The sequence below is a fragment of the Vigna angularis genome, chromosome 4 (genome assembly GCF_016808095.1).
Source record: "Vigna angularis cultivar LongXiaoDou No.4 chromosome 4, ASM1680809v1, whole genome shotgun sequence".
NCBI lineage: Eukaryota > Viridiplantae > Streptophyta > Magnoliopsida > Fabales > Fabaceae > Vigna > Vigna angularis.
This window is the reverse complement of record NC_068973.1, coordinates 11,888,605-12,025,637: the sequence shown is the minus strand read 5'-3', so window position 1 is coordinate 12,025,637 and position 137,033 is coordinate 11,888,605. Positions and strand designations below refer to the sequence as shown.

General features: G+C 33.1%; 10 protein-coding genes across 16 annotated transcripts; 6 read left to right on the top strand and 4 right to left on the bottom strand.

Moving 5' to 3' along the window:
- The first annotated feature begins 14,156 nt into the window (after positions 1-14,156).
- On the top strand, positions 14,157-21,655 carry LOC108318734 (serine/threonine-protein kinase rio2). 5 transcript variants are annotated; one of them, XM_017556435.2, is made up of 16 exons: positions 14,157-14,551; positions 15,219-15,278; positions 15,386-15,470; positions 15,600-15,779; positions 15,894-15,940; positions 16,027-16,097; positions 16,678-16,791; positions 16,883-17,058; positions 17,159-17,247; positions 17,403-17,520; positions 17,635-17,708; positions 18,314-18,361; positions 19,649-19,817; positions 20,073-20,189; positions 20,761-20,847; positions 21,242-21,655. In XM_017556435.2, the coding sequence occupies exons 4-16, from the start codon at positions 15,696-15,698 to the stop codon at positions 21,428-21,430; spliced, it is 1,383 nt and encodes a 460-aa protein (XP_017411924.1). In that variant the 5' UTR covers positions 14,157-14,551; positions 15,219-15,278; positions 15,386-15,470; positions 15,600-15,695; the 3' UTR covers positions 21,431-21,655. The 5 variants fall into 5 exon arrangements, with proteins under 5 accessions (XP_017411924.1, XP_052732621.1, XP_052732620.1 ...); XM_052876661.1 differs by having other exon boundaries at positions 15,386-15,476; XM_052876660.1 differs by lacking the exon at positions 15,386-15,470.
- Positions 21,656-26,617: 4,962 nt separating this feature from the next.
- On the top strand, positions 26,618-27,583 carry LOC128196365 (protein MAIN-LIKE 1-like). The gene is made up of 2 exons (XM_052877063.1): positions 26,618-26,965; positions 27,039-27,583. Exons 1-2 carry the CDS (start codon positions 26,696-26,698, stop codon positions 27,462-27,464), a joined length of 696 nt encoding a protein of 231 aa, XP_052733023.1. The 5' UTR covers positions 26,618-26,695; the 3' UTR covers positions 27,465-27,583.
- Positions 27,584-27,698: 115 nt separating this feature from the next.
- LOC108330232 (uncharacterized) lies at positions 27,699-29,426 on the bottom strand. The gene is made up of 4 exons (XM_017564730.2): positions 29,248-29,426; positions 28,203-29,175; positions 27,988-28,122; positions 27,699-27,863 (listed from the first exon to the last, which is right to left on the bottom strand). The coding sequence occupies exons 1-4, from the start codon at positions 29,424-29,426 to the stop codon at positions 27,699-27,701; spliced, it is 1,452 nt and encodes a 483-aa protein (XP_017420219.2).
- Positions 29,427-31,369: 1,943 nt separating this feature from the next.
- LOC128196198 (protein FAR1-RELATED SEQUENCE 5-like) lies at positions 31,370-32,521 on the bottom strand. The gene has a single exon (XM_052876431.1). The coding sequence runs from the start codon at positions 32,519-32,521 to the stop codon at positions 31,370-31,372; it is 1,152 nt and encodes a 383-aa protein (XP_052732391.1).
- Positions 32,522-40,410: 7,889 nt separating this feature from the next.
- LOC108330881 (anthranilate phosphoribosyltransferase, chloroplastic) lies at positions 40,411-44,576 on the top strand. The gene is made up of 10 exons (XM_017565471.2): positions 40,411-40,646; positions 40,732-40,875; positions 40,942-41,103; positions 41,183-41,266; positions 41,976-42,164; positions 42,878-42,968; positions 43,312-43,371; positions 43,477-43,595; positions 44,021-44,155; positions 44,242-44,576. Exons 1-10 carry the CDS (start codon positions 40,458-40,460, stop codon positions 44,272-44,274), a joined length of 1,206 nt encoding a protein of 401 aa, XP_017420960.1. The 5' UTR covers positions 40,411-40,457; the 3' UTR covers positions 44,275-44,576.
- A 9,586-nt stretch (positions 44,577-54,162) lies between these two features.
- On the top strand, positions 54,163-60,230 carry LOC108331775 (uncharacterized). Its single transcript, XM_017566690.2, has 5 exons — positions 54,163-55,737; positions 56,314-57,297; positions 57,989-58,214; positions 59,120-59,262; positions 59,745-60,230. The coding sequence occupies exons 1-5, from the start codon at positions 54,379-54,381 to the stop codon at positions 60,054-60,056; spliced, it is 3,024 nt and encodes a 1,007-aa protein (XP_017422179.1). The 5' UTR covers positions 54,163-54,378; the 3' UTR covers positions 60,057-60,230.
- An 11,114-nt stretch (positions 60,231-71,344) lies between these two features.
- LOC108330782 (uncharacterized) lies at positions 71,345-74,900 on the bottom strand. The gene is made up of 8 exons (XM_017565329.2): positions 73,960-74,900; positions 73,492-73,525; positions 73,161-73,388; positions 72,737-72,826; positions 72,564-72,629; positions 72,379-72,470; positions 72,232-72,279; positions 71,345-71,772 (listed from the first exon to the last, which is right to left on the bottom strand). Exons 1-8 carry the CDS (start codon positions 74,328-74,330, stop codon positions 71,655-71,657), a joined length of 1,047 nt encoding a protein of 348 aa, XP_017420818.1. The 5' UTR covers positions 74,331-74,900; the 3' UTR covers positions 71,345-71,654.
- Positions 74,901-105,077: 30,177 nt separating this feature from the next.
- On the bottom strand, positions 105,078-108,267 carry LOC108330901 (uncharacterized). 3 transcript variants are annotated; one of them, XM_052876691.1, is made up of 7 exons: positions 107,744-108,267; positions 107,505-107,618; positions 107,273-107,353; positions 106,744-106,916; positions 106,535-106,631; positions 105,624-105,744; positions 105,078-105,315 (listed from the first exon to the last, which is right to left on the bottom strand). In XM_052876691.1, exons 1-6 carry the CDS (start codon positions 108,014-108,016, stop codon positions 105,625-105,627), a joined length of 858 nt encoding a protein of 285 aa, XP_052732651.1. In that variant the 5' UTR covers positions 108,017-108,267; the 3' UTR covers positions 105,078-105,315; position 105,624. The 3 variants fall into 3 exon arrangements, with proteins under 3 accessions (XP_052732651.1, XP_052732650.1, XP_017420985.1); XM_052876690.1 differs by having other exon boundaries at positions 105,078-105,304; XM_017565496.2 differs by lacking the exon at positions 105,078-105,315 and having other exon boundaries at positions 105,340-105,744; positions 107,744-108,039; positions 108,109-108,266.
- Positions 108,268-113,148: 4,881 nt separating this feature from the next.
- LOC108332117 (triose phosphate/phosphate translocator, non-green plastid, chloroplastic) lies at positions 113,149-116,841 on the top strand. The gene is made up of 9 exons (XM_017567240.2): positions 113,149-113,755; positions 114,172-114,294; positions 114,376-114,528; positions 114,973-115,058; positions 115,179-115,263; positions 115,365-115,484; positions 115,591-115,659; positions 116,317-116,446; positions 116,558-116,841. Exons 1-9 carry the CDS (start codon positions 113,408-113,410, stop codon positions 116,632-116,634), a joined length of 1,191 nt encoding a protein of 396 aa, XP_017422729.1. The 5' UTR covers positions 113,149-113,407; the 3' UTR covers positions 116,635-116,841.
- Positions 116,842-125,720: 8,879 nt separating this feature from the next.
- Positions 125,721-135,330, top strand: LOC108332049 (serine carboxypeptidase-like 13). Its single transcript, XM_017567151.2, has 14 exons — positions 125,721-125,923; positions 126,009-126,154; positions 126,232-126,308; positions 126,462-126,584; positions 126,697-126,799; positions 126,946-126,983; positions 129,113-129,211; positions 129,321-129,407; positions 134,048-134,194; positions 134,290-134,361; positions 134,447-134,565; positions 134,660-134,773; positions 134,943-134,988; positions 135,097-135,330. The coding sequence occupies exons 1-14, from the start codon at positions 125,757-125,759 to the stop codon at positions 135,178-135,180; spliced, it is 1,422 nt and encodes a 473-aa protein (XP_017422640.1). The 5' UTR covers positions 125,721-125,756; the 3' UTR covers positions 135,181-135,330.
- The last annotated feature ends 1,703 nt before the right edge of the window (positions 135,331-137,033 follow it).

Genomic DNA, 137,033 nt, shown 5'->3' with positions numbered 1-137,033 from the left:
AAGCAACTCACGTGTAGCCGACCGGTCATACCGCTGACCAGCTGGGTTGCTTATATGCGCCGGCCGGCCATGAGGCCAAGCCTCGCGAGACCGGCCGGTCATATCGTTAATTAACTTAGTTTAAGGTAAGTAGTGGTTAAAAGCTATTGGGCTGAATTTGGGCCGTAATTAACTTTTCACTAATCTCAAGCCCATAGCGAAAACTATAAATACAGATCCAAGGTGACATGGGGGCGAAGAGAATCACCTGCCGGACGGATTCGCAGCTAGTCGTCGGCCAGATGAATGGTGACTTTCAAGTGAAAGAGGAACAGTTGATGCGATACTTCCATCGCGCAACAGAATCGGCTAGGTCGTTCGACAAAGTCGACATCCAACACATCCCAAGGGAAGAGAATACCCGGGCGGATATGCTTTTCAAGCTCAGCTCGGGCAAAGAAAAGGGGCAGCTAACAACTGTCGTACGTCAGGTACTGCTCCAACCCTCAATAGAGTGCCTGGCGGTATCAAGCGAGGAGAAGGACTAGCGATCCGAGATCAAGGAAATCATGTCCCGACAGGATGACGGACGACCCGTCAAACCAAGCGAGGCAAAGAGGATTGTCCGCTACCTATTGGTAGGGGACAACTTGTACAGGAGAGGGTTCTCCACCCCCTTCTCAAGTGCTTAGGGAAGGAAGAAGCACGCTATGTGATGGACGAACTCCACAACGGTATATGTGGTTTTCACACCGAATGGCGGGCTTTGAAGTCCCGGGTGATGAGAGCAGGGTATTATTGGCCGACCGTAGAAGCAGACACAAAGACGTTCGTCCAGAAGTGCCTCAGTTGCCAGGCGCACGCCAATAACACCCACCTGCCTCCTCATGCCTTGCATACGATTACATCGCCATGGCCGTTCGCTCAATGGGGCATGGACATTGTGGGACCAGAAGAAGTTCCTCCTGGTAGCCATGGATTATTTCACCAAGTGGGTGGAGGTCGAACCTTTAGCGACCATAACGGCCACCCAGGTCCAAAAGTTCTGCTGGAGGCTGGTATGTCGTTTCGGCCTCCCGTAAACGATCATCACGGACAACGGCCGACAGTTCATCGACAAGAAACTAGCCGAATTTTTCAAGAGCTTGGGGATTAAACATGTCACCAGCTCTGTACAACATCCCCAAACGAACGGTCAAGTGGAAGCAATGAACAAGACTGTGATCGCCGAGCTGAAGCGACGATTAGGAGAAAGGAAGGGAGCATGGGTCGACGAGCTACCTGAGGTCCTGTGGGCTTATCGATGCACGCCTCATGGGACGACCGGGGAGACTCCCTTTAACTTGACGTACGGCACTGACGCCATGTTACCAGTTGAACTAGGGGAGCCCTCGTTACGACGACAAGTTGAAGACCTACAGTTGAACGACCAAGAGCTAAGGATCCAGCTGGATTCTTTAGATGAGCGCCGAGGCCGGGCAGCCTTAAGAGCTGAAGCATGCAAACGCATGGTTGAAAGAAAATACAACTCCAAGGTGCGGCCGAGGAGCTTTCAAGAAGGCGACTTGGTATGGAGAAAGGCTGGAGAGGCTCGCCGAGTGACCATGCATGGCAAGTTGGCAGCAAAATGGGAGGGACCTTTCCGGGTGATCGAAGCACTCGGGAATGGAGCGTATCGCTACAGCACACGGACGGACGACTGATTCCAAACACTTGGAACGCTACGCATTTGAAGTTTTATTTTAGCTGATTTGTTCTTGAAAAGTTGTACTTTCATTTTTCAATGGTTAGTTTAATGACAGGATGTCTGTTTTCTCTCAAGGATAATCTTAAACCAAACGAGAAAAGTCCAAGTTGATGAACGGAGAGCTCCCTCGGGAACCACTGTCAACTTGGCCGGGCGGTGAACGGAGAGTTCTTTTGCGAAGAACCACTGTCGTCCAAACACGAGAAAAGTCCAAGTTGATGAACGGAGAGTTCTCCCAGGAACCACTGTCAACTTGGCCGGGCGGTGAACGGAGAGTTCTTTCCGAAGAACCACTGTCGTCCGAACCTTTAAAAAGTCCAAGTTGATGAACGGAGAGTTCCCCCGGGAACCACTGTCAACTTGGCCGGGCGGTGAGCGGAGAGTTTTTTCCGAAGAACCACTGCCGTCCGAACCTTTAAAAAGTCCAAGTTGATGAACGGAGAGTTCCCCCGGGAACCACCGTCAACCTGGCCGGACGGTGAACAGAGTTCTTTCCGAAGAACCACTGTCGTCCGAACCTTCAAAAGGCCTAAGTTGATGAGCGAGGTTTCCTCCGGGAACCACTGTCAACTTACAAATTTAATCTAACCACGCGTAAACAAAGATAACCGGGTGAATGAAAAAAGTATTGTATTCATTAAGGCATCAAAAAGAGTTTACATTAACAAAAAGGACGACCCGGCCAACACTTCGACAACCCAAAATGTTGGACGGACGGCCTCAAGAATACAAATTTCCAAAAAACCTTAGTATAAAAAACAAAAAATCCTAATCGTCACCGCCATCCTCCTCGTCATCATCTTCAACCTCCATTGCCTCGGCGGCTCCCGCGGCACCGAAAGGCCCTTCAGTCCCCAGCTCCTCGTCGTCAACCATGGAGTTGAGGTCGACCAGAACGCCGTCAAAGACGTCCTTCTCGATGTCAAACCCCAAGGCCAATGGCTCCTGGATGTCGGCCAAGATGGACGCCTAACGGAGGGCTTTATTGAAACCCTCCTAATGTTCAAAGACGATGTCCGCCTCTAGCTCGGTTATCCTCTCCCTCGTCTTGACGAGATCGCCGGTCAGAGCCTGGTTCGTCCTAAGGAGCCCGACCTCAGAACTCCTTAGCCGGGAAACCTGGGTCTTCAGTTGGCTGCACTCCTCCTGCAGCCGTTCATGTTCGCCCCGGATGATTGTCAGACGGTCCCGAGCCTCAGCGGATTCACTCTTGGCCTTCTCTAGGTCGGCCTCCAACTGTTCAATCTTCTTATCGTAATCATCTTGAGTCATGAGCAATTGCTCCATGTTCAGCTGGAGGGAGGCGGAGTTCTTTGCTCGGCCAAGAGCTTAGCGCGGATGGCATCCGCTCCCCGACGGTCGGCGAACTCCTTCAGGTACCAGGCAAGGGAGGCCGCCCGGGTAGACATTTCCAGCATGGCATTAGTAAGCTCCCCCTCAAAGAGCGGCTCAATAAGAGCTCGCTGGTAGGAACTCGTATGAAATTTTGTCCGGTCACTCATGTTGAATGCTGGACTAAAAATCCCACCCGGTAATGGAGCCGATGGGACTTTCTCCTTGCCCTTGCGGGATTTTTTGGACGCCGACCGGGACGACGAGCCTTCTTTATCTTTGCGGCCCTCGCCTGCAGGGTCCTTCCGCTTTCGCACAAGAGGGGCAATGGAGGCGATGGCCGCCCCAGAAGACAGATCCACAAGGACGGTCACGAGGCCCAAAAGGGGATCCAGACCGGGCCCCCGGTTCACAGGAGCGGAACCCCCGACCACTTTGACTTGGGGGATTGGTGATGGTTGCGCCGCAAGTACCGGGGGTAGACGGCCGGACGAGGAGGATCGCCTCACAGGAGGAGGACGAGGAACGTTTGGCGCGACCCTTGTCCGGGCCGCTGAAGCACTGGCCCCGGAGCGCTTCCTGGCGGCCATAAAGTTGGATTGACGGGGTGCGGGAGTCGTCATCAGATCTGAAAGAAACAAATAAACTCAGAAACGTTAAGCTCAGCGTACTAAAAACAAACAAATCCAACATAACAGTACCATATCGAACGCCTTTTGTTCACAATCCTCGAGACAAAGGCATTCGACCAAATAACGGGCGGAGATCCGGCTGGGGAGGGCATTAATGGTCCGCACGACTTCTAAGTCGGCCAGGCCCAACAATCTCACGGGAAGTGCCTTTATTTATCGGGGTTCCCTCGTCCAATAAAAGGGGAACAAGGGGTTCCCCTCGGCATCATGAAACTCATGACGGCCGGCCGCATCGATGATAACTTTGAAATAGTTATTCTTGAAATTCTTGAACGAGTCCGAGAAAGGACGAAAGAGCGTCCTATCCCGAACAGACGTCAAGGACACCCAACCACCGCGGGGAGGCGGACGGACTTCGAAATAATGGAAGAAGACTGGGACCGTCGGAGTGACGCCCACGGCCAAGCACATTGCCAAGAACGCCTGCACGGCCGCCCAGGAATTAGGATGCAATTGCGCCGGCGCTACGTTAGCCTCCCGAAGGACAGCCATTTGGAACTCTCTGAAAGGCACCCGGACAAACAATTGAGTGAAGACGTTGACGTACATATAGAAGAAGTCGTCCGGGCTCGACCTCTTCCCGTAATAAACCCTCTCATTTCTAATACTAATCCCCGCCCGGACCAATCTTGAATCCTCCACATCCCGGACGATGTGAGTACGATTGACTCTTTGCTCCAGAAGGCCGCGAGTACCGTATTGCGAAGCGTACAAACTAGCGATGTATAGAGCCCAGTCATATTCGGTCACCACGGTGCCATCACCGTCCGGCTCATAGGGAGAACCATCTACACGAATCCCCCCCTTTAGCAAGAAGATGGGGATGTCGTGGATTATTCGGCCGCCCACCGCGTCCAGAGATGCCGGTTCTGGCCTCGAGGACCCGACGACCTCTTCCAGATAGGACGAGGAGACCGAACTAGGAGAAGCGATGTGCTCGCCGTCACCCCTCGCCGACCCCCCCCCCCCCCCCCCCCGGACTCCGCCCAACAACTCAGAAGAAGAAGACTCAATATGGACTGCCGCCATTTATTACCTGAGAAAAAGAATATCAAGCTTGAATAAAACAGAGAAAGTGAAAATGACCGCACCCACATCCCCTATTTATAGAAAAGTTTTTGTAATCGTTGAACTCATCCGCGCCGTCGAAAGCTAGCACGATCAACGCTCCAGATTCGAAGTCGTTTCCCCTTCCGCCACTACAGATGCAACACGTGTTTCCCGCCAAAAGTCCAAATCCAAAAAGCCCATGAAATCTGGCCCAATTACAGTCCGCTGACCCTCGCCACGCCGCGCTCAAAGTCCTACGTACACTGCGTATACTAGGGCTTGGGGGGCTTGTGTACCAGTAGGGACCGGACGCCAAATAGGCCGGACGTCCATGTAACCACATTGGACCCAAGAATACCCTTTTGCTTACCGTTAGGAAGGGTTGGGCACGGCAGGCCGGACGCACGTACGACCACGATCACGTAACATTACCGCTTGCCACCCGTGGGAAAAGCAACTCACGTGTAGCTAGCCGGTCATACCGCTGACCAGTTGGGTTGCCTGTATGCGTCGGCCGGCCATGAGGCCAAGCCTCGCGATTTCGGCCGGTCATATCGTTAATTAACTTAGTTTAAGGTAAGTAGTGGTTAAAAGCTGTTGGGCTGAATTTGGGTCGTGATTAACTTTTCACTAATCCCAAGTCCATAGCAAAAACTATAAATACAGATCCAAGGTGAGTGGTAGATAGGTTGCATTTACTGCACATTTATTACTGTTCAATAGAAAAGCCACTGCTCTCAAACTAACTTTGGCATCGGAGAACCTTTTGCACGTCTCCCACCCGTGCACGGAGTAGGAAATTATAGAGCGAGGACGGAAAGCCGGACGTACGAAAAGCGAGCAGAAGAAGACATGAAGATATTGGACTACGCAGCCCCTCACATCCGAAACAATATTAGTGATGAGAAATAAATTAACATTCAGATATATTGTTCCATATTATAATTATTATAATCAATGCCACTAGTTTATAATGAATACATAAATTTAGTTTTAGATAAAGCATATAAAGTCTTTTCAAGCAACACCACTAATTCAATTAGTTTTATAAGTTATAACTCAATTAGTATTTTTATTTTATATGTTACTTGGATTTCTAGTAATTTATGTGAGTTTCTTTCTTCACATAGGAACATTATTAAATGAAAATATTTTTTAATATTTATGAGTATCTCACAAACGACTCTTATTTGTATCATATGGTTTACAATAATATAACATTTTTCTGACTAAAACTTCATCTTAAGTAAAAACCACTCTATTTATCATCCACGTCCTTTTAATTGTATTTTTGTTTCTCGTAATGGACATGTTTGCTTAAACACCTATTTAGAAGATTTCCAATATAAGAAATCCATAAATCTAGGATTCTTAAAAATATGTCCTTATTTCTATAGATAACATCACAATAATGAAAAATTTACAACAAAGATCTCTTTCAATTTAAGTCATGTAAAATAAGAACCACAACTTCAACACTTGAAGCTTTTACTATTTGGGAATTTCATTTTAATATTTGCAAATTTGGCACTCTTTCAAAATTAAAGTCAAATCTAACATTTTAAGGGCATGTGACAAAGTGATAATTAATGATCCATGTGTATATTGCTAGATAAAAATTTAATAGATCTATAAATGATTTTTATTTTGTGGTTAAAAACAAGAGGAATCACAATCTTTTATGGGTATCAAATTATGTTAGATCCAGGTGTTTAATTTAGTTCAAGTGACATAAGTAGTGTAACTAAACATATGCAAATGTTACATCTTAAAGATGTAAAACTAACAAGAGCTTTGAGCATTTCATATTATTCGTCAAACTAACAAAAGTTCATTTTATACTTGCAAAGAATGTATGTTTCTTCAAGAGGATCTCATAATGTTTTGATGATATCAAAATCTGAACATTTGTAAGCTACTCCATGTAAACATTTTTTTTTTTTGGAAAAAGCTTGGATGTTAATGTTGCTAAGTTATCTAGTTGTACCAAACCATGTACGTCACTCAAAAGGTGGAATGAAACTACCAACCCAGTTTATGAAGCTTTGTCATGTTTTAGAGGTGCTGTCAAAACAGAAACATGGATTCAATGTTAAGTCAAAATCATTTAATTTGTCTTATAACTTCAAAGCATGCTTAGATGCAAGAAGAGACAATAGTATAATTAGACACTCAAAATTACTAGGAAGGTTTTGCAATAACTCTTTTCGTCTCAAATTCTACATAAATAATGTCTTTATGAAGAAGGTTGAAAAAATCTTGAAATAAGCATGTGCACAAATTCTTATTTTCTTAACCGATCATTGGTATTGTAATTGCGAGAAAGAATGTCATGTTCATATTTTTACATAAGAATGTGTTTTATCTTGTGTTCGTCGAAATAATGAATCATCTTTCTAATTAGTAACCATGTGATATGTTATATTACATTTTTTGTAAACGTTCAAGTTTTATTTAGAAGTAGTTGTATTGCAAATAATATTCAATGTTTAGCCATGATTAATTTTGTTTCAATTAATATACATTAATTTAATTAAGACGATATTCCAAATAATACTCATGAGTGGTTGGATTTTAAATAACACTTAAGTCTAGTCAAGATTGGTTGTGTACATGAATAACACTAAGGTTGTTTTAGTCACAAGTGAATAAGGTTCAAACAATACTCTCATATATCTTTACAAGGTTAGTTTGCTTGCTAAAACTTATCTCAATAATTTGACGGTATAAAAATAACTTATATATATCTCTCTTGACTTTTATCCTTTTATATTATATGTTATTAATATAACATGAGAAGACGAGAAGAAGAGTGTTGTGAGAAAAAGTATTACTATATGTATTTTAGGATAATAAAAAAATAATTTTAATACAAACACTTTAATTTCATTAATTTTTATTTGAACTCAATAATAATTAAACATGGTTACGTATGTTATTAGAAAAGAAATTTAACGTTGATTTACAATTAACAATATAAGGAAATTATTAAACATTTTAAATTTATAAAGCAATAAATAAAGATATACAAAACTATTAAGAATAAAGTGATTTTATAAAAGTGTTATTATTGTAAAAAAAATCGATGTTTATTATTTTCAACTTTTTCTCAAAAACCAAATAATTTGATGTCATCACTCAAATTAATAGTTACATATAAAAGTGTAGTCTTTTTACTTAACTAGTGTATTTTCTGTGAATTTACCAAATTAGGCATTTAAAAAATATTATGAATATAGGTAAATCATGTCATCTTGACGTGATTTGATTACGAAGAAATTTTGTTACGGCGTACGACTTTAGCTTAAAATTAGGGATGACAATGTGAATCGTTTGAGTCTGTTTAAGTCTATCACGCAGTTAGCCTGTATAATGTGATCAGATTGTCCCGGTTAAATGTTAGGAAAAGGTTTCTTTAACAACTATATTTTGCCAATTTTTTGACAACGTCACGTGGCGTTGTTTCATTGATTGGTTTTAAAAGATTTTTTAAAAAGGTGAAACTTGTTCAGAAGGATAATTTTGGAATGAATTTGGATAGAAACTCTTTTTGGCAGTTTATTTTTTCAGATTCACTTTTTATTGCAGTTTGGTTTTCTCAACTCTCTCTCCACCATTGAAGCTTCCATCTCTCTCCACCATTGAAGCATTCATCTCTCTCTACCGTTTCGGTTCTCTTCGTTCCTCGCTTTTCTTCAGTTTCTGTCCACCATTAAAATGTTGTTTCTCTCTCCCCTTTAAGTTTGAGTTCGACTTTTCTTACTTCGTTTCTTGGGTCATTTGGTCACTGTTGAGGATTTTGTCTCTCTTTTTATCCATTTCCCCATTTTTTGATGGTGTGACTGTGGGCTCGTTTTGAGGTATATATTCGTCGTTTTGGAATTTTGTTGATTTTGGCGTGCATTGTCATTGGCGACATTTTCGTGGTTGTGTAAGTCTTTGGCTTTTGTCTCCCATTGTGGTTGGCGGTATTTCTCCCAAGGTTTGGGTTTTTTCGCACACACCGTTGAGGTTGGTATCACCAAGGTTTGGGCTTTTTCGCACACACCATTGATTAATTACCAAACTTCACATTAGAAGTTGTAGAAACCATCAACCATGACCAACAGGGTCCTTCATTCATAAAATCTTAAAAACACTCATAACAAACAAAAAAACAATCATGGGGAGTGCGATTGTCACACCTGGGTAGCACAGATCAACTTTCAGTACAAAACTACAAATTTAACCTGGTAATCGATTACAGCCATTATGTAAGCGATTACAAGTGCATGTCTCCAATGTGTATGGTGCAGGACTTAACCTGCGTTGCTAAGACCACCCAGGATGGGTCTTCCCTACACAGAAGACTTACCAAACTTCACACTACAAGTTGTGAAAGCCATCAACCATGACCAACAAGGATCCTCCATTTACAATATCTTAAAAAGACACTCACAAAAAAAAAAATCATGGGGAGCGCAATTGTCACATTTGGGTAGCGCAGATCAACTTTCAGTACAAAACTGCAATTTTAACCTGGTAATCGATTACAACTCCTCTGTAAGCGATTACGAGTACATGTGTCCAGTGTGTATGGTGTAGGAACATGTTAGGTCATTGAATTGTTGAGAAAAAATGTCATTTAGGTGCTTTCGTGTAAGTTACATGAGCTCCATAAGCATTTTTGGCCAATTTCTGCCCTAGTAATCGATTACAGGGGTCTTGTAATCGATTACCAGAGGAAAAATGGTCATTTGTACAAAAACTTCAACTGTGCTCCCTACCTGGATGAACAACACTCCCTAACTTTATTTTTCTGACCTTTGCTACTTGTTTTGTTTTTAACTTTCTCCACTAAACTCCAAATGACTTGATTCTTGTTTTGTTGGAATCTAGACTCAAAGAGCTTTCCAATAAAACAAGAATCAACTCATTTGGAGTTCGGTGGAGAAAGTTATGAGCCAAAAAACCAGTAAAGGTTAGAGGTGGCAGAAATATATAAAACGTTAACTTTAAGGAATTAATTGCACCTACTCAGATGTCCAAAAATTATAAATTAGTAGTAATTGGAAATATTTTTGAGTCTAATTTCTAATAAAAAAAGAATCACATCATTTGGAGGTCTGTGAAAAAAGTTATGATTAAAATAGTCAGCAAAGGTCAAAGTTGACAGCATGGGTTATGCACCTCACCTCAATTGGAGAAAACCATCTAAATGGACATTTTTATTTTGAAGAAATCAATGACCTAACCTCATTATTGGTGTAGGGAGCACACCCAATAACATTGAACTCACTCACCCATCTTAAAAAAGGAAAAAATCAACAAAAATAGAGAATGGGGAGCATTGTTCACCTAGCTGGGGAGTACAGTTGAAGTTTCTGTACAAATTACCCTTTTTTCCTCTGGTAATCGATTACAGGGGTCTTGTAATTGATTACCAGAGGAAAATGGTAATTTGTACAGAAACTTCAACTGTACTCCCCAGCTAGATGAACATTGCTCCCCAAAGTCGTTTTTGTGTCCCCAAAGTCATTTTTCATCACTTAATACCCTTCATTATTTTGTTAATATTTGTTTAATATTGAAATATTCCAACTTGAAGTGTTCCATTAATGATCCATCCACAAAACCTTCAAAAGACAGTCATAACGAATCCAAAATATTCCTGGGGAGTGCTTAAGCCACGTTTGGGTAGCACTCTTCAACTTTCGGTACAAAAGGAGATTTTTCTACTGGTAAGCGATTACCAGCTCCCTGTAATCGATTACAACAACATCAGTTCTGTGTCAATGATGACGAACAAACAATGATCATGCACCTCACCTCAGTTGGAGAAAACCACCTAAATGGACATTTTTTTTTTAAGAAATCAATGACCTAACCTCATTATTGGTGCAGGGAGCACACCTAATAACATTTAACTCACTCACCCATCTCAAAAAATGAAAAATTCAACAAAAATAGAGCATGGGGAGTACTGTTCATCCAGGTGGGGAGTACAGTTGAAGTTTCTGTACAAATGAAAATTTTTTCTCTAGTAATCGATTACAAGAGAAAAAATTGTCATTTGTACAAAAACTTCAACTGTATTCCCCACCTGGATGAACAGCACTCCCCGGGGTTATTTTTCTGTGTTTTTGGTGACTTTTTCCAATTTTTGAGATGGTTGAGTGAGTTTAATGGTCATCATGTGTATCAAATCCATTAACATTCCATGATGAGAACATATTTTGGTTCAATCCATGAATATTAACATTGAAAAAATATGTTGTGAATTGGAAATGTTCAATACAATCCATTACAATAATTTTTTAAAATATTAACGTCAGCATGATTGGAAAGTGGACATTCCATAATTTTATCAAGTACACATTCCTCTCCTCATGAGTCAATCTTCCATTCAAAACATCAACAAACTTGGTTTTGAAAGAATGTTGCACACACAACTGCATAAAAAAAATTCATGTTAGAACAATCCAAAAAATAATTAACAAAACAAGAAACACAAATTGGCAAAGAGGAAAGGGGAAAGGCTAAATGGAAAATGGGAAAGAGGAAGTGGAAAAGGGGAAAGGGAAAACGCGAAAGGGGAAGAGGAATGGTATCTTGCTCTCATCACCGAAGTCACCGAAGTTTTCCATTTCCCACAACAAAATTGTTATGTAGTAAGATATTTTATCTTAAATATTATATTTATTACATAAAATATCTAAGATATTTATAAAGCCACTAACCACATTTTTAGGTAAGGTGGTTATTTCTTATTTTTCTTATAAATACAGTAACAGGGCCAAGGGCTAGGTACGTTCTCTTTATGCCTAGAGACTCCAAATAATATTTCAGAGCAGTATTATAATCACTCTCTTGAGAGCTGAGGCTCCATAACTCACATCTGACTTGAGCGTCGGAGTATCTTTGCAGGTACCTCCCCCTCCTTTGGCGAGTATGAACAACAACAATTGGAAAAGAGCAAGCATCCCAGACAGCCAGGCCCTTGGCCCTTGGCCCTGTTATGGAGCCTCAACTCTCAAGAGAGTGATTATGATACTGCTCTGAAATATTATTTGGAGTCTCTAGGCATAAAGAGAACGTACCTGGCCCTTAGCCCTGTTACTATATTTATAAGCAAAATAAGAAATAACCACCTTACCTAAAAATGTGGTTAGTGGCTTTATAAATATCTTAGATATTTTATGTAATAAATATAATATTTAAGATAAAATATCTTACTACATAACAAAAATCAATATAAAGGAGAACATATTTCTCGCTGGGTTGCTTTGCCGAAGAAGATGAAGCTAAAATAAAGAGAAACGAAAGAGAAAAAAGAAAGCTTGAAGGGAGAAAGGAGAGAGCTTGAAGAGAGAAAGGAGAAGGCTTGAAGAGAGAAAGGAGTGAGCTTTAAGAGAGAAAGGAGAAAGCTTGAAGAGAGAAAGGAGAGAGCTTGGAGAGAGAAAGGAGAGGGAACGATGAAAGAGGTTAGAGAGAGGATGAAAATGGATTAAGGGAAAAGGAAAAAAAGGGAAAGGGAAAATGGAAAATGGAAAATGGGAAACGGAAAATGGAAAGGGAAAAGAAAATACCTTGTTACCGGAGCTTTCCATTGCTTCACCGGAGTCTCGCCGGAGAAGATGAAGCTTCCTTCGTGAGAGAGAAAGAGAGAAAGGAGAGAAAACACACACAAAATGAAAACCAAAATGAAACAGTGGAGGAGAATGAAAACAAAAATGAGAGGGACATTTTCGGAAGCCAAATTCATTATCAATTTTAACGAAAAAAAAAATATTTTAAATGATCCAATAGTCTTTTGACACGTAACGTTGTCAATTTTTTGTCAAAATTGCGTTGTTAGAATATCACGATCCATTTTCTCCTTTTAGATTCTGACTCCACAATGAATGTACTTTTGCTCTATACAGGGATGATACCAATGCATGTGCCTAACAAATAAAAGTCGAAACTTTTGATGTTTCTGATTTAAGAATAAAAAAAAAAAACCTTTCTTTGAATTCATGTACAAAAAGTTCTTTTTCTAACAGGAAAATTTATCCGAATTGACCTTTGAAATGCATGGTAAATATTGATCATTTTGAATGTCCTCCAAAAATTTATAAATTATGTACTTTTCTTGTATGATCACACCCCTTTCTTGATTTAAACTACAAGTCAGAGATGCTCTCTTTACCACCACGACATCCTCCTTCACCTCCTCAAATTTTTTTTATTTTCAAAATTATCCTTAGGTTAAATGTTAAATTTTTTTTTATTTTTACCATGAATTTTTAATTTATTTTTCAAACCCTAATTTTACTTCATTTATATTCCCTCAACCTGAAGATGCACGCCACCCCATGTCAACTCAATCTTCTTCTACCTAGTTGTACCTAATTTGACAGATCCGTTAATCACCATATTATCGGTTGAGTATCTAAAAAAATATTGTAGTATATTTTTTTATATCACTGAATATCTACATATATATTTTATATTTTTTAATTTTAAAAAAATAAATATAAACTTATATTAGATTAAAAAAACTTAAGTATAATTCAAATCAAATTATATGAAATATTAGTGCAAATAAATTTAACTTTTTTAGAAATTAAATTTAAATGAATTGCAACAAAATATAAATTCTAAAAATTAAATCTCGTACAAAATAAATTCAATTTTATAGGTCTAAATAAAAAAATAGAAATATGTCAACACAAATTTTAAATTATTCTTAAATGATTAATAGATTTTCATTATTAATTTTATTATTCAAATTTAAAAGATTAAACTAAAATTCAATAATAATTATTAGGTATAATCGAATACATAATAATTTTATGTACTTCATCAACAAAAGATAATTAAAAATTCATATTTGATGTGAATACAGAAGAAGATTGAGTTGACATGGAGTAGGGGTGCAACTGCTGCGTTCAAGAGATATAAATGAGGAAAAATTAAGGTTTAAAAAATAAATTAAATGTTTTTGATAAAAATTTAAAAAAATACAAGAACATGGGAGCAACGCTCAGTGCATGCATATCCGACTTCAATAGACCAACGAGTTCAAAATATCAGTCCACTTCATGTTTTTTTTAATATACCCACACACCGACCCGTTTGACCCATCCACTTTCTCAATCCTACTTAAAATATGTTGAAGTAAATATTTCAATTTTAAAATTGTTTTAATTTAAACTAAAATCATGACTTTTACACAATAATAAAATCATGTCACTTTAACATGATTTACCCATATCAATAATATTTTTTAAAATTACCCACTTTTATAAATTTCTAAAGAAAGTACGCTACTTTATAAAAATAAAAAAAAGCCGGAAAGTGTCGTATAAGTAAACTTGATCTTAAGTGTGATATTTAACGAAATAAAGGTGGAAACCGTGCTTGCAGTGATTTTTTTTTTTTTCAAACGCTACTCCTTAACGAGAACCCCATGCGTATACCAGCGTCACCTTTTGCTACTGCTTCTGTCCCTGAATCGTCTGAACCCTAAACCCTTGTACCGACCACTCAATTGGATTTTGGGAAAAAATTAGGGTTTGGTTCACTCGATTTTGCATCGCCGCCGGTCCACTCCACAACCTTCCCCCTTCCTTCCGGTCTCGCCACCGACACACTGCCAACGGAGCCAAAGAATCTTGCGCGTCGCCTTGCCACTGACGGACGGAACCAATCACATTTCGTAGCCAATAAAACCAGAACGACGTTGTCTAGCCCTTGATTGCGGACAAGGATCTTTCACTCTATCTAGGTTCGCTTTTCCTTTCTCAAATTCATCGATTAATTCCACTGTAAAAATGTAATTTCAGAGGAGACAAAAGTGTTTCAACAATCAAAACGCATCCGGCATGCTATTTACATACATTGGATTTACCCCATCTGGGTCATAGGATTGAATTCCTCTTTGGTCGTCTTCATCCTATTAACTCTTCATCTTATTAACTATGTAATACCCATCCATTAAAGTCTTAAAACTAACAATATCAGGTTTTACACCATCTTTCACCATCACACACATTTTTGGCTTCTTTCTCCCTTCTTCTTTACCTAGTGCATCAATGAATATATTATAGGGATGGACATCAATGAATATATTATAGGGATGGACATTTGGCCTGATGTTATTTGATACTATTTCATTTAGGAATCCAATTGCATGCTTCTTGTTGGAGTACATTAATATTGACCTTATTTTGTTAGGTGTTGAACCTTGTTTGGTTGGAATAATAAAGTTTTATTTAATTTTATCAGTGTCCCTTGCCTTTTTACTGTCCAAAAAGTGATATCGTGACTGTAAACAAATAAACTTAGACCCAAAACCTAAGAAAAATCCTGAAAAGAAAAAACTGAAGAAATGGCGGGCCAGCCCGCCTTGTGGCTGGATGGCTCATGAATTACAGTTTGTTTGACTGTGGCAGGCCAGTTGCAGGGGCACCAAAAGAGGCCAGGGTGGCTCATTTTGCCACCCTTAGTTAAGGGTACGTCGTCCGTTTCCCAAAGAACTCAAACCATGCATTTGAACCCAACCCCCACAAATTTCTTTTACCACCTTCTATTAGTCACAGGGACTTTCTGAAATGAATAGGAAGTAGTGAAGAAATTTGTGTGATGTAGAAAGAAACACTCCAAAGAAATGTGCAAGGCCGATTCCGATTGAAGTACATCTTTATGTACCAGTACTAATCTCTGACTCCTTTTTTCTATTCTGGGAAACACATACTCTAAAATGTAAATTTCTAAAGTAAAAGTGTCCCTTCCAATTGTTGTGCTCACATTGAAGCCTAACCTAACTGCTGCAGGCACCCTTCAGTGAGGCACCTCCTCCACGAGCAAACCCTCCTATCATCAGCTCTGTGCAAGCCACCTCTGAACGCATGCACTAACCTCGATTCAGAATGAAGCTCGACGTGGATGTGTTAAGATATCTATCCAAAGATGATTTTAGGGTTCTCACCGCTGTTGAATTGGGCATGAGGAATGTGCGTTTCTCTCTCTTCACCTCTTACACCATTTCAATGCTTTTAGTTCCAATTTAATTATCATTTGTTTTAAATATTTGTGGTCAAATTAACGAAATTCTCCCTTGGCTGCAGCATGAAATTGTGCCCACGGAACTCATAGACCGAATTGCACGTCTCAAGTACCTCTCAATATTCCTCTGCATTCACTCCCATTACAATGTTTTATTTTCATTTTTGTTACTAAGTTTGATGTTAATGTTTGTAGGCATGGAGGCACGTACAAGGTTTTGAAGAATCTTCTCAAGCACAAGTTGTTGCATCATGACTCTTCTAAATGTTTGTTCCTTCTAATCTCTATTATTATTTGCCTTAAAAAAGAACAATCTGTTCATATTAGTCTAGGTATATTGAATTTCTTTTGAATGGCTGTAACAGCAGAAAAATTATTGTTTAGAATAGCTAATGATTGTGAATAACAGTATTAAGTTCATACTGGGTCACAATTGGTAAATACATACAAATAACAGTATGAAGTCCATACAAAAACAATTGGTAAATATCCAATTGTGCAGCATAATAACTGGAAACAAGAAACATCATTCCATTCCTCCATCTGTGTCATGATTCATATTCCACAAACCTTTGGTAAGAATTTGTAAGAATTTAGAGAGAAGACAAACAGATTAACAGAGGAAGAGAATATTCAGAACTAGGAACGAACCTGCAAATGCATCTCCTTTTTCTTTATCCCTCATAGTCCTTCAAATATTAATTTCGTTTGTGGATTTGTGTACTTTTGCACACTACTCCAGAATGACACGTGTCCAATTGTTGTTATTAGCTTTGGCTTCATTGTTATATGATGCATGCTACATGTTACATTGACCTTCTAATTTGTGAGCATAATTGATTTTAGATGATGGATTCCGCCTTACCTATCTTGGCTATGATTTTCTTGCCATTAAAACTATGGTGAACAAAGGAGTGTTTGTTGCTGTTGGTCGCCAGATTGGTGTTGGAAAGGAATCTGGTATTTTAGTTAATATTCTTCTAATTTGGTGCTCTTCATTCAATCACATTTCATTCATTTTTGCTAATTACGGGCATTTGTGCTCTGCTAGATATATTTGAGGTTGCCCGCGAAGATGGAACTGTTTTGGCCATGAAGTTGCATAGACTTGGTAGAGTCTCTTTTAGAGCTGTCAAATCTAAGCGTGACTACTTGAGACATCGAAGTAGTTATAATTGGCTCTATTTGTCTCGCCTTGCTGCCCTTAAAGAATTTGCTTTTATGAAGGTTTTACCTTCCTCCCTCTGTCTATCAAGTTGCAGTATACTTGAATTATTTTATTTTTTGTTTGATTCTCTAGTCACTTACGCATGGTTTGCTTGAGCAGGCTTTAGAAACCCATGGCTTTCCTGTTCCAAATGCTGTAGAACACAATAGACATTGTGTAGTCATGTCACTTGTTCAGGGTTATCCTCTGTAGGTGTCCTTCATTACTTGTGCTACTTTTAAAGTTTTTTTCTTTCGTTTGTTTTTATTTAGCTGGTTTTCTTGTTTCTAGTCTTTCTTTCACCCTTTTTTCTGGTTTTTGGTTAACAATTGCTTGCTTTGTGTATTTGTTTTTTCAAATGCAGTGTACAGGTGAAGCAGTTACAGAATCCAGAGACAGTTTTTGAGACAATTATCGGTCTAGTTGTTCGGTTGGCTGAACATGGCCTTATTCATTGTGATTTCAATGAATTCAATATCATGGTATGCTTTGACTTGTCTGCATAAGGACCAAAAAGGATTCTCATTTTTATTTCATTAAATGTAAGACGGTTGGTTTTCAAATCTAGTTTACACTTGGAGTTCCATTTATTGTAGATTGGCGATGATGAAAAAATTACCATGATTGACTTTCCACAAATGGTATCCGTGTCACACCGTAATGCACAGATGTAAGTGTCTGCTTGTATGTCTTTCTCATAATTTTCTTTTGACTTGTTATAACAGTTCCTAGCTATCTTGTCACTTTGCTAATTTTTGTTTTGTTATTTGGTAATGTAGTTTACAAAATTTGGGGGTCATTTCGCATTCTACTCACTTAATAAGAATTTAATTGGGTAATATACAGTTTTCAAATAAAACATTTCTTTCCTATAGTTCAATCTGCTTCGTCCCTGAAAGACTCTTTTTTTTGTAATTTATTCTTGTATTGAATCATTTATGCAAATACATGTCTTTAAATCTAAAGTATTTTTTCAACAGGTTAAACCTTATTAATATGATTTTTAGATTTCTTTTTTCATTTTTTCCAATTTATGAATTAGAATATGGTAATAGAACTTTTCTACTTCTAATTTTTTTTTGGTATAATCTTATAGATTTATCTTAGATTTTTTCTATCATTTGAAAGTTGTGTGGGGATATTAATTTTAAAATCAGTACTCATTGTGAATAAAATTTTGAAAATTTTCAAATAGTAAAAAAATGCTGTCATATTAAGGGAAAAGCAGAGTATATTTTATTCTTGCTTACTATATATTATTTATCCTTGTTTCAGGTACTTTGACCGTGATGTTGAATGCATCTTTAAGTTTTTCAGGAAAAGGTAGGTGGTTATTTTGGAATAATGTATTTCTCAACAATAGAGTCACTTTTGCATATTATTTTTAATATTTTGGTGTCTTTATAATTTAAAATTGTTATAATAAGTATTAAATCCAAGTAGGAAGTAGTTATATTGGAAACTACTACCTGCTGTACCTATGGGTTATACCTAGTTTTGTACCCAGGTCTCTAGTTCAGACTTCTGATATTTGATCTTCCCTCTTCTCATTGTATCATAATTCTATCATTATAGATATGAGATCATAAGATGAATTGTTATAATAAGTATTAAATCTAAGTAGGAAGTAGTTGTGTTGGAAATCACTACCTTCTGTACCTATGGGTTATACCTAGTTTTGTACCCAGGTTTCTAGTTCAGACTTCTGATATTTGATCTTCTCTCTTCTCATTGTATCATAATTCTATCATTATAGATATGAGATCATAAAATGGGTCTTTTCAAGCCCTAAAATGGTGTTAGAAGAAAATATAAATGTAGAAAAGATATTCTCATATCAATTGCCCAAACTGCAGGCTTAACTTCAGTTAAGTAGCAAGTAATTACGGATGTCTGTCATTACAAGTTAGCATAACTTATTAGAAAGTGCATTTAGTACAAATTATCAAGGACATGGTCAGAGGATTTGGACTCTTGATTCTTACACTATGTTTGGAAGGGATGAAAGTTAGAGAAAATAAATAAAGAGGAAAAAACACAAACTATGATGCTTTTTCCTGTTTGGTTGGAGAGAAAGTGAAAGGAAAATGAGAAGAGCAGCTGATTTCTAAAAATAAAAATTTGAACTTTACTTTCTTTCTGCTTTCCCTCAAATTTATATTTCAAAAATTTCTCTCTTCCCTCTCTTTCTTAACCAAACACCGGATAGTTTCTATCCTTTTGTCTTTCATTCTCTCATCCTTTCATCAAATAAAGATATTCCTCGAAGGTCATTTCCTTCATGTTGGAATTTGTTTTGCATTTATGCTGTTGGATTTTTTCTGTCTAACTTACGTCTATATATAACCTATATCCAACCTGTAGCTTTTACTATGAACTATACTGTCGTGAAAATATATTATGTGATTTCTTTTTCCTGTATTTTTTAGTATAATTTATTTGAATATTTTTCATTTGTTTTATGGTATCTTATACATATTTCGTTTTCATGTCCTATTTTACTGCATGGCTGATAGATCTTTGGTTTCTGAACTTGTTGAAAGGTTTTTATATCTAGTATTTGGTTGCTAAATCAGTTATCTTCATATTGTTCCCTATTCTTTGTTTCAGGTTTAATCTTTCTTTTGAAGAAAGCTTAGATGATATTGATGGTTCAGATGAGGGGACAGATGAAGTTGGAAAACCCTGTTTTTCTGCAATAGAAAGAAGTGCTGGTTTTCTAGATAGGGAACTTGCTGCCAGTGGCTTTACTAGAAAAGACGAAGAAGATATTCAAAGGGTATAGTGGTTTTCTAGTTCTTTGTGGGAGGGGGAAGAAGATGGAGATTACTTTTAGAAAGGCAACATAACTTTGCATTTTATATTTTTCACGTATTTTGGCTTAGCTGCTAACAACCAGCGTCTGTTAAGCATGATTTTGTTATCATACATGGGGATTAAAATTGCCTATTTTTGGTTATAGTGCGTAGATTGGTAAGCTTTCATTTTTGTATTTGGTTCAGCCTCAAAGGTAATCAAATATCTATATGTGCAGTTCATTGAAGTCGAGGCAGAGAGTGATGCAAATTCAGATTCTGAAGAGGTTGATGTAGTAGAAGATCTGAATGTAGCAGACACTATTGACGGTGATTCTTCAGACTTGTTGGAACAGGTAATGTCATAAAAGGGATGCAAACCTGTAGGGGAGATTTATGGTGAGAAATTGAGCTATGAATTGAGGGGAATTGAGAAAGTTGTATCCCAATAAAGAATGGACTTAATACAAAGAACACTATAAGTAACAACATAGAAACTAAGAGCTGAGATGTTTTCTTGATAATGAGCAAATAGATAGCTGATAACTCATTGCAATTAAAAACCATAATATAGCTATAGAGGTGAAGACGAACATTTATAATTTATGCTGATGGAAGATTATTGATATTTGTTTAGCAGGATTCGTACTAAAGAGCTTACTAACAATGCCAAAGTTTCTTTCTGTGCTTGAGATGCTTGAGCTTGAAATTTTTCATTGTTCGAAATATTAAATATAGTATCTTCTGTGATATAATAAGTGAACTGTGATATGTAAATTTGAATATCCAAAATTTGGTTTTTGGTTTTTTTAGTTTGTCCATTGACTAGCGGCATACATACTCTGCCATGGTTTTTTCAGCTTAGTTCATTAGTTGTGCGAGTTAAATTATGCATGCTGATTGAAGAATTGTTTTTGTTTTAACCAGAACGAGGGATACGAGAGTCAGGGGAGAGAGGAGAGTTGTGAAGCACGTGAACGCAGTGGATCTGAAAAGGAAGATGCAAGTGATAATGTAAGCAATGCTTTATTCTCTTTATCGGTGGTTATCTCAATTCTATGTTTGTACTGATTTCTTTTCCTCTTCATAATATTCAATTCAAAGAATTTCTAGTTTTAAACGTTGATCCCTGATGAATATTTTGGGAAATAGCGTGGATTATGCATATCCTCTTCTAGACTTCTAGTGCATTTCTTCTCTTCTCTTGATGTTACTTGTGTGGTATTCTAATCTGGATTTTTCTCAACCAAAGGCTCATTTTATTATTGTAAATTTGCTAGTGACGTAATGTTCAACATTATTTCCTTGTATTGTCTCCTTCCTTGTTTTATATTATTCTAGTTTATATAGAAAGCTTGCTATTCGGCCTTTGCATGAAAGCCTCAATGGTGGTAATTTTGATTCACAGGAGGAAAACAATGAAGAAGCAATGGAAAATGAAGCTGAACTTGTTAAGAGCTTGAATAAGCAAAGACGACGCGCCATAGCATCAGCTCGCAAGGGGCAGAAGACTGCTGGAGCCAGAAATTCCTATAAAGATAAAGGTGGTAGGTCATCTCACAGTTCTAAAATCCAGAAACAGTTGAACAGCTGGTGACATATGGTTCACCTTATGGGGTGAACTTAAAGAAGGAAATATTAAGTTTTGGTAGGCTATTGTAGACGACCGTTGTCTGTTCAAGCTTCCAACAAAAGTTCAGACATTGGAAAGCAACTGGGTTATGCTCGACCCCTCCTCTGGAGGTTATTCATATTATGGTGTTATATTTATTTCGAATTAAAATTTTGCCATTCTCTATTGGAAAATTGTCACATTAGCATATATTTTTTTGTTGAACTTAGAAAGCAGCAATGTATTATTCTCTGCTGCTGATTCAAAGCCTGATGAATTCGACAGGAGATTGCAAGATGCATAGCCAAAATTTATACAATTTGATAGTACCAGATGACAAAAAAATCAATTTTAAGCATCATATATGTTCCAAACACATCAAATTTGTGGTAAATAAATCAATTCAGCCAAAATCAACACATTCACTATAAATACCATATAGAAAATCCCAAATCTTATAACACAGTAATACCCTAAAGCATATTAATTTCATAAAATTGAAGACCATATACCCCAGTTCAATAGTCCACTAAAATATCAAACATTTAAAAACTAGTGACTTAGCTTGCCCCACCTCAAACGCTACTCGTGAGCTCTTCTACACTTCTTTACAACTTTCACTAATTACATATCACATCAATGATTTGGGACATGGTTTGACTCACCAACACGTAGGATTCCATCCTAACAGTAAGGAACAACATGCATTTTAGAAAAAGTCCAGAAAATATAAAACACAGATTCGATTCTAGAAAGAGGATAGCAAAGAAACTTACTGTATTCAGTGTTTTATTGGAAAAACTTTCTGCGGTGATTTCAACTATATATAGGTCCTAAGATAAGAATGGAGGAGGTATGAGTGAGATATCAAGAAAGAGAAGATTGAAATTTTAGAGAGAAATCTAAAAGGTTCTGTTTTTGTTTTTAGGAAAAAAAAAGGGGTTTCACAATATTCAGTTAGACAAAAGTATATGCAAATTCAATAACTTTTTAGCCTAACAAAATAGTTAAACTATTTTTTATTCCTTTTCAATTATACATTACAATAAATAAGTTAAATTAGATTAATATGCATAAATTAGACGGAAAGCAAAAGTATAACCATTCACCATAACTTTTCAGTCTAGTTTTTACCATGAATCTCAATTTTAAAAGTGGTAAGCCTTACATTGTGGATGTGGAACATACAAAAGTAGAAATAAGAAACAATTATTTTCCTCTTTTTGCACATTATTTTTCTTTAAGAAGTGGACTAAGTTAATTCAATCCCACAAAACTATTTTGAAAGATAAAATTTATATCTGCTTATATACTATAAATTGATTTTATCTCTAATTGAGGTGAGACTTCCAACAATTTTTCACAGACTAATTAATTTACTATCAATTTCTTTTTCTTTTCTTTTTTTCTAATTTTTACTTTTTCTTATTATTTCTTATCCTAACTAAAGGCTGTGTGTGAAGGGTGATATTTGAAGAGTTTAGGAAAGCCATAAAGTGAGTTCATTAAAGACTCCGTGACATGGTAACTGGAACAAAGCAATATTGGTGGGTGTGACAGTTAGACATGCTCTCTTCTACGTCTAGTTTAAACAATATTATATTACAATTCAAAACATTAGTCTATAGATAAGAAAGTTGTTAAGGCAATATAGATATAAATATAAATATGGTATATAATAGTTTGTTTTCTATATTCTTGTTTTTGTTTAGATTACAATATAAATTTAAGGAAGTAGAAAAAATGAATTTAAAGAAAGAAAAAGAGTGGAAGGTAGAGTTATAAAAAAATTGTATACTTTTTCTATAAAATTATTTATTAATTTTTATGTTATTTTCTTTATTTCTTCAGCTAGATATAGACCAAACGTGAGTTTATGATAAGAATTTATGAGAAGAGTTTTATATTTATGTTATTGCTATTGTAATAGTGTATAACATGGTAATTCAAGATTTAAATAATAGCACATATAGAAAATAATTACAAACTAAAAGTGGTCTTAAAAAATTAGGTTAATTATTTTATTAATAAATTCAAACTCATGAATAAAATTATTTGTTAATTAAATTTTATTTTATAAAGATTATTATCTCTCTCAAATTTATTTTCTTTTTCTTCATTTGATTTCTTTCTAAAATTTTTATGATTCTATATGTTGTTTGATGATCGGAATATGTCATAAGAGTCTTAAAATGTTATAATTATATCCAATCAGTTTTTTAAATGGAGTAAGTTCATTATTTGTCATTTTTCTGATCTTTTGAGAAATTTGTTGCATATGGAGTGTTTTGAGCTTGCAAGGAACATTTAGGCTTTGTTCACTTGAATGAATTTGGAGGAGAGTGATTGAATGAATTTGAGAGAATTTAAAGGTAATTTTTTTGTTGTTTATTTGAGTGGATTTGGAAGTATAGTTTGTGAATTAGTGTTGTATAGGAAAAAATTTACTTTCAAAATCCACTCTCACTTACCTCCAAATTCACTCAAATAAACAACAAAAAATTATCCTTAAATTCTCTCAAGTTCATTCAATCACTTTCCCCAAATCCATTTAAGTGAACAAAATATTAATGGTTCACTCAAAATGAATTTTTATTCGATTAGGATCATTAAAGAGTGATTAGATCTTTAATTTGTGTACATATACTACTTTTTGTGTGTGAATAAGTGTTTCTAAAAATAGTTGAGTGTTATTTTGGTGACTCATATATATTATATATATATTATAAGTTATAATTAAATTTAATAACTAATTTTGATTCCATTTTGTACATAAACAACATTACTCCATTTCAAAAGAATTAAAACTCAGTCGAATTAAAGTTTTAAATATAGGAATTGAAGATACAATCACTGACATGATCAAATGGTGCTCATGTTAATATATACATTGACACATAACAGGACACAGCTCTGACGCGACACGACATGACCTGATACATGAAAAAAAACCTTAAAAAAATATTATAAATTGATATGTGACATTATATAAATTGAATGAAAAAAATTAAATTGAATCAACTTAACACAAAATGATATTTAACTAAAAGAAAGAAAAAATAAACAAAGACTCGGAAATTTTGGTACAATCTAACTATTTTGAGAATTATTAATTTGATTAGCTTTATCCAACAAAACGGCTCTTAAAGCTATGAAAATAAATAAAGGATTATATGTAAAGTGAAAAAGTAATTGTATAATTCATAAATACTAAAGCTTAAGTATCTTTCCTTTATTAAAATAATCAAGACATCATTTAACTTTTAATAATTTTTACATTTTATTCCTTTATTGTAAAATATTTCTTAAGCGAATTTATTGATCATTATAATTATGTTTATAACGGTGAATTTCACATGGTTTGCAAAGTTATAACTTAAGTTTTTATAGAGTTATTTTCCATTAGAAAAAAAAAGGCAATAACACTTTGATGAATCAAAATTTAAAATGGACAATTAAATTTGAATAAGACTAATTTAACTCTAAAATAAACATGAATAAATGTTTTCAAACATATCCTAAGAAGAAACACTGTTGTTTTCACACAATACGTATAAAATGATAAACAAATATAAGAGTGCTTCACCCTGCACCTCTAAGTGTTTCATCTGTACCTCCAAATTTTTTTAAAATACCTACATTATCCATCATTAATACCCATAATTAAGAGGATTTAATATTTTAAAAGAAAAAATTAAAAGTGGTCAAAGATTCTGTCAGAGATATTATTTCCACTTTCTCTCTCTCATCTCATTCTCAATCTTCCATTTCATTTCTATACCACACAGCAGGACCCAACACCAGGCCCCTCTCCTCTGCGTTTCCTCTTTCTAGTAGCACCTAGCACACTGCTTTTCCTTCAAATCGGAAGCTTTCCAGTAGCACCCAGCACACTACTTTTCTTTCAAATCGGAAGTTTTCTAGTAGCACCCAGCAGTTTCCTCTTCCATTGTCGCACACACACAGGTTGTCCATTATTGCAGACAGAGGTCGTCCATTCTCGCACAGAGGTTGTCCGTTGGTCGTTCCGTTGGTCGTCACGCGAAGGCCAGAGAGATAGAGGAGCTCATCCAGCACCGGCCAATTCAGAGAAATACCCACCCACAGTCCCTTTGAGCACCCAATGAAGGTTGTTTCGTGTTGATTTTTATGCTGATAGAAATCGGTTATGGAGATCCGATGAATGCTAAATCGGTTATAGAGATCCGACTGAGTCCCTGTCTAACTCTCCAACCCAATTTTATGTTGTTTTTTTTTTATTTTGTTTATATTATGTTTTAATTTAATATTCGGTTTTTATTTTGTTGCGTTTTGGTTGAATTATTTGAAATGTTATTATTTTAGATGTTTTGTTATAATAATTATTAACTTTGTTTTAATTTTTTTAAATGTTATGTTATAATTATTTTAAATTTTCTGTTTTAATTTTTAAATTTATTGTTATATTTGAAATAATTATTTATTGATATAAAGAAATAATTTTATTCCTTTTAATAAAATAATTTTAATTATTTAAATTTTCCGTTTTAATTTTTTAAATTTTTTGTTCTAATTATTTTATATTTTGTGTTATAATTATTTTAAATATTTTTTATAATAATTTTCAAATTTCTGTTTTTTTTTAAATTTTTAATTTATAATTATTTGATTTTTATTTGAATAAAATTTTTATAATTGAATGAATTATTTATTTATATAAAGATTCGAATTAATTTTTTTTATTTTTAATTAAATAAATTTAAATATTTTAATTTATCTGTTTTATTTATTTTATATTATTTTTTTGAATTATTTTATATTTTCTGTTTTAATTACTTTAAATATTCTGTTATAATAACTTCAAAATTCGTGTTTTAATTTTTTTAATTGTTCTGTTCTAATTATTTTAAACTTTCTGTTATAATTTTTGAATTTATAGTTATTTGATTTTTATTTTAATAAATTTGTTTTAATTGAATTAATTTTTTATTTATATCAAGATTTGAATTAATTTTTTTTATAGTTAAAAGATTTGTTGTTATTTTTTTTGTGAAATATTAGATTTTTACTTTTTGTAATTATTTGCAATATTTATAATTTTGTTAGAGATTTAAGTTATTTTGTTTGTAATAATATATTATTTAATTTTATAATGAATTAGTTAAATTGATTTTATTTGAAATAAATTGTTTTGAATAATTTAATATTTTTTAGTAGTGAATTTTTTTAATTATTATAATATTATTGTTAATAAAGAAATTTAGAATAGACATGGCTCGTACTCGAGGAGGTTCCTCTTCACATCGCGGAGAGAGTTCGTCACAGGGTGAGAGGCGGAGACCTACAACTTCTGCTCGTAGAAGACGTGGAGCAGTTGAGTCTGATATTCATGTTGAGGACCAAGGAGATGTGAGGTTTCACGAGGATGCAGTTGAGGATCATGAGGATGTTGCTGAAGGTGGATTTCCTGGAGGTCCATTAAACACTTCAGTATTGACACATTACATTCACCATGTTGCTTATGCGATATGGCAGGGTCGGGTAAGTGAAAAACTTTAATTTTAATGAATATTGTTTAGTTGAAATAATTTTATCGCTAAATATTATTGTTTAGGAACGGGAGGAGATCAAGTTGATCTCCCATGGGAAGAAGTTAAACAGATTAGGATCCTGCCACGAGGGCATTAGAGACATCATTAATGGTTATGGTCTGATGTCTTTGGTGGGCATGTCATATGACTATGTTGATAGGGGTCTACTGTTGGCATTTGTAGAGAGATTTCATTTCGAGACTACTAGTTTCCATCTCCCCGTGGGTGAGATGACTTTGACTTTAGATGATGTGTCATCGTTGCTGCACCTCCCAGTTTTAGGGCAGTTATGTCATCTAAAGGAAGTAGATTTTGAAGACAGTAGATGCGCCATTGTGGAGCTTTTAGGCGTGGATGGCGGGAGAGCTGGTGCTGAGTTAACTGCAGCTCACGGTGTGAAAGTCAGATTGAGCTGGCTTCGAGACATCTATGCTGAGCATTGTGAATAGCAGCTGTGGGAGTACGCTGCCCGGGCATACTTGTTGCATCTAGTTGGATGCAATATATTTGCTGATAAGACTGCAACATCCATTCACGTGTCTTATCTTTTTCTCTTTAGAGATGTACACACATGTGGCCGATATTCTTGTAAAATAACATTAAATTTTATATATGCATGATATTTAATGTTTGTTTTCATTACATTTTTTAACTAAAACAACATTACATAAAACAACATTACATCATGAATTCGCTAAGTCAACATAGGAGGTAGTAACACCCATCAATTCTGAAAATGCTTGCATCCTATTTGTATACGAATATGACCACATTCGCACCTCTGGATAACAATTAGTTGAGCATATCACATCTGTCATAGGCAAAGGATAACCATCTTGTAGTTGAACCTGTAAATTCCCTATTAGTAAAAAAATCTTATCGTGTTGCAATTAAACATAATAATAATAATGTTACTTGTACGAAATGATTGCCGTTAACATGTTCTATACATACTAAGTGATGTTGTCTTACATCAGAAGGCGGTCTGATACGTAGTGGGAATATTGTATAGTTCTGACTATGTGAAAGACAAACTAGGATGATATTATAACGATTAACAATTGCATACCCAATGTCTGGTATAGTCATCCACTTGGTTGCATTAGCCTATAAGGAATAAAACAAATTGTTATGATAAAACTAATAAAACAAATAATAAATACATTGTGAAGTATATGAACGCGTACCGCTGACTGTGGGTCCACCATCAAAAACCTCCTGAGCTGTTCTAGTCTATCATAGCCTCCCACTAGTGTCGCATATTCATCACGACACTGACTCAGTTCTTTACAAAGATCATTTCGTATAATGGGCCAAAAATCTTCCCCGAGCCCTAATGACATAGCAATGCATCTATAACCACAGTGACCATCAGCAACGACATCAACAATATTGAGAATGTATGGTTGACAAATAGGATGAAATTGGTTTATCATAGGTACTCTCCTTCGTTGCCTAGGTTTATCCTTTAGTTGAAATTTGTTTTTTGCAGATGAAGATTCAATTGTTGACTGAAATGTGTCTACATGCTCAAAATATGAGGGATCACGCTTTGTAGACCTCTTTGTTCTCTGAAGTTTTTTCTTTTGTGCACCCTTCGTCTTAACTTTATGCAATGGAGGTATCATAAATGTCATTGCAGGACAAACAATGTCAAGTAACTTTTGTTTAATTGTCACTTTACCTCCAATCTCAACCTCCTTAAATTTTTCTTCAACCATAGTCAACTCATGTTGTATGGATAACTCTGGCTGTGATTCATTCGATACAATATCTGAAATAGACAATCTTGTCCACATCACATGAAATTCACCCAAAGGAATCATACCAGGGCCATAACGTGCTAATTCACAGGCACAGGGGACACCGTACGTCCGTCTAAGTAAGCATCCACATCTTCCCGTATCGAGACCTACAAGATTCACTCGTTCTAATTCTTTAGCTATTAGTCCTAAAGCATATCTAGATACTCGTCCAACAAGTTTTTTGTATTTTATGCCTTTATAAGCTTCACTCATGAGATGCAGACTAATTTCGAACGACGCTTTGATCTTATTATGTTGCAACACAATTACATTATGAATGACATCCCAACAAGAACAAAGATCTCCCATACTGTTTCCCAATACTTTCTTTAAGTTCCAATGAGCAGACTCAACCCTAACAAAAATAAATCAACAATATTATCAAATATTCAAATACAATGTAAACTAATATAACATTAAAACATACCTGTTCGTTGTTGTATTCCCTAAATGCATAACTTTGTTTGTCCATGCCTTCACAAAGTAAGTATTGTATGGAATAATCCAAGTATTATTCACATATTCAAATAATAAAGGGCATGAACGACAGGTGTATTCAAAGTGATTTACACAGTCCCCAAACATAGATTCATCTCCACAATCCATGACTGATGAATCAATATTTTCTTCACTTCACTTAGTTTATTGTACTAGAATTAATCGGGGAATGGTGCTTAATTGTCCACTATTTTCCCATTTTTCTTGATTGTGCTTAATTTGATCGGAAATTCTTATTTTAATTAATTTGAATTATCTGAGACTAATTATGTGCATTATTACTTGTAGGAAAATTGTGGATAATATTTTGGGACTTTAAAGAGAAATTTCTGATAAATTATATTTTAAACTAAATTGAGAAACAAAGTGAAATTCAATTTCTTGCTATGCACACGTATAGGGACTTCATTCATTGGAAAAGAGGAGCGGGGCCCATGGACAAAATAAATGTGGAGTAGCTTTGAAGAAAGCAAAAATGGAATGGTCATGGGTGATTCACGTGAAGAGGAAGTTGCCACTTAGTGATATTGGTGTATGGTGTTTTGGTTTAGTGTGCAATTAAGGAATAAATCATAGAATGGTGATGCATTTTAACGTGAAGCACATGGATTCAAGGGTTGCTACCACGTCTTTCATACTCCAAGGTTCTTCCTTTAAATTATTTTAAAATGATTATTCTTTGATTTCAATCTGTTGAGCTGGAAGAAAATAAAAGCACACGGCCCATGCACATTTGGGAAGCATCCAACAGCGTGGAGAGTGGCTGAACGTGTGAGGGGAAGTGTCATGGCTGAATGGAGAAAGAAAGAGGCAGCGTCCACCAAAAGAAGAGCAAGGACTCCAGCAGTAGCAGGTCCAGCACACACGGTTGAAGCTCAACGGTCCAGCCTTTGAGAAGAAGCACCACGACCAGCAGATGGTAACACACGGTCCAGCAGAGGCAGCATCACATCACGATCCACTGCCAACAGCAGCCTTCACAAAGCAAGAGGAGAGAGCTGGACAGCAGCGGAGCATCCAGCGTGAGAGAATGAAAGCTCACGGTCCAAGAAGAAGGTGTTGTCACGTTGAGCAGAGGCAGCAGCGGTGATGGATTGTGGATGAAGGAGAAGCAAGCTGCTGAACTGCAAAAAGCACAAGCTGCATTGATTTACTTTGAGAAACAGGTTGCATGGTAAAGAAGTGTTGTCTCGGCTGGAAAGAAGAAGGCACACGGAGAATGGATGGGAGTGCACGTTCTTTCAATTGCTTTGGAGATGCAAGCGGTGCACATGTGGATATTCAATTAGTTTTACTGGGAGAAATGGAACACGAGCAGAGCACGGACATTGATGCTAGATGGAGAACACCACGACCCAGAATGGATGCATCCAGCAAGCACAACAGAGGAAGCACAAGCGGATAGCAGCTTGGAGTGTGGGCACCACCGTCCAAGGAATTTGGCAACATTGGAAGAGGGAAGCAGAAAAAACACACGGACAGCACAAACGGAGGGCCCACCTTTTGTTTACTTTTTGGCACATTTAATTGAAGAAAGACAAGATGCTAAGGAGACAATGGAACGGAAAAGCTGGCTGAAATTCGGCTGGAATAAAGGAGGGGTACATAGTATGTCCAGAGCATTGGTAATAAAAGGGCATCAGCAGCAGATTTAGTAGGCAGTTAGAATTTTAGGAAGACAACCACGGGTGTTTTGTTTTCTGCAGCTCATTTTTCCTCCTCCCCTTGGGGAGGTTTGGAATTTGTTTAATTTTATAGTTTCTATGTATTGGATTTTAATTTAAGTTAATGGTAGTTTCCATTGTGTTTTAATTTTAATCGTCAGAATTTCGTTTTCAAATTACATTTACAAAAACTTTATTCAGTTGTTTCTCAGCTTTATTTTTACAGTCGGTTAATTTTACTGCTTTCAGTATTTAATTTTCTCGCATACAAACCATTCACAAAACCCCTCCCTTTTCGTGACTGATCTGAGACTGAACCACTAAAATTGGTCCTTGAGAGACGACCTAGGAGTCACTTCCTAGTTATACTGCATAATTTCGTGCACATCAAATTTGACGGGTCGCGACGCCCGCACCAATGACGTTCTCCCATTCTTCCATTATGACATCCCATGCTTCCTTAGAATCAAGTAACATTTTGCACTTCGCTAGTACATTTTTTGAAATATGGAAGCGACATAACAACTGATATGACTGAGGAAAGACATTGCCGATGGAATTCATCAAAGACAAGTCTCTATCGCTGACAATGACTTGTGGACCAGTATCAGATGTCAAAAATAAACCTCTAAGCTTTTGAAGAGCCCAAGTGAAATTATTTTGACGCTCACTTGATAAGAATGCAAATGCGACTGAGTAGGTTAACCCAGTAGATGTCATACCAATAATCTCTAACAATGGCAACCGATATTTATTTGTTTTGTAAGTTGAATCCATTAACAAAACAACATTAAATGCATTCAATAACTTGATTGCATCAGGATGTGTCCAAAAGAGGTCACTAACAACTTCAGAATCCTCTGCACATCTACTCCAATGTATGTAGTTATCCCGATCCAACATCATCATCAATTGTTGCAACTCAGTTCTCGACCCTCTCAATGAGCGTTTATATGTATACCTTGCTGTGTACACTTGTTTTATTGTAGTTACATTATGCTCATTATTTTGTTTCAGAGTCAACAAAATATTTGCTGGTGTTACTTGGGTTTTAGTCATATCAACAAGTATTGCTTGTTCAGTAGGATTTAACCTACCAGCATAAGGATGCCCCACTAAAGTTTTTGCTAAATCGTGGTTATGGTATCCACATATCACTTGTAATACCCACCCATAGCCATTACCAGATGGTTTGCCCCTTAACTGGAAATGACACTCACATTTTTGGGTGCCATATGCACTAGGTTGGTCGGGTTTGTATTTTCTATATTTTCCGCCTCTTTCACATCCTAGCAACACAAACGTCTTCCTCCCAGGTTGACCGGTAGCTTTATCGGATCTTATAGTCACCACAACAAATCCTAGATCATTTGCAATCCCTTTTACCCATTCAATTAAGTTTTCACGAGAAGAAAAAATTTCATTTGTTGTGAAATTATTCGTCAGATCTTCCTCAGCAACCTCATTTATAAATGATGAAAATCCTGATTGCATGGTACGATTTATTTCAGAATCCATCCCATAATGATATTCGTCCATTTAAATTATAATCACCTATAAAAAATAAAAAAATAATACAATAAATTTATAATTTATAATTATATTATAAAATAAAAACTAATACAATAATTATACAATTATAAATTTATGAACAATATAATCTAACTTAAATCAAACACCAAGTTAAATAAACATAAAACTATATAAAAAATTATTAAAAATTAAATATTTAAAATGCATTTTTTATATTAACAACAAATAATAATTATAAAAATAAAGTTAACTAGTTTTATTCAATTTTTATATAAAATAAACCTACTTAAATAATATTCATAAAACAACATGGAAAATTATGAAAAAATTACATATTATCTAATTATATTATAAATTCATAAAAATTATACATATACTTAAATATAATTATAGAATAATAAAATAATATATAAAATATTTACAAATTATATAAATAAATGAATGGCTGTCAAATATCTTAGGAATTTTTTAAATAAATGTTAATCCTTGCTTGTAATAATTGAGTATTCAAATAGGTAACTCAGTTTTTTTCCATGAAAAATGTTTGTTCAGCTGAATACCAAGCACTGTTACTCAATAAGATAGGCGAAAAATTTTCATTCTCGGATATGGAAATCCCATATATATATATATAATTGAATTTCCATATGCAATAGGTAACTGAGAGTTTTATTCTAAATTACTTTTATTAATTTTAATAAATTTAGAAAACAAAATTATATCAATTAAAAAATATATAATTTCATTATAGACTAATACAAAATCATAAATAATTTTAAAATTAATAAAATAAGTAAAACAATAACATAATTAAAATTTTATGTATAACATTAAACATGTATCGGATATTGATATCCGAATTTTCACTATCGGATCTCCAAGTCCGATTCCTATGCATTTCGTTATTCTCAATTTGTTTCAAAATCATATGTAAAAATAAAAATTAATTTAAATATTAAAAATAAATAAACTAAATAAGGTAAACAACATACATAATATTTAATATAATAAGTTAAATATTATAATCTAAGTTCAGTATCGGATATGTATATCCGAAATTTCATACAATCGAATTTCCACATCTGATGCGCATCAATCGGATTTCCACATCCGATCAACATCATCGGCTATCCGTAGTCGATCAACATCATCGGCTACCCGCAGTCCATGAGTTCATATCGTTTCATTTTCGGTAGCATGCAAACATATTAACGAAACTAAATTACATCTCCATCAATAACAATCCAACCATGAAATCTATCTATGCGCACAGATTAAAAATAAATACTAACCTCTTTCTACACAAAAACACAAAGAAGAATGAGGTAATCCGAAACTACACCAACACTAAGAGTCAAGCTGCCAATACACCACTCCAAACTGCACACTCGGAACAATACTTCTCTTTAGATAATACTCAATCACTCTCAAGAAAAAAAATATTATCAAAGTCCAGGGAAGAGTTGTGAAAGAGCCGTATGGTTTCTTTATAAAAAAAATGGGATGCAAGAGGTGTATGGGTGATGGGGTGCAGGAATGAAGGGTCCAAGGAGTGCATGGGTGAAGGGGTACAGAGGAGCAGAATGCATGTTTCTTAATTGGTGGAAAATAGAGGTGGAGTCAATGGTAGTACGAAAATTTTCAATAATCAAAAGATTAAACTTTTAAGCCATTTATTAATTAAGGGCATTTTAGGAAATTGGAGGTGCAGGATGAAACATTCCAAATATAAATATGTCAATATATAGAAAATAAATTACTTGATTGAATTGTGCGCGTAAATATAATATAAATAGATAGTTACAAAAAAAGACAAGAAAAAAGAGAGGAATGAACAATGGAGACTAAAAGTAAGAATGAATAAAGGCAAGTGTAGTAGATTAATGATGGAAGAAGAAATGAAATAATGGATAAAATTAAGAAAGTAGAAAAGAGGAAGGGATGGGTTGATAAATAGATGAATGAGATAGCCATCCAAAATATGAATACTTCAAAGACACATGACATGTATAGAGAGACAAGTAACTCCTAGCCCAATAAAAGACATGACATTACATGTTTTTGTTTTCTTGTAAAAATTGAAGGTTTTATAATAAGGAAAGTTGTGTATTTGTGAGGTTGTGTGCTAATAAATGTTTCTTCGCTCTTCTTCAAAACGGATATTTTTATACTAATAAGAATTTTATCGACCTAAATGATCTTCTTTGTCAATCCCTTGAATCTAAGACCAATAACAAAAGAAAACTCAAAACTTTATAATATTGTTTCTTGGTTCATGAAAATGAAAGTTGAAAATTCACTAATAAATATTTATTAAGATTAGAATCAATGTAAAAGATAACGAAATCACTACATTGAAAAGATAAAAAGTAAATTAAGGATGAAAAATCTTAAATTATGAAAGTTTGATTGTGATCCTAAGAAAAAAATCTGTGTAAATAAAGAAAAAAACACCATAATAAACAAATAACTAACATTAAATTCTCGTGCTTAAAAGGATTTTCTAAACTCTTAGCTCAAACAGTAATTAATTATAAACCTCTAAATAATGTATAGATCACATATCCCTTACAATATAAAATGTGATTAATAGATTACAGCAAATTTTTATGTTTTAAAAATTTGATTTGAAGTTTGGATATTATGAAATCAAGCTATAAAAAATATATGAATATAGTTATGTTTGAACATTATGAATGGAACACTGTGTCAATGAAATTAAAAAATATCCCTTAGAATTTCAAATATAATGAACAATATTTTAAATTCCTTCTCAAAATTCGTCCTAGTCTATATTTGGACGACGTGTTAATATTTTCTAAATCAATATCAAAATACATTAAATATTTAGGAATATTTAAAAATGTTATAATACAAAATGTTATGCAAAAAAGAATTCTGAATTTCATTTAACCCTATTCTTTCTTACGTGTATAAAAAATCAAAAGCATAAATATAATAATTATATTAAAATAATATAGTTAGAGTTAATTTAAAAATAATTTTAGAAATATTTAATAAAAATATAAATTTTAATAAAAGTATGAATATAATATTTATATAAAAATTAAATTTAGTCTCAATAGAAAAATAGATAAAATTGTTCCATTAAAGAAATTAAATTGAATTAAAATAACAAATAAAGACTAGATTGAATATAAGACAGTGACACGTGATACTAACACATTACACATGACATTACTACTACGATGTGACACAATGCTGACTTGACATATGAATTGTAAAATATGTGAAAATAAGGGTTTTAAAAATAAAATAGTTTTGAGACTTTAAGTTTTTGTTTGGAAATTAGTGTTCTTGAGTGTATATTTTTGTTAGAACATAAATGTTATGTTATTTCTTTATTTTTATATTTTTGCTTAGGGGCAAAATGGTCTTTTACCTTTATTTAATTGGTGTAGAAATTAATTAAGGGGTGGTTTGGTGTTTTAGAAACCCTAGAAACTCTAAATCAAAGAGAGAAAACAGAGGAAGATAGGAGATTGGCGTTTTGGGAGAAGAAGAGAGAGAGCGATTGGAAACTCTTAGTGTAAAGAAAGATTGGTGGTGTTTTGGGATTGTAGATAAAGCCTTATGATTGGCGAAGGTATGAGGATTTTAACTTTGTTTGTTTAAGGTTGTATGTTATATGTGTTCTTGATTATCTTGATTGGTAATCCTTATTTTAATACATGTTTATATGATTATGATTATCGGTGGTTATTGTTGGATATTAGTTTGTGTATGAATGAGTATATGGTTTATGAAATATTTGTGATGAGTTTTTCCAATGAATATATTATGTGTGTTTTGTTGGGTTATCCCAACAAAGGGTTTGATGCTTGACGGTTTCCATGCAAATATATGTTGTAGGTGTTGGGTTATTGGACTCCTTTCCTATGTGGAGAATAACCTAAATAATATGGACCATTGTGTATCACTTTGTTTTAGTGGATATGGGTCAGATTAATAGGACACATTAGAGTCATTTGAAGAGAGGAAAAAGCCAAGTGAGAGAGAAAGGAAGAGAAGAAGTCATTCCCACATAACATAAAATCTACACTGGTGTTTTCGTCATTGTGAAGTCGTTCACCGTTGGATCGGCCTGAGTTTTGAACAGTGGATTCCAGACGTATGGTTCTTCATTCTGACCGTTGAGATCATCAATCAGATGTCTATTTTGGAGAATTTTCATCTTCTTGGTTCTCATTTGTAAGCATTATGCTTAGTTTGGTTGATTGAAAACCCGCTTTGGTGTTTTTATTGGAGATTCTTTTGCACCCTATTATTGGGGGTATAACATGTCAATGATGGGATTTTGATGATTCAAGTGATGTATTATATGTGTTTGAGTATGCTTACATGGGTATGTGATGCTTGAATGCATGTATGTATGTTGGAATGCTTGAATCATGCTCAAGATGTGTTTCGATTCGACAATAATAGATTATCATAAGTTACAATCGATTATCTGTACATTGGTTTGAGTGTGGTTTCGGGAATAATCGATTATTTGGGATGATAATCAATTATCCCTTCCTGCGTGATGTTTCTGGGTAAATTTCATTGAGATAATCGATTATCTTAAGTGATAATTGATTGTCACAATGCATTTTAGTGAAAAATGGCGAATTTGATGAAGAATGGACGCGAACCAAGCCTGAGGAGTTGTGGAACATGATGATAATCAGAGATTGAGGTTAATGGTTATGTTTAGGGTTTGTTTGACTTGTGGTTGAGAGTAGAACATGAGTGAGTATTGGGATGTACCTGAGTATGTGATTGATAAGCATGAGTGTGAAAGATAAGTCTACTAGTTGTATCTCGTAAATCCTGGTTTTATCTGCAGATAGGTGCTTCATTTTGCCTTGTATGCATTGGAAGGAGATGATTTGTAGGGAAGACTACAGGTAGGTTATAGGAGCGACTATAGTTGATGAGGTAGGGTGCATGAGTGAGATGGACTTTTCTCACTATAGTATTATGTTATGATGATGCTCATGGTGTTGTTCATGACTAGAATAGTTGTGATTGTGGTCTATCTATGATGATGATCATGGTACTTGAGATGCTCCAAGTTATGTTATATTGATAGTGGTGTTACTATAATGATTATAGTAAGTAGTTAGCATGGATGCTAATGAATGGATAGACCAAGGGTTTATGTGTGAGATATTAGTGATGACATCAAGGGTTAGAGATCAAGGATCGATGATCGAAGTTCATGGGTTAGGGATCGAGGATCTTCAGTATGATTAAATTGTTTATGTTAGAGGATTATGAATCCTATTGTTATTACTACTATGTATGAGGTGTTTGATTATGGTTGATATAATCAGAAGGTATGTATCTTGTTGTGTGTTTGATTATGATTGGTATAATTAGAAGATATGTATCTTGTTGTGTGTTTGATTATGATTGATATAATCAGTATGTATGTATCTTGTTATGATTGTTTTATCGGTAGCTTACCCATGCATGTTTGTGTTTATGTGTTTGTGAATGAAATTATCGATGATGATCGTATAATGTGCTATACGTGAGCAAATAATGTTAGAGATGCTCTAGAGGGATGATTGACTAGAGAAGACGAGGAATAACCTTGAATTCATTTAAAGCTATTTTGTTTTACAAGTTAAGACAATATAATTGAAGTATTTCTTTAATTATTTTATTACTCGAAATAATGTAATTAAAAATTTTTTTTTTTAATACGTTTCTATAATAAATTTTAAATTTTATCGATTTTTAATAAGGCATTACATCTCATAAATAGAATGTTACATGAATAATATTTTAAAATTAAAAAAATAAAAATCACAAGCTAACATGTGACCTATTTATTCACATGTCATTCTATTTAAACATGGTTAAAAAATTTCTTAAATTAATAAAATATAAGATTTTATTAAACAAAATATATTAGGATTACATTAAACAAAACTCAACAAAAAAAAATATACTAAATTAGTAATTAAGTCTTAAAAAATATAAATGTAAAGTAACATTTATAATTTTTAAATTTAATATTTGAAATAATTCAAAAAAATATTTTTCTTTGTTAACTTATTTATAAATTTAATTCCTAAATAAAAAAAGTTAATTTTCGCATAAATTTTAAATGAAAATTATTAATATATTTTACATATTTTAACTTAATTTGTCTATTCATTCTTGGTGTCATACATTATGCAAGTGTCACTACATATTTCAAATTTATGCTTTTTACTAGAAAAATTAATTTAAAACAAATGTTTAAAAAATTTAATTTAAATTTAAAAATTATAAATATCACTTTACATTACATTTTTAATATTTTAAAAATTAAAAATGTCACTTTACATTATATTTTTAATATTTTAAAAATTATATTTAAAATACATATTTTTAAAATTTAAATGAAAAAATAAAATTAATTTCAATATTTTAGTGGAGTGATTTGATTTATAAATTTTAAAAATTTATTTTAATATATATATATATATATTAAGTTGTAAATAGACTTAATTACTAGATCCATTAGACGATATTATTCCATTTAAAAAAAAAAAGTAGAACTCAATTGGATGAAAATTTTAAATATAGAAACTGAAAATATAAAACATTTATATGGTCAAATGCTACTCGAAATAACATATAATACTGACACAACACGAATCTGACCTGATACATAAAAAACTTAAAAAACAAAAAAATATTATAAATTAATACGTGACATTGTATAAATTTAATGAAAAAAATTAAATTGAATTAACTTAACAAAATTATATTTAACTAAAAGAAAAAGAAAGAAAAACAAAGGCTCGGAAATTTTGGTACAGTCTAACTATTTTGAGAATTATTAATTTGATTAGCTTTATCCAACAAAACGGCTCTTAAAGCTATGAAAATAAATAAAGGATTATATGTAAAGTGAAAAAAGTAATTGTATAATTCATAAATACTAAAGCTTAAGTATCTTTCCTTTATTAAAATAATCAAGACATCATTTAACTTTTAATAATTTTTACATTTTATTCTTTTATTGTAAAATATTTCTTAAGCGAATTTATTGATCATTATAATTATATTTATAACGGTGAATTTCACATGGTTTGCAAAGTTATAACTTAAAAGTTTTTATAGAGTTATTTTCATTAGAAAAAATACAATAACACTTTGATGAATCAAAATTTAAAATGGACAATTAAATTTGAATAAAACGAATTTAACTCTAAAATAAACATGAATAAATGTTGTCAAACATATCCTAACAACAAACTGTTGTTTTCACACAATACGTATAAAATAATAAACAAATATGTCAATAAATAGAAAATAAATTACTTGATTGAATTGTGCGGGTAAAAATAATATAATTAGTTTATTTCAAAATATTATTTATTTTTCAAAAAAATTATTATTTTTAGTTATTTTTAGAGCTAAGGTATATAACTAATTATACATTAAAAAATCTAAAAAACATGAAGTCCAGCTAATATTTTTCTTTTACAAAATTTAAACTTAAATAAGATTTTGTATGTACATTTTCTTACAGTATATTTTGTACTTAACATTTTCTTACATTCACACTGCTACAATTAATTTATTTTAATTTCTAAACTTTCTAACTTTTTTTTTTCTTGTTTTAAATTCTTCATCTACCTACCTTTGCAAAATCACAATTCTGGCAAACTTTTTTTTACACAAAAAGAATATTAAAAAATGGAAAGTGGGGATCACAGGAAGACTACTGGTGGATTCTAAATCTTTGTCAGAAACTGTTAATTGCAGAAACAAGAAAACTTTATCTCATTTATTAACGTGAATTTAATATAAATTTATAGATTTAATCATATGAATCACTATTTTCATATTTAACATGTGAGTTATTTAAATGCTCTTTCTCTCTTTTATTATTCACTATCACTGTCTTTAACAAGAAACCCAATTTTTCTTCATCATGACACAAGCACAATCTCTCTTCCCTCCCTTCACTCTTCCATTTCCTTCACCCTGTTCCAATCTCAACTCCCAACGACACCGTTTCTTTTCTCACCCAATTTCACCCCTAATTCAAACCACTTCGATTGCCTCCTCAAACGCCACCGTTTCGGGCAATGCAGCTACATCCGTTCAACCTCTCCCCCAGGTCAAACCACAATTCATTAGATTTTAATTCGTAATTCATAATTTTTTTTTCGTTCTGTTGATTTATATATAAAATGCGATTCTAGCTGATTGAAACGCTGATTTCCGGGGTGAATTTGTCGGAAGATGAAGCCGAAGGGTGTTTGGACTCGCTGCTTCACGAGCCAAACGAGGCCTTAATCAGCGCGGTTCTTGTGCTTCTCAGAGCCAAAGGAGAGACTTATGAAGAAGTGAGTGTTTTTGTTTGCAAAGTTTGAGCTTTTGTATATTTTTTATTGGTTTTTGTGGATTCGTAGGTTGTGGGGTTGGCAAGGGCAATGTTGAGACATGCGACGAAGGTTGAAGGCTTGAACGATGTTGTGGACATTGTGGGAACCGGAGGGGACGGTGCCAACACCGTCAATATTTCAACGGGGGCTTCCGTTCTCGCGGCGGCTTGCGGTGCCAGAGTTGCGAAGGTGTTTGCTGTTGTTAAGTTGCAGTGTGTGAGTGAATTGAAATTATGTGGTTGAAATTTGAAAGGGTGATGTGTTGCAGCAAGGGAACCGGTCAAGTTCTTCTGCGTGTGGAAGTGCAGACGTGTTAGAAGCTCTGGGAGTGGTGATTGATTTAGGTCCTGAGGTTAGTGCAAAATATCAATTACCAATTTTATTTTTTTATATATATTTTTTTCCCATAAAATTGTTTTGATGCTAGATGGAAAGAGGGTTTTATTGCAGTAAAAAAAAGCTGCATTATTTAACTTTCCCAAGTTGAGAAAAACATTAACAGTACTTTTATTAATTATTTATGTGGTAAATAATTAAAGTTTTTGACACTAAATGTCCAAAGAATATACAGGACCAATCAAATAGGTGTTAATCATTCTTAGAAATTTCAGGAATCGGATTACCAAAAGCTCCCTTGATGTATGCCTTTATTATACATATAGTCGAGGTGATACTTTAATTCTGATTGGAAAACAACGCTAGAAACACATGAGCAAATGCATTTAAGTTGTCTTTATTTTGTAATACCAGAGATTGTCACAAATCTGGAACTGTGACTACTGCTGCTTTATATTAACAATCCTACTCTTTCTGTTAGTATTGAATTTATATAATGAAATTGATACTTTATAATAATGTGGTGTATTTCGGATTAACGTAGAAAATAATAGAGTTGGGTAAGTTTGTTAGTTAAGCTCTAATGCATATATTTCTCAGTAATACGCATTTTTTTGTGTATGTTGACTATATGTTTGTATGTTTGTCCAGCATCGATAGGATTTATTGAACAAAAATTGTTATTTATTGATGTGTTTGCTTATTTGTTTTGTTTTGTGAATTAGGGAGTAAAGAAGTGTGTGAATGAAGCTGGGATTGGGTTTATGATGTCTCCAAAATATCACCCGTCGATGAAGATTGTCAGGCCAATAAGAAAGAAGTTAAAGATCAAAACTGTATTCAACATATTGGGTCCAATGTTGAATCCAGCACACGCACCTTTTGCAGTTGTTGGAGTATACACAGAGGACTTGGTAAGTGCCATCCAGTCTTACAGCTTTGACTTGTTATTTTTTCAAATAATCTTACAGAAATGACTTTCGTGTCACTCGAAATCATTTACATGAAGAGTAATCTTCTTTTCAAGTTTTTGGTAAGCGAAAATTGAGTTAAGGATAGAATATTAAAATCATGAAAGGATATAATATAAAAGTCTATTTGCTCTAAATTTGGAATGTGAAGATTTATAATTTTTGAAAATCAGGTTGAATTTTGAAGTAATGTTCACATTGAAATCCTACCCACAAGTTGAATTCTTTTGTGTTATCAACTTAATTTAATATTTTTTTTTCTTCTTTATTCTAAAACTTGGTCTGTGAAGCATTTGAACCCCAACTAGTGTTGTTTTCTTTTTTCCTTCATCATTTCTTTATATGTATCCTTCTAAAAAAATCTCTATAATCCATTGGTTGAACAATTCATCCCTATAGAGTCATTCTGTTTACCTGAGGAGATTGTACCAGAAATCGAATTTGACATGTTTTATTGGGCAATTCTATTTGTCAAATAAACATTATGGATTATGTGGTTTTTTATACTCGTATTCCAGAAACATTTGCTTTTGTTTCTTACTTTTGTATCTTTTTCCTTAAAAAGAAGATAGAGGCTGAATGGTTGAGGACTAATTGTTTCTGTCCTTCTCCATCTGTCATCCCTAATTAGCTATTTGTCATGTTCTTCTGGATAGGTCTCCAAAATGGCTAAAGCACTCAACAGATTTGGCATGAAAAGGGCTTTAGTTGTTCACTCTGAAGGTTTGGATGAGATGAGTCCTCTTGGTAAGATCTCTAGCTTGTTTCTGCATCTGAAATAATTTTTCGAGTCATGAATATCTTAAGCGTATTATGAATAAACTTCTACCTAAGAGCATATTGGAGAAGAAATAAAGAGGTTAAAAAGTGAATCAAACTCCTATTATGAGTTGGAATGAAGTTATGTGCTTCAACTTTTGAAAATGTTCGACGAGAAAACTTCTAAAAAAGTTAGGGGTGAATAATTTAACTTATGAGAAGAGAGGATTGATTCATTTTATAACCATATTTTCTCATCCCTTAAGTGTGATTTTGAGAAGTTTTTCTAAATCGGTACTGTATCTGATCTTATTATTTGCATTACATGCAGGACCTGGTTTAGTGCTTGATGTTACTGCTGACAGGGTTGATAAGTTCTCATTTGATCCCTGTAAGCATATGTCAATTTATGGTTTTATCTGTTTCTGTTATGGAGTAAACTAATATAGCTCCGTGTCGCTAATTGAGTGCTATAATGGATCTTTTATTGGAACAGTGGACTTTGACATTCCTCGTTGTACTATTGAGGACTTAAAAGGTGGTGATCCCGAGTACAATGCAGAGGTTCTGAAGCGTGTTCTAGGTGGAGAGAGAGGGCCTATTGCAGATGCTTTAGTGAGTAATCCGTTTCCTTTCCTTTTTTTTTTTTATTTCCTTAAAATTATTTTTGGGGCTGAGAGGATGATACCTTTGTAAGTGGTGGAAGATGCTATAGCCTTGGAATGAAATATATAAATGATGCTTTTAACTGGGAGTTTATGAAAATTTGATTGAGATGGAACGTGTACCTTTGTTACCTTCAAATTATGTTTATGCTTTAATTAAACCCTATAAAACTGGTTTGTAAGATGAGGATTATCTTTTATCGCTGGTCAATATGGGATCAGGGTTCTTTCTAATACATCCCCTCACATCCAACACTAATGGATTTATTATCTTTATCTCGTTCTTTATGAATGTTCCAAGATATGTTTAAAACATGACTCAGTTCTTATGAATGTTCTTTTCTTTTAATTGTTCTGTGCAAACGAATCGGTTAGATTCTAAATGCAGCAGCGGCTCTATTGGTTTGTGGCCGTGTAAGGAACCTAGCTGAAGGGGTGGCTGTGGCGCGTGAAACACAACAATCAGGGAAGGCTCTGAAAACTCTCAACTTGTTCAAGGATGTCTCAAATGTGAGTTAAGTTGGATATTGCGTACCTACTCCTAAGTTGCAATGTTGTATTGACTAATTAATCTCTTTTCCTCTTTTGTTTTGTAGAAATTTAAAGATGATGTGGGCATAGATGCCTGAATCGTGACTCAGGTTTGAGTTTTGTAATTTCAGGCTTCATACAGTACATGTTTTACAGAGATGTACAAAAATAATCTCAGTACTGTGCAAAAGGTTTTAGAATAGAAGGAAGGATCATAGATTGTTTACGTTTCTGTCACAAAAAAGTGACAGAGGAGAAATGGATTATTTTTGTACTGAAAAAAAAAAGGAACCTTGAGCTTTGAGATTTTCTGTTAGATTTCGTAAAGACAAGATGCTAATAGTTCTTGGATTCATTGAGTGGAATTGTTGCAAAAAAGGTTATTTGGTGCTTTTCTTTATATTATGGGAGTACCTTTTTTACCCTTGCTTATAGTTCTATGCTTATAAATCTAAAAGGAAGGTGAAAAATGAAATTTCTTTTATCAGTTGGAAATTATTTTGTTTAAAATCTATTTAGTTATTTTTTTTTCTTTTATTTTGATAAAATAGTAATAATAAAATACCTTGAGAAATAGGAGAGGTCAGTGATAGATAATCAAGCTGCTTTGTAACAAGAAGTTCTCATTTCCCTTCCTTTTAGAATGAGATTCTTTAATTATGATAAGATATATTAGAATATTATAAATCATCCAAATCTTAGAATATAAAGTTTTGGTCCTTCCCGTTTCATAAAGGGATTTTTTTTTGTTTATTCTACAACATTTCTTGAACAAATTAAGTTGTTAATATGAAGTGGAAATTATTATTGTTTTTATTTTGCCTTCATCTGTGCTCAAAAAGCTTTATGCTTTGATTAAGAAATTTCTGAAATGAATGCAAAACCACACTATTAATGTATGATTTCATCTCAAAAGCTTTCATTTATATCATAACTGCTTTTAAACTTCTCCGTTTCTTGACACTTCGAAGAAATTGTTACCCAATTGATAAATTTGTGTATTTTTCTGTTACTGTATTACTTTTATTTTTTTAAATTGGAATTATGACTTCACCTTCTTTTTAGCTTCTTATCTTTTTGACTATTTATATATCTATATTCAATTACAAAAGTGCAAATAAAACATAAAGTAACATGTAAACTAATTATTAATATATAAACAAATTGTTAATGTAATTAGTTAAAAGCATATTTATATTTTTTATTATAATAACTTTACTTTTACAGATTATATTTAGGTAGTGTTTTTTAAGACGTACTTAGTTGTTTTTGAATGATAAATTTTAAATGCACAGATGATTGAAGTCAATTTTATAGTGTATTTTAAAAGAAAAAGAAACATAATTCATTTCAATTTTATTTTTCTCTTTTAATTACGTCATAAAATTTCACTTTATTCGCATAATCAACGTAATCTTAAATTAAAAAAAAATTAAAAATTATCACAAAAAATTAAAGTAATTGCTTTTTAGAATGTTAAATACTCAGATATTGTTTTTAAAAATAAAATTATTATGGTAAAAAATATAAATATTTTTTTTATAAATAAATAAATAATTTTAATTTACGCTCAAATAATTATTTATACATTATTTTAGGTTTTTGAAATATTAAGTACACTTCTATAAATATAAAATACGTATATAAATGTTAAAGTTAAAGAAGCTTTGATTCTTCAAAACTTTTATAGTAATTTTAATATTTAATAAATATATGAATTTAGTCGTACTTGATATTTTATGACCTTTATACTATATCACATGTGAACGTACCTCCAAATATTTTACTAGATGATTATATGTCACCATGATTAATTTAACATGTTTACTTTAAATGTTGAGTATAAAAATAATAAGGATTTATACTTAAAAGAAAAATACGTATTTAATCTTAAATATTAAATAAGAACATTTCTTTTTGTAAAATTTTAAGTTACTGCATTATAATTATTTCAATTTATCATAAATCCATGAGAGCATTTTCAACCATGCTTTCTAAATCTAATAAATCTATCATCTACTTTTAGAGGATTGCACAACATATTGCATAATTTACCATTTTAATTTAATTTATAACATAAATACTAATAATTATCTTATATAAACTATAATTATAAATAAAAGTAATATTTTTTAATAAAATAAAATGTACATAAATCTTTTTATTAAATCATCAATAAAACTAAATGACAAATGCAAACACAAACAACAAAAATAAATGTAAAATTCAGCACAAAAAAGAAAATTATGTTGAGATAAAATAAAATAAAGTAATCGACTTAAAAATATTTTCTTATATGTTCAGAATGATTAATATATATATATATATATATATATATATATATATATATATATATATATATATATATATATATATATATATATATATATATATATATATATATATATAATGCAAAAGGAGTTAGCCACCGTTAAAAAAAGGTAAGACTTGGGAACTTGTTGAAAAGCCTAAAGATAGAAAAATCATTGGAGATAAATGGGTTTTTCACAACAAAACTAGATGTGGAATACTCAATCAATAAGCACAAGGTTAAACTCAGTAAAAGTGTATACACAAAGTTTAGATGTTTATTATTTTGACACTTTTATCCTTATGTCCATATCATGTCCATATTAGATATTGGTGCTAGTAGTGGCCATGCAAAATGACTGAAAAATATTCTAGTTAGATATTAAATAATTTATTTTAAAATGGATAACTTCAAGAGTATATGTGGAGCAGCCAAAAGGATCAATGAAGAAAGGTGAAAAAGACAAAAGTGTATTTTCTTAAAAAGGTCCACTGTGGTTTAAAGCAAACACACAACAAGATAAATGATTTTCAATTGATCATATGCTTTAAAAAAGCTTACATGAATATACTTTTTATGTGAAACATAAAGGAAATAACTCTCTCATAATTTCTCAATATGATGATGATATTTAAGTAACTAGAGATTACACAATACTAGTTGAATAGTTCAAGCTAGAAATGATGCAAGTTTTTGAAATAATACATATAGGTCTCATGACTTATTTTCTTCAAATTGAGATAAAAAAAAGTAAGAATGAGGTTCTAATCTTTCAAAGAAAATATTAAAAAGAAATTTTTAAGAAATTTCAAATGGAGAAATGCAACTCTTTTAACACATTGATAAATAAAAGGAGAATTATTTTTCAGCAAGGAAGATGGTGCTAATAAAATTGACGAAAGATATTGTAGAAGGTTGATTCAATGTCTAATTTATCTCACCGCAACAAGGTTGTACAATCTATTTGTTGTAAGTCTCTTGTCTTGTTTTATGCATTATGCAAGTAAAATGAATTCAAGAGCAGAAAAAATAATATTGAGGTATGTTAAAATAATTATTGATTATGATGTCAAATTTGAGAAGTATCAAGAATTTAAATTGTATGGGTTCTTTGGTAGTGAGGAGTTAGATCCATTAATTCCATGAAAAATACTTCAAAATGTTGTTTCAGCTTAGGTTCAAGAGTTTTTTTCATGACGTAAGAAAGGGGTTGTAACACAATTAGGGGTAAACAAAATTAATTGAATTGCACTTAACTGTTAAAACCTACATTGAACAAAAAAAATAATTCGCCTAAACTAAATGACCTAAAAATTAGTTTAGATGAACTAAACTAAATTATTTTTTGTTCTATCAAACTGCAGTACATTGAACTACGTTGAATTGTAATATGAACTAAAGGAACTGTTATGTGTAACATCCCAAAAATATAGTAAAATACTATATAAAAGAGTCATCACGTGTATGATATGATAGAACAGTTAAATAAAATATAAAGTATAACTTATAGTTATCCAAAACAACTATAAATTTAAACTTTATATACAAACATGATAATACAAAACTATCTACGAACTAGACTAAAATAACTAAGCCACCGGATCATCCTCATCAAGCGTCTACTCCACAGTAAGCTCATCTCCCAAGCTAGAATGATTTCGCTTAAGCTAGACTTGTCCAGGAAGCCATTACCTTAAAAGTCATTCTCGCTTAAGCGAGAATATTTTAGCTTAAACGAGAATGATTATCTTCTCCAAGAAGTTTCTTCTCGCTTAAGCGAGAATAATTTAGCTTAAGCGAGAATTCGGGCAGTTTATATACTTACGAAGCAGAAAGAAAGAGAGGAGGGGGGAAAGCTGCAGAGAAAAGAAGACACAGAGCGACCCAAAGAGGTTTTCGTCCATTTTAGCTTTAGGATTCTCATCTTCATCTCTTAGAATGTCAATCTCCACCATGAGTGGCTGATCTGTTCTCTTGGGATTGAATGTAATCGATTCGAACTCGGATGTAATATGGTGATATTTATATATAGCATTTCTATTTTTATTCAACATTGGTATTTTTGTTCTGCTCTTAATGCTTGATTCTACCTGAACAACAGTTTCATGAATGTGGATTTTAGACTTGACTGGAAAGTATTTCTAAAACTCTAATCTGAGCAAGAATACTTGATATTCTGTGATGCTAGGGATAGATTTCAGTTTATCAATTGCTTATAACACTTGAATATAATGCTGGACAGTTTGTTGGATATCTGAGGAATCAATATTCAAGGAACTCCTCTTATGAATTTTATATGTGAGGAATCGATATAAATGACTTTGGTGTGTTGCATCAATGTTGGTAATTTCAGTTGCTATATGTTTGTATTCATCCAGATTGCAGACGAGTGAGATAGATGAATTCAATCCCAACTTCTCATATTAATCTTCGTTAAGTTATTTGTTGTTATTATTTTACTTTCACGCAACGTAGTTTTATTTATCAACATCCATCATGAATCAAATTGAACATCCTTGTATATATACTGTTTGAGATAACAATTTATCTATTTAATCGAAATGTTCCTCATGGGTTCGACACTCTTACTTAAAAATCATTATACTACAGTTGACTATTGGTACGCTTGCCAAAAGTTTAACAGCCATTGCCATGGGTTTCACCCTACCACACACACAAGGTTAGTCCGTTACCGCGTAATAGGCCTCAAAGTAGTGCCTACACTAGGACCTCCTACTACTCTCACCACATGAATCAATCATCTATATGTGAGAATGAAAGATTATTAAAGTGTTAGGATAACCCCCAATACTGAGCTCCCTGTATTCATTCTAATAACACTTAACCATGCCGAAAGAGTCCTCCCGTGGAACCCATATAACCATCCGTGGAATCATTTGACCAATACAATTATGCACACTTTCACAATTTCATGAGACACATAAATTTTGATACTCACATAATACCCATACATAGTCATACATCATATAATCATACATCATCCATAATTGAATTAATTACATAACTCAAACCAATAGAGATCATATAATAAAAGGATACATGGTAATCTGGAACAGTCGCTCCGCACACACACTCGTTGAGCGACCACAGACTTTACTCGCACAACGACCCAGCTCGCTGTGCGAATCCACTAACAGTGATCTTAACCTCCAACTCACTCGCTAAGTGACCCAACTCGTTGAGCGAATAAAATTCTCAGTGATACCAGACCCTGAACTCGCGTTTAGTGACATCATTGGCTTAGCGAAACTCACCCGACAATGGACCAGTCCCTCAACTTACTCGCTCAGCCACTCCATGCGCTGGTCGAATAAAATCACAGTGCTCCCAGACCCAGACCTCTCGCTCATCGACCCTTCTCGTTGTGCAAACCAATAAATAGGGAGCCAACCTCCACGACCACTCGCTGAGCGACTCTATTCGCTCAGCGAGTCTGCATAATCTACAGCACCAAATCTGTAGAATTACGCAACCTACACCAAATTTACTAATTCCAACTATTTTTCCCAACTTCTAACCCTCCTAAATTGTGTAATATACCTAATTATACTTGACTAAGTGTGTCTGAACCTTCATAACCTCATTCTAAAGTGTTTGCTAACAAATTTCTGCTCTAAAACATCCAATTCATCAACTCATTGACCCAAATCACATTTTACCACTTTTACTACAATTTTCAGCAGCTTAGGGACTCAAGCAAGTCCCAATTGACCTGCCTAGCTTATTCCAACTCATCAATTCAGTACTCAACTCCTAATTCAAAATTTCAGTACCCCACTTCCTCAAAAACTAACTTAAACAAGTATAAATCACTTCAATTCTTAACTGATCACTCTATAATAGATTTCAACATTCCATATAGTAAATAACACATCAAGCATCATTCAATTCAGTTCAATATCATAGTTCCTCAATATATCTTTAAAAGGTGTCAAGTTATACATAATATATTTACTCTAAAAACCTAAATTTAGTCTAATCACTACAATAAACACAGAGTCATCACACATCTACACCAAATCACAAATTAAAGCAATAATCTAGCTTCCCTTACCTTAGAGAAACACTGCACAGCTTTAGAAAACTCTGACCGATGCTTGCACCGCAAGGAAACTCAAAAAACTCTACAAATCACCGATTGGTGATAGGAAACGAACCTTAAAACCTAAATTGATAAATACTACTTATTCAATTTTCACAACAATAAATTTTGATCATATTTTTCAGGAGAACAATTTATTCTATTAGTTTACATCATTTAACTTTTATACTTTTATATAATGTTTTTTACATTCAAATTAAAATTAAATTTTAATATTTAATTTTGATTAAGTCAACCATAATATATTGTTTAAAATAACTATATACAATTTATTTCATTAAATGTATATACAAAATACATTCTCTTTTAAGAAAAATTAAATATTATTATTTAATTTTATCACATTAAATATTTATGTTAAATTATAATTATACTTTTTATAAAATCAAATTAATATAATTTGTAACATCCCAAAAATACAGTATAAAAACTATATAAGGGAATAATCACATATTAATAATATTCCATATCAGTGTTACAAAAGATGAGAAGTACGCTTATGGTCGAACGACCTTACAAGATAGCGGGAAAATTAAAACTGTACAAATATGCAATCTAGACCGAACGGTTTACAGAAGACATACTGAACGGTCATACAAAAGAAGAAAACAACAGATGACCGAACGATTATCACACAAAGAAACTAACTATTGACCAAACGAATCTACTGTTCGGTCTTAACTTCTATGTCGACCAAACTTTCTTCTTCCAGCAAAGCTTCACCTTCTGCTCACATCCACACGGATGATCATTGAAACAGAAGGAGAACCACCGAACGTACAAAACGGACAAGACAGGAAATAGGGTAAGCTTATGTAATTTAATTCAATTATCAATATATATCTCACTCAATCAATTTAAACAAGATAACTCATTAACTCTTTCATGAAAAGCCTAATACTAGACTCTAACTGTCCGGACTGTATGAATTCTGTGTAGCTACGACGTTCGTGCACCCGGGTGATGTAGTAACTAGGATACCCTCAACAGCTGCCACCCGAGGTTAGTCCGTTCCGTCCAAATTAACCATAAGGACTAGGACCTCCTGCCATTCTCACACATGACTTACCCTTCTCTATGTGAGAAACGAGTAATCACGGAATATCAGGATGAACCGCCAGCTTAGCATGCCCACATTCATACTTTACCAATTCCAATATACATTCATGAGATATTCCTCCCCAGAATACTCGTTCATAACCAAAGTCATTTCATCCATATCATATTCCATCATCTTTCATTATTAAAACCTCAACTGAACCAATTTGAATAAAGATCCCTTAGGATACCAAATACCGAATGTTAGTTTTTAATCCAGAACAAGACCGAACACTTGGAGTGAGACCGAGATGTCTCCGATTCAAAACAAATCAAATCAAGAGAGTTACTCACTGGTTGTGAAAGGAACCGAATACAATAATACTTTTCAGAGACTAATATAATCGAACGTTATTTACCAAGTGAGCCAATTTAATGAACTGACTCTTGAGAGTCCAAACCGAACACCGTAAAGCCTAGGCCGAGTATTAAGACTCTAGGCCGAAACCCATGGAGACAAACACTGTAGGACATCTAATAATAGTACTTGACGGAATCATATGAAGAAACCGAACGTAAATAAATACTTAGCTTCTTAATGAGTTAAACATTAAGAAAACTGAATGCCAATCGAAGACTGAGCATTGTAGAGAGCGAACTCTATGGAGTTTGGACGAACTCTCTTATTATCAAGATAGATTACGGAAAGGAGAACGAGCGCCTGGTGTAAGACCTAGCACTTACTTAGTACGAGCGCTTGGTATAAGACCGAGCACTACTTAGTATTATAGAATAAAGACTTGATAAATATAAGATACCTTTTAAGCAGTGTTCAAGACGAACAATATATATACAAATACATATAGATATACTTAAGTTTATAACAGAATACCAAGGAACGAATATCCTTGGTTGAATGCTTATATACAAATATTACTAAACGAAGACGCTCGGTCCTCAATTGGAATTTCATCCAAATGAAAGAATCCAGTTCCAACCGAGTCCACAAGAAAACCGAACGGTCAAAGACCTTCAGTGACGAACATCAATTTTCATATGGAATTACATACTTAGAATTCTTTATATCAATTCATTTCTCAACATCTATCTTCATAATTTCATACATCCATATCATAGTAAATATTCATACTTCATACAGTCAAAACATAGCAACAATCATATTTCATATTCATTCAGTAAATCAACGAACATGCATCCATTCAAAACGAACATAAAATCAAATTATATAAGCTTCCCTTCCCTCTAAGTGTGACCGAACGTTCACAATTTGAACGGAATAGCTCACCACCAATTTCTTAGAAGACTACGATCACGATTTACGAAACTAACCAAATGAAAGACTAGAAAGGCGTTCAGAAATGGGTTAAGGAACTCATGTAACCGAAAACTGAGTTTGCATGTACAGAAAAACCACTCGGCTGAGAGAGATTAACTTACCAGTCCAGAATCCGAAACTGATCGGTTCAAACGAACGCCCTCGACGCCGAGAGTGTTCAAACGGTGTCTGAGTGGTGATTAGAAGAAGAAATGGTTAAGATTTCTTAGAGAGAAGGAGGAGATTTAAAGAGAAGGAGGAGAAAATGAAAGTTCTGAACTTTGAGGAAGAAGGGTGCATGCAGAAGTGGCGTGCATTTTTGAAAACTTTGAGTTTTGCTGCTACCGTAAAAAATCGAACGTCCAATCTGCATCACACACTTGTCTTTTACTATCTGATTTTCGGATTCCCTTCCTTGATACATGTAATCCACTAAGATGGAGTTTTGAATGAATTTTAATGGATTTGACATAATTCATATATTATAATTTTTAAATATCCATGCAGTAATATATATATATATATATATATATATATATTAATCCACGTTACCTTGTAACCGATAAGTAATAAACTCCTGTAATTTTACAATTAAACATTAAAATTACATTTACTTTAAATATATTATTTTACTCTCTAAAATTATTAATTAAAATTTTTCAAATATGATACATTTGATAGTTGTATAAACTCATTATTGTAAAAGTAAATTATAAATTATTTATTTGAAACGAATTTTTGTGATATTGTTATTTAAAGAAATTATTGGAGTAACAAACTAAGTTTTCTTAAAAGAAGTTGTGATTTTCTAAAGAAGAAAGTATAAAATTTCTCTTGATAATCAATACGTAAGATTAAATTCATAAAAGATAAAACAATTTAGTTGTTTAGTTATAAATTAATATATTTGATAAATCGATATACCAATATTTTTATATGGCTTTTACCCATTATCCTATAGAAATATGACCATTTTATTTCAAAATTTACAAACGTGGTCAAACTCAACTTTGTTTTAAAAGAGAGTTCAAACAGAGTCGTTTGTTTGATTGGTAGGTAAAACAACATGCACATAAATAAATGGTCGTGTATATATTTATTTATACTGGTAGTTTTGAATCCACTCTTCATCCATCTTACAATCTTTTTCATCTAATTTTTATTTTTTAAAGACAAAAAACTGAATACCAGATTCTTGTTTTTATATTTTCTTCCATTTTTTTAATTTTAATTATTTTTATTTCCCTCTTCATCATCATCGCCTTCCCTCAGGGAAGGGTCTCTCTCTACTGTGCGATTTTCAAATCGTACGGTTCCTTCGAGAACCTTCCGAAGCGTCGTATCTTCGATTAATCGCATCGTGACCTTCTATTATTTTCGTCGAATTTGAAGCTATGAATGTGCGCGGCGAACTCAGTTCTCCGGATCCGTTGGATTCGTTTCCTCCGTTGCGGGTTCGGGAATCGGACGGTGCCTCGGACGATTCCGAGTTCGAGCGGTATTGCAGCGCCAACTCGGTGATGGGAACGCCCAGCACCAGCATGAGCATGTGCAGCGCTGTCACGCTCTTTCACGATTTCTCCGATTGCGATTTCGCCTCTTCGGCGGATGGTTTCGAGAGTTTCAGTTTGGGAAAGGGAACGACGGAGGCTAATTGCGCCGGCAACCGGCGACGGAGTCTGCGGTACGGTTCCAGTGGATTGGAGCTCTACGGTGATTGCAGTGAGGAGCTCGCTTTGACTGCGCTCGATTCCTCGGAGTTGATTGGGTTTAACCGGATCGAAGAGCCGAATGGGAACGGTGAAGTGAGTGCTGGAGAAGGTGGTGTAAATGGTTTTGAATTTCAAATTGATAAAAGAGAAGAGGAAGAAGAAGAAGAAGAAGAATTGGAAGAGTTATCGGAGGGTGATGATTCTATGTATAATTATGACAGTGATGGTAATGGTGACGGTGGAAAGGAAATTTATTTGACGGAAAACATTGGTTATTGTGAAGAGAGGGAAGTGAGAAACGAGAACTCTTTGTTTATGAACACTTCAGTGGCCTATGGTTCGCGAGACTTGGATGATTTTTTGATGCAAAACGGTCCCGTTTCTGTCATGTCTGATCTATTTCACAGTCAGCGAAAAAAGAATGATACATTGAATCCGGGTTCTGGTCAAAAGGAGCAAGGGAAAAATGTAAAGGACATGGTTATAGTCAATGAAGTTGAAGAAACTAAAGATATAGGTTATTCTGATGCCGCAGAAAAGGTTAAGGACAGGGAAGTTGTTATGCCTGCTTACTTAGAGGAAAGTTCTGCACCAATCAATTCTCCGAGCAGTGTCAAGATGCCGATCCGAGGTTCTGGTGATTTGGTTAGCTGTCCTGAAGTTTCTTCTGTTACCGAGGTGGATGAAGTTCATTTGGATCTTCCGGAGAAAAAAGCTCCTCGGAATATGGGTTTGGGTGTTAATGGTTGTGGTAGCATGGAGAAAGGAAATGTCAACAGTGAAGAAGCTATTGCAGGTAGTGACGCTCCTGGTGTAAAGTCGGAGCTGGATGATTCTATGTTTAGGCTTGATCACATCAGTGATGATAGCCAATTTCATAAGAGTTCTTCCAATCCATCCAGCCATCTTGAGAACGTTATTGCAAAATCATTTGAGTGTGTTGAACCAATTACGCAGCTGTCAGACAGTGGAATGAGGAAATTATTAGAGAGTTCACCCACTTCAACAAATCTCTTAGAGAAAAGTCCTGTGGTGTCTAAGGTGAGTAATGCATCCCATTGTCTTTCAGGTTATCATTTTCAATTCAATCCTTTTCAGTTAATATTTGCCACTTCAATTTTGTCAATTTTAATTAATGCGTAGTACCGTAGTTTAAATTGGGTTGTAGTTGTGTTATGGTCATAGTTACATTATGACTATTGTAGGCCAATATTGAGAATGATCACAGTGTGATGTAGTTGTGATAGCTACAACCAAATTGTAGTGGCTGGATCAAATGGTGTGCAGTTTCTATAGCGTCGTGTAATGGGGTTGACATTTGACGAAAGATTATTTTGGCTGAGTAATGGAATTGTTTATTACTAATTCTATAAGATATGCAATTGAAACTAGAACCTAGCATCTAAATTACTTTTTGAATTTTGAAAGGTTGGATGTGTGATTTAACTGGCCTTATCATTTACTTATTATGTCAAGAAAGGTTGCTATTATGCCGTATACCATAAAAAGAGATGATAATAAATGCTCTCATAAACTCATTGTTGAAGCAACTCATTTTTTGCTGCACATATACTTGATTTGACATTGTGGTATTGGACGTTTCACTAAATATTGCAGACAGAAGACTTTGAGCTAAATGAATTTTATGACGAGGTTGTTCAGGAAATGGAAGAAATTTTACTCGAATCTATGGATTCTCCTGGTTCTAGGCTTTCCATGGGTAACAGATTGGTTGAGCCTCAATTTTCTATGCCTTCAAGAGATGGTGGGTTGACTGCTTCTACTTCTAGCACAGATGATGCTTACCTGCTAGTTCAACGCCCAAGAAGAATAGATAGGATTGAAGTGGTAGGTGCGAGGCAGAAGAAAGGGGATGTTTCTTTTAGTGAAAGATTGGTTGGAGTGAAGGAATACACTGTGTATATAATTAAAGTGTGGAGTGGCAAGGACCAGTGGGAGGTTGAAAGGCGATATCGTGATTTCTTCATTCTTTATCGTTGCATGAAAACATTATTCAATGAGCAAGGCTGGAAATTACCTTTGCCATGGTCTTCTGTTGAAAAGGAAACCCAGATATTTAGAAGTGCATCTCCTGATATTATTGTGAAAAGGAGTGTTCTTATTCAAGAGTGTTTACAGTCTATTATCCATTCCAGGTTCTCTCCTCCTATAGCATTGACATGGTTTTTGTCCCATCAAGAATCGTATCCTATTTCACCCGTGTCAAATGTACCGGTTTCTCAGTCTTCTTTTACAGGATGGCAAAATTTTCGAAACATTTCCAATTTAGGAAAGACAATTTCACTCATTGTTGAAATTCCACCAAACAAATCTATCAAACAGTTGTTAGAAGCACAGCATCACACCTGTGCTGGATGCCATAAACATTTTGATAATGGAAGAACTTTGATTTGGGATTTTGTACAAACATTTGGATGGGGGAAGCCTCGACTCTGTGAATACACTGGCCAGTTGTTTTGTTCTTCTTGCCACACAAATGAGACTGCAGTCTTGCCAGCCAGAGTTTTACATCGCTGGGATTTTACGCATTATCATGTTTCTCAGCTGGCAAAATCCTATCTAGATTCGATATATGAACAGGTAAATTTAACACTAATGTTTGTCTTTTATAATGTTGTTTTTACCTTTGAATCTTTGATTTGAATTTTTATATTCTAAGTTAATATTTGAAAACTTATGTGGTTGAGAAAGTAAAGGAAAACGATAGAAAGTGAGAAAGTTCTGAGACAGAATCTCTGAATTGAAGAGTTCTATATACCATTGCATAACTCTTTATTCCTGCAGGTTGGATATATGCTGATATAGGATTACTAATTTGAACGAATTCTGTTCTGCAATTTCAATTAGCACTGTGAATATAGATCGTGAGGTGATGCGAAATAACTAGTGCATATTGATGTGTGTTGTTAACATCTTGTTGGCTCATTAAATGTTAATATCTAAATTTCATGCTCTTCTTGATTAGTGCTGTAGATTAATTGGCTTTTCTTTTTCGCTTCATTGTTTACCACTCATTGACTTGGATTTGGATAAAATTTCCTTTCAGTAGTCCCCAGGAAGTGTTCTAAGTATAAAATAAGCATAACTCTGGGATTGGACTTTGAAATATTTGTTTATGTGAAATTTGTGCTGTGTTTTCTTAGTTTTTTATATAAACTAATACACTAGATGCATGTTATTCTTCACCCTCCCCACTCCTTTTAGCCATTGTATATTTTATAATATTCTTGCCATTCACTTTGCCGTTTTATTGATTAAATTTCTTCTGCAGCCCATGCTCTGTGTCACTGCAGTTAATCCCTTCCTCTTGTCAAAGGTCCCAGCCCTGCTTCATATTATGAGTATCAGAAAAAAGATAGGTATAATGCTTCCATACGTTCGCTGCCCATTTCGGAGGGCCATTAACAGAGGACTTGGAAACAGGAGATATCTTCTCGAAAGCAATGACTTTTTTGCTCTTAGAGATTTGATTGATCTTTCCAGAGGAGTCTTTGCTGGTTAGTTTCTATTATTATTATTATTGTTGTTGTTGTTGTTTAATTGTTCTTTAAATGAAATTTGTGTCAATTGGTTTCCACATGTGTTTAACTTTCGTTTGATTGCTCAATGATATATAAAACCCAGTTTTGTTGGATGGGCAGACATGGATTTATAACTCATTATGACGTCGAATCTATATTCACGGTGTGGTGAATATAGATTTGATTTATTTTATAGTTTAGGGATTAATTGTGGTTTGAGAACATCAGTTTTTGTATCTGGTCCAATGAATCTCTCTCAAGCCTATGGTACCCAGTCTTATTGGTTCTTGATTAACTGTTTAAACAGATAGCATGAAAGGCATATGGTATCTGAAATAGTAACATCTTAAAACTATGTGGAGTATTAAGCATCTTAAAATTATGGGTCATAAGACCTTCAGGGATGTGGCTTGTGTCAGTTTTTGACAAATTATTTAGTGGATAGACCTGCAAATTATGATGTGGGATTTCTGGCAGTAGTCTGTCTCAAAGTGGGATCCAATTTTTACTCTGGTACCGAACATATTTTTGTTTGGAGGTGGGCGTCGTAATGAGTATTGAAACTAACAAGAAATGGAATTCCTTACTAAGAGAAAGTTAAAGAAGAAGAAAGTGAACCTTTGCAAAGCCAATATATATAAATGGATTGAGGAGCTCAGCAAAGGAAAGAAAGATCGGTTGGAACAAACTACAACTGTAAAAAAAAATGACAAACAAACCAGAGGAAATTGCCTCTCTAACAATGAGTCTATGTAGAACTATCATGCACATTGTCTTTCTTTTCTCTTTGTTTTATGCAATCCGGAGCTGACTATTGTTTATTTAGAAGTTCTAGCATTTCCTATATCTAGTGTTCTTGACAAAGAGCAACTTTTTTGCAGCACTTCCTGTGATGGTGGAAACTGTGTCAAGGAAAATCCTGGAACACATTACTGACCAATGCCTTGTATGTTGTGATGTGGGAGACCCCTGCAATGCCCGACAAGATTGCAGTGACCCATCTTCTCTCATTTTCCCATTTCAGGTGTGTAGCTGTCAATAACTAGGATTCTGTAGTATTGAATTAGATAATACCGATTAGAAGAGTAATGATTTTTTCGAATTTTAATTAGGCTCCATAGTGGCTTGGTACACAGTAGCAAATAAATTGCTTGATAAAGCAATTTATTATAAAGGAAAAATGAGTTTGATAAAAAATTGCATTGTGTTTCTTCATTGTCTACATTGTATTCAGATTATGTAATATTTTGTATAATGTTTGAACTACAAAACCCAAGCCTACTATATTCCGTAGAGCTTACCGTAGTCCGGAGTTGGAAATTTTAAGGGTATAGGGGGCATTATGCTATTGTCCTATGAAAGATAAAGCATTCCTGATGTTTATCCCATTTATGGTTTTGTTTAAAAAGTGAAGATGGTTCACTTTTTATCTATTTCATATTCATAGTTTGAAATTCTTTTAATATTAAGAAGTTGAAGTCTGAATACAATCTAAATTATTACCAGGAAGACGAGATTGAAAGGTGCAAAGCTTGCCAGTTGGTTTTCCATAAGCGTTGCTTTAGAAAACTTGGAAATTGTCCCTGTGGTGCTCAACTCAGATTGAACGAGACAAGAAGCTTTATTAACAGAGCAAGCCAAAGGGGTGTTGGTGGTGAAACAAGAGGAGCTTTGGACTTATTAGGCAGAGGACTGACTTCTGGGTTGTCACAAAGGTTCCTATCTGGATTTTTTACAACAGAAAAACCAGACAAGACTAAGGACCATAAAGACGAAAATATTATTTTAATGGGCTCCTTACCAACCACTTCTTTATGACCACAAAAACTTCTGTCTGTCTATTTCTTATGTTTATCAGCTATACCATACATACATTTTATTACATCTTAGGATGTTTCTTTAATAAAAACATTTGCCCATGTAGTCATATTTTGGGTTTGTCATTCTTTGTAAATTTCTTTTTATTAATGTATAGTTTTACGTTTTATTTTATTTTATCTACGCTCACTATATTCTTGTTTTTGTTTCATTATAGCGCCTTATATGCATGCCTGCCACAGATGGGATCACTACAAATAATCTATAACTCATTCACGACTTAAACGGATGCATTTGTAATCCATCAATAAATCTCTTTGATTGAATACCTTCAATTTTTCAACGAATTCCTCTAAAAATTTCTCTACTGAAGCATCTATAATTAAATCTAGTTACATGAAAAATTGTTGTTTCATTGTTTGAATTAAATTTTTCAAAAGATAAAAATTAAGAAAGTAACTTAAATTGTTTCTTCGGTAGTACAACTTTTTATCAAAGCTCTTATCCAACTTCTCCAAAACTTTGTGTATTAAGTTTAAGGAAAAAGATTGTTTTTTTCCCTTCTATTGTATATGTTGTGTAGAGAAATTTATTTAAACAAGAGGTAACGTAATATCGGTCGGTTTAAGAGAAAAACTACGCACAAGTAAAATATAGCATAACGGCACAATTCATGCATTGTGTAACCTCAAACTTAAGTTGGGTAAGTCCTGATCTCTAACCTCAAACCTTTTTGTTCTTTTCGTAGCATATATTTATCGGTAAAGATAATATTTTGTTTCAATTTGGAGAATAATTTAGTAACATTATTGTTCACCGAGGGAGATACAGGCACCCGGCACTATCACCATCCCCTAATATATATATATATATATATATATATATATATATATATATATATATATATATATATATATATATATATATATATATATATATATATATTTGTGGATAAATTATCCCTTGTTAATGCAACGAGTATTATGGTAGTTAATCTGTTGATACCAATTACTTGTTAATTGTGGTTGGTGAATTTCATTTGTATATTTAAAGAAAACGATTAAAATAAAATTATTGGTTAAAGAAATATTAATTATTGAAGAATTATTTAAAATATAATTTTATGTATGTAAATTCTTTTAAACCTAGATTCAATTTATTTAAAGGTTTTTTTTTTCAAAACTAATATTTTTTATACAATTTTATCTAAATTATTTCTTAAAATTATTATTTTTATCTAAGTTTACATTTTAAAGAATTGATTTTTGAATAATTTTATTTAAAATTAAAAGTAAAATTGTTTATATGTTTTCATCAATACTTAAGCGAATTTTTTTAAATGGAACGAATAGAGGAATGTAATATCCGTATCCCTCTCATCTTCTTTAATCTAGATCCTATATAAAGAGAAACCAGTGGCCCAGCAGGAAACCAATAGCCCACAGCTTGAGGCCCAGCAACGTAAGACAAAAATCTCACTGAAAGCTTTTGATGGTCAGAGAAGCGTTGGTGAGCCAGCTGCGAAAAGAGGAGAGAAGTGGGATCTCCATGTTCGTCCGGCAAGAGCACCGCGACAGTGGTGGATCGGAAAGAGGACGACGGTGGAACGGACCCGCGACAGAGGTAAGCCCCTTTAACTGAATAGAGATAAGGGAAAAAGAGAGAAAACGTATATGCATGAATATATGTGTGTGTTGTATTTTTATAGAGGCTGGAAACCTTTATATATGGTTCCAGTAAGGCAGCAAAAGCTGTCAAACTAACAAACTAACTGAAAATAACAAAACCCCCAAATTAGAAAACCTAGAAACCGAAAATACTGTTTACAGGAACAGTAAACCAAAAACAAGTAACACCGGATACATTCAATAGCCTCCCCTCAAGCTGGATGATGGATATTCATCATTCCAAGCTTGGGAATAATAGATTTGAACCTAGTCCGGTGAGGAAATTTAGTAAATATATCTGCAAGTTGCCCTTCTGATCGAATGGGAAGCAAATGTAGGAGCTTGGCTTGTATTTTCTCACGAACAACGTGACAATCCAACTCTATGTGCTTGGTTCGCTCATGATAGCTTTGATTGTGAGCAATATGCCTTGCTGAGTTGTTATCACAATAAAGGACAGCAGTAGTTGTTGGCTCAATGTGTAAATCTTGAAGAAGATAGTGTAACCACTGCATCTCACACATTGTAGCTGCAAGAGCCCTGTATTCAGCCTCCGTGGAAGACCTTGACACCGTACTCTGTTTCTTTGACCTCCATGAGATAAGAGAGTTGCCTAAGAAAATGCAGTATCCAGTAGTAGACCTTCTTGTATTAGGACATGTGGCCCAATCTGAATCACTGAAGCCCTTTATCTGAGGATTAGAATCAGCAGCAAAGAAAAGTCCTTCAGCTGGACTTGATTTGACATACCTAAGTACATGTTGTAAGGCTTGATAGTGGTGCTTAGTTGGTTCCTGCATGAACTGACTTAAAAGATTGACAATGAAGCATAAATCAGGCCTAGTGTTAGTAAGATAGAATAATTTTCCTATTAATTTCCTATAATCACTAGGATTCTCCATATAATCCTCCTTTTTGTACAGACTGCTAGTATTGCTCAAATAGGGTGTAGAACTAGGTTTACTCCCTAGCATTCCTATTTCTTCTAGGATATCCAAGGCATATTTCCTTTGGCACAAGTGTATCCCTTTCTTCGATCTAGCCACTTCAAACCCAAGAAAATACTTGAGTTCTCCTAAATCTTTAATCTGAAATTGATTATCCAAAAGAGTTTTCATGAGATTGATTTCTTTCATTGAATTCCCTGTCAAGACAATGTCATCAACATATATAAGTAAGGCTGTGAAATCTGAAAGGGTTCTTTTAACAAATAGGGAATGGTCAGATTTAGATTAGGTATATCCTGAAGAAATAAGAAATGATGAAAGCTTGTCAAACCACTGTCTGCTAGCTTGTTTCAGCCCATATAAGGATTTGGTTAGTTTACAGACCAGCCCTTTATTGTCAACATTTAATCCTGGAGGAAGATCCATATAAAAATCTTCATTCAAATCTCCATGAAGGAAGGCATTGTCCACATCAAGTTGATGTAGGAACCAGCCTTTAGAGGCTGCAAGAGCCAACAAAAGTCTAACAGAGGTGAGTTTAGCAATTGAGGAAAAAGTATCCAAAAAATCTATTCCCTCTTGTTGAGTGTAGCCTTTGGCTACCAATCTGGCTTTATATCTCTCAACTGTGCCATCAGCCTTATGCTTCACCTTATAGACCCATCTGCATCCGATAGATCTCTTTCCTGGAGGAAGTTGGGTCAAATACCAGGTTTTATTCATCTGTAGAGCATGTATTTCCTTCCTCATAGCATCAACCCATTCAGGGCTGTTCTTAGCTTCTTCATAGGAATTGGGCTCTTTATTCACAGTTATAGCAAGAGTGTATTTCAAATGCTTATCTGAAAGAGATTTATAAGACAAATTTTTTTTAATGGGATAGGGAGTAATCAAACCATTTTTGGCACACAGTTGAGTGGATGGAGAGTGATCACTTTGTTGTATGTAATCTTTTAAGTATTCTGGAGTCCTTCTCATTCTGCTGGATTTCCTTTGTGCATTTCCAAATTCTTGATCTATAGGATTGTCATTATCGGTGGCAGCTTCCTCTTCAGTAGATCTCTCATTCTCAGTAGAACTTTGTTCATGGCTGCAAGTAATGTCATCAAGAAAAAATATGTCTCTTTTATCTTTATCATGATTACTGCTTCCTGCTTGTTTGTCTTTATATGGGAAAATATTTTCATAGAAGATAACATTCCTACTTATGAATATTTCTCTACTATTAATGTCAAGGACTATATATCCTTTTATCCCACTCTTGTATCCTAGAAAAATACCCTTTCTAGCTCTAGGATCAAGCTTACTTCTGTTACCTTCTAAGGTAGATGCAAAACATAGACAACCAAAAATCTTTAAGTCAAGATAGGTGGGTGATTTACCGTGTAAGAGTTCATAAGAGGTTTTGTCTTTAATGATAGGAGAGGGAAGTCTATTGATCAGATAAACAGCTTGGGATAGAGCATAGGACCAATATATGTGAGGGATATTAGATTGGAAGATCAAGCTGCGGGTTACATTCAATATATGTTGGTGTTTCCTTTCCACAACAGAATTTTGTTGTGGAGTCTCAACACAACTTCTTTGATGTTCAATTCCATACGAATTATAGACACTAGAGCAATTAAATTCAGGTCCATTATCGGTTCTTATCACTTTAATAGCCTTATTATGTTGTGTCTTAACCTTAGCAATAAAGCTCTACAGCAGTTCTCTAGTTTGGCCCTTATTATGCATAAGAAAAATCCAAGTATGCCTACTGTAGTCATCAACAACAGTTAAAAAATACCTATGACCATGTACAGAGGGGGTAGATATGGGACCCCAAATATCACAGTGAATCATGTCAAAACAGTCATCAGATAAAGAAGTGCTTTTAGGAAAAGGCAATTTGTGCTGTTTGGCAAAGTGACAGATATCACAAGCGTCATTATCACTAGCAGTCTGAATATAAGGGAAAACTTTACACATCTTATCAAGAGTTTTATGTCCAAGATGACCAAGTCTAAAGTGCCAAATATTTACATTGTCATGTTCATACGAAAAGGCAAAACTAGGAGCCAAATTCCTTCCAAAAGATTGTAAATGGTAGAGTCCCTTGCACACACTAGCATACCCAATCATCCTCAATGTTGAGTTGTCCTGAATTTCACACATCTTAGAAGAGAAAGTTAGTGTACAGTTTATATCCCTAGTGAGACTTTGAACAGATATGAGATTAAAGGTGAATTCTGGTATATATAAAACGTTAAAAATCACAAATTCTTTAGAGAAATGTATGGTTCCAGCATAGTGAGCAGTGACAGTAGAACTATTGGGTAATTTCACTGATATAGGACTAATTTTATAGAAAGTTGTAAACTGGTTTTTATCATGGGTTACATGATCTGTTGCCCCTGTGTCTATGATCCATGAAAATATACCTGGTGCATTCTCTGTGTTGTCTTTCTGGATTTGACTGATGCTGTGAGATGGGGTGTCAACTCTCTCCAGCATTTGCAGTATCTTTTGCATCTGTTCATGAGTGAAAGAATTTTGAGTGACATTTTGCTGACTTGTCTGCACTCCAGTAGATGTTGAACAGACATTAGCTGTCCCCCATTCACTCTGTCCAGTGTTGTTTTCATTACTATTGTCATTCTTTTTGTACCAAGGTGGGTATCCATGCTTGGAATAACACTCATCAATGGTGTGGTTCATCTTATGACAGTAGGAACACTGTTTTCCGTAGTTGGGGTTTCTCCCTCTCCCTCTTCCTTGATTTCTGGGAGGATTTCCACGTCCATAAGTCTTCCAACCTTGATTGTTCTTCCATTGATTTTGCTTTTCAGTGGCACTTGCAAGAACCTTGCTGTCATTCTGATTAGAATCATTTTTCCCTTGTCTTTCTTGTTGTATGATGAGGAAAAATACACAATTAATGTTGGGTAGAGGCTCCATAAGCAATATCTGGGTTTTAACAGTATCATAGCATTCATTTAGGCCCTTTAGGAAACATATGACATGCTCCATGTCCCTGTATTTCTGTGATGCTTTGGACAGATCACATTTGCATGGAATTTTGCAACTGCAAATGGGAATAGGTCTTAGAAATTCAAGTTCTTCCCACAAGATTTTCAAATCTGTAAAATACTGGGTCACACTCCTTTCACCTTGCTTGATGGAGTGAATTTCTTGGAGTAAATCTGAGAATTTGAAGTGATCTCCTTTAGAAAATCTTTCCTTCAATTCTTCCCACAGTTCTTGTGCATTCTATACGTATATCACACTCTCAGCTATTTGGGGTGAGAGGGTTTTAATGATCCAAGATAGCACCATCATGTTGTTTCTTTCCCAAGAATCAAACAAACTGTCACTTCTTTCGGGTCTTGTAATGCCTCCATATATGAATTTTAGTTTGTTCTTGGATAAGAGAGCCCTTCTCATGTTTCTACTCCAAGAAGTATAGTTGGTTTCATTCAAGACCTGAGATATGAGGGAGGTGCTTGGGTTCTCCCCTGGGTGTAAGTAGTAGGGACTAACTGGGTTATTGGTCTGGTCCAGTTTTTCCATAGTTAGCAAGAAAATTTCAAAGAACCAAAGAAAGATCAAGAAGAAGAAGGATGTGCAGCGGAATCAGTGGCAGAACAGGTCCAAGACCTGCTCAGGTACCATAAAGAGAAACCAGTGGCCCAGCAGAAAACCAATAGCCCACAGCTTGAGGCCCAGCAACGTGAGACAAAAATCTCACTGGAAGCCTTTGATGGTCAGAGAAGCGTTGGTGAGCCAGCTGCGAAAAGAGGAGAGAAGTGGGATCTCCATGTTCGTCCGGCAAGAGCACCGCGACGGTGGTGGATCGGAAAGATGACGACGGTGGAACGGACCCGCGACAGAGGTAAGCCCCTTTAACTGAATAGAGATAAGGGAAAAAGAGAGAAAACGTATATGCATGAATATATGTGTGTGTTGTATTTTTACAGAGGCTGGAAACCTTTATATATGGTTCCAGTAAGGCAGCAAAAGCTGTCAAACTAACAAACTAACTGAAAATAACAAAACCCCCAAATTAGAAAACATAGAAACCAAAAATACTGTTTACAGGAACAGTAAACCAAAAACAAGTAACACCAGATACATTCAATACTATAATTTAACTAAAATGAAAAACATATATAAATTATGTTTATGAAAATATATTTACAAAATAATAAAATAATACATTATCTAAAGAAATGAGTTTGAAAAAAAAGTCCATGGATAAAATATACAAGTCTTTCAAAAAATGAAAGTAAACCTTCTAATATAAAAATATATACACATCATACTAAATAAATCTTTCTGTTTTTATGAACTTGTACAATCATTTAATCATGTGTCAAAATATAATAGTCACAAAAATAGAAATACAAAGCGTAAACTAACAAAATGAATGTCATGGAAATCAATATAAATACAAAGGATAAACTAAAAAAATAAATGTCATTGCACTCAATATTCAAAAGTATATATAATTAAACCTCTTGTTATTCAAGTCTTGAAGCCTCAATCCTCAACCTGACTGAAGGCTATCTACCTCAAAAACGTGTTTCACCAAAGATTCAAGACCTTATGTTTCACCAAAGATTCAAGACCTTATGTTTCACCAAAGATTCAAGACCTTATATTCACCATTTATAATATATTATACACTCAATCACTAATAAATACGATAATAAATACGATTCAACAACTTCTAGAAGTTATGCACCGTGTAAGTTCATCTGGGATTAACATCTTATTCATGATTAAAATCTCTTAGATATACATTATTACTCACATAATTACTTATTATACATACTCAAGAAAGTAATATGCATAAATTTCTATTAGTTTCTAACCACTTGATACGTCAAGTATGAATATCTCATTCTCATAACGACTCTAATTTTTATGTTAACACCGTAATTACATTAATAAAAGGTGATTGTATAATTAAGTATGTAGACACTAAGTATTAATTAATTGATATTTTCACAAAAATCCTTAATTGATTATACCAGAGTGATAATCGATTATTGTTTGTATTAAACTTTTGGGTGTTGTCTACAATAATCGATTATGACTTGAAATAATGATGATTTTAAGTCATAATTTATTATTCACATTTCTTTAACAATTGTTCACTTTGTTGATAATTGATTATTTCAAGTGATAATCAATTATCTACCTTTTCTTTCTATTCTCTTTTCACGTTTGAATTATTCTTATGTTATCTTTCTTACGCTAGCATCATCTTCTTCTCTTCAAGTTTTCTTTTATATATAACTTCTCTTGAAAGATGACTGTTAGACTGAGAAGTTGACTTCTGGAGAGATAGTAGCCTTTGGATGTGAAATCAAACTTTACTCTACTTTGTAGGGTTCAAAGCTTTTTCTCATAGCCTTAAGTGAAACTTGAGTTTGTAGGATGTGACAGAACACATGGCTTCAAGGGAAACATTTCCAAAATTTTCTTCTTCTCTCACTATGTCTTTTTCTTGGGTGTAGTGATTCTAATCATATCTTTCTACTTTATTAATATGCATGAATATCTAAAAACAAAGTATACAAGCATCGAAGTACTTTTTCGTACATGCACTAAATGTTTTGAACGTTGATAAGGGTTAGACAGTGTAGCATGTTCAAGATATTTTATCATTTGTCATTTTATTAACAAATGCATTGTTTGGTAAGACATATAACATGTATAAACATAAGATGGTATAAACATAAGATGTTTTTCAAAGGCTAAAGCGTTTAGCGGTCATTCATCAGATGATGTTTATTTTAGAAGGCTTTGCTTAATATAACACTGTATTGAGTAAATATTTCTTTTGATGTTAGTGTTATACAAGAGATAAACTTTTGTTTTCATAAGACATTGGTTTGTTTTGCTCATATAGTCTATTAAATAATTAAGGAGAGATACTTTCTTTTAGACATTGTTTATGATTTTTCGATTCATTTAAACAATTTAGTCTAGAAAACGTTATTTATATTCTTGGCTTTAGGCGTTATAGAATATTTCTTCATTAGACAATATTGCTTTAAACAACTTTTCATACAACAATATTTTGTTTAATGCTTTTATTAGACTTCAAAACCTGGGTTGCTTAAACGGTCTATTCTCTAGACGATTTTGTCTTAACACAGCTATGATCCACTACATTTCTCACCTCCTTTCCATCCTTTTCTTACTTTTATTTTCATTCATTATATATTTCACCCCATCCATGGAGGGCTAAGCTTCTAAGGTTGGTTTCATTGTAATTAATTTCATTATAGCTTCTGAGGGTAGGTTAAAATAATGTCTTTGTTCTTTTTATTATCTATGTCTTTTATTTTTGAATCACGTAAAAAAAGTAATGGTTTACATCATAGCTAAATAGCTATGTGTTTTAATCTATATGCATGTTGATTATATAAGTCTAAAGGCTTTTAATTTTAACTGAGAATATGTTTTGATTAAAGTTAGGAATTTTCATATAATAGAAAATGAGTTTTTACTACTAATTGAGAATGTATTTTGATTAATTAACTCTTTATTTGGTTAGGAGGTAAAATAATATATGTGATTAAACATAATAGAATTTAATTATGAATATACTTTTGTTGAATTTATTATGAATAATCTAAAAATGTGTTGTTTTTAATTGAGAATCTACTTTGGTTAATAGTAAGATTGCTAATAAATTAATTAAAAATTTACTTTAATTAATTTGAAATTAAACACAATGATCAATTGAACAATAATACGTGGATAACCGACGATGAATCTATTTTAGAAAAATAGTAGAGTTAATCCGTTTTATTATAATTGTTTTAAAGTCTTTTATTAACTTGTTATTTCATTAAATTCACATTTATATCAATCTTCAATATTAATTCCATCAGGATAGATTTTTACTTTTATTTTTTTTAGTATTTGCATTGTGTTTTACTAATCTTTTGTATAGGATTTCATAAGAATTAATTATTGAAAAGCAATTCCGTATTTATTGGGATACAACTCAGGGTTAACTTAATCATATCTAGTTTGTTAACTAGTTAACTTAGTGATACTAAAGTTGCCTAAGTTAAGAAGTGGTAATTTGATAGCTTCAATAACAGCGTATCAGAATCATACTGAAGGGTGGTGATCCTAGGCTCTAGGTGTCAAGAATGAACCTAGAGTTACACCAAAAGTAAACTCCCATGACTTGATCATTTGCAACTTCATATATGTTGATAGATTTGATATGAGAGTGAAAAGTAGTAAAGTCGAACTCCAACACAATTTAATCATCTTAAAGTCACTCATTTAACAATCCAAATTGTTTTCCAAACATATTTTATAATATTTTCACAACACAAATATGTTTTCAACAACACCTTTACGATTATAGTTTTATAGAAGATCAAAATAGTTAAAACATTGTATTTGTTGTCAAATCCCTATGAATTACAACACTTGTTATGTTACCACTACCTAGTATTCTTGTTGGTTTGATTGGGTTGTATAAACATGTGAACACCTAGCTAATGTTAAGATGAGTTAGACTAAGTAAAGCTTGGGTTGAGATCAAGTTATAGGTTAAGTCGAGATTAGGTTGATCGTATTGGACATGGTATGGTTGAGTCCAAGTCAAGAAAAAAACTAATTAGGTTTAAGCTTTTCAAGTTAGGTTGGGCCCAATATTACAAACAAGTTGCAAATAATAAAAATTAATTGAATAACAATATACATTAATTAATGTGAAATATTTAGAGACAATTTGCAATTTAAAATATATTAAGGATTACAATAATTTTGAATAAGATTTAGGGTTAACTAAACTGAAACTTTTTTTAATATTACAGTGAGTCAAATCCACTCTATGGGAGACTTTAGGGATTAGGGTATTCTTCATCCCACTAATTTGTCAGGTCAATAAAAAAGAACTTATTTTAAAAGTGGATATGAGTTAACCCACTAACCAGAAATCAAATTGATAGCTCTAGCAAGAAACTAGATGAAGATGATTATTATATGAATGATTTTTCTTCTAAGTTCTTGTTTTATAAAAGATATGTATAGATTGTTCTTTTTAGGTTATTGGAGAAACAATACCATCAACAATTTATATTTAGAAAGTAAAAGAAATAACCTCTAATTAGATGCACTTATGAGCATGAGGTGTGCTATGATTATCATTGTGGTTACTGCATCACCTTACTTAATATACTTAATATACTTATAGTATAGAGTTGGATGATTTCTTTTTTATCCCTTATTTTTTTGTAAAATATGACTAATGATATTAATATATGTCGACTAAACACTATTTTTAAGAACTTATATCTAGTATCTTGTGCAAGTCCTTAGGGCACAACGAGAACCTTTAGCATGATGTATCGATAATGTATATTGGTAAGAGCATAGAAGAAAATCCAAAATATAAAATGAAGATTAATCGAAAGTTTACTTTTAAAGGAGAGAAAATGCTCCTGTTTATAGATGACTTGAATGTGGTCAACATGTTCATACAATCCCCAATCACAAAACAGTGATAACATTACAAGTTTAACTACAAAGTTTATACTCCCAATAGCACAATATCTAACCCTTTGACACAACGTAGAAAGTGAAAAAAATTAAATTGTGTTTAAAATGTATATAAAAAAAAAGAAACAAGAGAATTGATAGTTAAACAACCATATAATAAAAAAGAAATAATGAAATATAAGAATAAAAGAAAAAAAAATGTATGATAAAAAGACTTAGAACCCATCTATTACACAAGGAGAATGGATTATAATACTTATAAATTCATAATTAGTTACACAGCTCTCTACTTGACAAAAGTTAGAGTAAGAGCAAAATTCTAATTACTGTTCTGGTCAAACAAAGAAAGTATATTTTGTTTATATGTGTGAAATCTTATTGTTAAATAATAAGAATTTTATCTAACACTTCTTTATCTTTTTTGTACGGTGGATAGGAAGATGGAAGGTAGTTCTAGGCTGAATTTATTTGACACATTGATAAGAGTCAGGGAACCGAGTTGACAAAACATGGTGTTTCAGCTTCATTAACAATGCGAAAATTCCATAGCATGGAATGTGCAGTAATGCCACTGCAAAGTACCTGCATAACAATTACAACTTATTAATAATGATCAATATCTTAAATGTGCTACAGCAAGGACTAGAGTAAAAACATAATATACCATTCTTTAATTACCATTTATATTAAAAGTTAACACCTGAAACTCTGATTTCGATAAGAAAACAAGACAAAAGTGATGGATAATTTCATATAAGAGAGATTATATATATATATATATATATATATATATATATATATATATATAAAAACTTGAGTTTAACCCACAAAAGAATTAACATCATTTTTAACTCAACTTCAAAACATTAGATTTATGAGACTTTTTTTCTTATATATGTTTAAATTTGTCATTTTTATCCCATCTAAAACTTCATATTCGTATTTGGATTATTCCCAACAAAAAACACTTCAAAAACTAGCTTTTAGTTTTCCTTTTGGTATTTAAAATTGAAACAATTTCACATGAAATCAAATTAATACCATAGTGGAGCATAAGAGGATGACAAATCAAGAAAAGGATAAGGCCACCTGTTTTTCCAGAGAAGAAAATTATGTTAGACAGTGATGTAAAAGGTGTTTTCATAGTATAATGAATTATGTATGACAACATAGTTGAAGACTTTATACCATATATAAATGCAAGCATGAACCATCCACTGAAAAATCACATATATGATTGTCCACTGGCAAAAGTATCCTATTCGAAACCAAGGGAATCTCTGCAGAAGGAAAAAAAATGTAAAGGGTAAGAATTTTCTGATGCATAAGCATTGGAAATGGACTAATAAATGGAATCAAATACAGGAACTCACCAGACAATTTAAAGCTGTGTCACCTATAAGGAAAACTGCATTGATTGAGTGCATAATCACTATCAACTGTCACAGAAAAATTATATCACATGGTTAAGAGCTATCTAGCTTAATTATATGATAGAAATTATAAAGAGGTATTGTTAGTCAATGGGGTCATAAATGATACTTACAAAATTTAGGTTGTAATCTTTGATGGTTAGAAATGGAACAATTATGAACCAAAATACACAATCAGTGAGTATGACTGCACCAGCATTAATCTGTTTACAAGTGAAGAGCAAAATCAATTATGTGGTAAATGGAGCAGCTATTTTCCCTTCCACTTTTGTAAGTAAAAGGCTGAAAGAAGAAACATGGAACAAAGTGTAACTCTGCAGGATAATCAGAATGTTGATCTCCTTAATCAATTTTGAGTAAAATCAGAGTTCAATGTTGTACTATGGACTAAACTCATCATAATAATAATAATTTTGATGGTATTTTGAAGAAGAAATTTCACCAAGACACAACAATAATAAAACATAAGCCCACCAGTATGTGTTTAATTTTTTCGCCTCTATTCATATGGAACTTAAACTCATTTGAAAAGTATACCTGGAATATTATTTGAAAAATATAACCCCAAATCCCTGCATGTTGGCGAATAACAACTTCTGAGGCTCTTAAGTTTTTCTCTCGGTCTGATAGACTATTAGAGCTTTGTGGTAGTGCAGAAGAATCATATATTCCTTGCTCTGCATCTGCTTCCACATTATCAACCTTATCCCCAGTTGCTTTCTTATGATATTGGTAGCATCCATGTATGGAGAGCAAAGATCCAAGCTGCAACATCAAGCACACAAGGAAAAGTGTAAGGTATTGCATTCTAAATTATATAAGAGTAACATCACAACAGAAAAATAAGATATGGGGTACTTATTCTTACCCCAAAATATATGGTGATTGTAGTGAAAGTCCACCTGTTTCACAAACCATTAAAAAATTAACTCAAATCAAACTTCAAAAAAAATCTCAGAATATGCCTTATCAATACAGTTAAAGTGGTTTCCATCTATTTGCTTACATAAGCATCATAAAACAGGTAATCAGTTACTTCATCAGAGGATTCTTTATTCAGACTCGTAACTAACTAATTTCACAAATGATTGGTGCTCAAATTATAAAGGACTAATTTCAAGAGCAGACAAAGAATAATATCAATCATACAAACAACCCCTTTAGCAAAATTACAGCTTGACTATAGTTTGATATTAACTCTGTTTAAAACATACTATACTTCAAATTTTTGTGTTTATGTTCCCTCCAACATAGAACAATGCTCCTATTCACACTGTCCCTTTCAATAGCAGACAAATTTTAAAGGAGATAAATTCAAGTAGGGAAGAAAACTTACTGAGTGTAGTAGTAGAAAATGCTTCCTCCATCAACAATGGAATTGATTATGAGAAGCACCAAAAGAGCAAAAAATGCCACCACTCTGAAAGCCATGAGCCATGCAGGGTGAATTCCTTTTAGGCAAGGCTTCCAAGTTTCATCCTCATACAAAGTTGCCGATGTTTCTTTTTCTGTTTCCCTGCTTCCATTGGTTTCTGGTTTTCTCAAACGCTCATACTTCCATAAAAGCAACGATGACAAGAACACTGAAACCAGAATCCATATTGAACAAAGAAGAACTCTCCAATTAAGCCAGTAACTGTGTGTGTTTGTCTTTGTAGTCATAATGGGCTGCCATGAGTCCTTGTGAGAGTCGGTTAGAAAGGCCATGATGAACTCACTTTACCTTCTTCTTCTAAGGTTTCTCACACTAACAATCTTAAGTTCGGGTGGTCTTTTTTCCACTCCCTAGATTATTACAAGATGGAAAAGAGAAATGTTGGGAAGAAAAAAACACGGTTAAAGAATGAGTAAGAAAATTTAACTGTCTCAAACAAAAATACCCAGCAAGAAAAGGTAGAAACTTTGAAATGGGTGTCATGAAATCAGAGCCCACCCATGGCTCTGAACTACAACTCATGAACAAATGAACAACCAAAGTAAAAGAGAACCATTTCATGCAACCAAAACAAATACAAGAGAACCTCAATGGAAAGTACTCATGGGTTTCGCATGCTTATCAATATATACACAGCTACAGAAATTTTGGGCCATTAAGAACAAAAGGTTGGAATTTTTAACCCATTTTGACCATGTTAACGTAGAGATTCCAAACTTAAGTGAAATTATTTTCAAAAGAAGATACACCGACAGTTCTAATAGTGCATTAATGGACTTATAAAGCGCGTAAAAAGGTGAGAGCTAGACTCTTAAGGAAAGAAAAGGTTGAAACTTGCAAGGGAAAGCAAAACAATGGGATGTGTACGAGAAGCGAAGATGCTTTGCTTCTTTGCTTTTGTATATAGAAAAAACAAAACCAAAGGGAAAGAAAAGAATGGTGCTTTGTGAACAAGTTTCTTCCCTTAGAATTTTTTTTGTAAGTTAATAATTTTAAGTAAAATTTGTTTTTAAAGTTTTGTTCTACCATTACTCATGCAAATTTTTTATTAACCAATGAAAGACATGCTGGTTGATTGTGAGGTTTTGTAGGATTACCAATCTTGTTTTTTAGTTATTGAAAAAAAACTGAAAGAACACAAAGGAAAGGGACTTTTGGATTTTGGGTTGGGAATTTGAGATGCTCGTTGTCTCACAGTGGATGCTTCATGTATGTAATAATCATATAACAGGCGTTTTTGTGAGTCATTAGTTGCTGTTAAAGGAAAGTGCTTAACTTATAACAAGACACACAGATAAAACTAAAAAAATGGAGATTGTAGAGTGGATTAGGGTGTAAGAAACCTCAACAGCATAAAGATTTCAACAATATTTTCAAAGATGATGTTGCTTGGGACAATTCATCAGGCTTACAATGCGTTGGATTTGATAAGTTTAAGATAAAATAAATATTTGATTATTTTACTAATCAATTTTGAGTTACAATTATGTTCCACTTCTTAACTTTCTTTAAAATACACTTGGTTTGGGTTCTATGCTATTGTTGCTGACACAATTATCGCATGATAGAAAGGAAAAATTGGAAGAATGAATAAAAGTTGTGAAGAGGTAGGCCTAAAGTGATGAGAGTGAAAGAATGAAAATGTTAATTGTTTGTGCTTTATTTGGGGTCCACTATGGGAGTTGAGAGAATAATTTGGTTAGAATTGGAACAACAGTAACTGCATGATCATTGTAATGATATAGATGCATGACTATGAACCATATCTGTTGCTCGGGTTTCTAATGCATCACAACTACATGCCACTTTCTTAATTTAGATTCCTCAATAAATATTCTTATTCCTTTCATTCTTTTTCATAAAATAGCATAATCTTATCTTTTCAAAAATAAATTAAAGGTTTGATGCTTTCATACATATAAAGAGAGAATTAATAAAAATTCTCTTATCCATTATCTGTTTTTCGCTAAACCCGTTCAAAATACAAAATTATCTAGATTCATAATTTTAACCATGGTTTTAATTTAAACATAATTACAATTATTATAAAATATTCTTTTATACGTAAGAAGTAATCATTTATGTATTTGAGTTAATAATTATTTTTAAAAAATATTTTTTGCATAAATTAAAATAAGTCATGCATTTTTTATTTAAAAATACCAAACAAAAAATTTGTTAAAAGTTAAGACACAACTTAATTTTTATTTATAAGAAAAAATAATTGATGTATTACTAAGAAAATTTAGTGCATTGTATATATTTCAAGTTGAACATAAAATTTATAATTTTTATTGAATCTAAAACTATGTATTTGAAAATCAAGAATTAATAGGTAGGTTGTGCATTTTGAGTAATTAAACTTTGTTGGTGATATGGTGGTGATTATACCGTGTCTGAATGGTTCTGTTCTGATTGAGAATTTATTGCTTAGACTTAAAGGAATTGATGATATGTAAGGTAAGATGAGATGATTATATGGGTATGGAATGTTTGTGTAAGTGTTTTGCACTTGGTTAAGTCTAGATTGTGTCTAGTTTCTCTAAAAAACTGTTTGAATGATTAAATTGTCATGTTATGGGTGTAATTGTTATGCTTTTGGTTGTTTGAGCTACTCATGTTTGAAATTCACGTGTTGGTAAGCTTAAGGTTGGATTGGAATCCGTATGGGATAATTAAGGCCTCTTGGAAATTTGAAATTGTTGTTATGTGGTTATCTGTGACTTGGTAATATGCAAAATGTTGGAATACCAATCGTTTGAACTATTTTTTAGTCTTTTAGTGACCATTGGTTGTGTGTGCGTAATTATTAATGACTCTTAATAGTGCTGGTTGTGTGTAATTGGATTGGATGCTTAAATAATTGTTTACAAGATTGAATGATATTAAATATATGCGGTTTCAACATGCCCATTGTATTCACATTGTGACCTTTTAAATGTCAGATTTTTTATGTGTTTGAACATTACATTGCTTGTAACCCATTACCATTGTTGGTGATGAAAATGGTTTGATGTTGTGAAATTTAACATTGGTGGTGGTTGTTTGAACTAATTATAGCTCTTAGGATTCTTGTTTCTTATGTTTAGTGTTTGGTTGATGCTGATATCTTTTAATTGAGGATCAAATCATTGAGTTGTTCTATGTGTGTTAGTATGATAATCTAGGCTATCTGAGCAAATTTGTAGCGGCTATTTTATTACAGCTGGTGGTGATGAAGATATTCATTATTGTTTGGACCGATTAAGGTCTCTAGGGGTTATTGTTTACTATTGGGTGGTTGTTGTTAGCGAGATTTCCAAATGGTTGGGATATGATGACAGAAGTGTTATATGTGATTTATGGGATTGAAATTCAAGGGATAAGATGTTGGTGAAATGGTTTTTCATGACAAATATATATTAGATGAACGTCACATTGTTGTACTAACCATAAGGTATGGTGGTGGTGGTTATGTTATTACTTATGTCTTCTTGTCACACTTTGTTAATTTGGGATTGTATCTTTCCTCTTTCGAGGAGGTAGAAAGGTAGTCCTCTTTTGCAAGGTGTAGAAAGGTGGATCTCTTCGTCTTTAAGAGACAATGGAAGAGATGGTTCTTTTCATTCATGATGAGCGATAGAAGGGACTAAGATTCAAGTGTTGTCATTTCCTCTTGCAATGGGGTAGAAAGGGATAAATGTCTCACTGGTAGGTTCCAGCTCATGCTGAGATTAGTGCTAATGTGAGCAACTTGGAGGTTTTACTCATAAGCCTTGAGGAGCAAGGGAGATAGGTTCGAAGCTACGGTAAAGGACCACTCAAATCGTCCTATTTTGGTAAACGAATGGTGTGATGAACTATGGAAGATGACATACGTTTATAGATATGGCTAGTATAGGCACGTGTTGCCTTTAATGGACAGGTTGTGTAGAGCTAATGAATTGATCATGATTCCTTAGGGAATGCATAGGTGGTTATTGTATTGTTTGTTATAGTTTAACTGTGTATTAAAGTTATTTGGTGTGATAAAGGATCATGATAAGGACTTAACAATTAAGTTATAAATTATGTATTGGTTTTGATATTTATTCTATTAGGTCACTCATACTTGTTTGTGTGTGTGACGCTGATCATATAACGTTTGTATTATACGAGAGCAAATGGAGATATTTTAGGTACTAAGTAGACGCTTCAGAGAGAGAAATTGTTATCTAAGGTTTCCTATCAATTATATTTATTTTAGAAAAATGATTTTAAGAATTTATGTATTGGTTTATAGATTAATTCTATATTTGGTTTTGTAAGTATTAATTAACATTTGTATTTATTAATGTGTACAATTGGGGATTTTTGATGATGTTACAAAAAGGTTTTAAGTTTCAAGACGTTTTAGTCACTCTATAGTGAATAAAGGATGCATGATGCGCATGTTTAACATGACTAAATGTTAGTCATGGAAACATAAAAAAGTGATGAACATAAATAATGATTATCATGAAATAATCAAATTAATGATGAAAACATAAACATATATAGGAATCTATAGGACACTGTATAAAAAATATTTTGAATAATTTAACTAAGAATTTTCACATGTAAGAGATACTTAATTTTGCATTAAATCTCAATAATATTGGTAATTAAATTTATTGAAATCCATATAGAAAATAAAAAAAAGTGAGTGTAAAGAACTTCTGAAAACATTTTATATCGAATGGAATTTTACAGTATGAAATATTGTTCACTGAATCTTAAACTCATTTTGTAAACATCTCCTCTTAAAATGCTGTAAATTGCTTTTGCCAGTTGAAAACTGAAAAAGGAGAGAGGTAATGATGTTTATGTACATAAGATTTTGTGAAATCTTCCTTTGGATTTTTGGGTTTGGTAAGAGCAATAATGATTATGGAAGAGACCCACGTTTCTAAAAAGGTTTTTCTTTTTAAATAGCTGTTATTTCATATATTTTGATAGAATGATGATTTCTCATTAGAGCGGTCAAAATGGTCATTCGACTCGACGTGACCGGTAAACTATGGATTTGTTACTTAGTGAGTCAATCCAATCTGATTCATTTATTAGTGAGTCAGAAAAATTCGAACCTGACCCATCTCACCACGGGTTGGTGGGTAAATGGGTTGACTCATTGGCTCACTTAATTACAATTTTTTTAAAATAAAAAAAATTACAAACTTTCTATAATTTAAATCTAAACAAATTTCATTCCCAAATTTCACTCCCAACATGGGTGTTTAACTAATTTTGAAAATAAGAAACTTAAATAAATTTTTCAAGCAAAAACAAAACAATAAATATTTTTTTATAAAATTAAAATTAAATTTTAATAAAATAAAATTAGGTAAGTGAGTTGGTGGGCCAACCTGGCCCACCACGGGTTAAAATCTGACTCACATAAAAAAGATACAATTTTTTTAAACTCAATCCAGCTCAAACCCGTAGTGGGTCGGATTGATCCGCGGGTTGTAACCCATTTTGACAGTTCTATTTGTGATTATTAATTAATTAACAACGTAACACTACTTTTGAACTTTACTTTTGCACACTCCTCTTCAACTTATTGTCATAAAATACTACAAAAAGTTATGGTAGAGGAAAAAGGTACATAAATTAGTTTCAACCATTAATTATCATTTGAAAAAAATCAATCATTCATCTTTCATTCAAGAACAAGAAGAAATATTTACCTTAACGAGACAAAAATAATCAAGAACGTGCATAGGATAACAAAATAACTTTAAAGGGTTATTTTTGGTCATTAGAATTTAACCAAGATAGATGGATGAAAGGATATGACGAAAGAATAAGAAAATATATTAATGACTATTTTATCTTGTGTTTTGTATGTAATAGATAACTTCTCAAGCACAAAATTATATATATATATATATATATATATATATATATATATATATATATATATAATATGTATATAATAAATAAATGTTATTATAAAAGTGATGGCGTAGAAAATGATTATAATATGATAATGATTATGAAAATCATAAATATTAAATGGTGATGTTAATAAGAATTATAGCATTAATAATAATAATAATAATAATAGAAAAATATAGTTATAATAATAATAAAATAGTATAATAACACTAATTATTAATTATGTAATAGTTGTAATAACATGAAAATAATAATATTGATTATTACTATAAATATATAAATATAGAAATGTCAAAATAAATTGAAATTCATCAAGTAATATGGTTTATCACCGGTTCAAGTTAAGTTTGGTTAAAAAAAAAGTAAATTTTCTAAATATAAGTTAGATTAAATTTAGTTTATTTTAAGTCAAACTAAACATGTTCGAGTCAGGTTTAATTTAGATAATTTTAAATTAATAAATAAAATAAAGTGAGATAATTTTTTTTTATTTCACTAATTCCCTAAAAAGTAAATTAAAAATGAAAATAAAATATAATATCTTATTTTGTTATATGATTGGCAATTGACTCTTAGTCCACTTAAAATTTTGAATATGAACTTTTAATACAGTTCAAATCCAATTAAATATATATTAAATAAGATTATAGCTATTTTGATATAAATTTTAAATATGTAAATATTTAAAAAAAAATAAAAATTAGATGTTTATGTTTTGTTTTATTTGAAATTTTATCTTAGTGAAACTCTTTTATTTAAATTTTAGTTAAATCTTGAGAAGATTTTGATTGTGATAAAATTTTAAAGTTAAGTAGGAAGTAAGATGACGAGTATAGTAAAGTGATTAGAATAGATATTTTGTAATAGATTCAATTATTATTATTAAGAGCGGATTTCTTTTTCTTTTTCTTTTTTGTTTTTGAGTAATTGGTTATGAAGAGATATTATTGATGTATGGATTGATAATATGGAGAGATCATTATTGTTTGAGCGATAGTGTGGATGTTCAAATGATGATGTAGTTACATACATTTGCTTGACCTTGTATGACTTTTCTATAGCTTATATATAGGCTAGGTTTGTTAGAGTCTATAAGTTCCTTTTATTATAATACAATATTAGTTTTTTTTTCTTGTCATGGTATTAGAGTCATTAGTAGAGTTCATAGTGAGATTTGTTTTTTGTTGGACATATTATTATATTCGTTATCATGTCGCTATCGGACCATCCATTTAATGTTTAGTCTTACACTCGAGATGTATATACCTCGGTGAAAGAGGAGTGTTAGAAGTTTTACATTGTCTACATATAAGACCAATTTAAAATATATAAGTAGATACAAACATCATCTTACAATCTAGTTTTGTAAGATTGAGTTAGACTTAAAATTCACTTTTTTGTCACGATATTATGAGCGGAAGCATCATGACCTCTACAAGTTCTCAACCGAACTCCACCACACAAAATTTTTCTTCCTCCAGTGCATCCTTCACTCCTCACGTTTTTCCCATAATTGTCACTACTAAATTAGATGAAGAGAATTTCCTTGCTTGGCAACATCAAGTGTTTGACACCCTCCGCAATCTCGATCTTTTTCACTTTCTTGATGCATATGTTGTTCCATCTTGATATCTTTCATCCACAAATGCTTCCAACAACACTTTAAACCCATTGTATTCTCAATATCAATGCTGAGATCAATTAATAGTTTTTTGGCTCCTTGCATCTATGACCAACATGATGCTCACCAAGATGGTTGGCTCCCACTGCTGAAATATAGACCAAACTCACCATTTATTTTGCAAGCCATTCTAGAGCCAAAATAAAGAAACACAAGATTCAACTCAAGACCAACAAGAAAGATAAGTCCATTACAAGGTATCTTTTGGACATCAAACGCACTGTAGACTCCCTTCTTGTCATTGGATCTCATGTCACAAATGAAGAACACATTGAAGCCATTCTATCCGACCTTCTACATGAGTACGATGCCTTTATAACGTCCATTATTCTCTCCCTTTAAACTACTAACACTCCTTTCTTGCAACAACTTTCATTATCAATAACTTGCCTACCTGTTTTAAATAATCAAACACTTAATCAAGTTTTGTTTAACAAACAATAGATTATATGTTTTCAAAATCTTTGGGGTCACCTATTTTCCTCTACTCCATCCACACAACTCAAAATCTTTGGGTGCATGCGGTTATACACAGATCGAAGGTCTTGACTACTCCACCACTTTCAGCCCTATCGTCAAACCCACCACGATCCACATCATCCTATCCCTTGTCATTTCTTCATGTTATGTAGTAAGGATATTTATGTAATAACATAAATATCTTAGATATTTTAGACAGTTAAAATATCAGTCAAAGCCACTAACCACACTTTTAGGTAAGGTGGTTATTTTTATTCTTTATAAATACAATGACAGGACCCCAGTCCAGGTATGTTCTCTTTAGGCTCTAGAGATCTTGAATAATATTTCAGAGCAGTATCCAATTACTTTCTTCTGAGCTTCAGCTCCATAACTCATATCTGACTTGAACGTCGGAGTATCTTTGCAGGTACCTCCCCCTCCTTTGGTGAATACGAAGGACAACAGTTGAAGAAATGCAAGCATCCCAGACATCCAGCAGAGACACACAGGAAAATGTACACCGAAACATTTTGGCGCCCACCGTGGGGCCGAGTGCAATCCCAAAGAAGCCACAAGGGAGCCTCGGCCTCCACGAATCATTTTTTCGGATAAGCTACTCCATCAAGATGAAGCTGCCGCATCACTCCAGGATTCTCCTCCGTGAGCCATTGACGCCACCACGAGCACCTCTACGAAAACGCTGATCCTACGACAGTGGTGGAGACCACCGAACTGATACATCTCAACAGAAACAACCCACACCAGCACCTCCATTGACGCCACTCCTCAGATCCCAAAGCGCGCAATCAAACCAAACCCAGATCACGAGTTTCACAAGCTCGTTCATCATTTTCCTCGGAGACCTTCATTCATATCTGCAAAGAGGAAACGGTGCAAATCAGAACTCATTCATTTCCGCCTTCACTACGAAAAGACCATTCTTACTCCCTCACCCTTTAATCATCAGCTAGTTTTTCCATAACTACTTGGAAATCCCAAATCTGTGAACCCCTCATGCGGGTCTCGTAACAAAGGCCACCAAACTCATCTTCCATCAGCAATCATGCACCTATGTCGTCATCACCATCTCCATGCCTTCATCGTCGCCACTGCGAAGATCAAAACCACAATTCCTAATTTTCCAAATTCCCAGTTACACCAAAAATCGTAGAACAACGGGAACCCTAAATTCCCAAATCGCAACCCAAAACTCAATAGCGCCGCCGCTTTTTCAAATCACTGCATCGCTGTCAACGCTATCTTCACGCCTTCAAAATGGCGAATTCTTCACACAGGAATCGAAACCCCAAGGAACAGAATCGAGATTGAGCAGCGAAAACCCTAAATCCCCAAATTGAGACTAAGAACAGAAAAGCCTCCGCCGCGTCACCAGGCGCTGCTGTCACAGGGGCACCACCGAATCATCCTCCATCGCCGCCTCGGCTCAGACAAGCGCCACCTTCACCAGCGGCAACACCTGCATCTCCAATTGGCGTTGTCTCCAACCATTCCACAGTGTGATTGACTCTAGGGTTTTTTGGGGTAAAGATAGATTTTGCAGAGAGGCGGGAGGAAGACGGTTGTCACCCAGGGTAAACACTTTCGGTGTCTGGTCAAACCCATTCTCCACGTCTCCCGCAACCCCCGCGTAACCCACGCGTCATTCAGTTTTGCCTCCACGTCATCCAACCCAATTTCTATTCCTCAAATACTCCCACGTTCGACCTCGACTTTCGGCTTCGAGGACGCTCGACAATCACAATGTACGAGCGTCCAAACTGTCAGCCTCGCGTACGCCAATGACGTTCGTCCTGGAACGTCCCTAGCCCAGCCTCGCGTACGACATTGACGTTCAGCCTGGAGCGTTCGTCTCTCCGCTCAGCATCGACATTCAGTCCCTTGCGCTCGACTAGACCGCTCGACAACTCATGAGTACAAAAGCCTCCGCCGCGTCACCAGGCGCTGCTGTCACAGGGGCACCACCGAATCATCCTCCATCGCCGCCTCGGCTCAGACAAGCGCCACCTTCACCAGCGGCAACACCTGCATCTCCAATTGGCGTTGTCTCCAACCATTCCACAGTGTGATTGACTCTAGGGTTTTTTGGGGTAAAGATAGATTTTGCAGAGAGGCGGGAGGAAGACGGTTGTCACCCAGGGTAAACACTTTCGGTGTCTGGTCAAACCCATTCTCCACGTCTCCCGCAACCCCCGCGTAACCCACGCGTCATTCAGTTTTGCCTCCACGTCATCCAACCCAATTTCTATTCCTCAAATACTCCCACGTTCGACCTCGACTTTCGGCTTCGAGGACGCTCGACAATCACAATGTACGAGCGTCCAAACTGTCAGCCTCGCGTACGCCAATGACGTTCGTCCTGGAACGTCCCTAGCCCAGCCTCGCGTACGACATTGACGTTCAGCCTGGAGCGTTCGTCTCTCCGCTCAGCATCGACATTCAGTCCCTTGCGCTCGACTAGACCGCTCGACAACTCATGAGTACGAGCGTCCAAACAGCCGGACGTTCGTCCTCACCCTTCGGAAACGAACGCTCGACACTCAATGTGGACGAGCGTTCAAACAGCAGCCGCTCGTCCTCGTCTTTATATCCGAACGCTCCACACTCAATGTGGACGACCGTTCAATAAGCAGACCGTTCGTCATCACCCTTCGGACTTAAACGCTCGACAGTGCCTGTGGACGAGCGTTCAGCAGACAACCGTTCGTCCTGAAGCGCCGCAAGTTCAGACTCGCGTACGTCAAGGACGTTCGTCCTGAGACGTCCCGCAATCAGCCTTGCGTTCGGCCTTTCGGTTGTGAGGACGTTCGATCTCTATCGCTCGACAAATTTTCAAGACGAGCGTTAACAAACCGCTCGACAATCAATGTGACGAGCGCTCAAACCGTCCTCTCGCCCAGCCGCTCGACTCTCCACTTGGTTTAGGTCGCTCTACAAACAACGCGACGAACATTCAAATCATTCCCGACGTTCGTCCACTCGATCACCAATGTTCGTCCACTCCATCCTCAACGTTCGTTCACTCCGTCACCACCGCTCGGCCATCCATGGCCTCTCCAACGGTCATCGACGTACCTGCTTGCACGCTCGACGCTCGGCCTCGACGTTCTTGCTCGCACGCTCGACGTTCGGCCTCGACGTTCCTGCTCGCAAGCTCGACAATCAGTGTGTGCGAGCGCCCAACGGCCAACGTTCGGACTCGACGTTCCCGTTCGCGCGCTCGACGTTCGTCCTCGACGTTCGTCATCAACGTTCCTGCTCGCACGCTCGACAATCAGTGTGTGCGAGCGCCCAACAGCCAACGTTCAGCCTCGATGTTCCTGCTCGAACGCTCGACGTTCGGCCTCGACGTTCCTGCTCGCACGCTCGACAATCAGTGTGTGCGAGCGCCCAACTGCCAACGTTCGACCTCGACGTTCAAGGAGTCGAACGCTCGACAATACCTGTGGACGAGCGACCAAGCATTCAGCCGTTCGTCCTCACACTCGGCCTCTCGACATCTACAGCTCGACCATCTACGGCACGTCCTATTAACGTTCGGCCACCAGGTTTGCAACTTGATCAAAATCCATATGCCTACATGCTTAATATTATTTCTTACAGTGCAGATAAACATATCTTGTACATAAAAGCAGACACTTGAAAGCCGATCATCCTGAAGCACTTCTAAACCCAGCAGATGTTCGCCCAAGAACACCCACGTACATAAAGGGATACACTCCCGCTGGCCGATGTTCGCCCTAGAACACCCAGCTGCATCGAGCAACACGTGCATAAAGGGATACACTCCCGCTGGCCGATGTTCGCCCTAGAACACCCAGCTGCATCGAGCAACACGTGCATAAAGGGATACACTCCCGCTGGCCGATGTTCGCCCTAGAACACCCAGCTGCATCGAGCAACACGTGCATAAAGGGATACACTCCCACTGGCCGATGTTCGCCCTAGAACACCCAGCTGCATCGAGCAACACGTGCATAAAGGGATACACTCCCGCTGGCCGATGTTCGCCCTAGAACACCCAGCTGCATCGAACAAAGGGACACACTCTCGCTGGTAGATGTTCGCCCCAGAACACCCAAACAATCAAACTTAGGGGACCATCCCCATAGCCTAGCTTATGTTCGCCCAAGAACATCTACTTTCAAAGAATCTGTCGTTCAACATCGAAGGCGTTCGTCATTTGGTCTCAACGCTCGACATTCAATTGTCAACGAGCATCCACTCAGTCAGCGTTCGGCCTCAACGCTCGACAAACAATTGTCAACGAGCGTCCACTCGGTCAGTCGTTCGGCCTCAACGCTCGACATTCGATTATCAACGAACGTCCACTCAGTCAGCGTTCGGCCTCAACGCTCGACAAACAATTGTCAACGAGCGTCCACTCGGTCAGTCGTTCGGCCTCAACGCTCGACATTCAATTGTCAACGAGCATCCACTCAGTCAGCGTTCGGCCTCAACGCTCGACAAACAATTGTCAACGAGCGTCCACTTAGTCAGTCGTTCGGCCTCAGCGCTCGACATTCAATTGTCAACGAGCGTCCACTCGGTCAGTCGTTCGGCCTCAACGCTCGACATTCGATTATCAACGAACGTCCACTCAGTCAGTCGTTCGGCTTCAACGCTCGACATTCAATTGTCAGCGAGCGTCCACTCAGTCAGTCGTTCGGCCTCAACGCTCGACATTCAATTGTCAACGAGCGTCCACTCGGTCAGTCGTTCGGTCTCAACGCTCGACATTCAATTGTCAACGAGCATCCACTCAGTCAGCGTTCGGCCTCAACGCTCGACAAACAATTGTCAACGAGCGTCCACTTAGTCAGTCGTTCGGCCTCAACGCTCGACATTCGATTATCAACGAACGTCCACTCAGTCAGTCGTTCGGCTTCAACGCTCGACATTCAATTGTCAGCGAGCGTCCACTCAGTCAGTCGTTCGGCCTCAACGCTCAACATTCAATTGTCAAAGAGCGTCCTCATGATCGGCCTCGCATGCCACTCGGCCTCCACCGCTCGGTCATACGTATCCTCACGTTCGGCCTCACTTGCTCCAGCTTTTTGCCGTTTGGCTTCGCCTCCTTTTGGTCCATCAAATTCAACCACTCGGTCACGTTCAATCCACACATGAGCAATGACCAGGAACACGCTCTATAATTACAGCAAAGACAGCCTCCCTCAAACTCATAAGTCCTATAGTTACCACGTCAACGGTTAACTCGGACTTGGGGGGCATGTTATGTAGTAAGGATATTTATGTAATAACATAAATATCTTAGATATTTTAGACAGTTAAAATATCAGTCAAAGCCACTAACCACACTTTTAGGTAAGATGGTTATTTTTATTCTTTATAAATACAATGACAGGACCCCAGTCCAGGTACGTTCTCTTTAGGCTCTAGAGATCCTGAATAATATTTCAGAGCAGTATCCAATTACTCTCTTCTGAGCTTCAGCTCCATAACTCATCTGACTTGAACGTCGGAGTATCTTTGCAGGTACCTCCCCCTCCTTTGGTGAATACGAAGGACAACAGTTGAAGAAATGCAAGCATCCCAGACATCCAGCAGAGACACACAGAAAAATGTACACCGAAACACTTCACATTAGTGCATTCATCAACTTGACATCAATAACATGTTCTTACATGGAGATTTTCAAGAAACTGTTTTCATGGAACAACCACCTGGTTTCTCATCTAATTTCACTCACATGTGCCAACTTAACAAAGCCATCTACGGACTCAAACAGGCACTTCGGGCTTCGTATAAAAAATTTAGCACAACTTTGGCTTGTCTTGGTTTCACTCCCACGATAAGTGATCCTTATCTTTTCATTAAAACTACGGTGAACTCTGTCATTTATATACTCATATTGTCGATGATATACTTGTTACAGGAACATCAAAGTCTGATATCACTCGTCTCATTTCAACATTGAATAAAACCTTTGCTCTGAAAGATCTTGGTAGACTTCATTATTTCCTTGGGTTTGAAGTTAATTGGACAACCACTAGCTCTTTTCATCTAATTCAAACTCATTACATTCATGATCTTCTTACCAAAGTCAAAATGCTTAACGTTAATCCTTAACCTTCTTCAATTATCACATCGCTCAAACTTTGTGCTAATGAAACGTTTTCCTTCGATGATTATACTCTCTATCGCCAAATAGTGGTAGCTCTCTGGTACCAAACCTTTACGAGACCAAACCCTTTTGTCGTGAACAAAGTATGTCAGTTTATGCAAAAACCTCAACAACACCATTGGAAAATAGTTAAAAGGATTATGTGATATGTAGATGGAACCAGTACTCATGGTTTTCTCATCAATCCATGCTCTCATCTCACCATCAAAGGCTTCTTCGATGTTGATTGGGGATTAGATCTTGATGACTGGAAGTCAACTTCTTGCTATTGCATATAACTGGGCTCAAACCTTATTTCATGGTTGTCTAAGAAACAAAAGGTGTTATCGCGGGGCACCACTAAGGCAAAATATCGAAAAGCTTTGCGTCTGTTGTCACAGATATCAAATGGGCTATTTCTCTTTTGCATGAACTACGACTTTCTCATCACACAACTATGGTTTATTTAGACAACCAAAGTGCAGTGCTTCTTACTCAAAATATTGTCCTTCATTCACGAACATTTTGAACTTGATTTATATTATGTTCATGATCAAGTACAGAAAATCAATTCGTTGTCAAGCACATTCCTTCCATGTTTCAAGTAGCTGACATTTTTACTAAGCCCATTTAAGGAGCTTTTTACCTCTGCCATTGTACTAAACTTAAGCTAGCTAATTTACATCACTCACCTTAAGTTCACATGTGCATGATAATCATTAATGCTTTCTATTATCTTGTTGCGTTCGTTGTTTGACCTTGCATGGCTTTTCTGTAGTTTCTATATAGGCTAGGTTTGTCATTCTCTATAAGTAACTTTTATCATAATACAATCTATTTCTATGTCCTGTTACTCTCTCTCACTCTCTAGTTATCAAAATATGTTTAGGTTAATTTTAATTTAAGATCGCCTAGGCAAGACAAAGTTGGATTCTTTGAGCGAGGTTGAAGTGAAGATTTCTTAAGTGGGATTAAGGGAAAGAAAATAAACAATTGATATTGAGGTGACAAAATCCTAGTCAAGCAGAAACTAATGATGCATAGATTAAGGTCAAGTCAACAATAAATTAATTGAGTTCAAAATGAGATCAACCTCATTCATGTATAGTTAATAATGTTTTAATCAAGAGTGAACTAAATATTTTTTGTTAAGGATAAATAGATGATTTCTGAGTTAAGACTGAGTTGATGATGACATGATGAAGATGATAAAATGATGTTTTTCTTGAGGTCAAGCACATAACAAGTTGACCAAAATTGAGTTAGCAATGGTATAACCAAGAATAGGGATGGAAATGAAGCTAGACGAGTGCAACTTTAATTACCCGTACTCATTCTAGTTCTTAAAGTAAAAGTTCATACTCATTCTTGTCCTTATTATCACCGAATATGAAATTTGTTACATTTTCATCCTTATTTTATTGGATAGTAAATAAATATATTAATACACATATACATACTCTTCCTAATATTATCCCAAATATTAATTAAATACTACTTTAAAAAAAATTATCACAAATAAAACATGACATTATCAAGACTTCAATGTTAATATTTTTTCACTTCAATGTTAAAATATTATTAAATATTAAGGAAGGAAAATGGCAAAAATCTTAATAGAAAGCTAAATTCAAATAATACATGTAAATATGAATTTATTTGTAATCCACAAATTTAAATAAACTAATCAGGCTTCAATTAAAATTGAGTTGATTAAAATTAAATTGAACAAGAATTTACACTGTGCATGATTGGGCTTTAACGTCACCCGATAGACGTCGGTCCACTAAACAACCAACGTAAATTATTGACCATAGCATTTTCGTAAATAAGTGGGCATTCGGGGCTCCTCCTAGCAGACGTCTTAATGCTTGATAGGTAGGTGAAAAGTCATTTTTTTCCGCCTTAGAGACGTCTGATCCCGCCACCTCGACATCTATATGCGATTATAGACGTCGGTGCCCCTCCTAACGGACGTGTATATGTTGTTACCAATAAGGAGTATTGGTAAATCTTGAAGAAATTTGTTTTGATGATGCTGCAAGAAGTTTTAGTTGAAGAAGATATTAGAATTAGTTAAAAGCAATTTGTAGAAATTAAATGTAGTAGGAAATTCTTGTAAACTTTGTAAACTTGCATTTTTAACTACAATAATCGATTATGGAATGACAATAATCGATTATCACAGAGTCATACAGGAATAATCGATTATCACATCATATAATCGATTATCACTTTTTTGAAAACCCCATAACGGACACAAATAATCGATTATCACTTTTCATAATCGATTATCAGTGGTAGTTGGGAGATGTCTTTTCAGTTTTTGACCCTGCACGAAACTAGGCTTATAAATAGAGGTCTTCACAGCTCTTAGAAAGAACTTTTCAATTGAGAGTATTAGAGCTTTGTGCCTAAGGGAAGCTCTCTGTGAGTGAAAAGGATCTATGCCATTTTGAGAATACAGTTTGTCTGAGGAAGTTCTCAAAGTGATAGAGTGCTCTTGTCTGGTCTTGTGAATAGGAGAAGCTCGCGCTTTATGTGTCAAAGGTCGGAGCAGTCCTCTTCAAGTTGACAGAGTTGTTGCTTCCGGTTCGTGCGTCGAAGGAAGCTCTTCTGGTTCGTTTGTCGAAGGAAGGTGTTTTCTATTCTTTGCTCATTTCATTTATCTTGTAATCTGTACAACTATATTTTTAGTGAAAAAGGTTAATCACTATTTATAGTGATTAACGACTGGACGTAGAATCTTTTGATTTGAACCAGGATAAAAATTCTGTGTTGATTTTCTTGATCCCTAAACTCTTAGCACATCAACTGTTCGATAAAAGTTCGCTAAGAAAATCAATTTTTAAAACCGACTATTTTAACTTGTGTTGTGATCGTTACACGCTTTCCGTTATCTATATTTTATTCCATTGCGTGACTCTATAACGATACCGATTGTTCTGACATATGTTTGACAGGTAGATGAAAAATATATTTTTTCCGTTGTATAGACGTCGGATCACGCCAACAGACGTCTAAATGGCCTGTGAAAGTTGTTTTGGACGTCATATTAGTGAGGGCCCCGACGTCTAGTTTATAATAGACGTCGATTCGCCTGGGGAGCCGATGTCTAGTTTTCTGTTAAATGAGACATGAAATTCGCTGTTATAAGCACTTCATCGTCTTCCTTCTCTCCCCTTTTCTCTCTGCGGCATTGCTTTTCCATGTGCGTTTTTGTCTCTTTTGAACTGTTTAAACGTACTTTTATTCCGATTATATTAGTCTTTGGTTGATTATCTTTCATTTCAACCGATTAAAATGAGTTTTGTTGTGTTTTGGTGTAGTTTTTCTTGTGTCTTTGGGTAGCGTTGTACCGCATTCTCCCTTTGCTAGTTTCCTTGTATGAAAAGCTTGCGTCTTTTGGATGTCTTATAGCGTTTCAACCCAAAACCGAACTTCGGTCCTTGCCTAGTTCTATTGTCACCGTTCGTTTTCATTGTCGGTTTTAATGGAACTAGGCAAGGACCCAGATTCGGTTTTCGGTTGAAATGTCATAAGAGATCCAAAAGACGCAACCTTTTCTATGATGAAACTAGCAAAGGGAAAAAGGTGCTACTACGCTACCCAAAGACACGAGTTGCAGTAGACGTTGGTTAATGCAATGTCGAGCGTCCATGGAGCTCTTTAGACGTCGGGGTAATGTAGTAACCGACGTCCATGGAGCTCTTTAGACGTCGATTACTGCATGACCCGATGTTTGTATAAACGTCGAGCCTGTTTTGTGTCTGACGTTTGATTAATGTCACCCACAACAACGTTAGTTCTGGAGCTAACGTTAAAAGGGAAAAATAACAGACATTAAATGCCTTTTCTGCACTAGTGTGACGGTATTGTAATTCAGATCAACCAAACAATGTTTCAATTTAATCATCAACCTAATTAAAAGAAAATTGATGATAGATCAACCGGGAGATACAAGAAAAATGTTGACTTAAATGAGCATAAATTTAAAATTTTAAACATCCAACATATGTCTAATTCATATCTTATTAACTGAATTTAGGTATAAAGTAGTTTGGATATTTTCCCTGCCAGGTCCTACCTACACTATATTGAAAGTAAAATATATTTTTAACATTAGATGTGTCAGAACCACTCAAATCCACGCATGTGCCGTCTTAATGGATTCCATGTGTCAAGCGAGGGGTTCGACACTCAGATGGATGAAGGCAGGTGTTAGCAGCTGAGTGGACGTTCGTTTTTTACGTTGGAAGGAAAACTTTGATTTTCAGAAATTCACGCCACTCTCTCTGCATGCACCCTTCTTCCCCAGATTCTGAAAAATCTCATTTTCTCCTCCTTCTCACTACATCTCCTTCATCTTCTCTCTAAGAAAGCATCACCGTTTCTTCCTCTGATCATCACTCAGGCACCATTTCCACTCTCCCGGTGTCAAGAGCTTTCGATTGAACCGATCGGTTTGTGAAGCTGAATTGGTAAGTTCTTCTCTTCACTCAGTTGTGCGGTTTTCTGGACATGCAAACCAAGTTCTGGTTTCATGTGTTGTTTACTCTTCAAAAAAAAATTGTAGTTCTGATAGCATTTTGATTTTACTTGGTTTAGTTTGGAGAATTGTTGAGCGTTGAGGGTAGAAGGATTCGTAGAGGTGAATCAGTAATCCTACCTGTGAATGTTCGGTCACGTTAGAGGTAAGGGAAACTTATATAATTTAAATTGTATGTTAGTTTCTATGTTCGTTTTTAATGAATGCATGTTTGTTGAGTTGCTGAATGTATATGAAGTATGATTGTTGATATGTTTTGACTATATGAAGTATGATTATTTACTATGATTTGGATGTTTGATTTTATGAAAATAGATGTTGAGAAATGAATTGATATAAAGATTTCTAGTATGAAATTTCCCTATGAAAGTGTACGTTCGTCAATGAACGGTCCTTGACCGTTCGGTTTTTTTCTAGTGAACTTGGTTGGAATTGAATTCTTTCATTTGGGAAGAATCCTAGTTGAGGACGAGCGTCTTCGTTTTGTAATACTATGCATGAGTGTTCGGCCAAGGGTAGTCGTTCCTTGGTATTCGGTTATAAACTTAAGTATATCTATATGTATTTGTATATTTTCGTTTGTTCTTAAACACTACTTAAAATGGTATCTATTACATTCATCAAGCCTTTCTTCTATAAGTTTAGTAGTGTCCGGTCTTACACCAAGCGCTCGTAATAAGTAAGTGTTCGGTCTTACACCAGGAATTCGTTCTCATTTCCGTAATCTATCTTTATATTAAGGGCGTTCGTCCAAACTAAATAGAGTACGCTTTCTATAGTGTTCGATCTTTGACTGACATTCTGATTGTTATTGATGTTTAACTCATTCAAAAGCTATGTATATATTGACGTTCGGTTTATTCACCGGATCCGGTTATGTACCCTTATTTGATGTCCCTCAGTGTCTGTATAAATTGGTTCCAGCCTAGAGTTTTAGTACTCGGCCTAGGCTTGTTGGTGTTCGGTCTAACTCGTGAGTCAGTTCATCCAATTGGCTCACTTAGTATATAAATGTTTGGTTCTAGTCGTTCTCGAGAAATATTATGTTAATCACTCCCTTTCTTAAACTAATGATCCACTCTCTCTCGGTTTTGATCCGCTTGGAACTGGAGACCTTTGGTCTCACTCCAAGCGTTCGGTCTTGTTTAGAGTCGAAGTTAACGTTCGGCATTTGGTATCTTCAGAGACATTTATTCTAAATTGATCTCATTGAGGTCTTGTTAATGAAAGATGATGAAATATGATATAAACGAAATGAATTGGATTATGAACGAGCGTTCCGTGGAGGAATGACTTATGAATGAATATTGGAATTGGTAAAGTATGAATGTGGGCATGCTAAGCTGGCGGTTCATCCTGATATTCCATGATTACTAGTTCTCACTTAGAGAAGGGTAAGTCATGCGTAGGAATGGCAGGAGGTCCTAGTCCTTATGGTTAATTTGGACAGATATGACTAACCTCGGGTAGCAGCTATTGAGGGTATCCCAGTTACTACATCACCCGGGTGCACGAACGTCGTAGCTACACAGAATTCATACAGTCCGGACAGTCAGTCTAGTATTAGGCTTTGCATGAACGAGTGATGAATTATCTTGTTTGATTGATTGTGTGAAATATATGTTTATACATGAATTGAATTACATAAGCTTACCCTATGTCTTTCTGTCTTGTCTGTTTTGTACGTTCGGTTGTCTTTTTGTTGCAATGATCATCCATGTGGATGTGAGCAGAAGGAGACGGGCTGCTGGAAGAAGCTCTGGAAGAAGAAAATTTAGTTGAGGTAGAAGTTAAGACCGAACAGTAGAACCGTTCGGATATTAGTTTAGTTGTAAGATGATCGTTCGATCATCTTTTCCCTTTTCTTTTGTCTGACCGTCCGGTATAGACCTTTTGTAAACCGTTCGGGGTTTGCTTATTTTGTACGGTTTTAACTTTCTTGCCTTTCTGTAAGTTCGTTCGGCTACAAGCGTACGTTTTTTATTTTGTAAGACTGATATGTAATATTAATCGATGTGATTATTCTATTATATAATTTTACACTGTATTTTTGGATGTTACAAGATGTATTTCTTCACAACTTAGTTTTAGGAATGTTTTTATATTTAAAAATTAAGAGATAAAATAATAAATATAAAATGTATATAAAAATTTATTGAATGTGAAAATAATACTACTCTTTATAAAACGATAAATGTGGGTTTGGAGAAAGAAACATGAGTGACAATAAAAATAACAGTGGTTTTTGTCCTATGAATTCCAATTTCAAAGTGGTCCCACACTGCCACAATTGGTACACATGCATAACAGTAAAATGGAGACAGTATTGACAGGGGCAAATATTAACCTCACCCGGGGGCACATAACTTCAATGAATTTCCCCACAATTTATGGCTTTTAACATTGACTTTTTTGTTCATCGACTTGGATCAGTTATTATCAAGTGACAGAAAATAATAGGCACCACTAACTAACCACGTTTCAGATACGTTAATAGCTGAATGTATACGCGAAAGCTTTGATTGCAGAGGGAAAACATGATTGCGATTAGTGAAAATAAAAGCTTATACGTTTGTCAAAAGTGATTTTTGTTGGAAATAATTGAATTTAAATCTTACATTATATAAAATAATAAAATTAAATATCAAATTTATTATTTTAAAGTTTTAAGTTAAAAATTATGTCATATTGAAATGGACTTGGTACATTTATGTACTCTTTTTTATGATGAACTTTGTAAAAAAATCTCATCAATTGTATGCTTGGATTTGATGAGCTAGGTGAAAAGCTCATTATTAATTAACGTGCAATCTTCTTTGCTGAATATCTCTTGGAGATTTCTTCATTATTCGCTCTACTTTTTCTAAATACAATTATTTGTAAATCATGTTCTCATTTTCTTTTTCAATGCCTTATAAAATGCTTTTTATAATGTTGACATATGTCGATGCATTGTGATGATGATGGGATACTCTTAATTAATTTATCTGATAAGAAAATAGTTTTATAAAAATAAATAAATTTTTTTCATGTAAAACTAATTTTGCTACAAACTCTACAGATAAACCCAAACCATAAATATTATAAAAGTTATATATATATATATATATATATATATATATATATATATATATATATATATATATATATATGTATATTTCAATCCATACGGAGACATCTATTTTTTATTATTTGATCAGCAAAACAAGAAAATTAGAGAGAAGAAGACATAGTCGACAAGAAGTTTTGAGCATAACCAAGAAATGTTTTATTACTTGGCACTTAAGGAAGAACAAGCTTTGATAATACGATATTACCAAAGCATAAGGAAGAGGCAACTAACTAAAAGATTAACTACACACAAAAGCCTTCACTGTCACACAAATAATTGATAAATTTAAACACTTGTCTGTTTGTGTAAAACTGTCAAACACACAATCAAAAGAGTCTTAATATATGATATTAAAATAATTCATCACTATATTAATTAAATTAAATATTATTTTAAATTAAAACTTATAGATATATATGTAATTTTAATTATAGATAAAAAATGATAATTAGTTTATGAATTAGAATCTAAATTAATTTCTAACACTCCTCACTAAGATTTTTGTTATTTAATATTATTGATGATAAATTAGTTTCTAATTTTAAATTAAAAACTTATTTAAACACTTATTTAAAAGAGCTCGGTAGAATTGCAGGGACTATGAATAGGTTTGTGAATTGTCTGAAAGACTTCTAGGCAAAGATAATAATGAATAAGGACAATTGATCTCCTCAAGCAACCCATTTGGATCTTTTTGGAATATATGGGTGTGCTGTTTTTTTTCGTGTATATAATCAATGATGAATAATTTAATAAACTTGATCCAAATTTGAAAACTTGTTGTTGTAAGTTACGTCAAAGACATGAAAGGGTTCAAGTTTGGGTATCCTATTTCAAGTGATTTCAAGTGGGTGATTAGCATTTGACAGTACTTGATGAAAGGGTAGAAGGTTCCAATCCATTACCAGCACCAGAACCTTAACCTGTACCACGTAGCTCAAATTGACAAGCATATGGTTTGAAGATATTTGGCTTTTGCACTTTTACTTTGAAGATTTTTGTCTACCTTTCAAGAGACTATAACTAATTCGGACAAAGATAGATGGACGGGAACATTATGAGAGATGAGTCCTTGTGTAATGGCTAAACATAGGAGTTGATTGAAATTCTTGTGGGCAAAGAATCTATTTCGGTGCAAATGGTTGTACAAAAGGAAATGTGTAATTCTCTCGGAAATAATTAAGTGTAGCTCTATATTGAATAAAAATAATAAAGTTAAATATTACATATAATATAAGACTTATAAACTTAATATATCGATACTTTAAATTAAAAATAGTGACAATTCTTTATATGGATTGAACTCATGTTATAATTATATAATCTCATTAATAATCTCATCTTAATGAATACTTTAAAAAGAAAAAATTATCAAAACTTAATTTATTTTGATGATTGGCTGAAACAATTATGACAACAACAATAATACAACACCAAAACCATAACAATAAGGATTTAAGTAAAACATCATCGTATATTTGAGGATACATATATTCATACGAAAAATATTCACTCTTAAGGGAGAGATTGTTAAAAATAACCTAAGTGAATCTAAGTTTCATGTTATGTAAAAATAACAAAATTAAACACCATATAAAAGACTCATAAAATTAATATGTTTGAAGTTTTTGTGTTAAAAATTGTATCAATCTTTTGTGTGAATTAGATACGTTACATTTATATAATATCTTTCTAATGAACCTTTTCAAAATAAATACCATAAGAATCCATAGAAAAAAAAAGAAAAAATATTGAAGTATATCATGTTCCAAAAGGATTACAATAAGAAAATAATTGACTATTATGATTAAAAAGTAATTAATGTTATTCAAGTAAATATTATGAATAATATATTATTTTAAAAATTTTCAAAAGTTCATTTGCTAAAATTATTTAGACATATAATATTTTTTAATAATTAGATAGACCATAACAAAACATAATTATTGTATATCAAAAAGATATAATAGATCATTAATGGATATGATTAGAACCATGTTAAGTAATTCCTTTTTAAGATATATTTGTGGATGTTGGCCTTGAAATTATCATGTATTTTTTAAACCGTGTTCTCAAAGATACTTTTGGACCATGGATTAGTAAAACTCCTGTATGTTTATATGTTTATGGTTGTCAGATAAAAATAAGGGTTTGTAATATAAAAAAGAAATTAGATGCAAGAACAATCCATATATATTTTATTGGATAGCTAGAAAAACCAAAAGGTATTTATTTTGTTGTCCTAATCATAGTAGGAGAATTGTTGAAATAAAAAAATGTAAGGTTCATTGAGAATAGTGAAGTTGACGGGAGTTTAATTCGAGTACAAGTTGAAAATAAAATAGTTTTTTTCTAACAATAAAGTGGGTGTTTCTTTAATTGTTGTGACAAATAACAATAAAGAAAAGCAACACATTTTACCATGTTGTAAATTATGGTCATTATGAGAAATGGTTAGGTCATAAAAGAGGAGTTGAAGTTCTTGAAAAAGAAAGATGTTTGAAATCATCTAAAATTGTGATAAGATTGCAAAAAAGTTCGTGAGTAGGGATGGCAACGGGTCGGGTTGGGCGCGGGTAGTGCCTACCCGCAACCTGACCCGCCGGATAAAATCATATCCGCTATCCGACTTGTTATCCGCCGGGTACCCGTTTAAAAAATACCTGCCGGTATTTTAAAATCCGCGGATACCCGCAAAAAATAAAAAAAAATTATTTAATACATTTTAAAAATAAAATTTAAATAAAAATACAAATATATATATATATATATATATATATATAATATAAATTAAATTAAATGTAAATTAAAATTTAATTTTAATTAAATTTAAACTAATAAAATATAATTTTATTTTATTTTTAATTAAATTTAATTAAAAAATATATAAATTATTTATTTTTTAATTTTTTGTGGGTAACGGGTACCCGCAGAGCGGATAGTATACTACCCGTACCCGACCCGTTTAGAAGCAGATATTAAAATACCCGCTACCCGTTACTTGCGGGTAGTAAATATCCGCAGATAGTTACTACCTGCCGCGGATTTTATCCGCGGGTACCCTTGCTTGCGTGTAAAATTGTCATCCTAGTTGTGAGTGCTCTTTAAAACTAAATGTCACTCTGATAATGAACTTAAATATTTTAAGTTGTTTTTAGGTGTTTTATTAAAAAACGTTTGAACATTGATAGAACATTAGTTATATATGACAATTTCCAAGTAATTGAATATTACAAGAAAATCCAGTCTTGACTTTGTTGTAAAAGAGGAAGTCTAGAGTTAAAGAATATATTAATACAAATCTTATAATAATTGACTTCTTAACATGTCTTTAATTGATTTCATTTGTGATTAAAAAAATTAAAATAATTAAAAATAAGAAAATGCTTGTTAAATTAAAATAAAAATTAAATTATAAGTTGATTTTATGGTTGGTTATAGAAGTGATAGAGGGTAAACTCACACACATGTTGACATCCTAACTCAGAAATACGAAATTAATTTTATTTTAAATGACAGTTTTAAAAAAAATCATAAAAACTTAATCTGATTTATATGTTAAAAGTGGTATTTTATTTTATGTAATACATATGATAAATATTTATTTTATGTAATTAAAATTCGTAATAATATTTAACTATTTTATAATATATAAAATATATTATAGTTGTGATCATTAAAAAATTATTTTTTCAATCATATTTGCTTATGATATAATTTTTATTATGATACAAGATTAATTTAACTACACATATTAAAATAAAAAATTGATACATGATCTAAAATAAGAATTTAAAACAAATATTAAAAAAGAAAAACCTAAATGTTCAATAATAATTTATGAATCCTCTCAGTCAATATGGTTATTGTAATTTATATATAGATTGTTAAAGTACATTTTAATAAATGTTCTTTTTGGTCAAAAATTTTGAAATCTTTTTAACCCGTCATACGCCTAAGACTAATTGTATTTAGCCAAAATTTTATAAATTCTCATCGCTTAAAATTATTTTTAATTTTGAAAGATCCAAAACACTATTTATTTTAAATTTTTTTTGTATTAACCCAATTTTATACTAAACTAGTTGACAATCATTTCTTCTTACAATCATCTATAACTATATTAATTTGTATTGAATATTAAAAAGTTGTCATGTTTTCTTTTGTATCATCACCCTATACACAATTTCATTTCATCATGAATATGAATACTATTAATATAACAAAGAATACGAAAATTTAACTTTAAATTAGGTTTAATTTATAAGATCATGAAGAGGAGGTGACTGAAGATGTTTTGTTATGCATGAACTTCCACATTGGATGGTTTGTGTGATGAAAAGATAGAACGTTTTGAACGCAAAAGACTCCAAATAGATGTCGTATACAATGTTCCCCCATATATATACTTTCTAATAAAACCAAACTCTACTACAACTCCCACTCTCATTTTTAGGGTTGTTCAAAATGTTAATGTTTTTGAGAGTGTTGATGGATGAATCATGGTTATTTTATTTTATTTTACCAAGATTTTGCAGCTCCTTTAGGTAAAAGTTTTATTTTTTAGTGTTATCAGCACTATTGGGCTTATTCCTACTTATCTACTGGGCAACCGAACCTACTTTCTCCATCCTTTCGAACCTTAGATTCGCTTCGCTCAAACTATGCACCTCCGCTGTCTCACTCAAGCCATCGTCGACAAAGGCCATCGCCATTTGTTGGATGACGTCGCCACCACTATGTGAAGACAAATCCCACACGTATCTTTTTGAGCTCTAGTTGTTCCATTTTACACTGGCCACTAATAGCACCATCAAGCATGAGGTTTGAGTTAGGTGTGTTAACAAAGTGTCTTTGATTTTTTCGCTTCAGGTTTTCCCCTGCTAGAGGTTAAGTGATAAAAAGGTTTCAATGGAGAACAATTTAAGAACCATCTCTTTGTCTGTCTATGTTTACAAATAAAAAAAAAAATAAATAAGAAACTACTTTCTATATTAGTTATAACTAGACTAGAATTAATATTGAAAGTTTTCTTTTTATTATACAAATATCACTACGTCCACTTTTTATACCGATTATAACCACAACCGTAATAGAAAAAGTTATCTTATTTATAATTTTGTCACTGTCACTTATTATAGCAGATCAATTATAACTTGTATAAAATGTTATTTTTTCACTAGTGATAACATCTTTGTAAGTATACACAATATTCTCACTAATGAGATGAGTATAAATAAGTATTAAATACATATTTTTAGTGTATGAGGTAAATATACTTTTATTTTTCATTTGCTAAAGAGATGATAATTTTTAAATATGTATTATTATTTTTTATAAAATATTTATAAAAATCAAGTAATAAAAATAAAAGTGTTAAATATGTTTTTCATCTTCAAACTATTTTAAAAAATTGTGTTTCATCCTAAACCAAATATATACATATTTTGTCCGTGCACTTTATAAAAGTAACGTGAAACATCTACCATCAAATATGTCACGTGGAGTACTTATTGTGTGTCAAACGTGAAATTCTACATTAGACTATAACATTCATGTATCGTTTGTTGAGAGAATGTTTTATATCGTAAATTATAACATTCACTTGTCATTTGTTGAGAGAATGTTTTATATGACTTTCTAGAAGTCATGAATGAAATAGGTATATATTTAGTTTATGGATAAAACACGATTTTTTATAATAGGTTTTATATGACTTTCTTGAAGTCAAGAACGAAATAGGTATATATTTAGTTTAGGGATAAAACAATTTTTTTACAATAGTTTGAAAATGAAAAACATATTTAACCATTTTATTTTTATTACTTAATATTTTTAAATAAAAATAATGACATGTTTATAAATTAGATTCTGTGATATTTTTATTAAGAAGCTCATCATTAAGAGAGAGCGTATCAATGTGAAGGTGCGAGTCTAAGTTTCACATTAAGTAAATATAAAAAGATTGAGCACCATATAAAGAAGAAAACCCATAAAATTATTGTTTTAAGGTTTTGGGTTGAAAGTGGTGTAAGTTTCTTATATGAAATTGACTAAGGTCTAATCAGTGTTAAAACTCTCAGGTATATCCTTCCTTGAAAGACATATCAAATGACACATGTGATTTATTAAATTAAATTTAGTTTGACTTTGAAAAAAATTGTTAGAACATATTAAACTAAACCATTTTAATTAAATTTTGTTTAGGTTAATTAAGTTGATAGTAAAAAATACTTTATCTTTTAAGTTTTAATCCTTGTTTGTTGTCTATTGTTAGAAACGTATTTCATAAACATCGTTAAATTAAAATATTGAAAGAAAATAAAATAAAAAATATAATAAAATTGGGCAAATGGTTCATATGTATAAAATATTGTATTACATATTTTAAGTTAAACAATCATTTGATATACAAATTATAATACATGTATTTACACTAATATAGTGAAGAGATACGACAACAATTGTTTTCGACAATTGGCAGCGATTTGAGAATTGAGGCATATTTAGGGAGGAGTTTTTGGTCTTGGTTATGAATCGAAACAAAAAAGTTCAAGATTTTGCTTCGATTAAAATAAATGAAGCAATAAACTGAAAAAAAAAATAGATTTTTGGCAACGATTCTACAAACAACCGTATCAAATTTTAAATAATTATTTAATTTTAAGGATCTATGGTAATATAGCAATGTAAAAAGGATTATATAGAAAGAATAATGAATTCAAGCTTGATGCGCTCATATATCGTCTGAAACTGAATATCTTTTGAGAGAAAAATCTTAGTAAAATACAGAACACCTCATATTGTTTATATCCTCTCCTTGAGAATTATCATTTGTACATTTGTTTTTAACACTGTTTGTGTTGTAAATTCTGAAGATAATTAAAACATTTGCCTAGACGTGTTGGCTAGGTTTGGAACAAGGAGCGGTAAGAATACTTATTGTAAACCAGGAATGGTTAAACTCAAACTAGTCGTGTTGACTAGAGAACTAGGAGTGGTGAAAATACTTTGTATAAATTTAGAGAGGTAAAACTTGTGTAATCTTGGAAAAGATTAGTAAAACCTCTTAAAAGTTCTAAGGGAAGAATTAGACGTAAGTCAGGTTAAGTAAACCAATATTAAAATTTGATTATATTGTTTTGCTATTCAAAACGTTTTCCATCCCTAATGTTTTTCCTGTGTTTTCACATACCTATATTCATCTCATTCATGAAGTAAAAAATCATACTTTTATTCATCCCCATCCCATGGATATAACTTTTTCATCTTATTTTCATACCTATTGGGCAATAGATATACATATACCCATTTTTTTATTATTTAATGTTAATTAATTAATTTTTATAAAAAAATCATTGAAAAAAAACATAGTATCAAATATTCAATATGAAAATAATGTATTTAATGTCGAATATTTAGAAAGAATATTATGCCATTACACATAAATAAAATTCTATAACAACCAAAATATCCATTAATTTTGAAAGCATTAATGAATTCTTTTTTATAAAGTTAAAAATGTTTTTAAAAAATTATTAAAAGAAATATGTTTAAAAATATTTCAAATGTCTCTTTACTCCCTTTCTTTAAATTAAAATAAAATATTTTTTTATACATTAATAAATGTTATACACTAATTAAATGAAGTAACATATAGAAAAAAAAACTAATGATATTTCAAAATTACATAGATCTTTAATCTTTTGAACTTCATGAGAATGAAATTAAATTATTATATTATAATAAATAGAAGATTTTCATACAAATTACAGTAGTAAAATTACATTATGAGAATGAGTTAGAAAATAAAATTAATTATATGAAAAATAATTAAAATAATGTTCTACATGATAAAATAAATAAATAAAAATATTAAAAAATTAAAAATGATCAAATGTGTGTTCTAGATATAATTTTAATACCCAGTTAAAAGAAATCACATAAAGAAAAAAGTGTATAATAAAGAATATGATAAGATAGAGAATAACTTAGAAATCTGAAAAATCTTTTCAAATGTTTAACTAGTCCAAATTGAGAGCTAATGAAAGTTGTTCGAGTAAAACAAAAAGTTCATGAAACAAAATTCAGGATAAAAAATAGATAAGGTTTTCTTATATATTATCTAGTAAATGAAGAGTTTAGATGATTGAGCACTTGAAATTAAGAGTCAACATTTTAATGTGGAAAAAATAATAAATAAAATACTAAAAATAAGTAAAAATAATCAAATGTAACATCTAAAAACGATTTGATTCACTAAAATTGATAATACATCATGTAAAGATAACTACATAAAGAAAAAGATATATAATCAAGATTATGATAAAATGGAGAATTTGTTGAAGATATGAAATTTTTGTTAATATAAAATAAACCAAACAAATAAAAGAAGAGAAAGAAGAAATATATAATAAAAGAAAAAAAAAGAATTATGAAACTAAATATATATATATATATATATATATATATATATATATATATATATATATATATATATATATATATATATATATATATATATATATATATATGAAAACATGAGATATACATATCCTCCTTCCTATACTCAATTATAAAAGTAAGATATTATCCACACTTATACTATATCAAATTAATACAGAATTTTTTTGGTCAAAATAAAAACAAATTCAAATAATTATAAAATAAAAATGAATTCAAGTAATTATGATGCAAGCTTCTTACAACCTTCCATTCACAAATTTTAATTTGATCTAAATTTGTCTACAAGCCAAAACCTTATAATTTGATCTAAATTTGTCTACAAGCCAAAACCTTAAGACAATGTGTCAATGAGTCTTTCCTTTTTATATACTACTCTACTTTCTTATTTCTATCAAATGTGTTTTTATATACTACTTTACTTTCTTATTTCTATCAAATGTGAAACTTAGACTCACACTTGGATTGCCACACATATACAAATTATGTGAGAGAACTTATATATCATTATCGTGAATCATTTTGTATCATGAATCATAAGACTCAAATAAATTTAAAAAATGTAACATAATAGATGTAAGCATGCAAAGATGTAGTTACTAATATCAACCACATTAAAAAGAAGTGGTTGTATAAGTGGACAAATTAGATTATGTTATAATGGTGGGATTAGATTGTTTGACCCAACTCCTTTCTTAAATATATATATATATATATATATATATATATATATATATATGCTCATAAATATTAGATCTAGAGAAAATAAGAAAGGAAAAAGAGATAAAACTAGGGTTGTCTTCTCTCATGTGCTCGCTGACTCTTCTTTTTTTTTTACACTGTCACGGCCTCTTCATTTTCTACTGGCATTGTCGTTGCCTTTTCCCTTTCTGTATGATACTACCATTGCCTCTTCCTCTTCCTTTTCCCACGAGAGCTCTACAACAAAACTAAAATACAGCAGAAGAAAAAACTAACCAACAATAGAAAGCAACTAACCACTGTCAACTCCTAACAAACTCCAACTAACTAATGTTTAGTAATAATCGAGTTCTGTACGAACGAAACACATTTATACGGTTCTGTCACAAATAAATAAAATAAAATAAAATACAAATTTGTACAGCAAAACAGTGACAATGTCTGATTCTGCAAACCGCAAATGCAAATAGTGAGCTTTAATTTCTTAACATGGCTGTGAAAACATGTTCTGAATGCTTATTCGGTGCAACATGAGAAGGTGATGCTGCAATTCTACCTCAGATAGTTTCACCATCCTCATCATCATCTCCAAGTAGAGAGAGAGAAAATGGGGCAACAGCCACGTTAAATGCTCTTGGACCTACTCGATCAACATGTATCAGCTCAAAGTCACCCTCCTGCATTATAGGAGAACAGATTTAAATATCTGGTTTTCTGCTCAATCGGGACATAAGAATAACAAATACTTGCAAGTTGAAATCAATCTGGCAACTAATGTATTCAGAACAATGACAAGTGTCAAATGATGAAAGACATAATGCATAATAGAAAATATGTTTTTAACTATTGCACTTTTGATCAAACGTAAGTCAACATTCTTACACTTTTTTATTCATAAATTTGGCCTAAAATATATATAATTCTTACAGAAAAAAGAACTAAATCCCACGTTCATTTAAGACCAAATTCAATTGTTATGGAAGTAACATAATATTAACCACCTTTTACCCAAAGTGTGTAGAGACCATAAATGTTTTTCTATAAAGATAATATGCAATTTTACCCTCAAAACACACTGATTTCTTTTAAATTCTACATAATTTCTCCTTTATTTTAAAAACATTGTACTTAAATAAGGAGACCATTATGATAGTAATAAAAATATAGAATATAAATGTAATTCAAAAAAATATAAAGAGATGTTATTATAATATACTTTTGTAAACAGATAATTTAGTAGTTTCTGGTATATAGGATTCAGCATTTAACAATGTCATCTGAACATCTAATCCATTTATTTGATACTCGTGACATTACCAAACACAAGTAACAATACTGCCTTCAATTAAGAAACCCAAAGGACCTTTAATAATCTAACTTTCTTAAATTTAGAAAAAGAAAGTATTTTTCTCACTGGGTGAGACTATTTCATAGAACAAAAATAAGAAACAAAAGAAAATTTCATACCATTCTACCATTTTGTGCGTTTAAAGGGCATGTAGAAGAGAATTCAAAACTAGTTCTAGGAAATATAGCTGGCTGTTCACCACCAACCCCAATTCCCCTGTACGTGGAAAGTGAAGAGCAAAAAATACATTAAACTTGAATTCAAATGAGTATATAGAAAATGAGAAAGACCATTAAAAAACATAGGAACACAAGAATAATTAACTCACCAGAAATTTTCAGTTTTTCCATTAGCATCAGTTATAATCCAATGCCTTCTCAGAAGTTGAACAGGGCGGTTTGTGTTATTGGTAATTCTTATTTTATATTCAAAGAAATATACCTCTTCTGTTGGTTGACTTCTGCCCTCTAAATATACACTCTTAACTTGTACCCGAATTCCCTGAACAAGTTCAAAACAAGCTGTGAAAGTTCATCTTTTACTCTGCAATTGTGATACCCAAATGAAAAATGAATTCATCATTTCCTTCCTTTAGGATTTTACAGAAAAATATATATTTTCGGCTCTTCCGTGATAGGATTAGAGATTATTTCAAGGAACTGAATCTTATACAAAAGTTCCAAACCCACTTGAAAACTCTCTATTCCATTGATTTCCAAGAGAGCTACTTGGCATTGAACTAATCACTCCACTGATGCAGTTAAATTAAAAGCAATGCCTCAAGAGATTACACCAAGAAAGAACTATCTATAGGTCACAACAAAGTAATAGTTTGTAAAAGTAAGCAGCAGTCATACCAAGGTTGTAGAATCACTTGAACATTTTAAGAGAGAATGTGGAGCAATTTCTTTGAGCTGATCACGATATATAGCTGCATCCTGCATGTGCAGAAATAGAGAAGAAAAATGAGAAGTCAAACTCATACCTTCATTTGCGCGACAACTTGAAAAATGGAACATGACAAACAAAAACGGTCTTAAAAACATGTAATCAACATGCAAAAATGTTAGTTTAAAAACGATAATTGACCTGAAATCTCTCATCAGCAACAGCTTCTTTCAACAGCCTCCGCAGACGAAGAACAGGAACGTCGTCCTCGAAGCATTTGAGCGAGTCACGAAGCCTTGCAGCCTCTTCATAATACTACAATCGTTTTAAATTCAATAAGAAGCCTCTTTCCAACACCGAGGAACCACATCAATGGTAAAACACGAAAAATCCACTTTCTTTTCCAACAGAAAATAAAATAAAAAAACAAAAAGACTAACCTCGGACTTTGCCGCTATCTCCATCCGGTGCTTCAAGATCGCGTAATTGTGACTCGGGGACAAAAACGACCCCGAATTCAACCCTTCACTCGCGTCAATTCCATCGTTACCGTTCTTCTCCGAACCGCACGACACAGCCACATTCCTCCAATTCCTACTGTTCCTACAATTCACGTTTTGTATCATCTTCCTCGTACTCCTTTCCTCGGAGTTCGCTATAATCGGTGACCGCACACCCACGCATGCCTTGGCGCTCAACAACGAATTCATCATTCTCCTTCAAATTTTCCTTTCTTCTGATAAAATCTACAGCGTCTCAATCGAATCAGATTGTGAAAGTAGAACGGAGTCAGATTGATTATTACCTTTGACACTTTTATTGCTGTGTGCTACCAGGATTTCCGCGGTTTTTTTTTTCCTGGATTTGGTTCTGAAACCATTTTTTGCGGCTGATCATAGATTCTTGTCTGAGTGCTATAAATAAATACTCCTAAATATCTGAGAAGAAATGCCAAATTAGCCGTAGCGTATATTTGGGGATTTTAGATTTTGTATGGGAGCAGCACACGGAGGTTCTACTTTGTAAATATAGTAAATTTTCATAAATTTAATCTATCCTTAATTAAGTACCAAGACCATCATAAATTTGGTAATTTTTAACTGAGATTATAATAAATTTTTATATTTTATTAAGTTTTTAAAAATTTAAGCTTTTCAATTTTCATTTGAGCCTTTGTGTTACATTTTTCTGTTAGTTATATAATGTCTATCACTTTAGTTAAATATCCGTAAATAATATTTTATTGTAAAAGACTATAGTGACAGATCCTTTTATAAAGTTTATTGCATTTATAGAAATTATTTATAAAATTAATTAAAATTCTAAAATTCTAAAATTATAAAACATTAAAAATTTAAAATTATCTAAATTATAAAATTGTAAAATTATAAAATTATAAGATTATAAAAATAAAAATTTATTTTTACACTCTCATAATTTTATAATTTTACAATTTTATAATTTTATATTTTTAAAGTTTTATAATTATATAAGGACCTAAGTTTACATAAAATGAAAATGGAATTCGTATATTAATAATCTAGAAAATATACTATTAGAATTGGTAAAATGTTTTAAAATAATGAGACCGATTATTTTATTTTAAAATAATTAAATAATATAAATAAAATTTTTTAAATTCGTCTCATTACTTAAAACACTATATATCTCTCTAAAACTCTTTCTCTTCGCTTTTTCTAACATCTCTCTAAGATTTCTCATCCCTTGATCATTTGTTTGATGATCAGGAAGTTCCTAGAAAATTACAAAGTGAGTCGTCTCCACTTCTACCCGATCAGTTCTCTGTCTATAACAAGTAAGTTTTTATCATTTTTCCTTGTATTTTCGATTTATGATCATGCAAAGAAATCTATTTTTGCATGTGTAAAAAACCCTTCCTCTTTGATTCTTGGTTCAATTGAGGTTCTGAGGTTTGTCTCCAGTCACTAATTGGTGATTTGTAGACTTTTTTAGAGTTTCCAGCGGTGGAAGCAATAATTGGGAGTTCTTAGAGTTGTAAGAGTTTTCTAAGGTAAGGAAATTTAGAACTCGCTTAAATTATGTTTGTCATGCTAAGATAGTATCTATGAAAATAATTTGATGAATTGAATGGAATTATGATTGTAGTGTAGTATTCATTATGTTTAAATAATGATATATGGTAGTATGATGTGTGTGTAATTAGAATAACGTGAAATTGATGTTCTATGATGTCATGATTATGTGTGATGAAGTTGTTTTGGTTTTTGAAAATTGAATCCAAAGTGTTGGGGTGATTAGTGGTCAAATTCTTAGAGTTTAAGCCTAAAAAGAAGGGTTTTGATGGGTGTATTGGAGAAATAGGGGCTAATGTGAGAATACTACTATCTTGGGGCTGTTATTAAATAATTTAAAACTTTTTAGAGGTGATGGTGGATTGAAATATGTAATGGAATAAAAGGTTAGTGATTTGTTAAAGTTTTAGGGTGTTTTTAGTATAAAATGGGATTTTTAGTAGTGAGATTTAGAGTTAAGGGATATAAAATGTTTTAGAGAGTTTGGAGTCTTTTATGAGGTCAACTAAGACTTGTCTAGAGGTTTATATCAGAAAAAATTGTGATGGAAGTGATTATTGCTTCATAGGTGGAGTTCTTAGTACAATTTAGAGGTTTTAGGTGTGAGAAACTAAAAATAGGATAGCTGGAAGGAAAGTGAGGTATGGTAGTGTACTAACAAGTGTATTTGGACTTAGTTATGCAGTTGGTAAACTTATATAGGTGTTATCAAAGGTAGAATTAAGTTTGGGTAGCTTAGAGGAGTGAATTTTAGTTTCAAGGGGTCTAATTGAATTGCAATAGTATTTTCAAAGTTTTCTTAGGGTCTAGAGGGTCCTAAGGATCTTTAGAAGTTGGGGGTAAAGTGTCCAAAGTCTACTTTGAGTGGTTTTGCATCTGTCATGGTGTTGAGCCCTAGCCCTCCAACGCCCGAGTGCTACCTTTCTGTTTTCGGGTGTTGAGTGCCAAATCTTTAGCGCTTGGGCACTATCGCCCTGTTTTTGGGTGCTAAGCCCTAGCTTTAGGCGCTTGAGTGCCACCTTGTATGTTCATATACTTATGTTTTATGTGTTTTCCAGTGACATGTTGGGTTTTTTTTGTCCTTTGAAGTATGAATATTCATTTCATATGATGTTATGCAATGTGAAAGTGAATGAATATGTATATGGTTTGTGATGAGTAGTTTGTGAATGAATTGAATGGTTGAAGGACATAATTCCATGACTCGTGAAAAGGTTGCATGTTTGTGCCTGTGTTGTACTTCATTGAATATTTAATTAAACCCTCTAACTTAGAGGAGAACTGAATGTAGTTCTAACAGGTGAACCAATATAAAATTGTTTATGTATTGTAGCGTTTTTTTGTAAACTATTGGTTCTTATTGAAAACAATCTTTCTATGTGCTTAAGTTAGTTTTAAGCTTTCGGCTAGCGTTTACATTTTTAATGAGTTACTGCTTAAGTACCCTTGGAGAAAGTTGAGTTAATTCTATAAACAATCTTTATGGAATAATGTTTATAGACGAAACATGACTAACTCACAAGTGCTACGTACATTATGCTTAGTTTTTCATCCGCGAAAAAAGATCTAGAAAATAATATTCAATTCCTTTTTAGTGTTTTGTCGCAACTTCACTATTTTGATAACCTTTGTGATAAGATAGATATTTTTCATTTTGAATTCATTCTTATACAAATCAGTTTATCTTTATATTTTTCTTGTGTATCTCTATTTTCTTTTCTTTTGCAATGTAAATATATTTAAAGGAGAGATAAAGGTTGAAGGTGATATTAGCATGAAACTGAAAAGAAAAGGATTAAGATAGTTATATCTTAGATAAATAAATGATTCCTTTTGAAAAACTATATTAAATCTCTAGTTTACATTTCGAATTCAATATTATCTAGTTTAAAGATTTTAATGTTAATTGTCATCTATACTTGCTTGGGCTCAAGATATTTTATGATACTAGTTAATGTAATAATTAGTAGTTTAGAAAATTGGGTTGTTACACATACTATTTTCACTTACATAAATAAAAAATACAAAACAACTATGCCTCTTTAATCTCTAATAATATTAATTATATTTTTATTTTCAGAAGAAAAAAATGTAAAAAAAAAAAATAGATTCAACAATAGAGGTGGAAGTAAACTTCCCAAGATCCACCTCTTGCTATGCAAAGCGGAATTTTGCAGAAAATCTTCAAATAGAATTCGTTCTTATTGCAAAAATTATTAGGTATATTAAAGTGGCAGGCATTGATAGTGAGTGACTTTTATAGGTTCAACTACTCTCACCTACCACTTTTCTTGTTTCTTACCCAGTTACCACTGTCACATGTAATCTTTTATATAAATAATATCAAGATCTGTTTCGTTTTCAGAATACGATAATGAGATAAAAACATGACTTTCTTTGACAGAGAAGACAATAACAAGACAAGAACAAGAAAATTTTAATCTTTTATGCTTCATGCACATATTAAGATAACAATACTATATCACTTAAATAAGTTATGTTTAAATGATACCTTTTCTGTTTTATAAAATTACATATTTTTTTTATAAATAATAACTTTAACTAAATTATAGAAAATTATAATTATTCATGTTTTTTAAGCATGTTTTTAATACAATCTTCAACTGTTTTTTGCTATCTGTAATAATATTGTTTATTTTAACTAAACAATAAATTCTTGTTTATTTATCACATAAAGTTTATTGTTAAAATTTATGCAACAAGCACTTAATGAATGAAAATACGACAAGATAAACCTAACCATATGTACATAACCCTGTTAAAAACAAAGGAGATATACATTTGATTTATATTCTAGAGGTTCACATGAGTTGTTTTTCGACAAACACAATAAAAGGAATTGTGCAATACGATTTATTAGGGTTCTAACATTTTCACTTAATTTATATGATAAGAATTAATTTAACAGAATACGATGGTTTTAACTTTGAACGCCATTGATTACGAAATACGTGTTCTTTACAACTTCTTTGTTTTCAGAATTAAAACACATAAGAAAATTTATAAATAAATAATATCTGCTTTTGTTTTTAGTTTTAAAATAATTATTACTTTTGCATATCACTGAAGGAGAGTATAAAACTTATTTACTCAATCAATAAAAATTATTTTATTGCCACTAGGTTCAGATACTTCCGTCAAACAAAGGGTCGATCCGTCAAATTTGATTTTTTTTTAAATAAATATTTTTCTATAAAAAATATGTTCTCTTTATTAGAAGCAAACATATTTAAAGATTAAATTACTTAAATAAAGTTTTATAAATGAAAATTAACTGATAAATTGCACAATTTAAATTTCAATCTCGTTATTTTCTTTTTATCTTTATACATCACAGTCTTTTTTATTTCTGTTTTAATAAATTATTTTTTAGAAGCCATACCAAAATGAAATGGTACACCGAATACAATACGTCATCACGTCAAATTCGTAGCTGACTCACTGGTCCATTAGACTCCCTTTATTTCTTATTCCTAATAAAAAAATATAAATTAAAAAAAAAATGAATTACACACGTTTTGATTCAATTTCTACCGAATATAATCTTACAGGTGGATGAAAAACTTTTGTTAGACTTAATCCTAAAATATAAGTTAAAAGGAATAAAACACATTAATAAAAAATAGGAATCACTCATAAGCATATTGGACATTTTAGTATGAAGATTATTTATTTTTCCTTTTCCGCTTTTTTGTCCACTAATTATTAATTTGATTTTCAGATACACGGATTCATGACAAGCAAAAGTATCTTCTCTTTTAAAAACACCACCTACTTCCATTCATTCATCACTCGCTCTCACATACACATACCAAACAAAACCTTGGTGGCGGATACTCCTAGGAAATCTCCCTCTCTTACTCCCTTAAAAGCTAAACTTAACATAACAATTCAACCCAACCCTTCCGACAACACATCACAGCCACCAACCGCAACACAAGAGAAGCCTACGCTCTTGTGTTCCGTTTCTTTCTTCACATTCATTCCTGCCTTCTCTTTCTTTCTCTGTGTCTCTCTCAGATCTCGAAAATGCAGAGCGCGGCTTTCACTCTCTCTCCGTCGCTCTCTCTTCCTCTCCGCAACTATTCTCTAAACGCTTCTAGACCTTCCCTCCCTCTCAGACTTTTCGCCAAACACGCAGAAGGCGTCAACTCCAATGGCGCCTCTTCCACTTCCTTCATCCGCCGATCTTGGACTGTCTCTCCTTCCTCTTCCTTCAAGTTCCGCCCGCTCCCTCCCTCTCCTCCGCGCGCCGCGGAGAACGCCGTTCCCGACAGCGCGCCTGCCGAAAATTCGCTCTTCAAAACACTCGAGCTCGGCTCCTTGTTTGGCCTCTGGTACCTCTTCAACATCTACTTCAATATCTACAACAAACAGGTCCTTCACCAGATCTCTTCTTGTATGAAACAATTGAAAAAAACATTTTGCTGAAACGTTATAGTTTTCCAGACACGCTCTTAGATTTGTCGTCATTTGTAGCTCAAAACTTAAGGCATTTCCGTGTGTATTTTTTGTGTGAATTAGAGTTTCACTCCGTTAATCAGCATTTATATTTAATAATAACTTGGTTAAACTTCAATTCTGATTGATTATGAACACTTGTGGAACTGTATGCTTCTGAGTTTTGATTCGTCGATAATGATAGAATCCTGTAAGTGGATATTTGGATTATGGTTTCGGATTCTGTGGTAATGTTCAGGAATTGTAAACGGTTTTTTGTTGAGGATTTGAATTTAATTTTGACTTGATGTGTGTGTATGTTTTGGTTTTGTTTTGGCTTCTGTTGTTTGTAGGTGTTGAAGGCGTTTCATTATCCGGTAACTGTGACTGTTGTTCAATTTGCGGTTGGGACTGTGCTCGTGGCGATTATGTGGGGTTTGAATCTCTACAAGAGGCCGAAGATCAGTGGTGCTATGGTATTTTGGTCTCTCCCGTGTTGAATTTGTGTGTTTATTTTATTGTGTTTTGTGTTGCTAAGGTCGATTGTTTATGGCCAGCTTGGAGCGATTTTGCCACTGGCTGCGGTGCATACGTTGGGGAATCTTTTCACTAATATGAGTCTTGGGAAGGTGGCCGTGTCTTTCACTCACACTATCAAGGCCATGGAGCCTTTCTTTTCAGTGGTCCTTTCTGCCATGTTCCTTGGAGAGGTTAGATATGTAGTTTAAACTGTCTTGCTGAATGGGATTAATCGAAAATGATTGTTTACTATGATTGTTAGCTGCTTGTGCTGTGGTTTGAATTGTCTTTTTTGTTCATGAAATTGACGATAGTTATCACGTTGGTATATTTTTCATGAGAAATGAGAAATGCTTGTGAGCGTCACACTTTCTGACACATTCTTTACTGTTAATTGGAATTTATGAAAAATGACAAATTTTTGTTAGTATCTATGATGATTTTTGTAGTTTTGAATAAATTTTAATAATATGATATTGAGCGGTAGAGAGAGAGTATGTTGCTAACACTCCTACTCAGTCTTTTATGAATTGTTATATGTATTCTAGGCCTTTCCTTTAAAGGAAAAATTGAAATATTTGGTACATTGAGAATTAATTTTCTTCGATCTTATTCTTTGTTTCTTTCTCTTACAGTTTCCTACACCTTGGGTGGTTGGTTCCCTTGTGCCTATTGTTGGTGGAGTTGCACTGGCGTCTGTTACTGAGGCCTCTTTCAATTGGTAAGATGTCTGCTCCTTGCCTTGTTCCTTCTAGAGAAAGAAGTTAGGTTAGTTGATACGATTTGAAAAGAGAAGTTTTGGTTTTGCAAATTGTAAATGCTTTGGTGGAATGGTGTACAGGGCCGGATTTTGGAGTGCAATGGCCTCAAATGTGACAAATCAATCCCGTAATGTTCTTAGCAAAAAGGCTATGGTTAAGAATGAGGTATAATGATTTGTGACCACTTCCAAATGTTGACATATTTTATTTTTTATATCCATCTTTGCATTTCATAACAGGAAATAACAATAATTTTTTCTTCTCAGGATTCTATGGACAATATCACTCTATTTTCTATAATAACAGTAATGTCCTTCTTCTTATTAGCACCAGTGGCTGTCTTCATGGAGGGTGTCAAATTTACCCCTGCTTACTTGCAATCTGCTGTGAGTAACTTGATGGTTAAAATAAATACTATTGTCGTTACCATTTCTGCAATCAAAATATATAACTGCGTTGAGTTTGCTAGTATTAATGCATCTTTCTTGACAGGGGGTAAATGTTAAACAACTTTACGTCAGATCTCTTCTTGCCGCACTCTGTTTCCATGCGTATCAACAAGTGAGCCTTGCTTTTTTCTATGCATTATGCTTTTACTTTTTGGGGATGCTTTGATGTTGCAAGTTTGCAACTTGCTTGCACCTAGCAAGGGAGGGGATTAGATGGTCTAGTGGTGATTGAACCCTCCAACATCAACTTCTGTTCAATGGTGTTTTTACGTGGTTGCCAGGCATTTTTAATCTTTTGACTGCAAGATTAAATATAATTAACCATTCCTTATTGGGAAACAGTAAATTGTATGATGTGAAATGCTTAACATAGTACTAATAGAGTAAACTCCCTGGTATGTCTTTCACGACCAAGAATATTTTAGAGAAGTTAAGCGACAGTGCGACTATTATGCTTTGCGATATATTATGTGCTTGTATTCTGTTATGTCAGTGAAAAAGGGGTATTTACTTATCGGGCTTTTAACTATTTCAATTGAATTAGAAAGATGACTTGTTTAATCTGAAGAAGGGGGTGCTTAATAAATAAATATTTTTTCTTGCTATAAATAAAAATCCAAGATATAAATTAGGATTCTACTCGTTGCTTCTTGCTTTCTATGCCGTAGATAAGGCCTTGTACTATAGCTGCTTACATGGCTCTGTAATGGTTAAATGGTGTTGTATCTTGGAACGATATACTGAAGGCTTTCTGTGAATGGGCTTGCAGGTGTCTTATATGATATTACAAAGGGTATCACCTGTTACCCACTCTGTGGGCAATTGTGTGAAGCGGGTTGTGGTCATTGTTAGCTCTGTCATTTTCTTCCAAACACCTGTCTCACCTGTGAATGCTTTTGGTAAAGTTGCTTCTTTCTTGTTTAACCTGGAAAACAGACATTTGTCCTGAAAATTTCTTAATTATTGAATATCTCTATTCACTCCCGTTGCTAAGATTTTTTTTGCTACAGGTACTGCTATAGCTCTTGCTGGCGTGTTCCTCTATTCAAGGGTGAAGCGAATTAAGTCAAAGCCAAAAACAGCTTAATTTTCATTGGTGAAATTTTGTTAGTTGCATCTCGAAAAGCCAAAATAGCTGCAACATTCTAATTTCTTTGTAGGGGCGATATAGAGAATATGAGGATTACCTTTATCTACCTTCCTTTGTCCTTTTTTTATCTTGTGGATTTCATTATTTGTGTCTGAGTAAGTACCTATTGGTTTTGCTCCACGAAAAAAAAAAATATTTTGGTCATACCCACTGCAAGATGTGTTTTGAATGAATCATTTTAGTATGTAATCAGCCATAAATTTTTTAAATGTCTACAAGTTTTGTCAGTAATGTTGAGTACTGAGTATTCTTTCACTGATCCCTGGGCATTAAATTGTGAATGTAGTTGCATCTTAGATCTGGTTGTCTTAAACTGTTTAGTCGAGATTTGAGATGCAACCACAACAGTATTGTTGTGTACAAATTCTGCAGTGTGGCTTCCGCAAGTCATATTTCCAATAATACGACAACAATGGTACAAGGAAGACCCAAAAATGAGTCAGACAAAGTGTACAAGAGGCCAAAATCCTAAGTTTTTTATATGTCCCGGTAGGGTAATGCGATTCTTAAGTTGTTCGAATAATAAATAGAAGACAATATACTTCATAAGGGGATTGAAATGGTATTTACAAAATTGAAATTTTCGAACCTAGCCTTTTCTTTGAATCACTCAAATATCAGTTTTTGAAACAAATGTGAATGGTATTGAGAAATGGTATTGAGCAACGAGGAATGATTAGAGAAAGAGAACAAAGTATTTTTGTATTCACGTTTATTTTTATTTTAATCCTCATCTCATTTTAATTCCATTGTTCCGTTTATTTTGCAAAAATCAGAGTTCGAATTACATATGCTATTCACATCCAATATGGAATACACTCAAATAAGAATCTTATTGACAGGTTATAAAACACTTAACTGTAGAAACCTACTATACCATAACAGCTTGTATGTAGAAAAGTGGATCCTCGTCCAATCATTCTAGAGTGTTTCTTCTCACATCACCTCACATTTCTTCTTGTATTTTCACAATTTTTTAAAATTCCAAAATTAGTGTGTTTCAAAAAATTTTACACCCCATTTCTTTTTTTTAATGAATTTTGAAATCAGTTGAAAAAAAAAAAAATCCTTGAACGGCTTTTGAAATTCGTTAAAGGATTTTTCACGTCTTTAACGAATTTTAAAATCCGTTAAAACTTTTAAAAAATCCTTAAACAAATTTCAAAACCTATCAAAAGATTTTTCTTCAACAAATTTCGAAATTCGTTAAAAAATGTTATTTTTGGAATGTGGGAATGCAGGAAGAAATGTAGAGAGGTGCAAAAAGAACACTCTTCTAAGCATGGACAAATCGTAGTGTCAACTCTTTCTTTTAAGAGATATTATTCCATAATATCTTTTGAATGATGAATCATCTCCGCACATCCAACTTTTCCTTCTAAGAGGTAGTATTCCATAATATCTTTTGAGCGATGAATCCTCTTTGCACATCCAACTCTTCCTTTTAAGATGGTATTATTCCATAATATCTTTTGAAAGATGAATCCTCTATGCACATCCAACTCTTCCTTCTAAGAGGGTATTATTCCATAACACTAAACCTAACCGTTATAAGAGATACAATACAAGAAAAAGATTTAGTAAGAACATATTATGCAAAAGTCTTTATTTAAGTTTAGAGAAAATATATATATCCACCCTATGAGATAGAACTTATTCATTATTCTAAGTGATAATAAATTATTTTTCTCTAAATTATAATAATCAAGAACAATATAATAATTGATTTTCTATACAAATAGTATTGAGTTTCTATAATTGATTATATTTTAAAATATTTTTATCAGCATTTTAAAATAATTTATGATTTTATTCAATATTATGACTTAAGATAATTTATTATTTTTTAATATTATATCAATTTATAAAAATTTTCTAACTCATAAGATAATCAATTATATATTCTTGTTCATCTTAAAAGGGAATTTCAAAAGCACTTTGAAAGTTTTGGAACGATGATCAAGTATGATGTTGGCTATGCCTAATCTAATGTATGATGTATGATTCACAAATACTCATGTATGAAAATGAATAGAATACTAAAAAAATCCAAGTTACTAGGTTTTATTTATATTTTATTATTATCGTCAAAATACAAATTTGTATAATCCTTCATTATCATTGTTCTTCTATCATTCATACTAACAAATTATCTATTTTAAAATAATTTAGTTTTTGAGGGTGTTGGTTAGGTAGCTTCTTGTCATGTTTAAGAAATAAACTTTCAAGGATGTGTTTAATTTGGTGCCTTATGTTTGTACAAAATGTTAGTTTCCATTATTGGTTAAAAATGCTACTTCTAAGGAAAGAGTTTGTATACTTATCCTATATATGAAAGAACATACTAGCTTTAGAATGAGAAATTTGAATATAGTTTAATAAAACCCTTTTAGAAAACCTTTTTACAGTAGATTTATTAAACGATAGTAAGGAGTTATTTGATGTTTTCACATACCTTTTCAAAACCTTTTTATAGGTTTATGACTTTCAATTAACATTCTCTACTCTATAATATGATGAGGTGATTAAATAACATTTTTTTATCATTGTAATGTTTGTGTATTATTGACAATACCAAATAGCGCTTTTGAACGTTAATGATTAGTACACATAGTTTTCAAAGAGAGTCGTTCTAGTTCAAATTATAGACAATACATTATATTATTGATAGGAGGAGCCATGTCGCTGAACTCATCTCACATTGTTTTTTTTTATGACAAACAAAAATGTTTTATAGTTTCTTACACATCTTATTAGCAAACTGTTGCTTTATTATATTTGTGTATGTGTTTGAACTATCTGTGATGTATATTTATTGTGTGAAAATGAATTTTTGATTGAAACACTTTGCACATTAAATATATGTATGAATTAATCGGTTACACTAATTATATAATCTTTAGATTCATCAGATATCAGTACATGCTTAACAATGACAAAACATCAAGTTTTAACCGATTAGATTATGGGTATAACGAATTAAAACTCGTGGTTATGCCTGCATACGTTTACTGACTGCATTGATGTGATTTGAATAAAAAGTTTTCAAAATTTGCTTAACTATGATACTTAACCGATTATGTTATTTCTCTAATTGGTTAAAATGTTTGTTGTTTGAAAACTTATTTCTTGATAAGTCATAATTGTCATAACGGTCATATTTTTAAATGCTATGACTTGTATTAATTGTTTAATCGATTATGTGCTCTACTTAATATGTTAAAATATGAAAAATGTAATTCTGGTATAGCATAAGGAATTGCTTAATCGATTAGATTATTTAGCTAATCGATTAAAATGCATCTGCACTCATATAACTATAAATAGATGCATTGCTCTTTGAATTCAACAACTTTAATGCTTCATAACTTTCATATCTAACTTGTTTGTTGAGCTTTTATTGCAGGAGCGTCAAATACTCTCAAAGAATCAAGATTATCAAATTTGGAAGGAATTCTTAAAGATTCTTGAAGAATTCAAGTGCTGTCATAGACTGATCGTATCTGCACAAGTAAGGTGTATTTTCTGGAGATCAGATTCATTTGCAATCAAGAGTGATTGTGATTCCCTGATGTTATTGGTTAAGAAGAAGGACTTAGAGGAGTTCTTGTGACTTAGAGTGGGGTATCTCTAAGGGTTGACAAAAATAGATTGTTCTTTCTGGGTGTATTTTTTATAAGTGATTTGGAGTTATGAGGAGAGTACATTGAGAAGGTTGTCTCTATATCTTGCTTGTCAGAACTCAATCATTAAAGTGGAATCCTTTCAATCTAAGGTTGATTGAAAGAAGACTGGATGTAGACACGTTGACCGAACCAGTATATATCACTATGTGATTCTTTCCTTATACTTTTGCATTGCTATTAATTCTTTATTGATTGCATTCCAAAAAATCAAAAGATTTCAAAAAGATTTTAAAAGAAATTATTTTTATAAGGGAAATCAATTCATCCCCACCTCTTGGTTGAGAAACTTGGCCTATCTATTTCTACAATGACATCTCAAGGATGTGTCTAGTGTTGAAAATTTTCACCAAGCTTGTATTCTACATGACTTAAGTTATTGGTTGTTGGGCACTTCTAATATAGTTATTTATTATTCCCTTATAGAGTTGTTTATTCTTGGTTCTTAACATCTAATCCTACATAGGTCTTATTTAAGTTAAGAATGTTTATTCTTTATCCTCATGTTGTGTTTGCGGTTAAGATAAAATAGTCTATAAGACTTATATGTTTAAATGCTCTCATGTTTTAAAATTTAATAAAATAATATTAAACGAGATAAAAATATGAAAATGCTTAATCAAAAGAATAGGATAGGCATAAACATAATTGCTAGCAAAAAAATCACCAATCATTTAACAACATAGAAAAAGATTCATTACTTACATTTTTTAACTTTCTTCTAGGTGTATAACCTTTATGGTCAAATAAGAAGTTATGTTGCAAATTTGTTGGATTGAACATAAACATTATTAAGTTAATGATTCTTATTCTAAATCATATTTTTTTTATCATTATTTAAAAAATATATATATTTTTTTAATTTCTTGATTTACAATTATTTTAACTAGGACGTGGGAACTTTAACCATGCATAACTATAAAAGGCTATTTAAAACTATTTTAAAAGCTTTTATCTAAAGGAATTGGGCTACAACAAATGTTGACTCATAATTGAGCCAACGTTTAAGTTATTATTGGACTAATAGTCTAGCAGACGATAAAATAATTAAAGATATTGATAATTGATTAAAGATATTGATAAGCTGTTTATCAGTAACCAACCGAATCTAAAAGTAAGTCTGTTTTATTTTATTAGATCTATGTTGGTTTAGGATCCATGAGACACTTATAAATATAAGGTCAAGGCCAAAAGCCAACTATGTTCCACTTACATTCTATTTACGTTCAACTCACACTTTATGAGACTCAAATATTCAACTGTGATAAACATTTCATTAAACCGCTCCTAACTTGAGCGTCGATATATATATATATATATATATATATATATATATATATATATATATATATATATATATATTATGACAAAATGAGAATATTAAAATAATTAATTACATTAAAATTAAAAGTAATAAATTTTACTTTAATTATATGTTTAAATTTTAAATTTTATTTTAAATTAATTTACAAATTACTTTATAAATATATACAACAAAGATAAATTTATTATATTGTATAAATCGAATTATCTGTCTACTCATTTTGACTTTCAAACAACTTCATTTGTTTTCCTTTTCCTTTTCTCAAATTCATTCTTTACTTCTAATCCAACTTACTGATACCATAATATTAAGATCATTGCATCAAAAGTTATATAATAATTATAAGATTTCTACTATGTATATATATACTATTTCGGTTTTATACAAAATAGTACATTCGGAACCATCTCGATTTTTTTTACATAAATGATGCATCAAAAAACATACCAATCTTCACATAATAAAAGTATAATCATATAATGACATCCCAAAACCATGACTACCCAAGTATTCCGAGATCATATTGGCCCAATATGGATAACAATTTATGTACATTATTACCTATCTAAATATATTACCACCTACAACGAGAGACGACATCATGTTAGTTTGCAAAAGTGACATTATGTCAATCTACAAGAGACGGTATCATGTCAACCTTATCTTAGCTGAAACCATCTCAATTTCATTATCTTTCGCCACAAATAAAATCAAAGAAGACTAAATCATTTTTACTAACATTATCATAGACAAATTAATTTTGATAATTTTCTCTACAAGGCTAATAATTTACTATAAATAGCACTATTGACAAAATAATTAATACATTAATTCATCGTTATTAATACATCTATTGTTATCCGATATATTTAGCTAACTTGAATATTTGTTGATGTAACATCTCAAAAATATAGTGTAAAGCCATATAATAGGAACATCCCATTCATAATACTACAGACTAGTTCTAGCAAAAGATAGAACGTACGGTTATGGCCGAACGGTCTTACAGAAATAGTAAGGGATTAAAACTATACAAATATACAATCCTAGACCGAACGGTTTACAAAATACCTATACCGAACGGTCCTCCAAAACAAGAAAACAACATATGACCAAACGGTTCTACTGTTTGACCTTAACATCTACCTCTATCAAATTTTCTTCTTCCAGCGCCTCTTCCAGCAACGCTTCTCCTTCTGCTCACATCCACACGGATGATCATTGCAACAAAAAGACAACCACCGAACGTACAAAACGGACAAGACAGGAAGTAGGGTAAGCTTATGTAATTCAATTCAAGCATCAACATAGATTTCACACAATTCAGATAAACATGATAATTCATTCACTTTTACATGCAAAGCCTAATACTAGACTCTGACTGTCCGGACTGTATGAATTCTGTATAGCTACGACGTTCGTGCACCCGGGTGATGTAGTAACTAGGATACCCTCAACAACTGCCACCCGAGGTTAGTTTGTTCCATCCAAATTAACCATAAGAACGAGGACCTCCTGCCATTCCCACACATAACTTACCCTTCTCTACGTGAGAAACGAGTAATGACGAATATCAGGATGAACCGCCAGCTTAGCATGCCCACATTCATACTTTACCAATTCCAATATATACATTCATGAGATATTCCTCCCCGGAATACTCATTCATAACCAAAGTCATTTCATCTATATCATATTCCATCATCTTTCATTATTAAAAATCTCAACTGAACCTAATTTGAACAAAGATCCCTTAGGATACCAAATACCGAACGTTAATCTTCAACCTCGAACGAGACCGAACACTTGGAGTGAGACCGAGAGGTCTCCAGTTCCAAAACAAATCAAGACCGAGAGAGTTAATATCGGGGTTTGAGAAAGAGACTGATTATAATAATATTTCTCAAGGACGAATAGAACTAAACGTTATTTACAAGGTGGGCCAATTGAATGAACTGACTCACGAGAGTTTAGACCGAACGCCAATAAGTCTAGGCCGAGTACTAAGACTCTAGGCCGAAACCAATTGAGACAGACACTGTAAGACATCAAATAATAGTACTTAACAAAATCCTGTGAAGAAACCGAACGCCAATATATACTTAGCTTTTGAATGAGTTAGACATCAAGAAAAACAGAATGCCAGTCGAAGATCGAGCACCGTAAAGAGCAAACACTATTGAGTTTGGACGAACGTTCTTATTATCAAGATAGATTACAGAAAGGAGAATGTGCGCCTGGTGTAAGACTGAGCACTACTAAACTCATAAAATAAAGGCTTGATAAATATAAGATACCATTTAACTAGTATTCAAGAATGAACGAGATATACAATTACATATAGATATACTTAGGTTTACCATCAAACACCAAGGAATGGATATCCTTGGTTGAACGCTTATATACAGATATTACAGAACAAAGACGCTCGGTCATCCACTAGAATTCTTTCCAAATGAAAGAATCCAGCTCCAACCGAGTCCACAGGAAAACCGAACGGTCAAAGACCATTCAGTGACGAACATAAATTTTCATATGGAATTACATACTTAAAATTATTTATATCAATTCGTTTCTCAACATTTATCTTCATAAATTCATACATCCATATCATAGTAAATCTTCATACTTCATACAGTCAAAACATAGCAATAATCATATTCACTCAGCAATCAACGAACATGCATCCATTAAACACGAACGTAAAAACGAACATAAAATCAAATTATATAAGCTTCCCTTACCTCTAACGTGACCGAACGTTCACAGCTTGAACATAATAGCTCACCACCAATTTCTTAGAAGACTACGATCGTGATATGTGAAACTAATCGAATGAAAGACCAGAAAGGCGTTCAGAAAGGGTTTAAGAAACTCATGTAACTGAAACTGAGTTTGCATGTACAAACAAACCACTCGGCTGAGAGAGAGGAACTTACCAGCCCAGAATCCGAAACTGATCGGTTCAAATGGACGCCCTCTACGCCGGAAGAGTAGAAATGGTGCCTGAGTGGTGATCGGAGAAGAGAAAATGAGTGTTTCTTAGAGAGAAGATGAAAAAGTCTAGAGAGAAGGAGGAGAAAATGGAAACTCAGAAGGTTGAAGAAGATGGTTGCATGCATAGAGTGGCGTAAATTTTTGAAACTCAGATTTTCTTCTACCATCCAAAACCGAACGATCTATTGCAGCCACCTGTTTTTCACTTTCTGAAATTCTAAACTCCCTTCTCGACACTTGGCTTTCCCTCAAATGGGTTTTGGGTACGTTTCTAATGAGCTCTGACAGTTGACACGTTCTTTTTATTTTGTTTTTTTGGAAGACGAGTATCAAAGATTTTCTAATTTAAAAATGTGAAATAACTAGTGTTTATGAGAAAGTAAAAACATAGGTATATTCGACTTTATTAAAATATGCTCACATGATATTACAACTAAAATTCAAAGTCTTAAATAAAACTCTAAATCATAAGAGAAATTACCTTTTAGTAAATATGTATTTATTTCAATAATCAAATAAAATATTAATAAAATAATAAATGTTATAAATCCCTTATATTAAAGTACAAATTATAAAAATCCTCTTAAAAATAACTTGACACCATGAAACTCAATTAAAAAGTAAGAACTTATAACAAATCTTGTAAGAGATGCCGTTGTAGGTGTCCAATTCAATACCACATATCTTAAGTGACTGATTTCGTCTCCCAGAAATTAATACAGCATTACCGTAGATACCAAAGTCACAATCATTAAACCCTTCAAATTCAATCACTACAGCTAAAATCTAATCAAAAATCTGAAAAATGGGTAAAAAAAATTTTATGGACTAAAATTTTGAAGAACCCAACTTTTAGGCATGCAATGCAACATTAGATTGGGTCAAAATCTGGATTTGATTTATCGAATTCACACGTGGCCCACATGAATGCAATGATAGGATACGGATTGAAATTGAGTGGCTTTTATTTTCTGTCCTTATATCGAATTCACAGGTAGCTCCAGCTATAAAGCATGAGAGTGATGAGAGGAAAGGTTGAGAAAAGAGCATAGAAAATGGGAAAGTTGAAGTCAAGTGTCATTTGTTCAGATTTGGTTCACCGTGGTATTCTATTTTTCCTACTTCTTTTATCACTCTATTCCATTGAACCAGCATCTTGTGCCTCCAGAGTGAAGTTCCTTCCAGGATTCGAGGGACCCCTTCCTTTTCTTCTTGAAACTGGGTAAGTTAAACTCTTACTGCTAACTACTAATCCTATATATGCTTTAAGTTTTGAAAGCATTTGGTTGAAACTGATGATACGAAAGGTATGTGGGAGTGGGAGAATCAGAGGATGTGCAGACATTTTACTACTTCATTGAGTCAGATAACAACCCCAAGGAAGATCCTCTTCTGCTTTGGCTATCCGGTGGCCCTGGTTGCTCAGGCCTAAGTGCCCTTTTTCTTGAAATAGGTAACACCCTTTATTTTCCTTTTCATTTTGCGCTTAGAAACAGAAAAAACAATGTTTACTCTGTATGGGTGATACAGGTCCACTTGAATTAAAACAGGAGGAGTACAATGGAGGTCCACCCAACTTGATCTTCAGGAATGAATCATGGAACAAGGTGCTAGTCTACATTATCATCAAATTACACTAAAGAAAACATTTCTCGTCATATTAAAAAATTTATTATTGATCCTCATATATTTAAAAATGGAAAAATACATTTTCTGCTTTCAAATTCGGTCTTTCTTATGGTTTTTTGTCCTCTTGGTAGGTTAGTAGCATTATATATGTAGACTTGCCTGTTTTCACAGGCTTTACTTATGCCACAACAGAACTTGCTCCTCAAAGTAGTGGAAAGTTGTTAGCTCGTCAAGCCCATCAATTTCTGAGGAAGGTATTCATCCAAATTTTGTTTCTTTATTTAGAATCCTTGTTTTTTCTTTGTTTTTATTTGTGTTTGCAGCTACATTTGTTAGTCAATCACAATTATGCTTCATTGTTTGTAGTGGTTAATTGGTCATCCAAAATTTGTGTCAAACGAAGTTTACATTGCTGGTGATTCATATTCTGGCATTCCCGTTCCAGTAATTGTTCAAGAAATTGCACAAGGTAAAATGTTTTAAATGATTGAAAAAAATTAGAACCTCACATTAACAATCATTAGACCGTTAATTGGTGACGTCTGGAATGTAAATCATATCATTAAATTACTGTAGTTTGTTATAATTATGTATTAGCATATTTCATTACTTCAGGTAATGAGAAAGGGTTTCAACCAAGGATAAATCTCCAGGTTAGCATTTTAAAGTATTCTTTTATGCTATATGTTTTAAATTAGAGTTATAATATATGTGCATAGTATAAAAAAGTTTAAAAAATAATTTTGATGTATTATTTCACAAATTAATGTATCATATATATACATACAAGATTCTATAATTTATTATTTATTTAAAGAATGACATCTGTACAAATTATAATAATGTCTAAATTATAACTAACAAAATATTTAACATTCTTAACACCCCACGTTGGTGCATGAATATCACACATTCTCAATTTGAATATAGATTCATTAAATACTTTGCTTGACATTCCTTTGCTTGACATTCCTTTGGTCAAAACATCAAAATTGCAATTCTAATCTTAGAAAGGGAAAGGAAATTATTCCAGTTTCAAGTTTCTCTTTGATGAAATGTCTATAAATCTCCACATGCTTTGCTCTATCATGTTGCACAAGATTGTGAGCAATTGTTATAACCGAGGTATTGTCATAGTAAAAACTCAGTTTCATTTGATTTAAAGCCCAAATCTGATAGTACATTTTTAATCCACAAAAGTTCACATATACCTAGTGTCATGTCTCTGAATTCTGCTTCAGTACTAGATCTACAGGCTATTTTTTACTCCTCCAAGTTATAAGATTCCCTCCTACAAAAGTAAAGTATCTTGAAGTAGATCTTCTTTCATCTTTTGAACCTGCCCAATCTGCATCTGTATACCCTTCTATCTTCACTAGTACAAAAATCGCATACAACGTCGAATAATCGCGTACAACGTCAAATATTTTGGGCTTTTAACTGCGAATTCGCGAACGATATCATATCAGGAGACGTTAAATGGACGTCGGGTTTAAAAAATTTGACGTTAAATTGACGTCGGGTTTAAAAAATTTGACGTTAAATTAACGTCGGATTTAAAAAAATTAACGTTAAATTAACGTCGAATTTTGTCATCCCTACTATAACCCCAATTGAAAAAAAATCAGAAACACTTATCGTTAAACAATTTGCCTTTGTAAAGAGTTTAGTCATTGACATATTCACCTTCAGGCAAATGTTCATTCAAGATCTCTTTAATTTCATCATCTTCACTAACCTCTCTAATTTCATCACGTTGAATCATCATCTCTAAAAAAACCCTCGAGACCAATTACCAATTCCTTTGGATGTCATTATGCTTGTGAAAATTAGATAAAATTATATACGACAAAAATTATAAAATAAAAACTCATTATAAAATCATTTTTTGTAAGAAATTGTTTAACAATGAGTATTTCTGATTTTTTCCAAGCCAATTACCAATTCCTTTGATGTCATTATGCTTGTGAAAATTATATAAAATTAGATAAGACAAAAATTATAAAATGAAAACTCATTATAAAATCATTTTTTGTAAGTAATTGTTTAACCATGAGTATTTCTGATTTTTTCCAAGTCAATTACCAATTCCTTTATGCTTGTGAAAATTATATGAACTTAGATAAGATAAAAATTATAAAATGAAAACTCATCATAAAATCTTTTTATGTAAGATTGTTTAATAGCCAGTGTTTCTGATTTTTTCAGTTGAGGCTTTCATAGGATGACCGAGAAAATGTTGAAGTGAGAGATAAAAGAGAAAGGGTTGAGAGGAATGAGGGAGGTGAGCAAAGGTTTGAGGTTTTTTTTTTCTTAGTTTTGAGAATGAAAATTATTAAAATATCCTTAATTTTAAAACTTAAAATTCATAATATATAAGGGTATTTTTGTCTACTAAAACTCGGTACACATTGCTAAAATGTACTAACTGAAAAACAGGAGGCGTACGCACATTAACAAATCCCGTATATATATATATATATATATATATATATATATATATATATATATATATATATATATATATATATATAATATCGTTATTTTATTCTCAAGAACTTGTCCTTTTTTATAATAACAAAATTCCATAGATGCTCTTTGTTGTAATATAGTAGAATGCAGCATGAAAAACCTGAAAATAAGATTCTTAGCAAAAGCTAAAAAGGGAATTGCATAACAAATGAAAAAGAAAATATTTATTTTTAATAATAAAAGGTGACATCAAATAAATTTTTATATAACAACTTATTTTCTGATAATGAAGCGTTTTTATTTTCTTTAGGGGTACCTTTTGGGGAATCCGATGACAACTAGAAGGGACGGAAACTATGGAATCCCTTTTGCTCATGGAATGGCACTTATTTCTGATGAACTATTTGAGGTGATTTTATTTTATTTTAATTCATGAAATTTCTATTTTAATTTCTAATTTTAAGTACTGTACTAATAAGAAAATCAAATACTAAGGAATTTTCTTAATTTATGAACAGTCTCTACAAAAAAATTGTAAAGGAAACTACGTGGATGTGGACTCCGAAAATGTATTATGCTATAAAGATATGGACTCATTCTATAAGGTAAACGCTCTCCTTCTTTTTTATTTATTTATTATTTTCTTATAAAATTTTGGTGAGTATAATTTTTAGTGAAATAATAAAAAATCCTAAGGTCAACTATTATTTCGGTTAAAATTTTAAGAGAAAAAAAAGGTAGTTGTTATGTTAGACATGTTTAGTTGAGTGAATAGTAATGTAGTAAATATAAGTTATAGAAGATAGTTTTGGATATAATTATTAATGTGGAGGAGTTTATATTGATCTTTCATGTATGTTACAATAAGCTTTACCTATTTATATACTTGAGCCACTAATTCTACAATTTTTTTAGATGATTTTACATTTTCTTATTTGTAACTATCTTAATGTTACAATTTTAAGGTTTTATCTATTATTTGTCTTTCTAGCATAATATCTTTATTTTTAGATGTTTTTTTTTCATGTAACTTCTAGAACTATGTATCAAATTTAATATTTCTTAATGCAAATTTAGACAACTTCAAGCATAAATTATATAAACTTGACTTTGGATGATATCTCGGTGAATATGTTTTCAACTCAATTTTTTGTCCTATAGTTTGAATTTGTTTGTTTGATTGTACTCCTATGAGAAGTGATATTTAATAAATATATGATTTGTTTCTTGATGGTGTAATGAATTATTTTTCGTTGTCATAGTTGGCTCGTTATCATAGTATATGGTAATAAGTTATTTTGTTGTTCTTCCATTTCTTTAATTATTCTTTCACGTTTTGTTGATTGACTTGTAATTTTTATAATTGTCATGTAAATTGTTTTAGCTATTGATTTTTTTTATGTTTATGAAAAAGAATCCAAATCCAAGTGAGAAGGTATAACTAGATCTTCACTTCATGTCAATCAATCACTATTAGTTCAATTGATTAGTCTTTAGTTTGTTATGAATTTGTATTATATACTAAACTATGTTGCCGAAGGTAATTACCAAAGGCCTTTGCCCTTTGGTAATTACCAAAGGCTTTAACCTTTTGGTAATTATCGAAGGTCTTTGCCTTTTGGTAATTATCGAAGGACAAAGACCGTCGGTAATTATTAGCGACAAACGATTTACCGACAAAAAATTGACCATCACTAATATATCGATAATAGGCATTACCGACGATCTTTTGGTTGTTTCCAACGGAGTAGGACCGTCAATAATGCATTTCTTTTTGATATCTTAGGGATATCTTAAATATTGCTCCAAAGTGTACTTGATTTACATCAACCTTAATAAAAGACTTCTAACTTACATAATATTTGACTTTTGATTGTTTTGATTGTGAGATATAATAAGTTTTCGATTAAACACCTCTAATCAACTTCTTATGCTCTATCATCTTTTTGCATCTTCTCATTTGTCACTAGTGGAGTAACAACAAATTTTTTACCATGCATCTTGAACTTCTTTAGTGAAGTCTCAATATATTTATTTTGAGAGGTAAACATTTTTTCTTTTTGTTATCTTACCTCTTTATGTCGAGGAAGTAATTCATCAAGTCAAGGTTGATCATCTAAAAAATTTTCATCATTTTTTTTGGTTCCATCATCATATTGTTTTCTATGTAGATAAGATATACTTATACAAATATAATAAGAACATCATACCTCTTAAGTTCTAATGTATATAGTTGACTCATTTTTTTCTCATCCTAAATCCTTGATTTGATGATGTAGCCATCAATTTTGTTGTACTAGGATCAAGGAACTTGCTTGAAGCTATATTCAATTTTAACTTATGATTCTTTTCTCCATTTGAACTTCACATATACCTCATCTTATTATTATTATATCTTACACATGTATCTTCATTTAAATGAAAAGTGTAACATTTCTTCATCATTTGTTAATGCTCAAGAGATTCTTTGAAGATCTTCATGACTATGCAATTTATCCTTTCTTAAAAGTATTTTATTGTGAAGAACATGTACTTGTATGTTGTCATTCAATTCTTTCATTCTCACGAAACTTATTGAACTAATGTGAGTTATTTTTTTTTTGCCTCAACCAATTCTTAAAATTTTGTATATGTTTACCACGTCGTTTCTCTATGAGAGCTTTAAACTTCTTTAATATTCTAAAAACTTCTAATCTTTGTACATCGAAGTCATTTTAGAAAACTCATTAGTAAAAAGGAAAATGTACTTGTTAGTTAGTTATGGTAGTTCTAAAAGGTCTTTTGCTCTCCATGATGTGTTTATTGAAAATGGTAATATGTATTGCTTCCCATAAGATATCTTTTGCTAATTTCATATTTTCATTTAGGTATGGTAAACCTATCATCATGTCTAATAACTTCAAAATTTGGGTGTTGACACGATCAAATCTTGATGTCATTGGTGAGACTTTCATGGAATTACGTATAAAAGCTTATATTTCTTTTTTCCATTTTAATTTCACCTATCTCTCATATTTTATTATCGTATCTTACACATGTATCTCCATTAAAGTGAAGAGTGTAACGTTGTTCCATGATTAGTTAGTGCTCAAGAGATTCTTTTAAGATTTAGAACTAGAAAGAATTCTTTGATTAGTCTTTATACCTTTCTTTATCTCCACAATAACAATGACTTTACCTTTTAACTCCACTAGAGCAGTGTTCCTCAATTCAACTTTCGCTTTGATAGTGTTAGATATATTATATTTATTTTATATTTATCTTTTGTCTTTAGTATAAAATCTTTTATTTATAATAGAAGAAATATGGATTAAGTTCAAAATACAAATAAGAAATAATAACAAACTAACAAAAGATAAAAAATAAATATAAAATAATAATAATATATTTAACCGATAGAACCATTAATATTTTTAAATATGATCATGTATTTGATAATGCGATTATTGAATTTGGTTTGAAGTACCAACTTTCAGTTATTTTTTCTGTGAAATCTCATATAGCATAAAATGTGTTGTTCACAATCATGTTCTTTGATGAAATTCTTTTATCTTTATTTTTTTTTGTAAGAACTAAATTTGTTACAGTACTAACATTTGTGTTTCTTTGTGATACTAAGACTAGTAAAAAAAGAGGTTTTTAACTCGTACATTACGCTTCGATTTCAAAAAAAAATCGAAGCGTATCAAAACGCGGTGTCAATTTCATAATTTTTGCCAAACTATATGCCTCGGTTCAATTGGAACCAATGCCTAAGGGGTATATTGTCTCGGTTCTCTGACCAACCGAGGCAAAAAACTCTTCTTTTCCTTTGCAAACCAACCTTTCCACCTGCCAGCCTTTTCAAAATAGGCCTACTGCCTCAGTTCTATGCAGAACTGAAGCAGTATGTCCTGCCAAAAGCTGACAACCTCTGTATCTGAACGTTTCAAATCAATTTTGTCAACCTCTACTGCCTCGGTTCCATTTGAACCAATGTCATAAGGCTTTTATGCCTTGGTTTAACCGCAAACCGATGCCTATAGTTAGAAATATCTTTAAATTTTTCCATTTATATTTTTTTTTTGAATTTTTTTGAAAGGTTTACGCATCGGTTGTGTTTAGAACTGAGGCAGTAGAGTCTTATTACCTCAGTTGTCTACTTAACCGAGGTAATAGCTTCTTCAATTTTTAAATTTCAAACCTTTCTCCCCTTTCATTCTCCCCTTCCACAACCTTCTCACCACCACCATCCTCAACACCCACCAAACAAACTTAACCTCAGACTCACCATCCTTAACTCGCTCCGCCGTCGCTGCCTCCACAATCGGTCGTCGTTGCTGCATCCACCGTTGGTTGTCGCCGTTGCCTCTACTTCTCTAGCGTGAACTACGTTGTTCATTGTCGCCTTTGGTCGTACGTCGTTGCCATCGGCTATTCGTCCCGTCTTCGGGCATTCTTCGCCGCCTTCGGCCATTCGTCATTGCCTTCGGTCGTTCGTCGCTGCCTTTGGCTGTTTCGTCGCCGCCTCCGTTGTCCTAGATAAAAAAGAAAAAGAAAATATTTTGAAAAACAAAAGTCCCCATTTTCTGAAAAAAAAATAAAAATAAAATAAAGGCATCTATTGCCTTGGTTTGAAACCAACCGAGGAAAAAGACCCCCACATAATGCCTCGGTTCAGAACCGAGGGAAAAAGGCTACCTGTTTTTCCCTCGCCTGTATATACCTCGATTTAGAAATCGATATGTATAGATGAAAATAATCGGTGTCGTTTCTCTTTATTACACTAGTGTAACAATCCCTTTCTAAGTTATTTGACTTTGTTGCAAATATCACATTGAAAATCTTCGTCTTGATTGGATTTTGAGAAACTTTTAGAATTATTGTTGTTTCTAAAATATTTTCTATGTCCTATAAATAAACAAACTAATTTTGTTACCATACTTAGAGTTTTAGAGAAAATAGTAAACGTTAATTGTTTTGTTATGATAATTTAAGAGATTGTTTTAGTAACAATGTACCAAATCTAGGACAATTGAGGTAGGTTAGAAAATTATATTACTTTTCATGTATTTTCTATTTTATATATGTTGGATCAGTTTACAATTTTAGATTTTCTTAACTTTTAGAACTATCTAGAATTATATAGTTGAAATTTCTAGATTTATCTATTACTTATGGTTAGATGAGAATCTATGTTTTTAGACTTTTGTTTTCTTCTAACTCTTAGAAAATTGTATCCAATTTAAGAATTCCACTGCCACAGCTTGTATCAGGACTTTCTCATTACAATATTTTGGAACCGTTGTGTGAGTTCGATCGTCAAGCTCATTTGAGAAGATCCCTAATTGAGAAATTCCCTGGAAAGCATTTCTTGAAAACTGATCTCAACTTGCCAGACGTAACATGTCCGGTAATGTTCATGCCTTAATTGAATGATAGATGTTCTCTAATTATTGTTTCCTTTCCATGATTTGGCAATGATGTTTGCTTCCTTTCCATTATTAGACTTATACATCATTCCTATCTGCTTATTGGGCAAATGATGATAATGTTCGAACTGCACTTAATGTTCGCAAGGTGAGTTTATACAACTCACTGCTTTTGGTTTTCCTTTACACATGCTGACTACATTATATAACAATTACAAATGCATGCATTGCAGGGAAGTATAGGAACATGGATTCGTTGTAATCATGATGAAGGTTTCAAGTCCGATATTTCAAGCAGCATTGAATACCACGCAAATCTTAGTAGAAAAGGCTATCGTTCATTAATATATAGGTCAATGTTCTTTCTCTATGCTCTCATGTTGCATAAGGTAAAACTATACAACAAATTAACTATATATAATTCAAATTCTTGTGTCAAATAACAGTGGCGATCATGACATGGTGGTTCCTTTCTTGGGAACTCAAGAATGGATAAGATCTTTAAACTACTCCATTGTTGATGATTGGAGGCCATGGAATTCAAATGGACAAGTTGGAGGGTATAATTTTATTTTTTTTCTTACCACAATTTGAACCATATCTCTTAGGTAATTGTCTTCCAACAATACCATGCAGAGCAAGAATGTAGTTATATTTAACCATGCTTAATATATATTAAAACATAATTAAATATTGCACTTAATGTTTGTGTTTTATTACTACATGTAGATACACAAGGACTTACTCTAATCAAATGACATTTGCAACTGTGAAGGCAAGTATTTCATTCTCCTTGTTACACTTGTGGCTCACGTACACTAGTGTGTGTGTGTGAATCTTTGGTAGTTTTTTGTTTTATTATTTTTTAATCCAATAATTTCAGGGTGCGGGACACACAGCTCCGATGTACAAATCGAAAGAATGTTTTGACATGTTCAGCAGATGGATATCTAAGAGGGCTTTGTAGGAAAATAAAACGAAGACCATTTACTATCCTGCCAAGGACCGAATTTAGTTGTTTCGTAATAAATGTGTTTTTGTGGACCCAACTAATTAAGTAACTCTGTAATGTTTTAATTTTGAATAGTCGTTTTAAAAATATTTCTTTACATTATTATATTTAGTTGCGAGTTAATTATAAATAACAGTTAATTATAAATGGCAGTATTTGTGTCAAATCGAGATGAACTAATACACAATGTTTATCACTAAATAACCTAATAAATGTATTTCATTAAAGAAAAGTTATTAACTTTATTTCATTACCCATCATCACAAATTTTATTACCAAACAATTTAATTGAGGGGTCTTGCTTCCTTAACTTGTTTGAATTAGGTAATATACATTGATTATGAATTATGTGAATACGAATTTTGTTACTTCATTTTTTACATATCAATCTAAATAATTGATGTTAACATTATTTAATGTGTTTTCTAAATTTCTTTTGTTTTCCAGACTCAAGGCATATATTTTTATGGTTTTGGTTTTTTCATATTAAAGGTTAAAAAAATGTAAAAAATTTAAAAATTGTTGAAAAAATAATATATTTTATTTTATTTGCAGATATTAGATTTCAGTTTTTAATATAATCAAAGCCATGGAAGTATTATTGCTTCGGTTTCATGAATAACCAAAGTCTAGGATAAATTTAAGTAAAAAATATATAAACTTGTCATTGTTCTGTCTCTGTTGTGTCGTTTTTGTGAACTTCCTTTGCTTTTTTTATCATTGTGATTGCTCCGTTCACCACTCCAATTCCTCTGTTCACTATTGTTAGCAATTGCTCTCATCTTTATTCCCTTCCTGTTTTCGTTTCACTCCTCAATTTCCTATTTTTTACTCATCACTTAACCCTTTTCGTTCTGTATTTGATCACCATTATTTGTTGTTCCATTACAAATTATCTTCTCTTCCCTCAATCTCCTTGCCGCCCCTATTATCATCACCCATGTCATACTCTAAACATTTGAAGCTCGGTTACAACTAGTTTCACGTTCTCAAGTTCATAAAAGTTTAAATTTCTCTTTTATATTTTTTTTTTTATATTTGTATTATATTTGTATTAAAGTATTTTTTTATGTTTAATGTGTTTTTTGGGCATGTTTGATATATGTCATATTGTTTATTTTTTATAATTCGTAATTATATGTGCTTATATGTTATTTATACGAGAATTGTTATTGAGTTAGCTTTAATTTTCTTTTTGAGATTACTCAACAATCAAATAGTTTGACTAAACACACATACTGCTAAACAATCACAACAAACAGCTCAATCAATCAAACACACATACAATATAACATCATACAAAAATAACACAGCAACAAACCTAAAGATCATAACATCATATGTTTTGGATGTGAGGGACTGTGTTGGTCCCACGTCTCCACGTTACTCTCTGCTCGTATTTCGTACGTCTGATCCTCCGTACACACTTCTCGATTATCTCCTCAGTCCGCCAGTGGAAGACCTGCAAAAGATTCTCCGATGCCAAAGTCAGTTGAGAGCTATGGCGTTTTTCTCAGACAGTAATAAATGTGTAGTAAATGCCACCTCTCTACCACTCACCCTGAATCTGTATTTATAGTTTTCGCTATGGGCTTGGGATTAGTGAAGAGTTAATCACGGCCCAATTCAGCCCAATAGCTTTTAAACCCTACTTACCTTAAACTAAGATGATTAGTAACGCGGTCGGCCGTCCTCGCGGGTCTTATCCTCAAGACTGGCCGGTCCTGACGGGTCTGCGGCTTGGGCGGTCGGCTTCGGGTGAGTCTTGAGTATGGGTGCACGGGTGTCCGCCCTGCCATACATAACCT

Bases quoted from the DNA above. Each gene is read 5' to 3' on its own strand.
- LOC108330901 (XM_052876691.1), bottom strand. From the start codon at position 108,016: ATGATGAATTCGTTGTTGAGCGCCAAGGCATGCGTGGGTGTGCGGTCA. The intron at 106,917-107,272 runs GTATGACTGCTG...GAACTTGTTCAG, and splicing joins CAAGTGATTCTACAACCTTG to GGAATTCGGGTACAAGTTAA. The intron at 106,632-106,743 runs GTGAGTTAATTA...TTCCACGTACAG, and splicing joins GGAAAAACTGAAAATTTCTG to GGGAATTGGGGTTGGTGGTG.
- LOC108331775 (XM_017566690.2), top strand. From the start codon at position 54,379: ATGAATGTGCGCGGCGAACTCAGTTCTCCGGATCCGTTGGATTCGTTT. The intron at 55,738-56,313 runs GTGAGTAATGCA...TAAATATTGCAG, and splicing joins AAAGTCCTGTGGTGTCTAAG to ACAGAAGACTTTGAGCTAAA. The intron at 58,215-59,119 runs GTTAGTTTCTAT...ACTTTTTTGCAG, and splicing joins TTCCAGAGGAGTCTTTGCTG to CACTTCCTGTGATGGTGGAA.
- LOC128196365 (XM_052877063.1), top strand. From the start codon at position 26,696: ATGGCTCGTACTCGAGGAGGTTCCTCTTCACATCGCGGAGAGAGTTCG. The intron at 26,966-27,038 runs GTAAGTGAAAAA...ATTATTGTTTAG, and splicing joins ATGCGATATGGCAGGGTCGG to GAACGGGAGGAGATCAAGTT.
- LOC108330782 (XM_017565329.2), bottom strand. From the start codon at position 74,330: ATGGCCTTTCTAACCGACTCTCACAAGGACTCATGGCAGCCCATTATG. The intron at 72,280-72,378 runs GTATAAAGTCTT...CTGGAAAAACAG, and splicing joins CATGCTTGCATTTATATATG to GTGGCCTTATCCTTTTCTTG. The intron at 71,773-72,231 runs GTATTAATTTGA...ATTGTTATGCAG, and splicing joins TCCTCTTATGCTCCACTATG to GTACTTTGCAGTGGCATTAC.
- LOC128196198 (XM_052876431.1), bottom strand. From the start codon at position 32,521: ATGGACGAATATCATTATGGGATGGATTCTGAAATAAATCGTACCATG.
- LOC108332117 (XM_017567240.2), top strand. From the start codon at position 113,408: ATGCAGAGCGCGGCTTTCACTCTCTCTCCGTCGCTCTCTCTTCCTCTC. The intron at 114,529-114,972 runs GTTAGATATGTA...TTTCTCTTACAG, and splicing joins CTGCCATGTTCCTTGGAGAG to TTTCCTACACCTTGGGTGGT. The intron at 115,660-116,316 runs GTGAGCCTTGCT...ATGGGCTTGCAG, and splicing joins GTTTCCATGCGTATCAACAA to GTGTCTTATATGATATTACA.
- LOC108332049 (XM_017567151.2), top strand. From the start codon at position 125,757: ATGGGAAAGTTGAAGTCAAGTGTCATTTGTTCAGATTTGGTTCACCGT. The intron at 126,800-126,945 runs GTAAAATGTTTT...TCATTACTTCAG, and splicing joins TGTTCAAGAAATTGCACAAG to GTAATGAGAAAGGGTTTCAA. The intron at 134,566-134,659 runs GTCAATGTTCTT...GTCAAATAACAG, and splicing joins TATCGTTCATTAATATATAG to TGGCGATCATGACATGGTGG.
- LOC108330232 (XM_017564730.2), bottom strand. From the start codon at position 29,426: ATGGATTGTGGAGATGAATCTATGTTTGGGGACTGTGTAAATCACTTT. The intron at 28,123-28,202 runs GTACGCGTTCAT...TATTCCTTATAG, and splicing joins TGGTGGACCCACAGTCAGCG to GCTAATGCAACCAAGTGGAT. The intron at 27,864-27,987 runs GTAAGACAACAT...GGGAATTTACAG, and splicing joins GTATCAGACCGCCTTCTGAT to GTTCAACTACAAGATGGTTA.
- LOC108318734 (XM_017556433.2), top strand. From the start codon at position 15,696: ATGAAGCTCGACGTGGATGTGTTAAGATATCTATCCAAAGATGATTTT. The intron at 18,362-19,648 runs GTAGGTGGTTAT...TCTTTGTTTCAG, and splicing joins TTTAAGTTTTTCAGGAAAAG to GTTTAATCTTTCTTTTGAAG. The intron at 20,848-21,241 runs GTAAGCAATGCT...TTTGATTCACAG, and splicing joins AGGAAGATGCAAGTGATAAT to GAGGAAAACAATGAAGAAGC.
- LOC108330881 (XM_017565471.2), top strand. From the start codon at position 40,458: ATGACACAAGCACAATCTCTCTTCCCTCCCTTCACTCTTCCATTTCCT. The intron at 42,165-42,877 runs GTAAGTGCCATC...TCTTCTGGATAG, and splicing joins GAGTATACACAGAGGACTTG to GTCTCCAAAATGGCTAAAGC. The intron at 43,596-44,020 runs GTGAGTAATCCG...CGAATCGGTTAG, and splicing joins GGCCTATTGCAGATGCTTTA to ATTCTAAATGCAGCAGCGGC.